The sequence below is a fragment of the Cucumis melo genome, chromosome 4 (assembly GCF_025177605.1).
Source record: "Cucumis melo cultivar AY chromosome 4, USDA_Cmelo_AY_1.0, whole genome shotgun sequence".
Classification (NCBI taxonomy): Eukaryota; Viridiplantae; Streptophyta; class Magnoliopsida; order Cucurbitales; family Cucurbitaceae; genus Cucumis; species Cucumis melo.
Window position 1 is genome coordinate 34381415 of NC_066860.1, and position 138125 is coordinate 34519539.

The following is a 138125-nucleotide window of genomic DNA, read 5'->3' on the forward strand; positions in this document are numbered from 1 at the left end:
CTTACTTTTTCTTTGGTCTGAGCAAAAAATTCCAGCCAATTTGACATCAGTTCTAAGTTCTATTTTAAGTTCTACGGCCGACTGTACTTCTAGAATTCAGGAATTCAGGTGGTGGGTGGGTATGCTTCATGGAAAAGGTCAATTGTGCGCCAGCCGTTTCAATATTACGTAATTCATCATTCTACCATGACGTCAAAATTCGAATCACTATTTACAAATCGCAAGAGATTTTCCTAAGGATAAAAATGTTTGGAAACAAATAGGAATTTGTTCGAATATATTTCTTAAAAGTTGCTTTCTATTTACTTTTAATTTTAAAACTATTGTTTCAGGGGGAAAATTTAAATTATTGAACTCAGAAAGGGGAAAAACTATACAACCAACTGAGGGAAGTGGTTATTTCAGTCCATTTATTGTGAAGAAAACAAAAAACATGAAACACCTTTCCAATTCCCTTGAAGAAATTGAACTAGGAATTTTTACTTAAAATTTGCATACCATACCACTGCTGTTGTACTTTGCCAAACAAAGTCACTGCCGACCACTTCCGAACCCAAACATGCCGTCTGTCCCATCAGATAATAAAAGGCTGGGGGAAAAGAAAGAGAAGACTTAAGTGCTTAGAACTTGGAAGGCTTGGCCAACAACAAATTTTATTATATTTGCCATGCGATTTAGTTCGAATAAAACAGCTAATTTGTTGCCTAGGAGCAGGTTTGACTTTTTATATACACACATACAAAATTATGTTTTGCCATACGAATAAAATTTGAGACTTGTTTGGAATAAAATAGTCTGCAATATCTGAATACGATAGCCCCTGCGATATTTTTCCAAATATAATAGGGATTGTGAAGGAGAGTGGGTAAGACTGAACAAAAGAAAGTCAAATATTTACATTTTGAACTTTTGCTAACCCAAGTGTTTCATAGAAAACTATTTATTGTGGTCTCAAAATCCTGGGTATTCTCTTTCTAAATTTCATTTCAAGTTTTTATGAACACTAAGTTTACCTGCATTTTTATATGTGTTTCTTTTACTGACTCCTAACAACATCAAATAAAATATAGAGAAAATAAACTTTTAATAAACAAAGATGAAAAACTTATCAAAACAAATCATAAGTATGTAAGACGTAAATTACCATCTCAAATGTCGTCATCATGATTGAACTAACAGAAATTAAAAGATATAAGAAAAAAAACAAAAACAAAATCCTAACTGTTACAAAGAAACATAAGGGACTCTCCAACACGTATCTCATAGTCAAAAGTTATTACCAGCGATAAACTAATGAATGGAATGAATAAACAAACAAGTAAAACACACGAGATGTCATTGTTTGAGTTCATTTTTTATTTTAAAACAATTTACCCGTTACCGTTTGTTCCTATATACTTTGCTTTCCTTTAAAAGATATACATTTATTTAATGTTGCTGAAAGTTTTACCAAACCTTGAACAAGAAATCTCAAATTCAAACTTAACCCTCCAGCACTCCATTTAAGAAACAAAAGGAAAATAACATGGACGGGTTTTCTATCATATACATACAACGACTACACCAAACTCATGAAGCACTGAATCAAGATCAATTTACTGAACATTACCTGTTTTGCAAATTGATGAACCGCGGTCTTCTGCGACTTCTCCAATAACTGACCCAAAAAATCTGCTTGGGAAAAAGAATAGTTTTAGTAAAACTTGCTCCCAAAGATGACAAGTTTCGGTCAAAAGGTTTAGACTAATCCCACAAGGTTTCACCTAAAGTCTGATAATATGCATACATAAGTACATACATTAAAAAAATAAAATATTACATGTTTAGAATTTGTTTCCAAATATAATGTTAAGAAAAAATAAACATATGCTCAAATTTTGGAATCTACTTTTTTTATTTAATTCAACAATATTTGGAGTTAGAGCTAACTTTTAACTTCTTGAATCTCAATAGAAGATATATGCCTAGATCAATTTAACCATGCTGAAAGAATATTTCTAAATTAGTTGAGTTATCAAATATGTGCAATTTTGCTCAAATTCGTTTAGACTCCACTGATTATGCTACGTAGAAGTATCAAGTTTCTTCCATCATTGAATTTCATTCCCTCTTTGCCCACATTGACAATTCTACACCAGCTCCTGCACAAATCGTTCAAACACAAACTAGCCGAGACACTATAGAGAACTGTTACTGTGCAAACAGTGGCGCACTTATGCCCAGGAAATTGTCACCTTCATTAACTCTACTCTACCTCACTTCTCTTGAACATGGTTTTGGAGCTACCTCTACTTGTAACTGTGGTTGTCTCTTCCAAATCTAATCTAGAATGTTAGTTTGAGATTTGAAAGTAACGTTTCTCAAGAGACAACCACAACTCGCTGGAAAATGTAGTTCCAATGAAATGTGCGAGAACTGTGGGGATCGAGTAGTGTGCATTGTTTTATGCATTAGTTTCCTTTGTAGTGTCTTGGCCAACTAGTGTTTCAACAAAATGTATAAGAGCTAGTATAGAATCTTTGATGTGATCAAAAAGGGAATGGCTCTCGACTCTCAAGGATGAAAGAAACCTAAGCTGATATTTTCACAAAGCATAAATAGTGGAGTCTAGACAAACTAGAACAGAATCCCAAAACTTTGATAACAAAAACTTCAGATAACGTGTTGGCCATTTAACTCTTTTCACAGGAGGAATCAGCAAACTTCAGATGAAAGGGGAAAGGAGACGTGTCAATGTAGATTTAATACCAAATAAAAACACGGTGAGTAAGAAGAATTGTTCGATTTCCTTGCACTTGTATGAGCGCAATGAGCCTCTATTTATACATGAGTATGAATAACAACTCACCTGAGATAAACTAGAAGATCTAGACCTATATAACATCAGAACGAATTTGTTCAAACTAAATACAATTTGTTACTGAAACTAGAATATCTAGACCTATATAACATCAGAACGAATTTGTTCAAACTAAATACAATTTGTCACAGCAGTAAAAAAATATTCTGATACGAGTACTAATACTTTGGACAATAACCTTAAAACTATAAAACATAGTTGCATCATCAGAATTCTTAAAGTAATGTTGAAAACAAAGGTTAAAAATCATTTCAAACTCAATTTACCAAAAACGAGGTGACTTAATGTTGTAATTATTACTCATCCTAATAATAAATTTTAGCACCAATGTCACATCATCATACGAGTAATTGTAGAGAGATAGAGAGCAGCACAGACGCATGCCGTAGTGCCCTTGAAGATCAAATCTCCACTACATTTTACTGCCTGATTAGTCACAGAATAAGAGACCTCTTAGTATCAGAGGACTCACTTTTCTTAATAGCAATTGATGAAAATATGATAATTAGATCCGAAAAAGACAATAATGCCAACAACAGCAATTTCAAACTTGCGCACTATTCAAGAGTTGATAATAGGAGTGCCATTTATCCGAGGATATTCTAGCATCTATGGTGAAGTAAAGAACACCGAACGTTGTAGTAGTAACCAAATGCTAAGAAGGTTCGCTAATTTAAAACAAGGAAATGTAAAACAGAAAAGTAAATGAATGTCAATGACGAATTTGATTTCTATATCCCAAAAATCGGTGGCATCTTTAATAATCTGTAGTACTTCTACAAAGAACTCGTGAATTGACTATAGAGGAGTCAATGTTCGAGATCATATAAAATCACCATAAATGAAATACGAAGTCTAGAGAATTCAATTCAAGGAACGAACAAAACACACTGGAACACTGGAAGCGAACACAAGAAAGATAGAAATAATCTACACACTCTTACCTAAGCTCCAATAAACTAATTTCATTTGATAGGTTTAGGAAACAACGATAACTCGATTTGAGGAAGCCGATGTAGCCTAGAGCAGCGATTTGGAGATGAAAATCTAGCGGGAAATGAGGAGCGACCGCATCGAAGATTTTGGTCCTGCAGATTTTCCATACTCGAGTAGATGGAGATTGTCTTGTGGAAACTGAAAGATCAAAATCCATTAATGGTTTCGGAAAATGAGAAATGAGAGGAACGCAGCCCTTCGAATTTAGTAAACTGGGTTCCTGATCAAAGATCAAGCTTCGAAAATGCCGTTCACTCCCGGGAGCGGGAATGGGAAAAACCAAAAGAAAACCGCGAGAATCGGTCAAGGGCCTCAACGGTCGCCTCTACCGGTCCAATGAAAACCAGGCCAACAGAGTCGGCCCCCAATGGATTGTCTCCAAACCAAACTACAATTATATTTGCGACGATAATTGAACGTTAAATAACGGGGTTTTAAAAAAAACAAAAAATAAATAAATAAATAAATAAATAAACAAATTATTTACCCTCCCTACAAAAATGAACCCTCGATGTAAAAATGATAAAATTTATGGTAGTGTAAATATTTTATCCGTTTTTCTATTTTCAATAATCTATTAATTTTCGGTTGGATTATCAACGGATTGAATTAGTATTAACTAAAATTTTAATAAGTTGGTCATAGATTCAACTAATAACCTAAACCAATCGAAACATATTATTAACTTTAAAAAATAAATTATTTTACCTATGATGCAATTTTATATATATATAGTTCTATTGAATTTTTTTTTAAGTAATTTAGTCTTCGACATCTTGCTTTGTGAAAAGCCATATAATATGAGATTGAGCCGTAAAATAATTAGACAAAAATTTTACATGTGTTTTTAGAAAATAATTTAAATAGACAACCCAAATAAATGTTTCATAGTAAGATTTGTTCGATGTTTAATGTCCAATCGTTTGGGATGAAAACATTTCAACTTTATATCCAATAATTTTCTAACAATTTTTTTTAAGAAAATATTATCAGTATCATCATTAATATATTAACGAGTTTATTAGATAAGATTGGTTCCATACCCTTTTGAATTTTGAATGTTTCTACAAAACCAGCCTTTGCTCTTCGTAACTAATGCCTATAATCAATTTTCCAAAAGAAAAAAATAAAATCTTACTAAATACCCAATCCTGACAGTTTGATGGTCATGTCATACAGTTTATAAGAAGCACGTAGCAGAACAACATAAAATCATTGTTAATATATATTTCTGTAATTAATTACCAATGTCCATAGAAGATTTTTTAAGGAGAAATTGCTAAGAAGAATCAATAAGAAATCTTCCAACATTGGCCTGAATCAATCCTTGAGGATGGGTATTATATATTGAAAATACCCAAAGAATGTAAATAATGTATGTGAACATATGTTTATAAAATAACATTAAAGATGGTAACTGGATAAAAATCACTACAAGAAAAGCCTCAAATAAGGGGATCAGGTTGATCATGAAAAACTAGTTCTCTCTCTACCTTGAGTTTTAGTTGAATTAGTAGGATTTGATTCTCCTTGAGGGTATTTTTTCTCAACAGCACCAATTCTTTGAGGTGGCCATACGATATGTGACACCCTTCCTTGAATCAAACCCATTGGAATCTGCCACCAATCTAATTAGATATAGTCGTGTAAAGAGCATAAAACAGGGATTGCACTCACATAAATCAGATACTTGCAGTAAAGTATTTCAAAGAGCACAAGTAAATTAATACATGTATGTTCTTTACGTGATACTTCATTAGAAAATCCTATTAGGGAGACTGCTGCCTAGGGAATAATTACAAAACAAAATTTCAAAACAAGTCATTCGAGAAATATGAAACCTTACCTGGGGTCAAACCTCACTAAGGTCTTAAAACTTAGTTATTCGAAAAAACTTAACCAAGAAAAAAACGAACTTTGGTATCTTAATCCTCCTTAAGACATCAAACACCGGCTCAAAAGCATAAGAAGGATCCAACAAAATATTGAAGAGAAAGACTACCAAGATAAGCCATCAATGAAAACTTAGTTTTGAACTCAAGAAAAAACATGATGGTATTTTTCAACTGTGCTTTTCACGTCCCCATAAATAGTTGCAATAATAATTGCCTACTGAGGCTGCCCATCCACAGAAACTATGGTTGTATCTCAAAACTAAAAATCACACCCAAAAGAAACAGACCGTCAACTATAGAAGATGGTATCTTACCGGGCCAAAAGATCTCGAATCCATGCTGCATTCTGGATTATCGCCTTCAACCCAACAGTGTCCTTCTGGAACCTTAACAACATCATATGTTTGACGAGTTCCAACCCAATCTCCTGGTAAGGCAATAATTCTTTTCACTTGTTTCTCCTTGTAATTACAAGGGGAGCTGCAATAGGTCAACAATTTCGGGAGGGAAATTTTATACAAATGGTACAAGTCTCTGAATGTAAATTTGTGATAAATTGGGAAGTGCGTTCACAGCATGATCACTAAGAGTGGAACAAAAACATTTCGCATATTTCATATAAGAAAAGAGGATGCAAAATGAGGTTCTGCCTTTCTCCAGTTAAACACATGACCTACATGAAACGAAAATATTTTTTACCTCAACCTTGCTTCAAAAATTGAAAAAAGTATAAGCAATTTACATATGACTTGAGATGGATCAATTAAAATAATTTTTTAGAAAAATAAGAAACTGAGCTTTTCGTGCATGACATTCAAAGAGCAAAAGGAAACCAATGAAGCATAAAAAGGTCCAAATTTTAAGCCACCCTCCATGAAATGGAACAGCGTCCAAACTTTAGATAAAACTCACCAAGAGGACTCCAGCTTTTATTTAAACTCAGGAAACTTGCTACGTTCTGCACCTCCATACTCAAAATCCAACCCTTACGATGAAAATGGGGATGCCTAAGAGTAAAAAATTGATCTATACATATTGCACGTCATGGAGTTGAGCTAACCATAATTTTCAGTTCTTTATTTAATTATATTCATTGTATGTGTGGTTTTGAGAAGTTAAAAATTGGAGTCCAAACGTGATTTCTTCACTAAGTAGGCAATGATTATCAAATAGCCTTGCATATCAAAGGTAAATCAAGAAGAGCCAATCAAAATCTTGAATTATCTAGACTAAACGTTTTAAGATTCAAAGACTTGACCAATCGAGCAAGACTTTCCATATACAATGCACTAGGTAATCCCATAAAAGAGAAATTAAATCAAGCCATTACCGCATTACACAAAAAAAAAAAAAAAAAAAAAAAAAAAAAAAAAAAAAAAACCTCCACAACAAATCAATACAGATAACTATCAGCATCGATAGAAGGAAACTTACCGGTAAACAATCACGTCACCGGGAGAAAATTTATATTTCTCAAGGCAAAATTTCTCAACCAGCACGTAGTCACCTGAAACCAAAATTTCCGGAGCATCAGAAGGTAGCATCTCGCCATAATAAATATACTACGTTTAGAAAATTACCAGTCATTGGCCCTGTCAGAGAAGTCGCAATAGGATTAAAAGTGGGAGACATTGAAGCACCTCGGATAGGAACAACACTCGCATAACGATCCGAAATCGTAACCCCTATAATTCCAAATGTGAAAGATTTCTTCACAACGTTCCACACTAAATTTCGGTTTGCCATCACCAAAGCATATCAAATGGAAGCATATCAAGTGTGAATTGAGGGGTCAGGAACTGCATCATCGAAAATTCTATAATGAATTAAACTCGAAGTTGGCAAATATAAAATTTTCGGTTGACATTTCGGATCTTTTATCTTCCAGAAAAGAATCAAAGCAAATAGTATACAAATCGAACTCTAATCAGAAGAAATTTGACAAAAACTTCATATTCGAACTTACCTAGAATTTGATAGTACGCAACAGACAGGAACCGCAAGTTTCCGGTGAGGAGCCAAATTATGCCTGAGGCGTTGGAGCAATTGAAGACTGATATGACAGTGGCGGAAATGGAGAGGAGAAGATTTTTGGGCAAATCCGCTGGAGATCACCACTCCACTAACTTGGTGCCAAACCCTAAGGCAGAAACGAAGGCGCGAACAGGCAAAGGCCGATAAAAATAATGGAAATTGAAACTTCGTTGCAAATTATTACATCCGATAACACCTTTAGTCATCGAGATTGAATTAAATGTTTTGTGCTAAATAAATCAAAAACCCATTTTTTTTTCTTCTAGAATTAAGAATGCTTTTCAATTATCTATCAATTATCTAATGAAAGGAATATTTTTCAAAATAAAACGCTATATGCTTTAGATTTACGATATTTTGTTTAAAAGTCTATTTCCTTACCATTTAATATTGAGTGTATTCTTGTATTATTTTTCATTCTCAATTTTTTAAAAATATATTTTATAAAATTAACCAAACACCTCAAATATTTTTTAAAACGATTTTCTTTCCCTTCCCAAAATCTTCAAACAAAACATAAGATAGAATAAAAAATAAAATAAAATTTGTATGTTAGAGTTAATATCCATGAGAAGAGAAAATAAAACTAAAAAAATAAAATTAAGAACAACTCATTCATAAAAATAAAACTCTAAAAATTGCAAATGAATACTTCCACAATTAATCGATATAATTAGTACGATAAATCTAAAATCTCACATTACTCGGTTAGAGAGTTACAGAAACTCTAACAATAAGGATCAAATTAATTTTCTTTGTTCCTTAAATTCAAGGATAATTTTGAAAAAGTTACCAAAATAGAAGATTATTATATCACCACAAATGACATAGACGTTAAGGTCGAAGCCCAACTGCCCCACTTATGAAAAACGTTTAATACACAATTTCCAATAAATAACCTTCGATTTATTGCCTTTCAAAATTGTTTTTCGAATTGGTGCCTATTTTTCAAAATTTCTTATAAATTTCTTAATCAAGTTCCTCATCTCTACTAATTATAGATAATCGTGAAATTGAATTATTATTCCCATTCTTAAAAGAAAGAATATTTTTAAAAATGTGTAAATAATGAGCTAGTCCAAAAAAATTAGATCCCCAAGTTACATAATTGTGAAAATTGTAAAATCGTAAAAATTCATGGATTCAATCAAATCTTCACTACAACAATAGCATCAAATAGTTTCGTGCTGCAATGCTCACATGTAACGAGAATAATCACAAGCATAAGAACAAAATTCATATTCTATAAGAGCTACGCAAGATACTTATTTTCTTTTACGCAAATTCCTCTCTGTTATTGAGTAACTCTATATGCCTCCAACACAACTACCCTTCCTTTCTATTCTTAGATGATCCTGTATTATACTTTTATCTTGTCATCTTATAGAATGGTTAGTTGTTGGCATCCTATCTTCCTAGTTAGGAAAGGAAATAAAATTGAATGCCCATAAAAAGCAGCAAAAACCGATGACGAAACAAGAGTATGGCTAGAAACATCCCATGAAACCAACGAGAACTCGAGATAATCTGGTGCACAGTTTCTTACGGTGAAACTTCTGAAATTTATCAGATCTAAGAAGGGAAGTGAGAATAGAAAATCTATCTCAAAATTCTCAATCAGTATAGTTCGTCGAATCAATTTGAAAACCCCCATTTTTAGTATGAAAAATTGGCTTTGATGAGGACAAGTGCCCGTGACAAGCCCCCTTGACTTCCATTTTCTTTTTTATACTCGGGTAAAGGCCATTTGTCATTTCTCCTACACGTGGTTGCTCGGAATACTCCTGCCATTTAATGATATATGACTCAAAGTTTGTTCAATGTCATAGCTAACGCCAAAATTAGTAAAAATGACAAAATTTGGAAATCTATGACAAGGGTTGGTGATTATTAATACAATATGTGAAAAAAGAAAGAACCTGGTGATCGAGTACCGCATGCCTTCATCTTCATCGTTTTGTCAAGTGTGATTCCACAGTCTCGCTCTGTTTTCAGGATAACAAAAGCCCAGGAATAAAGTTGAGTTAAGACGGCCTAAATAGTAAATGATGAAAGACTTGGAGCAGGCTTCGGATCATAGAAAAATTAGCAGACTACACAACAGGGGTGCAAGTGGAAATTATGGATGTGCACGTTATACTGATAAGAATTATGCACAACAAGGGTAATGGGTCTTTATTTACAAATTACTTCCGGGACAAGCCTGGAGTGTTCAATAATGATTCAGATAATAAGAGATGAGTTTTGGATCAGGAACAATGAGAGGCAACTTATTAATGAACATGAAAAGCCTCTTCAGATTTTCCCTAGAGATGAAGGATAAGTCGACGATTTCACTACTACTGGTACATATCCAAAGATCTCCAGAGTTGACTCTTTTGAGACTGTCACGGCAGAAGGGGCATGATTGCGAACGAGTGCGCCTGAAACAGAGATAATAAGTTGCAAAAAATCAGCTGCACATATCCAGTCACTTTTTTGCTAAGAACAAAGTAGCCCTCAGTTAGTAACCGATTGCACATGAAAACAGCAGGAGCTTACCAACTCCTGTAGCACTTCATGCACATTGAATGATTGCAATTAGGCAAGACAACCTTGGTGTTTAGCTCCATGCAAATACCACATTCTTCCTCTCTTTCCATGTCGATTTCAGAGATCTTTCCTTTGTTCAAAGGATCTGTTCTTCTGTATTTGGCAGCATAAACTTCTCTCTGTTTTCTTTCTTCTATGTCAGTAATTCCTCTTTGAAGTTGCACTAGCGAAGGAAATATCACCCCTGTATTTGCAGAACTAAAAATAGAATTAGCAAGACTCTGAATGCTAATACACCTTAAGCGGACGAGAGGGCAGCCTTTATCTTATTAGCCACTTACCATAGAACTCTTTGAGACTAGCCTTTCTTTCTTGAATAGACATGGTAGTCTTCCCGTCTTCATATGCCTAAAAACAAATTTAGCACATTCACAGGATTGACAAGATTATGTGTGGAGGCAATTAGTCGAAGAAACTTCATCAAAAAAAATTTCTTTAGTGATCAGTTTGATGCAATTCAATCACCACACTTGGACAATGTAGGAGTCAAAGTGTCATTCTTCATGCAGTCTGAAGTACCTTATATATTAGAATTCTGAGCAGGCCCAATGCACCAGCAAGATGACAATCAGTCCATTGCACGAAGAAGAGAAAAAACTGTGCAGCCGGGCTATAGGATAATCTCATTTGCAGGCATGCTCCATCGTATTCCTTGGGATAATCAGAAGCCCTGTTCAGTATTAAAGCATTATATTTCAGTGCTTATGAATTAAACAAGCTTTGCCGGAACTATTGCACACTAAAAACAAGAAAGATTCTCCAATTTGAAAGAAATGATCTGTTGCAGTAAAATGCTGTAGTTGTTATACAGTTCTGAGAAGTCGAGATATCTTGCAAAACTACTAGCTGGACAATGTGATGGTTTACAAACCACCAAAGCATACAACATAACCCACACAAAAGGAAGAAAATATACATTCAAACACACTTAACATCTAGAAAATAGAAAGACAGCAATTAATAACAAATCTTAGATAAACCGTTTCATACATCTTAGAGCAGAAAACAACATATATGAGCAGGCGGAGAACAGTTCCAGAAATAAGATCGAAATGACTAAATATCTAATCTAATAAGTCGTCAAGAATGTACAGATAATGTGAAGCAAAACCTAAAACTCGCGGTTCTCTCAAAAAGCATAACCTATCAAACTACTTTCACATAAACTTCCCTGAACTTCAAACTTCATCCGCAGCCAAACCAGCACGAATACCATTCTAATCTAAGCATCGAGAAAGCATATATCATAAGATACAAAATATTGAAACTCGATTCAGTTCGAATCATGGAAATTTAACAAACATAGCGGATAATTTCCAGATAATTGAAACGCCGACATTGCAATAGCAATTCAAACACAGTCCAGAGTAGATATCAAATTATAAGAAAGTTGAACAACATATGGAGAAATTACAAGGTATTGGCGAACTGAATATCAGCCTCGAGTGCCTTAAGGGAATCCTTGAAAGATTTTCGCATTTTGAGTTAATTTCCACACCAAAAAACTCCCATCCACCACTTCTAGTATCAGCAGCAACAACTCCTACCTCATCATCTAAATCAATTCAATAGATAAATTTCCATTCAATTCAAGAACACAAAAAACGAACTCAAAAACAACGAAATAAAAAATACCTCCGCAATCTACGAGCGAGAATTCATTCCACCTCGTTCGACTTCAACGGTTCACCTCTATGAAAGAAATCCAAAATATGAAAAATTATGAAATGATGAGATTATGAAATCCCCTTTCTATGTTGCAGTTCTTCGGCGAAAAAGGGTTTTCGGAAGCAAAATTTAGCAATTCGAGAAGTGAAGAACAGCCGTAGAGAAAGGAAGTGGGACTCACTTGGCTTTTTCTCTCGCTTAGCCAACACGTAACAGAACCACCTCAGTTGCTTTAATAGTCACGAAGAAGCAGCAGGTAGGTTCTAGATGCTTAAATTTACCGAAATACCCTCAATTTCCTAGACGCTCTTTTTGCTATTTCAAGCCCTCCACCGTCACACAGTCATTCAACCTCGAAATCTCATTGGATTTCGTTTAACCTTATGGGCTGTGATTCCGCTTACGTGTCATCTACTTAAGGCAGCAGTTGCGGATTTGCGTCACTTTTTAGTACAGTGTGACGATAAAAAAGAATAAATAAACAACCAAAGGTTTGTGTAAATGGTGGTGACTAAATCGTCATATCTTCACACGTGTAGGGTAATGATTTATTTGGCGCCGACCTTTAGTGAAACGCGGCAAGCATGCATGACTGATTCTCGTCCGTATATGAAGCGGGCCCCACACTCTTTGGTAACCTTTTCTCTTTTTCTTTTTCCCTTTTAATTTTGTTATATCTTTTCGTGCTTATATGTGTGAAGATTCCAGCGTGACGTGGCGTGATTGGAGACAAAAAATAACGGGTCCCACCCTAAACAATACAAAGTTTTTATGACGATAAGTAAAATTATTTCCTACTATAGAAACCAAACGTACTTCTCTATTTCAGTTTTCTTTTCGTTATCTCATGAGAATTTTTGGTAATTTTGGTTGGTTGTTTTTTAAAATTAAATCTATGAATACTTTTTTATTTTTAATTCCCAAGGTTCTTTTCTTTATTTTCTTTTCAACGATTTATTAATAAAAATCAAGCTTTAATCGAGGAAAAATTGTAGAGAAAGGAACTTCTTTTTCAAATATTAAATAATTACAAAAGTGAGATCCCAAGTTTTCAATTTTTGTTAATATTCTATGATTTTGTTTGTTCGAGACCTACTCTGACTATACTTTAAATGATAATTAATGATTTAGATATTGAATTATATTTAAATGAACTAATAACTTAGAGCTTTGCTTCGGTTTCAAAATCTACGCTTTTGTTTATGTAATTTTAATAATGCTCAATTTTAATATGGAGTAAAATCACGGATAACTTAAAAAATAATGTAATGTATTTTAATTTTCAAAATATTAAACACCAACCGAAAATAAAAAAAATCCATATTAACTACATTTTACCAACATCATAGTGGAGAAACAAAGGTGTAATAAATGTGATCTATGCTCAAAGTAAGGGTTGAAATGGATATTCACCAAAAACAAAATAAGCCTAATTTATACATGAACTTACGACAAACTTTCGTCATCTTTCTTACTTGTCTTACATTTGAAAAATTATAAGTAATGTGATACATAAATTAGAGCTCTTTCAAGATTTGTTTTGCTGAAAGAATTTGAAAGTAGGAATAGAGAAGTAAGAAGTTGTGAACTTCATTTCTTATTTGGTCTAAATAATTTGTGATTTCCACCACTAAAAAACATCAATTTTATATCTTAACATGGGAGGTTTTCCCTAAACTTCATGACTCTTTATTTCTTATTGTTTAACGTTTTAACCCGAACACCCACTAGAGGTTTGCAACATTTGTTAGAGTATCAAGTATGTCTCTATCCCAACGTGACACATTATGACTAAATTGAATAATTTTTAAAGTATAAAGGCAAAATTGGTATTTTAATCTACACTTTATTTATTTTATTTGCTGTTACTACCATACTTTATACAACCTTTCTTTAACGAGGACATGTGTGAAGTAGATGTTATGTTAACATTAAAAAACCACATCCTTACACGAATCATATTGCAACCGTGCCAAATTTATTTTCAACACGGTAGTGTTTCTAAAACCCAACTAACTAATTAAATTGCTAAACTGTCCACAAATAACAATCCCCAATTTTCGAAAGAAGTACAAAAGTAAGGACAAACATCTAACCAAAAGTCAAATTGCTCGAAATTAATGGTGAAGAAAAATAGGCATTATTTTGTGATATCCCAATGGCTACATCTTTGGGAAATGGGGCCTCCCTTCACTTAACTTCTCTTTCTATCTCTCTCTTTTTTAATTTTGAAAATGACTTTTATAGCCTCTTTTCTCTATAAGATATAGCCTATGGGATGCCTTTCTTTTCCTCTAACCAAAGAGAAGAGGAAACTTGGCATTATGACGTCCAACTTAACAAGAGATTGCAAAAATATGTTTATTAAATATCAAAATAATTTTATATAACAGGTAAATTATTCAACTTAATAAAATATTTTAGATTTAGAAATAATGCTAAGCCATTTTTCTATAAAAAAATGTGGAACCCCACAATAAAAATGTACTTCCAAATTAAAAACAATATGCATATAAGATAATAACATTTGGTTGTATTTATAAATATTTTTCAACAATTTTATCATTTAAAATAATTCTCCTAAAAAATATTACAAAAATATTAATTACGAGAACTTAACCTAATATATCTTCATCCATTTACTAATTAATGATCATTCATGTTCAACTTAAAACTCTATTATCAAAACTCATACTTGGCCGTGAATCTAAAAGCTAAAGCATAGTAGATAACCATTACAACAATAATACTTTATCATAACATTATAAAGGAAGATTCTGAAGTTGGTCCTAAAGTTAAAAGGAACATTTTTCAAAATGTTTTAGAAATCTCCATAATAACAATGACTCCAAGAAGGAAATGTTCTACAGACTACGTTTCTAGAGATTTTGTCCATGAAGATAATACTAATAATAATTATTATTATAAAGAGAGTAAAATTATTGAGGGTCCAGCCCTCAATAACTTCCAATTAATCATTGCTCATAGCAATTTCTTTTACTTGGAGAAGGTAAAATAGGAAGCTCACGTTTAATTTCACTCCAAAAAAGAGAAAAGTGATCTAAATAAGCAAAATCTGCGGCAATTTTTGAAGAGAAAAAGGAAGCAAAGGCTTCAATTTCACGACCACAATCATTATTGTTCTTCAAGTTCAAAAAGCAACCACCAAGTTTAGTTCTCAATTATAGATAAACCAAATGTTGAGGCAAACAAATTTAATATTGAAATAATAAGAGTGAGCTAGAAGGAAGACATTTGAATGAGCTATTGGGTTGATTATTGTCAAAGATTTCATTAGACCTACAACTAAAAATTTCAATATTATATACACAAGATCTTAGCTAAACTAAAGGCCGAGAAAGCTAAGGTATAATCACAACATTATATCCAAGTTCAAAATACTACTTTGCCTTCTATATTTTCGATTTTGTTCATTTAGTATTGTGCTCTTAACTTTTTTTTACTTTGATTCTTATTCTCTCAACTTTAACTCATACACTCTTTAAAAGAAAACAAAAATGAATGCTTTTTCAAAACACACAAGCCTAGATAGAAAATTTTAAAAGTAGGAAAAAGAAAAAATGAACTAAAACCAAAAGTGCAGATATAAATAGACCTATTATTAGGAAGGAAAACGATAGTAGAGTAACATACGATGCAAGGAAGGATATCAAGAGAGTTTTGAATGGCCCGCTTGATGAGATTATCTTTTCATTTTTTTCTATTGTCTCACTTATATAAAGTAAAATATCATGCTAAAAATGCCATACGTAGGAGAGACACAGCAAAGGACAAATGATGAAAGAAATAATTTAGAATAATAATTTTAAAGAGACAATTGTTTTTCAAGAGTTACTTCATCGTTTCTTGGCTCAAGATATTTAGTGAAGAGATTCTAATCTAGTATTCAATAATGTGACTCCATATCAAGTGAAAGACTTTTTATTATTACTATTTTGTGCCTTGATTTTTATCTATAACATAAAGAGGGATCCTTCAATTATCTTTTATGGTGTTTGCACCATTGTGAGATCTTTGTTACAAAACATTCAAATGACAACTTTATCGAATCAACTTGATAACTTTACCCAATTAAAATAAAAAAGCCTACAAACCAAATTAGAGTTATCCAAATATCCTAAAATATTTGAAAAAAAAATGTTTCTACAAAATAATATGATTATTTAAAGATGTCGAACATCTAAAGTTTTCGACAACTATCATTTACGCATTCCCACGATCCCACGAAAGCAAACGGCCCTATCAGGCAAATTTCGGCTCTACTTTCTATGTGGGTATTAGAAATAACAGAAACAATAAGTACTTCTATAACCAAAATAGTTTTTTTATGGAATGAATATGTACCTGGGCCAAGAATTATGTCTGGGTGTAGTGAGAGCCAACAACAGAGGAGGAAAAAACACGAGCAAAGGAGGGAACACAACAACAAAGGCTGCTACTCTCATCAGCTAATCTCTACAAAACTAACAAAGGTACGAAAAGGAGTGGGTACAATTGTCAAAGATGCAAAAGGAAAGTGTAAGCAATCATGCTTACTACACAACCACAATCATTGGCATTATGTAGTCGAGAAAGGGTTTGGCTGTTGTCTTGTGATGAAGCTGGATTCAACGCAAAATTTCAACCTCCCAAACAACCAACTATAAAATGATTTCGAAGTTAGCAACGTTATCAAAACATGAAAGAACAAATTTTCAAGAACTTTCTTACCAATCTTTTGCTTCACCTAACATGAAGGATATACATATACCGGCAATGTCACAGATGCAGTTTCAAAAAGAGTACACACATGATACAACGTCTCTATTTAAATTATGACACAATTGTTTTACACGATGTCGGTGGTAGAGTTCAAGTCCACCAAGTCAGTTTACATTTCTACTATTCTGCAAACCTCTTTTAGCAATATGCAAAAAATCATACCTAGTTTTGAACCTTCTTGTTCTGGCTTTCATCGAACCGCGATGACAACATATGATGGATAAAGATCGCAAAGAACCAATTCGGGAAAATTTAATCACTGAACTTTTGGTTATACTTTTCACGATTTTCCTCGGTAATTCTCTGGTACTCATTTTCACTGGCCTCAATAAGACGCTTGACGAAGTCATATGTGGTAAGTTTGATGCTGCAGTAAAAGAAAGGAAGGGGGTTACATAAGAACAAGAGTGGAAGCAATGTCAATGAAGAAAGAAAGTCGATAATAATAATAATGTTGGCCAAATTCAATGATCATTCTATTATCTTCATTTTCAATATTAAATTTGGGTTTTGGTGAATTTTTAGTGTTCTATCCATCAATTTGTTCTCTGAAATCGTAACGTTCTTTCTATTGAGTTAGATTTTAAGGTTTGGGAACCTAACCAAATAGGCTTTCCTAATCAATAATCATACGTATTTCTTTTAAAAATGGTGATTCGGATATGAAATAAACCTGCTGCTTGGTAAATTCTTCAAGAAGTTGGGCAGTAAACCCCTATAGAATCCAATAAATCTATGACCAGCCCATATACCTGCATAAGAACATCAATTCAAATTAAGGAAATGAATCCTAAGCTACACATCGGCAAACTTTTTCTCCTCCTTGTGCTTGATTCTTTATTGCTGGGATTAAACTACAATTGCATAAAGGAATAGAAGAAACGTCAAATTCCTCAACTAGATTTAATCACCGTACGGTAACAAAATAAATCTGGATTTCATCTATAGCAAATAGGTAAAGTGGTTTCACAGTAAAATATAAGAAGAACTGTTAGACTTGGTACGAAAACCACAAATGCAATTCAAAATGAAAGACAAGAAAAGGTTGGGAAGAGATTTCGGAAGACAAGAAAGCGGTTACATTTACATAGGGAATGAGCACAAAATATACCATGACCATTGGTCAAGCCCAAGCACATAAATTTTGTATGAGTGTTTTAGTCTCTAAACCTCCCCAGATTTCACTCCTAAATATAATCATTGCCACACTTCACAGGTAATAAATTTACTTCAGACTAATAACAACTAATACAAATTACCTGCAAAAGCATCAAACACTGTCTTGTAAGGTGTACCCTTCATTTGCATCTGTCTTCTCACGGTGTCCAAAGGATAGCACATGACCGTGGCTAGGGAAGCCGAAAGCAAGGCTGTGAATAAAGACGTTTCGGTTCTCCTTCGAGCTTCCTCTGGCAAAGATTTTTTTACCCTTGTACACACAAAATTATCCTTAAGGAACAAGATATTTATTTTCATTGAATATAACACGAGAAAGAACCAATGGGTGCCTACAAGTCAAAAATGCAAAAGTTCACGGCAATGTAAGGGGCTATGCCAAAAAGGGATGGTCCAAGACCACTGTAGTAAGACGTACTGCCTTCCTCTCGTAGCATACTTAAGGCAATCTAAAAATAAAAAATTGTTCGTTATTTGCATATGAAGAATCTTTCAGCCACACCACAATTGATTATTTTTCAGATATAGGTAAGACAAGTCAACAAACCTCAGATGCCGTTCGAAACCCAGGATCAACTGCCATGCGTAACCTCAAAACATCTAATGGATATGTCACCTATAAAGATAAAATTGGTTAATAACACACACACAGTACAAGTCAGCCAGGAGACCAAAATTGAAAAGTCATAATTTGAATCCTTTCTTCTTCTTTTTTATTTTTTATTTTTATTCCAAGGCAGCAATTGTTTATTTGAAAATCTTCAAGGAAGAGAGTTGAATTGAAGAAGAGTATGAAAATTACATACTTCACTAGGCTAACGTTATAACATAAAAAGATAAATTGCTCTCTTGAAAATTAAAACGCAGAAAACAAAAAAACTAACAAATCAGATGTGGCATGCTTACGAAGGTGGATGTCATGCCAGCACAAGCACCAGCAGCGAGTCTCCCGATCAAAGAAAGTTCTCCATCTTTCCCCCTGAAAAGGTTCTACAAATTCAGGCATATATGACTGAGTTTCACTATGTTTAGTTTTATTTAAGATTCACCTTGAAATACAAACTTTACCTTATAATTTTCATACGCAAAGAGCTGGATAGCACTATATGGTATGATGCGTATAACCTGAAGCATTGAAAAGGAGACCACAACCAGATATTACGTTTCGGAAGTCTAAACCAGCAACAGCAATTTATCAAGAAAACAAGATTATGTTTGAGCAAAGGAAAAACTGTTTTAGAGCTGATAAAACTCATTGGAAACACTGAAAAGAATAACATGCATGCATACATAAATAAACAAACTAGGAAAATTTAACTGAAAGGAACAACCTGAGGAAAGTTCCCTTTCCAAAGTCCTTTAACTCCTTCCACCTTTACTATGGTTCTTATTGCCTGTAATTAGTCCACGCAAAAGGCATCATTGAACAGAAATAACATAGTGATTTAGATTTGATACAAGACAACAATAAGATGCTCATGGATTTTGTTAGCATATTAGTTTATTAGCATTGTCATTAAAATCTTCGTCCTCCTAAGTGGCTTTTTCTAAATCCTCATTACGTTACTTCTCCTCATCACATCATATTGAATTTTCAAACCAAATTCATTTCTACCATCCTCTTCCTTCCTGTCTCGAACATAAATATTTGCCACATTTTTTATTTAAAACCATACATAAATTTTAAGATCACTAAACAATGATAACCATCAATTCTGTAGTTAAAAGATATTAAAGATACTAAAAACATACCAAAACAACTTGGTAACACGTATTGATGTGGCACTAGGAACAAAAGATATAATGTTGAAGTATGATTCCATTCTTATCATACCTCAATAAAACCAATAGACTTCTTAGCTCCTTCTTCCGCAATTCTTGCTCCTTGAGTCTGCAGACGAGAGAATTTCAGAGTACTTAGATGAAATGAACATATAGATGCACGCAGAGCACCGAAAACTAAAATGTCAGTGGCCATAGAATCTAGGTTATCTAAAGAGCTTTCCGAGTTTAAACTCTTCCAACAAAATGGATATTGTTGCCGTAAAACATAGCTAAGGAAACGCTAGTTTGCTTTAACGATCAAATTCAATTGACGAAAACAAAATGAAGTCGCTGGAGGCAATTGACGAGGCTATAACCTGCATAAGAAGCTTGATTCGCTCGAGCGGAGCAGTGGCAGTCTTCGCAACCGCCCCCGATACAGCACCAGCGGCGAAGAGCGTTGCTTCTCTGTGCACCAAAGCAAGAATCGATAATGGATGCTTAAGCAACTGAGCAGACGTCGGCAGGAACTCCTTCCGGTTTCTCTTTTCTACAACAGTAATGCAGGCAAATTTACAACTAGTGCCATCGCCATCACTACCACTACCACCACTGGCGCCAAATCGCTTATTGCTTTTCCAGAGTGGTTCACCGTCCGTAGTGTTGAAGGATCGACGAGCAGAGGCTTCAAGCTTTCCGATATTCCGCCATACAATTACTGGCTTCTTTTCTTCCGGCATAGTCCTGAACGGAAGTGAGTCTGAATAGCTAAGGCAGGGAAACAGGCACCAAATAAATTACCAACCAACGACGCAATGGGATCGGAAGCAAACACGCTGAGCGAAGCGTACAAATCTGAATGCCTAATCCTCCCTTGACAAGTGGATCCCATTTGGCAGCCAGATATTTTCGTTGACGTTGTACGTTCGGAAGCTTGTTGGGCTTTGAGCCCAGTTTTGCTTCTCTCGGCCCGTGTAAAATAGCTTGGCTGGGAATCCTTTGGTTTTAATTATTGAATTCATCCTCAGTAAATCAACTTTAGTCATCGAGCTTTTATGGAAAGCAACATTTCTAAGGTACAACGTAGTCAATCACTTATTATCTTGTATCATGGACTCTAATAGCAAGATTTAAATTGTTCATGTCAACTTTTATTATAAGTAGGATGTTTGAATATTTGCATTATCCGATGGATTTTTGTATTTGAGTTGAGATGTTTAAATGACTCGAGAAAATAATATTGAAGGTTGTTTGAGACAATAACAATTTAAGACCATTTTGTAGTTCTCAATTAATTAACAATATTTCAAAACTCTTTTTTATAGGATATTTACTTTTGGTTAGGTTTTTAGTGGTTTACTTTCATCGCTTTTTTTTCTACAATATTTATTGTTTTATCCTCAATCTAAAATAATTTATATCTAAAACATGATATCATAATCCAAACTAAGATAATTTATATCCAAACACAAACTATCGTAACCCAATTACAATAACATATGATTATAATAATAAACTACTTGCCTCGAGTGCTTCCTTAATCGTTAAAACTAACACAATAATGGAATATAATAGGTTACTACAAATAACTAAATTAAAGTTAAAAAAATTATTTTTGAAAATTTGTACAACCCGATCATTAGAAAATACATATATAGAGACAAAAGAAAAAACGCCTTATAAGTGACAAAACTGTTGAAAATATTCTAAAATACAACAAAACTTTTGATTTTATCAATGACATACATTGAAAAAACTAAACACTAACAGAGATATTGATAAAATTTGAAATTTTATTATTATATTTCATAAATATTTTAATTCATTTCGCAGCAACTTTAACTTGAGATGTTCATTAAGACCAGATAAAATATTAACAAAAAAAATCCTTAAAACATAAAATAAAAATATGATTTTTTTTTAAAATAGTAAAATACTGAAACTATTTACAAAATATAGCAAAATTTATCAAAACCTTCTTTTTAACTCATTTAAATTTTTGCTATATTTCATAAATACATATATATTCTTTGCTATCCATAACAAAATTTGGCTATTGTTGCTTTAGTTCGACGCTTGACAGCCCTAGATTGTTGACAGTAACATCATCTACAAATAAAAGATCGTTATAACGAATTATTAGAAGTGTGATAACAGTAATTAGAAAGAAATGTAAAAAATGTTCAAACAACGTGGAGAGACTAGAAGATGTACCACTAGTTAGGAAGAAATACGTTGCAATCACAATATAGAAGAGGAGGAGAATCAATCCCTTCATGTAGTGAGAATTACCATCCTATATATTCCCAATAAAAATTATAAATGAACATTTTTAAAAATAAAAAAAAATATATTAAAACTGTTTATAGAATACAATAAAATTTATTAAACTAAGATTATATTTCGGTAAGTCAAACATAAATTACAAGAAAGGTCAACATTTCTAAATTTTTAATTTTTAGTCTCAATAAATATTCGACAGTTTTAAATTATTAAAAATCAAGATATATAAAATAAATCTTCATTTTTTTTTTTTAATTTTAAGAGAATTACGAAACTAAATAACTGAAATAATAATAAAAGTGTATATATATAGTGTAGTGTTTTTGTAGAAGGATGAAGGATGTACCTGTAAAATGGATGATGAAGCCAATACTGAGAGAGCAAGGGAGGCAGTTTCGATAATATTAAAATTAAGATCCATATTTATTCCCATAACCCAAGCAACAATTACAGACAAAGGAACCTGAAATTTTTTAATAAAATTAAGTTTTAAAAAACACCCAAAAAAAATAAACAATCAAATTATTTAAAAACCATATATGTATATGTATATATAATAATAATAATTAATTATATATACTAATATATAATAATGTTAACTACCAAAACAAACTTATATTAAATTTCTTACCACAAACATTCCTATTTGAGTCGCAGATCCTAATGCAACACCTAAAGTTATATCCTGCATTTACCATCAAAGAGCGAGACAAATTTTGAGTAATAACATATAATATTTGTGTAACAAAAGAAGAATGATATAAAGGTCTTACCAACTTGTTCTTGTAAGCAAAAATGACAGCACCTGCATGCTCAGCTGCATTTCCAACCAATGGCAGCAATATTATGCTAAGGAATGCAACAGATAAACCCCAAGTTTCCGATGCATCCTAACACCAACACATTTTCATTATAATTTCAAAATGATTGCTTTCAATTTATATTTATAAATAAATAAAATATCAAACTCCTAAATATAATTATTATTTCATCACTCATACTATTAAATTTCATGATCCTCATTTTAAAGTTGATTGTTTCACTTTCTTTCTGTATATTTTAAATTTATTTAGTTTAGTTAAACTTAAAATCACTATTTGTCGTCTTTGTTATTATAACTACATTGAAAATGTTGAAAATTATGATAACGACCTAAAATTTTAACCAACTTTTTTTATTATTATTAAACCCTAATCTTTACAATCTTGTTTATTAATAACGTGACATCTTTAAATGTTGCAAAATAAATTAAAACATCTAAAAAACATAACAAATTTTTATATTTTATTATTTTTAAGAAATATTTTTCAGCAGCCATATAGAATCAGTTTTCTATAAAAAGAATTAAAAACAAAAAAAAAACAAATAATTGTAAGAAATACCTCAATTGTGGCGACCACGTACTCAGACAACAAAGCAACGAGAAGGGTGACAACCACCAACCAAGCCATGGCGCTCCATTTTCCGATCACCGGACCTTCTTCTAAGCCGTCGTCGTATACGTCCAATTCCTGACAATAATTAATTAATCCCATTTAAAAAGATAATTACAATAATAAATAAACAAATCGCCGACCAATTTGAATTTTGGTTGGGGTTAATTTAATTATATACGCACCTCGTTTGCTTCAAATAATCGGCGATGACTCCAAAGTTGAAAGATCAAGTAAGCGACATATGCAACCAGCATTACTATACTACAGGCTCTAGACAATCGCACCGCACCGACTCCTGCCACGTCAACCGATCCTCCGGCGTAAGGGAATAGCATTGGTAGAGAGTGGCACAAAAGCGCCAACATCAGCATGTGCGAGTTCACCTCAGCTTGACTCTATAATGGTAACAAATAATAATAATATGTAATTTGAAATTCGATCAGCCGAGTAATGCAGATATAGTAATTTATTGTACAAAAACATTCTCAAAAGAATTATAGATATCAGAAATAGAATGCTTTGTCATGTTATACACTATGTTCTCAGAGCTGTATCTAATTTTTCTATATTTATGTTTTTTTTTTTTTTTAACTTTTGTGTTAGATTTAATACTAATTTTTTTCACACACACACACACCAAGTAGATTGCCAATATATGCAAATTGTTCTATCAAAAAATAGATAATTGCATTCCCAACATGATAGAATGTAAAAATGTTGTTTAAAAAACAATTTGTTAACATACATAGTGGAGAACTTATCAATATATTTGTCAAAGTATGGTTAATCGGTGTACACACTTAATAATGAGTGATATACCATTAAGTATTAAATGATAATTGATATATGACATATATATATATATATATATATATATATAATAATTAAGAAAAAAAACTTAGAAAGCAATATGAGTTGTTAGTGCAATATACTTTACAAGAAAAATTAATAAATATAAGAACTTACGGAGTCAAAGGTCTGTTGTTTGTTAAGATTGAGAATGCCGCCAAAGAAGAGTGAGGTTCCAAGAACAAGAAGAAGGTTTGAAAGAAGAGATCCCAATAGAGAATATTTGACCAACTTAATCTTTTCCTTTCTTAGTGCAAAAATTGCTACGATTAATTCCGTCACATTGCCACACGTCGCATTTAGCAACCCACCAACTAATTGACAATAACAATTTAATCAAACTAACTAAATCAATTATTATAACCATATTTAATCAAGAATAATCAGTCAAAATCCCTAAAGAAAAATTAAAAATTGAAAAACCAAAGGATTGTAAAACAAAATCTAAATTAATTAATTCAGAAGCAATTACAAGCTACTTGGTGCAATTTTTTTAAATACATGATTGAACGAAGACGACAAAATTAAAAATAATTGATAAACGATAAAAGTAAATTAAATAGACTAATCAATCATCATGTTTAATCATTTGGTGATTTATTTAGGGTTTCTAAATTACTACTTTAATAGGGTATGTTCGCGTGTATGGCGCAGTCTTTAAATGCCAACTTGGTTATTACTTTTATTAATGAAAAGGAAATTTAATATTTAAATATTTTTTTGGAAAATAAATTTAATAATTAGAGCTCATCCAAATAACACGTCATATAATTGACAAAAGGCTAACTATAGACTAAATTGGAAAAATATATAAAGAGGCAAAGTGGCTTTTAGAGTTTGGATTAAAGATCTCACTATTATTCATTCCAATCCTGTTTCGATTGAAATGACCAAAATAACCTTAATCGAACATTTTTTTAATAAAATGAAAATGACACGAGTAAACATCAAGTATTTGATATAGCATAATTTAAATCTAATCTTTTAATTTCAAGTATTTTAATCTTTTCACTTACGTGAATATTTTGATATGTAAAATCCTTTACAAACCTATTACTTTTACTATAATTAAAAAAGATTGTAAGGGCCGGTAAGATAATTTTTTGATATAATGAATTTTAGAATTTGTATTTTTTTAGTTTTATATATATAAAAAGAGCATAAAGTTTGGGATTCGAGCTCTAAGATCTATACTAAATTCTTTCGGTGTAGATAAATTAACTATTAAATAACATTATAAATGTGGTAAGTTAAAGAAAAAAATAGCTCTAATATTGTTTTTCTGAAAAGCAGTCAGTATTGTATCCTATTGTATTGTACATATAATATATTTTTCACAATTCATTTAAACGAATAAGAAAAAAAACTCTTTCCAGAATACTTGAATGGTAGAGAAAAAACCTTTTCAATGAACTCAGGGTGAGAACTTAATTAGATGGTTGAATTTGTAATGCTATTTAATTAGTATTTAAAGTTTAGGATCGAAATTTCAATACTAATTTAAATCTACACATCGTTGAAATTGTAATGTGATTTAGTATTTAAGAGTTTATTGTTGAAATTTCAATACTAGTTCAAATTTATACTCCATTGAATTTGTAATGCTATTTAGTGTTTAGAGTTAGAAACTTCAATACTAGTACTTTAAATTTACAGTCCGTTGAATTTGTAATGCAATTAAGTATTTAAAGCTTAGGGTTGAAAATTTTCATACTAGTTAAAATTTAGAGTAACAATTAAAAGTGATGAAATTAAAAGTTAGGTTTTAAATCGAATTTATATATATATGTATATAAAAGTATTAGTGCTTAGCTTTAAGGAAGAAAATTACCTGTAGGACCAGTGAAGTATGAGATTTGTCTGCAATACAATGCAAGTATAGGAGTGAAATGAAGAACGTAGGAAATTAAGATTGATTCACATTTAGATTTCAAATAGAAAAATGGAAAGTGGAAAACGAAAGGCCGTTTTCAAGCTTACTCGGTCAGAAAGCTAAGGCGTTCAGCAAGTGGAGCAAGACCCATTAAGCTAACAACGAAAACCCATGGCTGTCATTTCAAGCAATCAGATAACCAATCCTTTTCCTTTTCTAACTAATATTACAACTGAATTACAACTTCTAAAAAATGTTTGATCAAAGTTTAGGAAAATAATAATTGTTATAGAGAAATTGAAAATATATTAAAAGAAATATAGATTAGAGATAGATGTGGGACTTACTCTTGCAAAGCCGAAAGAGTCAGCCAAAACAGCCAACGGCACGGCCGGAAAAAGAATCCAAATCCTGGTTCCCAAAATGACCTCTTGAAGATTTACAAGAAATAGTCTGAGGGAACCGAAACGAACCTTGGAGACGAGGGTCAGATCAGACTTCTTTCGCAACGATGACGATGACATGTTGTGAGCCATTCGAGCGAGCCTCTGCGAACTCTTGACGCCGCCCGCGTTTTGCAAGATCGACGTCGTTCCTGGTTCAAAATCCATGTGTCTGTTGCAAGTGCTGCACAGTAAGATACGAACGAACCCAACCAAGGTTTGTGAAATGGAAGTGCCAATTAAGTACATGTAATTTTAGAATAATACTTGTTTCTTTATTTTCCCTTTTCGTTTTCTATATATATGATGAAAATCGTTTACCATTCTTTTTCTGTTTTTTTTTTCTTCCCTAAGATTAGATAATGATGGTAATAATATGTTGGAGAAATGTGGAAACTTCCTGGAAGTTTCAAGCCTTTTCAACGCAAGTCATTTTACATTTCAAACTTAATACAATGTTTTGCTAATATAGCTTCTAATTAATGTCAGCATTTAATTAAACAAATATTAGCGGTTTAGATTAGTAACTCTAGTCTTCTTTGTTGAATTGGTACTAAACATATGATGTATGTTGTTTTAAATAATTTTGGATTTATGAGAAATATCAGGAGAAGTGGAAATTTCATAGTAAAGTCGTAAAGGTGATCTAATTCTCAAGCCATTAATCCAAAGATGAGACAAAAGAAATTGGTCCCGGATAGAAAGTGGGCGATATGATTGTTTTGTCTAGAAGACTTAACTTGCCTCAACTATTTGATAGTACATAGTTTCATCTTAAATACAACTGACAACGGAATGAATGTCATATATTTATCTTATAAAGAATTTGAGTCATTGATTTTTTTCAATACGAGATTTTTAACCTTAATTTTCGAGCTCCTAGACCAGCCAACCAATCTACTCTCTTTTGGGTATCGACTTTCAAAACTAACTTGTTTTAACTGGTTTCCTTTTACATGTTTGGTAGTATCGTAAGATAAATAAAATCTTATGTTTTATATATGAATAAGCTTTGGTGAGTTGTCTTCTTTTCTAAAAATTTGCTCTTTAACAAAATCTAACTAACTTTTTGCAACGAGCATCGTATCAATGGGTTATTGATGATTGTTTTGGAAGTGTTCTATTCTCACATATCATAAATTTATATATCACATAAATATTTCTTTTTTCTTTATAAGAAAAATCACATATATTGTAAGTTATTGTTGTCTTTTTTTAGTTTTTACAAAATAAATAATATTGAGTTTTTTTTTTTTTGGGTGCTTATGTGTGATTGAGCTGAAAGGTTGGATTCTAGAGTGGACAGTAGAGTGGGTTCGCCCCAAAAGCATTTCAAAGTGCAATCATCTACTTTAAGTGGAGCACTATGTTTGGTTGGCCCACTAGCCCATGACCCGACCCATCAGCATCTTCAAGTGGACGTCCTTATTATCCATTTTACGAACAATTTATATTTCTATAATTACGAATCCGACCCTTAAAACGTTTTAATTCTTAAACTTCAAGAATTTACTAAATATCGAAAATTTAATATAATATTTAAAAATCAAATTTATATCTATTGACTATAGTGTAATAGGAGTTTTCATATAAAACTCTGGTCAAATTCAACTTAAACTTGGACAGAGACAACAAAAAATTTCATTTCGTATATTATTCGATAAAATAGAGTAAAATGAAAAAGAAAAAAAATAAAAAAGCATTTTAATATATTACTGGAAAATGAAAATAAAATTAAATGTATTTGGTCTTCCACTTCACTTACCCAGAAATCGAGACCCAAACATCGAAATATTGGTCTTACTGTGTGTTCCATGCATTATTTATTTCAATGTTTTGTTTGATGATTCCAGAAAATCAATTCAAACAGACTCCTTCTAAGAAATTTTGGTTATTAATTTTTTAAATCCTTTTTAAGTGTGAAAGATTTTTTAAATCCTTTTTAAGTGTGAAAGTCGTATTAACTAATAAATTTATTTATTTATTGGATTAAAGTAATTTGAGAGTAGTTGATACATTTGTTGTGAGAGATATAAATTTCATATTCAATGGGTGTGGTACTACAAAATGTTTTAATTATAACATTTGATAAACATAAAAATGAGTTGAAAAGGAAAGAAAATTAAAGAGGATACGTACCCATTAAACATGCTACGCATTCATAGGTAGAAGGCTAAAATGAAATTATTCAACAATAATTTATATCATGTTATGTTAGAAATTTCATCTCATCCCAGTTGTGGTTTGTATTTCTTTAAGTAAAAAAGTTTATGAACATTATTATAACTTTTTCCTTGATAAGATTTTCAAATATTATTACAAAAAATAAATGATAATTTTAATTATTAAATAAAATAAAAGCTAAAATGTAAATAATTACTAAAACTTTTTTCTAGAATTCCTTTTCACATATTATTATAGGTCGTCGAAATGCTTCGACAAATAATATTATTTTATAAAATAATATCTTATTTAATATTAAATAAAACGATGATTTTATTTATAATTTAAAAGCAGAGATTAATTTTGGATTATCAGCTTCTGTAGTCTTGGTTTAATAGACAATTGAATTATTTATTACATTCCATTAATAATTGGTAATTTGACTAGTATGACTTTTCTATAGTATTTGAAGAGGATGATTGATGTTTTGTTTTATTTTAGGAATGAAAAGGCATATGGTCACATTTTTCATAGCACTTTCTGTCAAAAGAAAAGAAAAATCGCCAACCACTTAAATGGAAACCACAAATTGTTCCAAAAAAGAAATATAAATAAATAAATAACCCTTGTTTTTTGTGGCTTTCAAATTTCACCTTTTGATGGACTTTTCTTTCTCTTGCATGGGATGAAGTTTTGCCCTTTATTGTTCTTTTACTCCATAATTTAATTTTACATTATCATACACTGTATTTTCAAATTTAGATGTTTAAATACAATTTACAACGTTAAGTAATGTTTTAAAGATTTCATTATAAATTTGTGTTGGTATAAATTTGATGAACTCTCATAGAAAATAATATAATTTTGTAGTTGGATAAAAATCATCCCAAATATTAGTTTCTATCTACAACATTGAGACTATTTATAACAGAAAATATACGAATGTATTATGAAATTATAAAGGTTAAATTTTAATTATAAATATAAATTATAGTATTAAATTCTAACTTTTTTTTCCTTCCTCGAACAATCAAATCAAATTTACAATTTATTATATTTTAAATTTAAAAACTTCATTAAGTAATTTATTTGTGTGTATTTTGTAATTGATTGACTTTTTTTTCTTAAAAAATCTGTCTTTGAAACTATGAATGGAAAATTAGAAACAAAAAACTGAAAGTTTTTTAAAAATTGCATTTTATTGTTCAAAGGTCTAAAAATCTAAAAACCAAGAAAAACAAAAAATTGAAATAATTTTTAAACATACTCTTAGATTTTGAAATATAGATTTCCAGGACCGAACTGATTTTCAACCAATAAATTATACATTGGAGAATATGATTTATTGATTTTTATTTATCTTTATTTCTTTAATGAAATTATCTTTGTTCCTTTCAAAGTAAACTTATTTTAGAATCATAGTTCAAATTTTAGTTCACCACTATGAAAAATGGCATATAAATTTTAGAATTCAATCAAAAAAATATTCATATTTATATAAATTGGGTGGGAGATGAATCTATTAGGGTCCACGCCACGACGCGACACCAAAAAAATAAAAGAAAAGAAGAAGTAAAGCTGTGAACAGATTATTTCTTCCATAGCAGTGGATAAAAGCCGTATCTTTCAAGTCAGATCAGTTCAATAGTACCACTTCAATCATCCTTACACCTTATGTTTCTGTATACAATCACTATCGATTTTTTTTCATTTCTATGCTAAATTTCTAATTATCACTTGCTTCAGTCAGGTCTGGATTTGCGAAAATGGTAGGGCCGGCGAGACCTCTTTTTGTGCTTTTTGGTTCTTCCATTGTTCAATTTAGCTTTGGCGATGGTGGATGGGGTTCTATTCTTGCCAATTTGTACTCTCGTCAGGTATTTCTGACTTATTCTTGCGGATGAGCTCTGGAACCTCTTTATGAATCTGGTTTAAATCTTCATTTACTTTTAGCTTTCAGTCAATCAATTTTAGTGTATTATATGTATTTAGAATATGGCTAGTGTTTTGATTATACATGACCAAAATAGACTGAAGGGTATGTTTGATTCTTTGATATTGATTTGATTTTAGAACGGTTAAATCACTATTGTTATATTCACAATTACTCTTATAATTTAATCGTTTAACATCCTTGTTTTGGAGTGATTTTTATCCGTTCTAAGACGTCAATATGTGGGATCATGTATGTTTAGTATTGGTTTCCATAGTAAGTTTGTTTGGATCTCCACAGGCAGATATCTTGGTACGCGGCTATGCTGGTTGGAATTCTAGACAGGCTTTACAGGTTTTGCATCATCTCTTTCCAAAGGTAAACTGCTGTTCTTGTTATTTATTGATCTAAAAGCTTAAGCGGTTGGGTGGAGACAAATTTAATATAATAAAACGTATATTTGCTATTTATGACTGTCTTCTTGAATATGAATTAATGTTTATTGTTGAATAATATGTTTAAGTGAAGATAGAAAAATTTGAATGCAATAGCTTATGTTCTGGTACAATGCTAAATTGAAACAGAAGTCGAAAGATTTTGTTGATGTGTTTGTATATATGCATTCTTGACAAAACACGTTTCAACAATATCTAAATATCATGTTTGTGCTTAATTGTGTGGATATATTGAAGCTAATGTTTTTAAATTATATTGCCTATCAGGACAGTCCCATTCAACCTTCATTGGTAATAGTTTACTTTGGTGGCAATGATTCTGTGCTTCCGTTCCCTTCTTCTAAGAAACCTTGTGTACCGCTTTCTGAATATGTTGAGAACATGAAGAAGATAGCCATTCATCTCAAGGTCAACTGCTAATACATACACTATTAATTTAATATCAATGAACGTTTCTTTTTCCTTTGCTTATTTGTTTCTCACATTCGTCAGAGCCTCTCAGAGAAAACCCGAGTCATCTTCCTTACAGCCCCGCCTGTGAGCTATGATCTAATTAAAGAAAAACTGAGGTACTCGTCATATTGATTATGAACATGCGCTCTCTGTTTCTTCCCTTGTTTTCCCAAACCCAATGCCTTATTTTGTTTATTGATTGATCCAGCCTGGAGCAAGCTGAGTGTCGAACATTGGAGTCCTGTCGTAAATACGCCGAGGCTTGTAAAGAACTTTGCAAGAAGATTGACGTGAAATGCATAGATGTCTGGTCTGCAATTCAGAAGAGAGATGATTGGCTCACTTCTTGCTTCACGTCAGTAACTAGTTTATATATAATGGGTTGTGTCATGTCATCTTTTATCATTTTGAATGAAGATTGAATCTGTCAACTAAAAATGTGCTTATAATATCAATGTCGAAGTCAGAAATTTGAATCTACTGCTTAAAACATCGAGATGCTGTTAATTTCAGGGATGGGGTTCATTTAACAGCAGAAGGAAGTGAGATAGTTGCAGAGGAAATTTTGAAGGTTTTAGAAGAGGCTGATTGGGAACCAAGTTTGCACTGGAAAACATTGCCAATTGAATTTGATATTCCAATTGAACTATCCCCTAAAAGGTAATGAAAATTGATTCCACCCATACCTTATGCAAATTATTTTTGGGCAAAAACTCGATCATGGTTGCAATTGTAATTATACCTTGAACTTTTATTTATAAAAATTAAACTCTATATAAATTTAACCATTGAACTTATGTTTGAGAGATTAATAGTTGGTTAATGGTTGGGTTATAGGTTAAATTGGTTGCAGGGTAATAACGTAAATTTTTAAATTTAAAAAATTTAATTGCCTCTCTTTTTATGGTATGTAATACAAGGGCAAGATGGTATAGGTGTGACAAAAACCTAATAGTTGCTTTTTGCAATTTTTCTTTTATTTATTTATTTATTTGAGTCCATGATTAAGTAAAATGTATTGTATTTAATTTCACTTGTGTGAAGAATGGATCTATCCCTTCTCACTTGTAAAAGTATGCATAATAGTTTCGATTACTGTTATTGTTGTAGCTGATGAAAATTCTTGTTTAGAAAACAAAACCAATTAAATCTTTAGAAGTGAAAAGGTTCCTAACTTTGATTCTATCGACTCTACATCCATGGAAATACTTTATATATACAATATGTCTTAATTAATTGAAATAGTGATTCATTACATAATAATAATTGAAACTTCAACAAATTATAATTTACATCAACGAAGATCATATGTTCTAAATTTCATATGTTGGAGAATAAATTACAATTCTAATTATTTCTCGATGAATTTTAGTGGATCTTCAAACAATTACTTTGGTAGATACGTCGGGGGAGAAATTATATGCAATTTAACTTTCGGTTATGTTTTATTTTATGTATTATGATAAAAATTGAGGGAGTAAATTCCAACCTTTCACATTTGGATCAATAATCCCAACTCACGTTTGAAGCGATGACGTGTAGATGCAGGGACAAAAAGAAGAAAAACAGGCTAGGCAATAGATGGCCACTTTTGGATTCCAACCTTCCACAATAATGGGCTCACTGTTTGGGCTCAGCCCATACCTACAGTTTATTGGGCTTCTTTATTGATCAAAATAAATAGCCCATCACAATTCAAATGGGGTCATTGCATCTGCATGTACGCGAGTGTCAGACTGCGTGTCAAAACTATTCTAAATAAATTTTATTTTCCTTTTAAAATGCTTTCAAATGATTAAAAACCTTTAACTTTTCAAAAAAGTTAAAATATCATTTTCCATATTTAGAAAAAAAAAACCTTTGTTTTTCTATTAAATAATTGTTTCTTTATTTAATCTAGTAGTTGTTTTGTTATTGACTTTAGTTTCAATTGTGGCCAGAGTAGGAAAGTTTGATACTTTTTTAACTTCACAAGTGTTCTCTCGAAATTAAGAAAAAAAAAAAAAAAACACAATTCTTTCCGTATTCTATTTAAATTTATAATTTTACAAAAAAATTTATTTAATTATAGTTACTCTTGTGATTGTCACGTCTACATACACAATTCACGTGTATTTCCTTTAAATTACTTTAAAAAATCATATTTTAATGGTACTGAAGTTCAAATTCCGAACTCATAATAACTTTGAGATGTAGTTTTTGGATTTTAGCAAATTTTAGAATCAACAAATTTATTAACCCAAATTCATAAATTTTGGAATAAAAACTTTTGTTAAACTAAAAAAAGAGGTTAGACTTGACATAAATAAACATATGCCACGTGGCGAAGAGGAGGCGGCAAGGCAAAGGACTAAAGAGTAAAGAGGCGCTATTTAAATTTTAATACAAAAAGGTTAGAGGCGGATGAATTCGAATAAAACTTTTGCTTCAAAGTATACTAAAAAAGACCCAATTAAATAGAATGGAAAATCAGCATCTATTCCCCACTTCTTAACTTTAGGGGTTGACTAATTAATATTTATTTTCATAATCTTTGACTCAATAGTACGATTAATCAAATCCCCACTAAATAAATTAACATAAAAACAAATGGAGAGTGATGTAATCGATGCCATTTGCCCTTTTGGACATACTTTCAAGTTGGTGTATTTTATAGGGTTTCTTTAAATAGAAAAAAAAATTATTTAGATAAAATAAAAAAAACTAAAAAATAAAATTCATTTCACTTTATTTTTCTTATGTGGAAATATTTTATCGTTTTTTCTATATGTGATAATTTATTTATTTTAATTAAGTAGATTTTAACTTAAGTTAATCCACATTCGTACAAGAAAATATAATATGTAAATATGTTTTAAAATATTATAATAAAAATGTTAAAACTACATTGACTAAAGCTAAAAATTGAACGAGCTTCAAATACACATGGATCAAGATAACATTTTAACCTAATAATATTTTTAATTACAAATTTAATCTCTAATATTTTGTTTGATAGTTATTGTATTTATATGTCGTTAAAGAATAAATTTACCTACATGATTTTCAATAATTTGTTATCTAACTTTCTATTAAAACTTTCACAAGCAAAACCAAAACTAAAAAATATAGAATTAAAAAAGTCATTGGAAATTCAAGTAGAGAAAAACAATTATAAACTTCAAAGTGCATACAACTAAAATCAAAATAATTATTAAATAGAATATCTAACATTTATTTAGTCTTTCAAAATTGAAAATGGTCTAACAATGGTCTTAAGCCCTAGTTTTGCATATAATATATAAACCTTTAGGATTCTCTTATTGATAAAATTAAAATTTCATAATTAAAAAATCAATATTACATTTAATAAATAAATAAATAAAATTTATTATTAATATGAAATTATATGGATCAAGTTGTAATGAAATTAATAATTAAAAAATATAAAAAGAGAGAAAAAGAAGAATAAAAGAAAAGAAAAGAAAATGAAAAGAAATTGAAAAGAAAAGCCAAAAGCAAGTTGAGGACGTCTCTCTCTCTTTCACTTTTGCGATTTGTTAATTGTGGAGCGGAAAGTTTGTGATCAAAGATTGGGAATGAGAGGTAACCTCTTTTCGCTTCATCCCAACCAACCAATCAAGTCTTCATTTTTCTTTCTTTCATTTTTTTCTTTTTTCTTTTCTTTTTATAAATCCATTAATTCCATTTAATTTATTTTTATTTATTAGGATACCTTATTTTTACTTGGATCACAAATTAACACAAAATAAATGCTTTGTTCTCTTTCCTTTTATTTATTTATTTTTATATTTATTAAAAAAAAAACATTCCAATTTCCTAAAGAAAAATGAAAAAAGAAAAGTTCTACGATGTGAATTCAAAAGGTGCTTAATATGAAGCAAATTGTCATATGGAGAAAGAGATCAAATTGTCATATTTTCCCTTACTTCATAGACAAAAAATAGTTGTTTGAACTATTTTTTTTAATTGAAATATATTCGATATTAGTTTAATGTGAAAAAATGATTCAATTCTGGTTGTTGTTTTTATTTTAACAAATCAAACTTTTGTTTATTCTTTCTTCTTAATAAGGCAACCTTTTTATTTATCTTGTGTAATATATGAATGATGCTTCGGTGACTATTAATGTTTTGAAAGTTATTAGAAAAATTACCCCTTTTAATTCTCTCTCTCTTTCTCTTTTAGAACATACATTCTAGTCTTTCCGAATTACAAGAATATTATACATTTGGTTTCTAAGATTGTAAACCATACATTTTTAGTATTTAAATTTTTTAAAAATAAGTTTATAAAGTGGTTGTTTTCAAACACGGTAAAATGAACTAAGATATTTACAAATATAATAAATTTTCAAAATCTATCAATAAAGTAATAGATTATGAAATTTTTCTACATTTGTAAATATTTTTCAATAGTTTTTGTCATTTAAAATAACTTGCTTTTATAATAAAGTATGACAATTTATTTTTTAAATGATTTTACATTAGAAAAACATTTATACAAAATTCTCTCTCTAAAATTATATTTAATTTTTTATAATTACACTAAGTAATATTTTTAGGAATAATAACTAAGTGTATAACAATAAAGGTAAAGAACTGCAAATATAATATCAACTGATAGACTCTATTATTCATTGGTTCCTATCAATGATATGTTCTATTATTGCTCAGACGTTTACAAACAATATGATGTATCATTGATAGAATTTGAAAGCAAAAACTAAAAATTCCGACATACGCAAATACTTTGAGTTTGATTATTATATTTTTAACAATTACCCCTAAACCTAACCGTAAAGATTCAATTAAAAAAAAAAAAAAAGAAGGCATACAATTTCCTAAAGAGATCAAGTGGAAATATCCTAACCCCAAGTAATGCCCAAATTGCTAATATTTATTTCATTTGATACTCTTTAAAGGTCTAAACTAACTGTTGAACTATCTACTTAGATCAGACATGTTTATTATTTATTAGTTTAAAGTACATATTTTATGTGAAATTTTACTATATTTGTTTGTGTGTTTCATTTTCAATTATTTTTAAACTAACCATAAAAATACGATGCAGTGGAAATACAAAATTTATTTCATAGTACAATCTTCTAAGATGAGAATCTTTTATCCTAAAAGAAAAAAGGTATGAGAATGGTGTGTTAAATTATAATTTGTTTGTTTTGTAATGTTAGTACTTATGTTTTAATTATTGAATGGACCACAAAGTCTTGGGACTTTGGGTAGCCACGTGCGCATGAAAAACAACATTGAAAAATGCTTCATTAACTCTCCCCTAATTCGTAGATATTTTTAGGGTACGATCTTTTATATCGAACTAGTGAAAATATATAAGAACGTTCTATTCTTATCTATTTCGTATCTTACTTTATCTTTCTTTCTCATTTGCTTTTTTATAATTTACTCAAAAAATTACATTTTTAAATATTGTTACAAATAATTTTGGTCTCGTAAGAAAATTCAAATATAAAAAAAAGATTGAAAAAGTTGTTTAATTCAAAACAAACATGAGACAAGGAAAAGAGGACATAAGAGAATTGCAAATGAAGAGTGAGCGAAGTATATGAGTAGGAAACGAGCTTGAGGCTCCGATCTTATATACAAACGTCGAAGAAGAAAGGGCAAATAGATTGGATCACTTGGCCCAAAATTGCCCGGCTTGCCTTTAGAGACTAAGGTCATGCAAGGTGAACTTACTTTAGTTTTATTTTTTGGAGTCTATTTTACGTACGTAAGCCCTTATCTAATGCCCCATTTAACCTGATCTAGCTCTCAGGAGTCCTATTTCTAAAAGGATCGACAAACCCTAAATCTTTTCCGTAAAATGATGAAATATACACTAGGTTTTATATAGCTCAATTAAAAGCTCGTTCGTTCTCCATCCTAAAACTCTAGACTTTTCCACATTTAAGCATTAATTAAATGATAAGTACCACATTAGTTGTAGGTATTCCCTCATTTTGCATGTCACATTATTCCTACAAATAAATTTACCGTGAAAATCATATTCTTTTTCATATCTAGATTTGGAATCCAAAGTTATAAATATATAGGTAAATATATCCCCATGACGAAGAAGAATAAATCCAAAAAAAACAAAAAACACAAGACAAAAAGAGTTGGATAAGTAAATATGAGAATTGGTTTGCAATTCCCTTTTTGTTTTTGTGTTATACTAATTGTCCATTTGTTACATAAAGAAAGGAAGGATCAAACTCGTTTTCCCTTTTAATATTATTTTTTAATGTATTTTCGAGTACATATTCGTAGAAAATTGCTCATCAGATAATGATACAATCTATGGTTTAGTTTTTTTGAAGGATATTTACTCTCGACATCTTGGTTATATCTTTTATATTAATAAGGAATATGTTTAAGTTTTCCATTGGTGAATCTTTTGTATTCATTCAATCATCTTTTCAGGTATTTTTTTAGTACAAAAGAAGTGAATAAATTATATGTCAGCAAGTGAGTTATGTTAACTTCAATATTTTTGTCGTAGACAAACAACTAGATTAAGGGACATGTCACGAGAAATGAAACTAGAGAATCATATATGATAAAGGAAGAGGAGAATAGAAGAGAGACACTTTTCTAAAAGTTTTTCTCACACGAGTATTTGCGAGAGCGACAAACATAAGAAAAAAAAACAAAAATCTAAATTTTGCCTAAAATCCTGATCTCATTGATGAAGAAGGAAACTTAAGTCAATTCGACAACTTATCCATTCAACAACTTTCCACCTTAAGACATTCAGATTCAACTATAATATAACATAAATTGATAGTCAAGTCTTTTTTGAGACAACCATAAATCATCTTAGCTTCGAGAACTGTCACTTCCTTAAATTGGTGAATATATCACATTCCATCCATTCAAAACTTTGTTCCGAACTTGAGTGTAGTTATGAATCAATAAATTGGGAGAGATATTGTTAAAAAGAGAGAGCATATTTGTTTCTATCATTTACTCTCTCCTAAGAGAGGGTTAATTAGTCTATAAATGATCTATTCTTCTCGTCCATTGAAATTTTGTTATCCTAAATTTATGAATACCTCTACCCAAAATAAAGACTTTTTTTTTTTGAAAAGTGTCAAAAAAACATAAAGAAATTGACAAAACATTCATTTTTAGTGGATTTTTTACGGACGTAAATAGTTTGTTTTTGTTTCTTTTAATAATACGATTTTTTTTACTTTAAAAAATATTTTTGTTATAAAACCACGTATTTTTATTCAATTTTAATAAATAAATAAATGAAAGAATAAAAAAAAGAGGAAGGAAAAAGAAGCCAACGAACCAACGGTTGCCACGTATCAAAGGTCTAAAGTGCGCAAAACGAGGCCTTCGGAAACCAAAATGCGTGGCTTCAATTGGAGCAAGTAAACATGGAAACCACGTCCATTGTAACGCTTCCTGATCTCTTCTTTACAACCGTTGGATTCGAGTACTTTCTCTCAACGATTAACGACTGAGTGGACCCCCACTTGCTTCTGTTCCACGCGCGTGGGATTGACGTGTGGTCCACGCAACTCTTCTCGATAGGATCATTCGAGAACATCCTTTACTTAAACCGCCTCTCTCTGCCTCAATTTCTCGTCACTTCCTTCTCCTTCTTTACCCTTTCCACTGCGGCTGATTCTTCTTCGCCTTTTATTCTCTCGTACGCCGCCATATTCTTCACTTCTTTTTCCGGCGACAATGGCAGGATCCGGTGTTGTAGCGGTGTACGGTAACGGAGCTCTCACGGAGACGAAACAATCCCCCTTCTCTGTGAAAGTTGGATTGGCTCAAATGCTCCGCGGCGGTGTAATTATGGACGTCGTCAACGCAGAGCAGGCTCGTGTCGCCGAAGAGGCTGGAGCTTGCGCCGTCATGGCTCTTGAAAGAGTTCCTGCAGACATCCGAGCCCAAGGCGGTGTCGCCAGAATGAGTGACCCACAACTCATCAAGGAAATCAAACAAGCTGTTACGATTCCGGTCATGGCGAAGGCTCGAATCGGTCATTTCGTTGAAGCTCAGATTCTTGAGGCCATTGGTATTGATTATGTGGATGAGAGCGAAGTTCTTACTCTCGCTGATGAAGAAAACCACATCAACAAGCACAACTTCCGCATTCCTTTTGTCTGTGGCTGCCGTAACCTCGGTGAGGCGCTGCGGCGTATTCGTGAAGGGGCGGCAATGATCAGAACCAAGGGTGAGGCCGGTACCGGCAATATCATTGAGGCTGTGCGACACGTGCGGTCCGTGATGGGGGATATCAGGTTGTTGAGGAACATGGACGACGATGAGGTCTTTACCTTCGCCAAAAAGATCGCTGCGCCATATGATTTGGTGCTGCAGACGAAGCAGCTCGGCAGGCTTCCGGTGGTTCAATTTGCCGCTGGTGGTGTAGCCACGCCGGCAGATGCAGCGCTGATGATGCAGCTCGGTTGTGACGGTGTATTCGTCGGCTCTGGTGTGTTCAAGAGCGGCGACCCAGCGAGGCGGGCCAGAGCGATTGTTCAGGCTGTTACTCATTACAACGATCCGGAGGTGCTGGCGGAAGTGAGCTGTGGGCTCGGTGAGGCTATGGTCGGACTGAACTTGAACGAAAAGGTTGAAAGGTTCGCTAACAGATCGGAGTAGACCATCTTATCCGGCGACTCTGCTTGTGTTGGTATAACAATTTCTAATCCCGTTTCTTTGGATCTGGGAAGCTATAGTTTCTAGCAATTTACGGTCTAAACATATATAGGTTATAAGGAATTTAATTTCCTGTTTGGATTGAATTGCTTTCACATCCCTTCTTTATGGCTCTTGAACTATAATGTTAGATTAAAATCCTTTGTGTTTGATTTCTGGTGGAGTTTTCACACCTTTGAATGTATTGGATTTCTCAAGATTATTACAACAAATCTCTCCATACACTCCATTAACTTTCTTCAAGCTATTTAGTTTCGGATACAAACAGTGTTAGAAATGGACTCAGCTGTTTTTGCCCACAGCTTGCAAGAGGACAAGCAATTGGAGGAAGTAGTAAGAAACTCCTCCGATTGTTGCGTATTGTAGTTTCTCGGGCCCTTCGACCGACGGGAAGTCTGTCTCGTCAGTACGATTGAAGCCTCCGGCCAGCCATCCCAAGTTCTTGTAACCTTCTTTGTGTAACTTTGATACTGCGATCAAAGACCTGAACTTGGGAAACAAAGGTAAAACGTAAAACCAAGAAGAATTTTGGTTAAACATGCAATCGGCAAGAAGTATTTTGGACATTTTTTATAGTCTAAAACATTCCAACCCTTACATTACAATATATCTTACCATTTTAGTTGGCTGTCATTTTAGTTTTAGAGGTAGAGAATTCATAGAGAAGCATGTAAACTTGTTTCGAAAAGGTCACAACTAGTCTCCGACAGATCTTCAGCTTTTCAATCTTGTGCCTAATAAATAGTTTTAAGAATGTCTAGGTTTCAACTGGCACATAGATGTCATTAATTTTTTTTTTTTTTTAAAGATCCTAAGCCACGTAAATTTGTGATATATTTTAATTCTTTTAAAATCTAAGGATCTGCCATACAGATAGTAATAAATAATTCAGAAGTCTTTTGGTTTAAAATTCTGTAGATGTAACTAAGGACATCTCAGAATGAGATGTTTGGGTCAAGAGTTATGAACTAAGAGGTCAAGACTTGGTAAGATGTAGAAGAAATGCTTTTATGAAAAAAGGTGGGATCTACAAACTTTGTGAACAGAAACGAGCAAACATTATAGTTCTCACTTTCCAACTTCTTGGACATGCTTCAAAGTGTTTCTTATATCTTTCTAGGAATTTTTGTTTCACTTTTTAAAACTTGAGATATTATCTATTCAAATTCTCTGCATAATGGTGGAGTCTTTGAAATTAACAGTAAAGATATCATTTATTACTACCAGTATATTTATAAATTGGGTACAAATGAATTTGAGAATATTTCTGTCAACAAATTAATTGATCCACCGTACAAATGTTATATGTCATGTGAGATAAGTGTAGCCCATCAGGACCGAAATTTAAAAATGTCAAATAGGTGAAGAATTTAATAGATAAAAAATCAAACATCTAAGGACACAAAACTAGTAACTTGTTGTTTGTCTATTTATTTAAAAGGATATGGAAACTTCAAGATGACTGACGAACACTATTTGAAATAAGAGTAAAGGCAAAATGGCGTCTTTCCCAAAATTCTTATTCAAACTTTACATTTTATAAAGTAACTTTTCTTTATGCAAAATCAAAATTGAACGTCTAAGCTCTGAATTCTTATCAGCAAAAACAAAATCGACCGGTAAAGGAAAAAATCAAATATTCCATAAAGGTCAAGATAGAAAGAACGAAATAAAGGCCCCTACTTTTGACATACGACCTGTTTGGGAAACCAAGTTTTACTTTGGGCCATTCCGCTTGCATCATTGTTGGTGATATTATCAAAACAACCATAAATGCATAAATGCATAAATGCACGTGTAATGGGTTTTCTTCTCGATCTCTGGCTCCTCCATCCTACAACAATTGGCTTCTCACTCTTGCTACTCGATGCTCCCCCTATCATCGATTCTTGCTCCAAATTACAGATAAGGATTAAAAAAGAAAGTGTTGCAAATTGCCGAAGAAGGAAGGAGGTAAAAATTGGAGGAAGACCCCATGATTGAGAAGAATCAAAGGGCAGGAGCAAGAACCAAGAAGTGAAGCCATTACACGAGCTGCCGAGCATCTATGGTTGATTTAGCCATTTCACTAGCAACGACGTGAGCAAAATGTAAAAAAAGTAAAAGAGTAAAAAAGTAAAAAAGTAAAAAAGTAAAAAAGTAAAAAAGTAAAAAAGAAAAATAAAAACTTTTGAAAATTGGGTCAAAATTTTAAATGGGCCTTCAAAAAAATAGTCCATCAAAAGCAGATTTTCCATACGAGATCGATACTTGATAGGAGGGGAAATAGCCGAAGAAACGATGGCAGCCACAAGAAAGTTGCTACTAAAAGCGAACTGAATAGCAAAAAGAAAACTAAAAATCTCACCTTAGTCCTTCCCCACAAGCCACAAGGAGCTTGGTGTTCTTATCAGGAACAGCCGCTTCCACTTCCTTAATAAAATCAGGATTCAAGGTCGTCAAGTATTGGCCAGTCCAAAGTCCAATGTAACCAAAATGCACCCATTTCTTCAAAAGACCAATAGGACCATAATCCTCATCCTTCACAAACAGCGCCACATGCACCGACTCTTTCACTCTAGCTTTCTCCCACTCCCATGCCGGCCTTATGTCCAAAAGCTTAAACCCCTCGGAATTTATGGCTGTTGCTGCTTCCTTTGGCCCAATTGCCTCAACCTCGCCGGATTTCAGCAGCTCCTGAGCATTTTTTGCCACAGCTCTCACCTGAGATACGGCGGTCCTCCGCCTGGTGAGTGGCGACAGCAGCAGTGGTCTTTGCCTTATTGGGACACCGTAAAGACGGCTGAGCTGCACCGCCATCGCTTCCCTCCTTACAGTCTCGACTTATCCAATGCCAAATGGCAACTTCTCTGTTAATCATCAAAAATGAGTCATCGCTGTCACTTCTGTTCTGTTTAAAAAGATAACCAAACAAACAGGCCCTTGTTTTTCTTCATGAAAACCGTTTATGGGCCTTTTCCTTTCCATGAAGAAGCCCAGGAGGAGTTGTAATTTGGTCTCCGGGTTTATAATATCTGAAGCTCTTCCTGTATTAGACAGAAACTATCAAGTAAACATGCATGTGGTAATAAGAGGAGCTCATTTTAAGCCGAAACCGAAGACTTACACGGATAACAAAATTCTATGAATACATCTGATTACCTCTTGACGTCCTAAGGTGTAATTATACAAAAGAATTAAGATTCAAGAGTACACTTCTTTAAATGATTGCAGTTTTGCTGAATCAATACATTAACCTAAGGTGGATATAACATACATTGTGAATATATCTTGTGAATTTCTTCTTACTCGATATCCTAAAGTTCTAAATGGAAAGAATGCGTAGACTGGCTTAATAGCATAGCTTCAATCGACATGGTAGCTACTGTTTTTCTTGCACTTCTCATGCTAAGGAATTCCATGGATCTGAAACCATTCAGGCATGTGAAATCTTTCGTACAGAATGGGTCTGACATCTTTTTCCAGGGCGAGGTGTTTGAGGAGGGGGAGGAGGACCTCTAAAAGCTGAAGGAGACACATAATGGAACAAAGGGTAAGTGAGTATCTAATGGAGTGGACCATCCATATTCTGTTAAGAGAGTCGTTGGAAGAGAAGCTCCTACCTGATTATCAGCAGGCTGTGCTGGAGAGAACGGAATGCATGGGATTCCATTCATTGGTTGCAGCAAGAAACTAAAAGGGTTGTTGTCAATAATAACAACCCTTGAGAGATCTCTCTGTATACAGGATAAATCTTTTACGTGTTCTCTGTATTCTCTGCAATATAAAGATGCATCTTTAAAAATTGAACAAGAAGAAAAGAACCCTTAAAATTCTAAATTGATAGTCACCATTTCCATATACTCTAAAAACCAGAACAGATGAAAATATGCTGCAAAGAATCAATAAATTTTGAATTTAAATATGTATTCTTCAATTCAGTATCCTCTTTCAGATGACTAAAAGCCAAAAGCATGTACAAAGCCTTAAAACACAAAATCTGTCGTCAATGGAAATGCTTGCTTGACTGAGTTCTATTCCAGGCAAAGAGTAATCTCAGACTCCAAACTCAAAAGAGGTAAACCATAGACTACACCAAAGATATTTATCCTGCGAATATGAAGAAACACTTACGTGCTAACTGTTGATGGTCGATAAAGTCGATGGCTAAATCTTCCCTCTGTATCTATTCTGTCAACCAGTGGTTTAGCGTAACCTGTACGTCCACAAGAAACCGCATATGACAATAGAATAACAAGAGAAACGTTGCAAAGATAGTGATAAGTCAATGCCATACCTTCAAGACCAGCAGTAAATAAAATAAGTTCAGCAAATTCAGCAGCCTGGCTCAAGAACTCGTGCAATCCAGGACGTTCAAATACAGTTACATAACTGATCTTTGGCTTTCCTTCAACTTCCTTCAATAGAACTACCAAAATTAATCGATAAACTATATATTTCAAAGAAAATTAGAAAGGCTGTAGGCTTGGAAGAGAAATCTCGAGCGGTACCTTGTCCGAGGATACACATTCCAGCTCAAACCAATTCAAGCCAGCTTCTGTTGCTTGAGTTCGAAAAACGGCCGGCAAACTGGATGTTTCATATGCACAAACCAATGTTTCATCCAAATCAAGAACAACCTGAATGGCAATTGAAGCATTAAATGCATAAACTGTATAGTAATCTTGGTACGTAAGTACATTCTTAACATTATAACAATAGTTCTCCGGATAAAGATAGCAATAATACCCAACATAAATACGGGAGAAGCTCATAACCAACGGAAATAAGAATTCAATTCAACATAACAGCTAAACATTGAAATCACATACACAAGAAAGCTAAACTATCCAGAAAATCAGTCAATCGCAAACGGAAATGGAGCCAGTTCCTAATGTTCACCGCTTTTACTATGTCCTCAATCATCAATTTAGCCTCAGATTTTCTTAAAATAAATAGAAGAAAAGAAGAAAACGCGACGAACATTACCGTGATTTTTTCCAGAGGGCGATCTTGACCTCCACCATCATCCAAATCATTAAGAGAGCTAATTTTCTTTGTTGAAAACTGATGAAGAGGAAGCTCAGCAGCAGGCAAGGGTTTAAAAGATGGCGCAGATGAAGGAAGAAGAGGAAATCTAAAACCGATGTAGGACAAAATCTGAGGCAAAGAAGGAGCACCGCGCACGATCTGAACAATGACATGAAAGAAGAAACAGAGCCAATCCATTAAAGCTTGCCATACTTGCAGAGACCTCGGAGCACAAACCTCCGTTTGACCTATCTGCTCCATATCCACCGTGAATCGAAGAAACAGAGAGAGATCCCAAAAATTGACTCAAATTCAACAGGAAGAAAACAAGACTCTGCTTCTCTCTCTCTCAATCATTTTCAACGACCGAGAAGAATTAAAAATAAATAAATGCGATAAAGCAGTTGGAAAATTCTGTGGCGGACGAAATTGTGGCGGTGAGGGTGGCCGGTGGCTTTTTGCCGCCTTGGTTCGCCCGGAAGGCCTACTTCTTACTTTTCCTTTCTTAAAATAACTTAATTAAATTATCCCTTTATTGTAGCCAAAGAAAACTGTGATTTATTCCAATCCCAATTTATTGATAACATAAAATAAGTAATGTATTTTTGTAAAAGAAAATATTAAAATGTCTCTATTTAATGGTTCATGAACTACCCCTTCCCATCGCCGTCAACCCTGACTGATGGTATCCGTGACCCCATCTAATGTTTAACATTTTCTATCATTCTAATTATTATTTATTTTGTTTGGATTTGGTGTCTGGTTGAGAAGTAATTTCCTTATTTGACGTCAGCGATTTGTTTATTTTATAATTTTTTTATCTTTTGAATTTAAAACAATAATTAGCCCGAAAAATAGATAAATTGTGTCGGTTTCATTAATTGATCTTACGGGTTTTCTTAATCACCATTAGTTAAATAATTAATTCTTTCTAATCATAAATTTGGAAGTTTTAACCTTTATATTATTATTAGTATTTGAATTTGATAGGTTTGAAAATCAACCTACAATTAATTTCTTTCAAAAAAAGTTGAATACCTTTTTTTTGCAAATTAAAATCTTTGTATCCTTAGAAAATTGTAAATTTGACTATCGAATATTTCTGAAATTTAGATCTAATAAGGGATAAGGGATATTTAGATATTGAATACTAGGGATGTTAAAAAAAAATCATAGCCCGACCAACCTGAATTACCCAACCCAGATATTTGGGTTGAGTTGGCTAAAATTTTATGTTGGATTGGGTTGGGTTAGAAAATTGAAGAAAAAATGTTAAATTGGCTTGTCGGGTTGTGCAAGTTAGAGATAGGATTAAACCAACCCAACCTGATTATATATACCTAAAACCTAGAAATAAACCTCATTTTGAATGAACATTCTATATTTGAAATTTGAATGTATAACACATATATATTTGTCACCTTGTAGCATATCGATGAAAAACTGTCTACAAAAATTATGGAGATATGAAAAAGAAAAAAAAAACCCTAAACCCAACCCGATTTTTTTCGGTTGGGTTGACCCTTGCGAATTGAATCGATAGGTTCATTTTTTTCCAACCCACATACTTTGGGTTGATCCATAATTTTTCTCCAACCGGGCTTATGCACCTCCTATTTAATACATTTTCAAAACATATTTTATAATATATTCCTTTAATTAATATTTAAAAATAATTGAAGAATAATGAAAGTAACTTAGTATAAGTGATCTTTGAGTTTCCTAATTTAGAATATGGTTTAATTAATTTTAGGTTAAGTCTAAATAGTATTTGTGCCTCAATTTTATGGTAATTATCAAAGAAAATTAGTCATTGTTGTAAATAATATAAAACATAAACATTAATGAAATATAAGTTCAGATATTAGAGTCTAATGTGTGGAAAGCCGTGGACCGGAATTTGGGCCTAGGCCAGACCGAGTAGGCCCAGTGACAATTACATCGCAACGGATAAGAAAATGGGCTGGATAAATTTGATTAGAATTTGGACCATAGTTCCGTTGGGCCCACTGAGATCCTTATTGTCCCTGTTACACAAATATACTATATTTTATTATTAATAAGCTATATTGCAATGCTCTTTTTTTAGTTTAAAAATATAAAACTGTTTCTGTCAATTATTAAAGTTAGAAATTAAGTTTAATTATCTAAATTTGATTAGTTAAATAGTGCAATGAAGTTTGATTTGATTCTAAACGAAAACAGATTCTAAATAATTTAAGATTTTAGTTTGTGCAATATAAAATATCCAATATTTTGTTTAAAATACTATAATTTTATGTTTGGAGAGAATCTTTAACGGTTTAAAGTAGTATTTAAAAATAACTTTTCTGAAAATATGTTAATATTCTCCAACAAAAATTTCAAATTCTATTCGGAATAGTTTCTTAGATAACTGATAAGGGATATTCTTCCAAAAAACTTAATATTGTAAGACTAGTTGTCAAAAACTCGAGACCAGTTTTAAAAAAATCGAGACTAGTTTGTATAATTTTCTCTCTGACATATATTATGTAAATTATTCCAATTTCTGTTGAATGTTTATGCAATTCATAAGCAGAGAGTTGAGTATACCAAATTGCCGAGGCCTAAGAGAAAACGGAAGAAGACGACGGAAAGAATGGGCGTTGATTATTACAAGATTCTTCAGGTTGATCGTAATACTAACGACGAGGACTTGAAGAAAGCGTACAAGAAGCTCGCCATGAAGTGGCATCCAGATAAGAATCCTGAGAACAAAAGCGATGCTGAAGCCAAATTCAAGAAGATTTCAGAAGCTTATTTGGTAAGATACGCGATCTTCTCTTCGATTCCTGTATAACTTTCGCATTGATCTCAATGCCACTTCATAGTTGTTTAATCGGTTCTATTAATTCTGTCTGTAATTAGGTTTTGAGTGATCCTCAAAGACGAGCTGTGTATGATCAGTTAGGAGAGGAGGGTTTAAACTTGAAGATGGGAACGCCATCGCCAAGTGGTTCTTCGACTGGGTTTTCCTTTGATGTGAAAAGTAGTTCCAATGATTTGTTTATGGGGTTGTTTGGTTTTCCGAACCCTTTTGGAGGGATGGAACACATGGCTGATCACTCTCGTGCTGCTGGTTATAGTTTTTCAGATGGTTGGTTTGGTGATAATAGGTATTCTTCCCTTAGACATGGAGTTGGTCTTGGCTCCAATTATATGAGGAAAGGTGCTACAATAGAGAGGACTTTGCTGTGTAGTTTAGAAGAACTATACACGGGTTGTGTGAAGAAGATGAAGATTGCTAGTGATGCCATCGATAATATTGGGTTAGTCACTGCAAGACTTTTCTGAGCTCTCGTTTATTTGTAGTGTAATTAAACCCTGTTCCTCAGTTTTAGATGAAGATTGACTTTATTCTGATGCTATTTTTGTTTTCTTGTGATTAGGATGGTTTATACTCTATACCCTTGTCAATGGTCTCAAAGTTCTGAAGTAGAGAAAGGGGTGCTTAATCAATTATTTGAGAACTTTGCATGTATAACCGTCTACGTTCTTTAGATAGTAAACTTGCCTAAAATGAAAATGGAAGTCGCTTTTAATGCTTTCCTTTTCCTTGCTTCTTAAAGTTTTGTCCCAGCTTGTGTGAATGGGTTAGGAAAATTTTCCAAGAAAGTTAAACGTTTTCATGTGGGAGCGTCTGATGGGAGTAAAAACAACTCTCTAGTATCCAAAAGAGAATTCCAACGTATACTAATCCACTATGTGTCTGCCTAATACTTTATCATTTGTAACTTGTAAGGCTGAAGTAAAGACTCAAGACTGTCTTCCTTTTCACTAGAAGTTGGCCCCTTAGTTTTGGACATATTTTTCATGGAATTTGGCTAAGCACAGACTATATCCTTTACTTTCTCTTTGGAGGCCATCTATTCAGAAAGCAAGCTAAACTCATCTCTTCAACTTAAACTTGGCTTCTCTTTGAAATGGATATGGCCTACTGGCTTAAGTTCCCCCTCACCCCCGCACCCCCGCGCTCTTTGGATGTTTTGGAAGTGAGAAAAACTGAAGGACCTTTGGGATTAGGAAAAGTGCTAAAGTCCCTGTGGGATCATATTTCTTGTCTTATGAGTCATGACCTATGTGAACTTGGTAACTTCTCTTTGTATCAATTAGGCAAGAGCTTTCAGTGTTCATAATTAGACACTGTAACAACTTAATTTTGTTTTTGCTATAATTTTAAGATGCTATTACGTACAGGAGACCTACTACAGTGGATAAAATCGTAGCAGTAGACATCAGGCCTGGATGGAAGAGGGGAACTAAAATTACATTTCCAGAATTGGGAGATCCACATTCAAGAGTAATACCCTCAAAGGTTGTGCTTACCCTTGATGAAATACCTCACAGGGTTTTCAAAAGGGATGGCAACGATCTTATTGCCACCCAAGAGATCACTCTGGTTGAAGCTCTAACAGGATACACTGTGCATCTAACAACTCTTGGTGGTCGAAACCTGATGATTCCGATCGATTCAGTCGTTGGGCCCAGTTATGAAGAAGTAGTCATGGGAGAAGGGATGCCATTTCCTAAGGAACCTTCAAGAAATGGGAATTTGAGAATCAAATTCAACATTATGTTCCCCATCAAACTGACGTCAGAGCAAAAAATGGGGATCAATCAGTTATTAACCTCTTCATAGAAGATGGTAACTCATTCTATTCGTCGTATATATATATATATTTCTTTTTTCTTATAGGGTATTGTAAGAAGTATATTAGTGTCTTTTTGGATGCAATAAAATGAACGAGATGTTGAGTTTAGTAGCTTGAAATTGAATGTTTCATTTCTTCGCAAATGCAATTTATGAATCTGAGCTGGAAAACTACTATAATACTTCCATGTCCCCTCCCAACAACAATTAGCACAAACATCGCTTCTGGTAGCCTGATCATTAGTGGATGTAGACATTCATGACGTGGAAGCTGCTTCATCATTTGTTGTGGTTTTTCATAGTTCTGGTTCTTGTCTTCTGGATTGGTTTTTGCTTTTCTTTGACTAGTTTTACTCATATATTTTGTCAGTGTAGAAATTCTTTAGAATTTCATATGAAAATTAGGGTTAGAATAGTGTGAAAGTAATCTAGAACAAGAATTTGGATGACCGCATCACACTATTCTAGGTCATTAACCACACCTCTAGATACTTAATTTCCATTAAATTTTCTTAAAGAATTTCTATTCTAAGGATAGTTCATGAAAAGTCGGGAATGATATTTCAATTTTTAAAAGTACAGATATATTGAAACATAAAGTTAAGTTAAAAGATATTTTTTATAATTTAGCTTTTACAATATAATATAGAAAGCACTGATAACCTTCTCTCTTGTCCTATAGTATTAGGGAGCATAGAATATTGGCATATTAAAATAACTGCGGACATTCATTCTAAGCTTACCATTGACGTATACTTGGGTTGAAAATTATGATGATCCATTCTGTTAATTTTGGATCTCAAATTCCCTTTTTTCCTAACTAAAATGATTAATATTTGCTTAATCTCTTAGTTTTATCCACGACAGTTTTGAAAATAAATCTTAAAGATTTACTAATGTAAATCAAAACTGGTGCAGTTTTCTGCTAATTTGCTATAATATTTAATCTTTTAAAAGAAAAATTTATATTTATTATCATCTTAGAATTAATATCTTGGTTAAATTCATAGTATTATCTACTCCAAAGTTGGTCTTGATGCTCAAGGATACAAATAGGAAAAATAATTGAGATTTGGAAAAACTTAAACTCAACCATTTTACGAAATCTATAATTAAATAAAAGTTTAAGAACTCAACAAATTTTAATTTTAAGAAGTAAATAATAAAGATATATAAATAGTTTAGGTTTACCCACCTTGTTGACAATTTCCCAAATAAAAGATGCTACTCTAAGTATGAAAGATCAATTACCGAAGGAGAATATATACATTTTTTTTTATAGTTAATCATCAAACAAATGTCTCTCAAAATATAAAAAATACAATAATCACATAAGTGGTAAAAAGATTATAAGAAAAAAGAAAAGTGAAAATGGATAATAGATTAAAAAGTAAAATAGAAAAAGGAGTGGTTGAGGAGGTTGGGGAAATAAAAAGTTAAGGAGTGAGAATAGTCATTAGTAATATTGGTTAACGTCAATGTAGATTCCAACCTCCGGTTTGCGGTGTTGACGTTTTACAAACATGATGGATCTCTGTCTCTTACGCTCTCTTCTTTCCAAAACTCATGCATTAGCATTACTCCTTCCTTCTCTTCTCTTCAGATCTCCTATTTTCTCTTTCCGCCATGGAAATTCCTTCCACCACTCCCAAAACCGTCGAAGAAATTTTCAAAGATTACACTGCTCGCCGTGCCGCTCTTGTTCGCGCCCTTGCTCACGGTCTTTTTCTCTCCCTCCCTTCTCTCTATTTTCTTTTTTTTTCCTTATAACATCGTCTGCATCACTGATTTTCCTTTTCTTCTTCTTCTTATTCTCAGATGTCGATGAATTCTACGGCCTTTGTGATCCAGGTCAGGCGTCTTTCTAAATTCTGCCTAGTTTTCATTTTTGTATCGCCAAATGCCAAATTTCTGACTAGTTTAACGAGCTTTTGATGCATAGTGAGTTTAGATATTGTTTCCTAATCACTTTTGATTACATAGTTTTGGCAATTGCTTCAGGTTAATTGTTTGTTTCTTGAATTTGAAGTTCAATTTTTATAATTCTGCGCCGTTTCTTTCTAGATGATTTTTTTCCTTAAAAAAGTGATATTTACTGTTTCTTTTTAGCTAAATGTCAAATTTCTGACGAATTTAACGAGCATTTGATGCATAATGAGTAAAGTTAGTATGTCCTAATCTCCTTTAATGACAAAGGATTGGCAGATGCTTCAGATTGAATGTTTGTTTAATTTCTTGAATTCAAAGTTCAATTTTTATGATCTTATATCGAGATCCTGGATTTTTTTTTTTACATACACTTACGTTATCTTAATTAGGCAGTAACTGGTGTGTACCACAGTGCATGGATTGGTTTTCTATTTCATTTCTTATCTGAGACCAGAAATTTACTATCGTTTTAGATGCTTCTCATATATTTTTAACTTTGATTACTACATTTTCAGATAAGGAAAATTTGTGTCTATATGGACATCCTAATGAAACATGGGAAGTGGTTCTTCCAGTAGAAGAGGTCCCACCGGAGCTTCCTGAGCCTGCCCTTGGAATTAATTTTGCAAGAGATGGCATGAACAGAAAAGATTGGCTATCTCTTGTTGCTGTACATAGTGATTCCTGGTTGCTCTCTGTGGCTTTCTATTTTGGAGCAAGGCTTAACCGAAACGAAAGGTAAACTGTTCGACTTTTTTGCTTGCGGGCTATAAGTTAGGGAGGTTCTGTTAAATCAAATAGAATTCTTTTTAATTCTGCATTTATGTGAACTTTTATAAGTAATGCCAATTTTCTTTTCTATTGTTTCTTCTTGCATCATATGTAAATACTCTTTCTGACATATAGGTGATAAGTCCATAACCAACTATCGCAACCACACAATTTTCTTTTGTTTCCCAGCTTATCGTGGTTGATTTACCTTACATTTTTACTGTTTGAGTAATTGCGGTTTTAAGAGGATGGAGATCTACTTAACTGTTTATTTAATGTGATTACATAATGATGTTGTTTTCTGTAAAACTATGAACTAACTTTTTCCATCTTACTAACCATATAATGACAGAAAGCGTTTATTTAGCTTGATGAATGATCTTCCCACTGTCTTTGAAGTTGTGACAGAACGGAAGCCTGTCAAAGAGAAGCCTAGTGTAGATAGTGGAAGCAGATCACAAGGAAGCTCTAAGGTTTAGTTATTTGATCATGTTTTTTGATAATTCACAATAAAACTTCATGTGTACAATTTTCTCCTGGGGTTCGGTTCATTGAATCCTGGGGAGGGGATTGGACAACATAATCCTTGTCCGTTGTTGATTGTCATACCATTGTGTAAACAAATTTTGGGGAGAAACTTTTTAAAGCTTCTGAGCACCTATTAACTTGATACGTCTCTATTTTAGAGATCCAACGATGGGCAGGTGAAAATCAACCCAAAACTTGCCGAACAGAGTTGCGAGGAGGATGTCGATGAACACAGTGAAACCCTCTGTGGTAGCTGTGGTGAAAATTACAGTGCAGATGAGTTCTGGATCGGCTGTGACATCTGCGAAAGGTGGTACCACGGAAAGTGCGTAAGGATAACACCTGCCAAGGCTGATAGTATCAAACAATATAAATGTCCTTCTTGCAGCATGAAGAAAGGCAGACAGTAGAAACTAAAAGGCAGACAAACAAATGGCCGAAAAGAACGAACCCCTGGTGATTTAAGAAATTGACTAATGGAGCATAGTAAAAATATTTCTTAATGTATGTATGAATTTGTAGTTTATATGTTCATATTCTCATGGGTATGTTGGATCCTGAAGGTTGACCTCTCGCAAGAGTCTCAACTATATCACTTTATTTAATTATGGTAGTATATATATCCTTTACTTTAGAATGATTATCTCAAGCAATGTCTTGAAGGGTTATGGAAATTGATGATCCACTCTTCTACTTGTATTTCAAATTGTCATATGCTAGAAGAAGAAGAAGAAGAAACCATGAAAGTTATTGGCAACACTTTCAAGGCTACAAAGTGAAGATGTTAAGTGAGAAGTCGTGGTAAAAAGGCAGTGTTTGGGTCCAGCAATACCAGCCAGTAGCTTCAAGACATTGCTCTTCCCCAGCTACAGGTACGGCTCATCAGCCAAACAACCACTATCTTATCAATTAAAAAAAAAGGGACCCCCCCCATTTATTTACTTATTTATTTTAATTATTGTTATTATTATTTTGTTAATGGATCGGATACGTTGCTAAATACTGGCCAACAAATTAGTTGGTGGAGCCTAAAGGAATGGTATGGGTGTAATCTTTCATCAACAGAGATGCACCTGTGGGAGTTGTTTGATCTAAGAATCTTTAGAATATATACTTTTATTCTTGAATTTTTAAGAATAAGTTAGAAAAAGACTATTGAAATAAGACTCGTTTAATATTCATGTATAAAATTTTAAATTGAAAAAGTAATTAAAAGAATTTAACTCTGTTCTCCTTTCATTTTTTATCTCCTCTCCACTTTCTTCAGTTTCCCTTCTCTTTTAACCACGGTAAAACTGTAATTAACTATACAACAATAGACCTTTGATCTTTTATTTTATTTTATTTCTGAATTTACGAAATAATAAAAGTTGAGAGATGTAGTTGGGCCACTGGGCCAAACTTTCTTAAGCCGGCAAGAGTTCAGGCTTCTAGGTTTGTTTTCTAAACCCAGCTTCATGAAGCCCAAATATTCATAATGATCCAAGCCCATTATGCCCACATGTTAGGGCTTCGTGGTTGGCCCAACTGCATAGACCCCACATGTTCTTAGCTCATAACATTACCCAAAGATATAACTACACACATGATCGAGTTTGGACTCAATATTACACAAATATCTAATAGTTTCCAACTTTGATCTCATTTTTTTAAGTTTAGTATTCGTAGGGTTGGGGGATCCAATCTTTTTCCTCTTGATAGAAGGGTTGCTAAACTCAACTTTGTTCCATACAACAATTAGACACTTGACCTACATGTAACTGAATATATATATATATATATATATATATATATATATATATGCTGATGATTTCTTCTTCACCTCTAAAAAGATCTATTTTCTTATTTTTAAACACTCTTCAGCGGCACAATTTCAGTTCTTCAATGCAAGTAGGTACCCAAATGTTTTGCACAATGTAGTGAATTGAAAAATGAACTTTGAATGCAACAATAAATATTACAAAATAAAAATAAAGGAACATTTTTTTAGACATATAAATGTTTACGTTGAAAAGAAAACGTACTTTCCTTCCACGACAAAAGGAAAATGCACCCTTGAAAGGTAATTTATGTAATCAATATATAAATGATATCAATTTTAGTAATCTCAATATATGAAAAAAAAGAGTGAAAAACTATGAAAGAAAACAAGCTTATTATAGACAATTTTTTAAAAAAAATATACAATATACTTTAACTTTGAGTCCATTTGACAAATTTTTTATTACCGAAATTGATAAAATAATAATTAAAAAAAACAAAGAATAATTGAAATAATTAAAAAAAATACAAAATACTAAACTACAAAACTATTCTTTTCTTGTTAAGTGACTAATTAAGTTGTACTTTTCATTCCAATTTTTGCTATCAAACAACCACTTTAGCAACCAATTTCCAAAATTTGAGTTAGGTATGTTTAAATCCAAAATAATAATAAATAAAATATATGGATTCTTGATTTTTGAAATATCATTTCTCCTATGCCTTCTTATGCATTAGCATTCCACTATTCTCCAATACTCTTTGCTTTCATGCATTGACTTTATTATTTCTTTGGCTGTGAAATCATTTTGTTCTTTTTCTAATCTCTTTCTCAACAACTTTGCTTTCTTCTTCTCTAAGTTACGTCTCTTGCTAACACTTTAATTTTCTTCATATGCATTTTTCTCTATTTAATCTCTCTCCAACTAAATTAAATATATATATATATATATATATATATATATATATATATATAGAAAGCTGAGTCATCATTATAAAACATTTGCATTGTAAAACTAAACCTTACTACCATGTTAAAAAAAGTTCCACTTATAATATATTTGTTAGTTCTCAAAAACTAAATTTTTTTTCCATTATTGCCAAGTAAAATATATCCAAAGTTTTATATTACAAGTGGGAATGTGCCACACATGGTAGTAAGTCTTATTTTTATAATGGATTGTTTGAGAAACCAAAAGTAATGCATGAGATAGAAGAAGCCCTAGGCTAGGTTAGTTGTAACACATGTTTTGACCAATATTATTATTTTTATCAAATATTGGTTAATATTATTCATTTGATTAAAATAAATATGTAAATGGGCATGTTTAAAATGATGATAGGCAGAAAGTTGAATTGGTGTTGGGGTTTTAGGTTCCCTACCACAAAATGAAAAAGCATAGGAAAAGTACTTACATAAGGAACTTTCAAAGTAAAAACAATAATATTTGAATAAAAGTAAACTAAACATGCACCCCCCCCCCCCTCCATTATTTGATATATGTTCGATTTTCATGCTAGGCATTTGTAATAATACGTTAACGTAGTTTGTATCAAATTTCATTGTCGAGATGTCGTTTTAGAGCTAAAGTTGACTTGACTTGTTTGAATATTTTTCAGGAAAAGCCATTCAAAATTTGTACAATAACAAACTGAATTTGTCCAAGAGACCAATGCAACTAATGTATTCAATTTCTTGTTTCGATACTAATTAATAGAATATATAAATTACTATCTAGTTGATTAATATACACTTTTTTTTTTGTATTTAAATGAAATAATGCATGACTAAAATTATAAATTAATGCATTTTTAGACTTCGATTATTTTTAAAAGATACTTGTACAAATTCAAATTATAAACTTGAAAAATATATTTTTTTCAGCAAAGAAGTTCAAAAGAAGTATTACATATATGTGAAGGTATACTTGAAAGATATAACCCTAATTTAATTATTGTTACAATTTGAAATTTGATTTTTTCGTTTCAAAGTGTAGATAATTATTCCTTTCTACTGTGTCATTTAAAACTCCAATATTTCACAAGCCAATCATTTTAGAGTTCTATTTTACGTTTTCTTTGAAAATTTTCCCTATATCACATTTTGTCGTCTCTCTAGAGAATTTAATTGATACATATTCCAAGAAATTTACACCCATTATGAATGAATGTTGAATTTTTTTTTAAAATAACCTAATTAAATAATTCGAAGTATTAGCACACTTTTTGAAAATTAAAAAATAGAATTATATGTATTCTTGATATATTTTTTTAAATAATATTTGAATATGGTATAAATTAATTGACTCTAAAATTGGTATAACTATTCTATATATGTACATACAGACATATGTATGTATGTATGTGTGTATATATATATATGTATGTATGTATATATTTATGAGTGTAGATTAGAATATGGGGTAAAGCCAATTGGTGGAGATGGACTTTGTGGCTTTACAAAAATGGAACCCTTATTGCATTCAAAACGTGCTTTTTGACTGCTTCCCTTTGTAGCACCCACACAAACCTTCACTCAACCGACTCAAATGCAAAACTTAGGGTTTGGTCTCAATTTTAGAAGTCACCCTCCATCTTAAACCATTCTTTTGGATTATACAGACGAATTTTTTTTATCATGTGATAATTTGTAATTTTATACTTAAGTAGGTTGCATGTAAATCAATGCCATTTGAAATGCATCGAAGTCATAAGAAGAAAAAAATTAAAAAAGACGAGGAAATGAAAACATACTTAGAAAATGAGAAAAGGCATGACATTTAATTAGTTGGGTTTCAAAGAAAAAAGGTAAATAATTCAAGAACCATTACTAATATAGTATGTTTGAAGAGTCGAAGGGTTTCTGCTAATTAAATAGGTTTCACAGATTGAGCTATGAGCCTCTGTTTAAAATGTTGGAATGACTCAAGTTCGTCCCAATAAGCGTGTCTGATGCATGTTGAACTTTTTCTTGGGTCAAGCTTGGAACTTTGATTTTTTTAATAGATCAATGATAAAATTTATTTTAACAATTTCAAAATCACTCTCACATAATAATACAATTATGTAACAACTATCTTCTATTCCTTTAATTTTTTTTAATCGAAATTTTCCAACATGTTTTATATTAATGAAATTAGAGCAAATATCATGGAGAAGATTATGCTCAAATATCATGGAGGAGATTATGCTCAAATATCATGGAGGAGATTATGCTGTATTTAACACTATTATTCTTCCCTTATTTAACCTTAATTTTGTGTATAAATATACATGTATGCTGTAATATTTGATATGAGAAATACAGAAAAATCAATAAAGTTACATGGTATCAGAGCCCTAATCTGTTTGTCGCCGGAAAACTCTGTTTTGTCCTCCATTCAGCCGTCGACCCTTGCTCATCCTCCATTCAGTTCTCAGCCTCAGCCTCTGTTCCAGATCTTAGATCTCTGCCTCAGCCTCTGATTCGTTCGCCTCAACCATTACTCGCCCGCCTCAGCCATTGTTCGGCGAGGACTAGTTTTGTAGACGAAACTGATACAGATCTACAGATCTCTACGTCTACCTCTGTTCATCTGCTACTCAAAGACATAAATACCCAGATCTCCATCTCTGTTCGTCCGCCATCGTCGACCGTTCCAGCCTCTGTTCGTCCGCGAAGACCTTGCGATCTCTACCTCAATCTCTGTCTGTCCGTCCGCGAAGACCTATGAATTCACGTTGACACGAGCAGACACCCTCACGTTCAAGGTATTACTCACGAACCCACTTTCTCTCCGTCACTTCTGGCGAGCCGTGGCGGTGAAACCCACGAGTCATTTCTTCGATTGGCTTCAAATTGTTGTACCCATATCGTTTAAGGTCCAGATCTGCCAAGTTCCACGTTTTTTAGACACCCACTAGCCCACTAGCCCACTAGCCCACTTCTACCTTCCTAGCCCACTATATAAACCATATAAAATATCACCCCCACTAGCCCACTAGCCCACTTGAGATCTCCACTAGCCCACTTGAAATCTGTGTTCCTGTATTCCTGTATACCACTTGAAATCAGCCGTGAGATTAATTCCGCCCCCTCTGTTCGACGAGATGGAGAAAAATGACGTAGCTCGCCCCATTAGCACCATCCTTGATGGCACAAACTATATTACCTGGGCCCACCAAATGAGGAGTTTTCTAATAGGTCGAAAATTATGGCGTATCGTCACGGGAGATATTACCAAACCTGTCAAACCTATTGTCCATGAAACCAGTGCAGAGGATATTCAGTACATTGAAAGACTTGAGGATTGGGACAGCAAAAATCACCAAATTATCACTTGGTTAGGTAATACTTCTATTCCAGCCATCCACACTCAGTTTGATGCCTTTGATAGTGCAAAAGAACTCTGGGATTTTCTATACACACGTTTTCAGTCTATAGGACTGGCTCATTATTATCAGCTGCACTCTACACTTGTTAGTCTCAATCAGGAAATGGGACAATCTGTGAATGAATATCTCGCCACCCTTCAGCCTATTTGGACTCAGTTGGATCAAGCAAAAATTAGCCCTGATCATATTCGTCTCATCAAAGTATTAATGGGTCTCCGACCAGAATATGAATCCGTTCGTGCTGCTCTGTTACATCGTAATCCTCTGCCATCTCTTGATGCTGCTGTTCAAGAAATCTTATTTGAGGAGAAAAGACTTGGCATTGTCTCCTCCCTGCACTCTGATGTCGCCCTTGCAACTACTCATCTCCGACAAGCTAATGAGACCATCTTCTGTAAGAATTGCAAACTTCATGGTCATAAGTTTGCTAACTGTCCTACTATTGAGTGCAGGTATTGTCACAAACGAGGTCATATTTTGGATAATTGTCCAACACGCCCACCCCGCCCTCCTGGTCATTCACACAAACCCAAATTTTCCCATAAAGCCGGTTCTTCATCTGTTGTTGCTGCTGCTACATCTGACATCACTGAACCTTCGAGTCTTCAGTTGACTGATCTTCATGATTTACTGAAACAGGTGATCTCTTCCCAATCTACTGCTCTTGCTGTCACCCCAGGTACCTCTTGGCTCCTTGACTCTGCCTGTTGTAATCACATGACTTCTGACATTTCCTTATTATCATCTCATATTCCTGTTCAATCACTTCCCCCGATCCACTCTGCTGATGGTAATTCCATGTCTATTTCCCACATTGGCACCGTTAATACACCCACCATCAAACTTTCCAACACCTATCATGTCCCAAATCTCACATTCAACCTAGCTTCTGTTGGTCAATTATGTGATCTCGGACTTACTATTATTTTTTCCTCTCATGGTTGTCAGGTTCAGGATTCTCAGACGGGACAAGTGATTGGTACGGGACGGAAGGTGGGTCGATTATTTGAGCTCACATCCCTACAACATTCTCCTGTGTTTCCAGCCATCTCTGCTCCCGTCACTGATAACACTCTATTTCAGTGGCATCTTCGTTTAGGTCATGCATCCTCTAATAAACTTCGTAGTTTAACTTCTACTGGTCTTTTAAACAATGTTTCTCAGTTTAATACTTTTGATTGTTTACATTGCAAAATGGCGAAACAACCTGCTTTGTCCTTTCCTAAATCTGCTTCTTTATGTGATAAACCTTTTGGCCTAATTCACTCTGATATTTGGGGACCTGCTCCATGTCCTACTGTTAATGGTTATCGATATTTTGTGTTATTTATTGATGATTATTCTCGATTCACTTGGATTTACTTTCTCAGAAATCGTTCCTCCTTATATCAAATATATGTTGATTTTGCAAATATGATTCAAACACAATTTTCTAGCAAAATCAAAATTCTTCGCACAGATAATGCAATGGAATATAAGGACTCTCGTTTTCTTTCCTTCCTTGCACAACAAGGCACTTTGATTCAACGCTCATGTCCTCACACTTCCCAGCAAAATGGACGAGCGGAACGCAAACACCGCCACATTTTAGACTCTGTTCGTGCCCAACTCCTTTCTGGATCCTGTCCTGAAAAATTTTGGGGAGAGGCTGCCCTCACCTCTGTTTATGTCATCAATCGCCTTCCATCTCAGGTCATACACAATATTTCCCCATTTGAACGACTATACGGTACTCCTCCAACTTACTCTCATCTCAAAGTCTTTGGGTGTGCATGCTTTGTGTTATTACATTCCCATGAACATACCAAACTGGAACCTCGTGCTCGTCTCTGTTGTTTCTTGGGTTATGGCACCGAACATAAAGGTTTTCGTTGTTGGGATCCTATCTCTCAACGATTACGTATTTCTCGCCATGTCACCTTTTGGGAACATCGTATGTTTTCTAGTCTTTCTTCATTTCATGCCTCTCTATCTAGTCCGCACTCATTCTTTACTGATCCTTCTACCCCTCTATTTCCCACTCCTGATTCACCATCCAACACTACATCTTGTCCCCCACTCACATCTGAGCTCACTGAATCGCACACTACCTCCGCACTCCCGGAACTCCCATCTGTCCCCTGTGAGGAACCTGAACATGCACCTGTCCGACGATCCACCCGGGTAAGAGAAACTCCTTCTCATCTCAAAGAGTACCATTGTTTTTCTACTATCATGTCTTTAGTTGAACCCTCCTCGTATAAGGAAGCCAGTACTAACCCTTTGTGGCAGCAAGCAATGGATAATGAACTTCAAGCCTTAGCCAAAACTCACACCTGGGATTATGTTGACCTACCTCCTGGTAAGAAACCTATTGGCTGTAAGTGGATTTTTAAAATAAAAACGCACTCTGATGGCTCTATTGAACGATACAAAGCACGTCTTGTTGCTAAAGGATATTCTCAGGAATATGGGATTGATTATGAAGAAACATTTGCTCCAGTAGCTCGAATGACATCTGTCCGTAGTCTTCTAGCCATTGCAGCTGCAAAACAATGGCCCCTTCTTCAAATGGATGTTAAAAATGCGTTTCTAAATGGAACCCTATCTGAAGAAGTCTATATGAAACCACCACCTGGCACTACTCCACCACCACAGAAAGTATGCCTTCTTCGCCGTGCTCTCTACGGCCTCAAACAGGCTCCTCGAGCTTGGTTTGCAACCTTTAGTTCAACCATTACACAACTCGGGTTCACCTCCAGTTCTCATGATTCCGCCTTATTTACTCGTCAGACGCCTAATGGTATTGTTCTCCTTCTCTTATATGTGGATGACATGATTATTACAGGTGATGACCCTCAAGCCATATCTGATTTGCAATGTTACCTGGGTAAGCATTTTGAGATGAAGGACTTAGGAAATCTCAACTATTTTCTTGGTCTTGAGATCTCCTCATCATCTAGTGGCTACTATTTATCTCAAGCAAAATATGCGTCTGACCTCCTCAATCGATCTGGTATTACTGATTCTGCCACTTTCTCAACACCTCTGGATCCGAATGTGCGTCTCACTCCTTTTGATGGTGTTCCCCTTGAAGATCCCACGTTGTATAGGCAACTAGTTGGCAGCCTAATTTACCTAACTGTGACTCGTCCAGATATTGCGTATGCAGTTCATATTGTTAGTCAGTTCATGGCTGCCCCTCGTACAATTCACTTCACTGCCGTCCTTCGCATTCTTCGCTACATCAAAGGTACTTTGGGTCATGGTCTACAGTTCTCCTCCCAATCCTCCCTGGTTCTCTCTGGTTTCTCTGATGCTGATTGGGCGGGTGATCCTACTGATAGACGGTCTACCACTGGCTATTGCTTCTATCTAGGTGACGCTCTTATCTCCTGGCGAAGTAAGAAACAATCTGTTGTTTCCCGTTCCAGCACAGAGTCTGAATATCGTGCACTGGCTGATGCTACTTCAGAATTAATTTGGCTGCGTTGGCTTCTTACTGATATGGGGGCCCCACAGACATCACCCACTATTCTTCATTGTGATAATCACAGTGCTATTCAGATTGCACACAATGATGTATTCCATGAACGAACAAAGCATATTGAGAATGACTGTCACTTTGTTCGCCACCACCTACAGAGCAACACACTTCATCTCCAACCCATCTCTACCACCGATCAACCTGCGGATATATTCACCAAAGCTCTCCATTCTCCTCGTTTCACTCAGTTAATTCACAAACTCAAGGTGGTCTCGACACTCCCATCTTGAGTTTGAGGGAGGGTATTAATGAAATTAGAGCAAATATCATGGAGAAGATTATGCTCAAATATCATGGAGGAGATTATGCTCAAATATCATGGAGGAGATTATGCTGTATTTAACACTATTATTCTTCCCTTATTTAACCTTAATTTTGTGTATAAATATACATGTATGCTGTAATATTTGATATGAGAAATACAGAAAAATCAATAAAGTTACATTTTAAATGCATATGTTGATTGACCATGTAGGTCAATTTGGGTAAGGTTTGAATTTAATGTGGTTAGCTTTTAATTATAAAGTGTAACATTATATTTTAATGCTACAAAAGTTATTGGTAAGAAAAGTGAGAAAGAACACTACTTTAATTGTTGGAAAAAGTGGTCAAGAAACCAAAAACCAAAACCAAAACAAAAAAAAAGAACACTACTTTAATTGACACCTCAACTTTGCTATTGTTAATTTCATTGATTAACAATATATTATTTAAGGGCTACTTGACTAAATTAATTATTTGGGAGAGATATCAATATTTTTAAAAAACACAAAATTGAGAACTTTATAAATATTTTTTTTTAAAAAAAATCATATAATAATTTTCAACATCTAATTTAATTAAATAAATTAATACCAATTGAATTATATTTATTTTGACTAAAATTTTACGACGGTAAATTATTTAATAAATTAATCATAATAGATTTAATCCATGTTTTTTTCTTTCATTATTATTAGTACTATTATTATTTTTTTTTTGAAAAATTGAACTTAAGAAACATTATTGATAAACAATCATATTTTGGTAAAAACAAAACATAATAAAGCAAATCAAATATCAAATCAAACCTTTAGGTAGAGAAACTGAGATTAATTTGTTTGTTTTCGTTATCATCACATTTATGAGTTATGATATATTTCGTAATTTTAGTCATGTCTATGTTGGAGGAGTCAGACTTTTATGTTTCATGACAAAATTATAGACAAAATTATAATCATTATCTGTCAAAATAAATAAATAAAAAGAAAGAAGAAGAATAGACAATAACAATTTTTATTGAAGGGTTTTCACATCAAGACCAAAGGGAAATAGATAATTCTAACATTGACAATGGCAAAGTGGCAAATTTAGAAACAAAGAAAAAAAAAAAGAAAGAAAAAAGAAAAACAAACATAAACAAAATAACAAATTAAAAAGAAAAGAAAAGGTTTTCAACATAATAACTCTTGAATAATTTAAGGAAATTAAAGACTAACAATTAATAACAATTAAATTGATTTAGGATATTTGTTATTGTTGTTTTGAAGTTCCACAAATACCCTTTTTCCTAATGTAAAGTCTATATTCATCAAAGGTCATGGGTGGAAAAAGTGATGGTCTATCTTTGGTGAGAAGCTCCTTGGCTGGTTCAATTATCAAATCACTTTTGGGGTTGTAGAAGAAAGCCAATGAAACTCTTTCCTTCTTTGGATTTACCATCACCCTATGCTTCACACTCTTATATATTCCATTGCTTAGCACCTAATTAAAAAGCAAAATAAAATAACATATTAATCTCGTATATATTAGTAATTTCTATTCGACTAAATATATCACAGCCTATCATCTTCATTTTAGGGTTAAATTGTAAATTTGATCCCTATAATTTGAAAAAAAAGTAAAAATTTTATCCATATAGTTTATAATTAGAACTTAGCTTTTATGGTTTGATAAAAACTTCATTAATATTTCATCCTATTATTAATATTATTTGTGACAGTTTTACCAAACTAGGAAAACTATTGGTAAAGTTTTATTTATAATTAAATTCTTACTTTTAAAATGACAAGAGTCAGCTTTATCATTAATGGACAAAATTGATCCAATCCAAAGAATCAATTTTTTTTTGTTTTGTTTTAAAAGTATTATTATTTATCGATTAGTGTTAATAAATATTGTTACATTAGATTGAGCTTTTATCGTAATTCGGCTCAATCAAGGGCGACCAAATTCAGAAAAGAAAGAGATCTACTCCTTCAATCCTATTCATGAAAGAGTAATATTATTTAAACCAATAAAAACTTATAAAGATAGTAAGATCTACGAAAGAACGAACCTGAATTTGATCACCAATGTTAACGAGGAAGGCATTAGGGATAGGGTCAACAGTGATCCAATCATTTCCTTTGAGAACTTGGAGGCCAGGGACGTTTTGGTCGGCCAAGAGAATGGTGATGCCACCAGGGTCCGAGTGAGGGGAAAGCCCCAAGGTCAAGTCAGGCTGTGGGCATTTTGGATACATATTTGCTCTCATGGAACCACCTATTCCTTTTTCTCCTCCAAATGCATTTAATAAATACTCTTCTTCAAGTCCTAATCCCATTGATAATCCTTTCATTAATTTCACACATACCTTCACCACCTCATCCCCATATTCTTCTATTAGTTTCCTGTCCAAAAAATTAAACCCTTCAATTCATTAGCGTAAAACCACTAGTAAATGAATGGATTAATGTAAATTTGTATATAAGTTATATCATGAACATTCCAAAACAACCCATTACAAGCAGTGGGAAAAATATATATACAAAAAGATAAAGATTCAAAATAGAGACTTTAAATAAACCCTAACTTCAATTTATAGTAAAGGAAAAATGTCTATATTAAACTTTTGAACGTTGAATGTTTTCTAAATATGTTAAAAAAATGAGTTACTAAATAAATCAGCAAACCATAAAACCGACAAAACCAAGGTTCTGTGGAAAGATCATTTGACTTATGAAGTCAATCCAAATCAAATTCTTAAAATATTAGTATAAAATTTTCATGCACCTAGATTCATACTCCTCAATTATTTGCATACAAAAAATAATTTTTTTTAAAGCAAAATTTATCACAAGGTAAAGTATGGGGTTTGAACAATAGATAGGTTGTTAAGTTGGTTTTGTAAACTGTAATGAAAAAGAAATTCATTTATCTACTTAATGATATGGTGCGCTAAAATTTTAAACAAAGCTCGTTTATCTACCCTAATGAGCTTCACTTTAACTTTTAACCATAAAAAGATTGCACTACATGAAATAACAGTTTTATCACTTGAAAGATAGTTGCCAATTTAAGTCTTATTGTTTCCAAAACTTGATTGGCTAGTTCAACTGCAGTATTTTCTTCTTGTTTTGCACTTTAAACACGATGGCCAACGGAGCCGACTTCTATTTGGAGTAATATTTGGGTGCACAGTCAGTGTTGCACTCATCTCGATGCATCACTTTGCAATTATAAAAAGGAAAAAAAGTTCATCACAGGACAATTTGTAGACAAACTTAGGTGAAATTTCAGATATGCGACATGAGGTGCAACGGAGAAACAAGAAAAGAAAAGAGAGAAGAAGAAGAATATGAAAACGTACTTGAAGGAAGGGGGAAAAGCAGGCCATTTAGTTGGATTTCGGAGAGACAAAGGCAAAAAATTGAGGAAAAAGTAATCACTCCAATCCAAAATGGCTTCTTTTTCAATCCCCAACCGGCTTCCATATCCTTCATAAGTCGCCGGAGTATTTGCATATTGTTTCTTCAAATCCAACGGCTGATTAAAAAACTCCTTCCAACTCTCCTTCACACACTCCATCATCTCACCACTTATCCCATGGTTTATTATCTGAAAAAATCCCCATTCTCTACACGCTTCCGCCATCTCCTTCACCGCCGCACCACTCTCCACCTTCTCCATGTCCACCACCGGAATATTCTTCATCTTCACCACCATCGCCCCATCTGGCCTCTGGGACGGCGGCTTCACGTACCTCCCCGGAATTTTACTTATTCCACTCTCTGCCAGCGACTGCACACACACCACCGGCTCCGGCCAACTCTGCAGACAACTACTATTCATTTTTCTTTTAATCTCTTACCTGATTGATTTTAATTCAGTAGTTTCTTGTTTCTTTTCTTCTTTTTGTGGATTTCAATGCTCTTCATTAGTGCACATATTTATAGGAGAAGTTAGAGGGAAGTAGGAAAAAAGTTGGCGTACATATATACACATTTACATGTGATGAAATTACTATATAATTTAGAAAAAGATTCTATTGGCTTTTCTTTGTTTACGGCCCCGTGAAAAACTTGCTTTACTACTTCAACTCAACTCAACTTTCTTTTCCTTTTTTTTCTTAAGAGTAAAATCAAACTCAACTGACAACGTACAAAGGAAAAAGAAAATAAAAGTTAAAATACCTTTTTCATACGAAATTTTACCTTCCATTTTAGTCTACGAAAAGTAAAACTGAACTGACAATTTAAAGAAGAAAAAGATGGTTTCCACGTTTACAATGTCGATATTATTGATACAAAATATTTATGGGTTCTTTTAAGATATAATAGAAATTCTAAAATTGGATTGTTTAATCAAAAAAGAAAAAATCAGGGTTATAAAGTCCAGTGGTAGGGTATTCGACATTTTTGACGAGTACTGATGAATGAATATCTTTTCTTCCATTATTACCATTGAAAATCTGTGAATGATACAAGTTTACAGAAATAAAATTGTTGGACTTTATACATTATTCAAGGGATTTGGGAAAAAAAAAAGAACTTATAAATGTAAAGAGGAATGGAAGAATCCAATCGGGTCGGGCTCGGATATTTTAATGGTACATTATCCGACAAAACCCGACAAAAAAGGGCGGCCGTTTGTTTTTGTTTTAAAGGGTAAAGCAGGAATAAAAAAGTTTTGATCTTTTGAATTATTGTCATTTTAACTCTGAAGTGGGTCCGGTTGGAGGGGAACTCCTTTTTTTTCCCAACTTTCGACATGTCGGCATATACTTACTTCCTTTCATTAGTCTCCAACATCAGCACAGTACCATCATATATAATGAGCACACAGCTTTAAAGTAGTTTTAATGGAATACAACTTCTAATATTTTTGGATATAGTTAGATTTTTTTATAGTTTATAATTGTTATTATAACTACATTCATATATATTTTCTTGACCTTTTGTGTCAAAGGTTGAATTCACCTACTCTACCAATAGTAATTTTTAATGTTTAAAAAAAGTCTTCAGCCTACAACATTATCTCATTAATAATGCTAATAAAAGATTACAAACTAAAAACAAAGCTTAATTTGTTTTTATCTTACCGACTCGTCGACTTGGCTTCTTATAATGTACTTTATTTCTCTTAGGAACCAATTGAATTAATTAATCAATTACTTTCAAAATCCACGTGCATAATTATAGAAATTACTAATGTTTTACCTCTTTTTGAAAAACTGATAGAGAATTAAAAACTACCAAATTATTTTGAATTTCAATACACTTAAAAGCTATTCTTTAGTAATTATAATACATTTCGAAGTTTTTTTAATCCCAACATTTTATCTTTTCCAAAAAAAAAGAAAAAGAAAACTATTCTTCTAGTGTTATTGATAATTAATTAATTGGTTTACTATTTATTGCTATTTTTCATTAAAATTTGTTAAAGTTAATTAGAGTTTCTTCCAATTATTATCTTTTCCTGTATATTGAATGGTTAACTTAATCAATATATAATGAATTGCAAAATAAAGACACCGAAAATATCAACAAAGAAAAGAAACCCAAAAAGAAAAAAAAAATAGAGAACAAGAAAATTATAAAAAAATCATAATGAAATAAGTCAGAGATAACTTTAACAAAATTAAAATATCTTAAATTACTTCCCAGAGCAAAGTAAGAATAATATGAAATAAAAATTTAAATGGATAGAATAGTATATAAAAAAAACATAATCTATTATAGAAGTATGTCGATCATTAATCGAAAAAGATGAAAAAAAAACTCGCATATAAATAAAGTTAGATAATATAATATCAATTTTATGGATGAGATTTTATATTTATGTTTTAATATTGTGTTTATGGGTTGTTTTAAAAGGATGTTTTATGATTAGTTCCGACTCTATATTGCAATTGGAATACTAATGGAAGAGAATTAGTAGAATAATAATATTAAAATAATAATAATAATAATAATAATAATAATAATTAGGAGAAGAATAATGTTTGGTTTGGCCGACATGGAGGGGAATGGGACATAGGATGGGATTGTTGTTGTGGTGTCAGAAGAACACGTGCGAAATATTGGGCAGAAAAGGTATAAAATCAGCACGTGATAAATCAATTGAGGGTTGATGGCGTTGCGGGGACATTCTCCAACCCCACCTAATTCCCCTATATTATTTTTTTCTCTTTTTCCACTTTCATTTTAAACTCTCTTCCATTTACGTCAACTTAATTACCTTTCTTCACACGTGCTTTTAATGTTTTTATATTTTATCTTATAATCCTAAAATTTACCAAATAACTAATTATGACTAAAATAGGAAGACAAACTTCTTCCCCATTCCTCTCATTTCTTATGTTACTCTATATCAACTGATCAATTTTAAAAATTAGTAATCGATTAAATTTCACTGTTTTCCATCCCCATTAAAACCAGTTTCAAAATATCACTTTATGATTATCTTAAAATTAGTATATTTTGAAACTTTAATGAAAATGATCAAACAAAAAATATCTAAAAAAGTAAAAGGAACCAAAAAGCATTTTCTCTCTTTTTATTAGATGAAAAAGGGAGTAAGTTAATGTTTTTATCTATTTAATTATGTATTTGAATAGCTAAAATAAGCATAGAAATCAACAATATTTGATATAATCTCCTATCTTAAAAGTTAAAAGTAATTCGAAACATACTATACACTTGAATAATTATTATGTAGGTGGTTGATCACAAATAATTTTGATATCTAAATATTTGGGGTGTACGAAAAATTTGGTAGAGCCATAGAAGATTGAGTAATTCTCCGCTGGAAATAATAAATAATTAAAATTTAATAATCTAATATGGAATCATTTTTTCATCGACAAGCTTTTAATATTTTTTAATATGTAAAATTTTACTATATTTATGAATCTCTTTTTTTTTTTTAAGTTTTGTTATTTAAAACAATAATATAAAAAAGGTTAATTAACAATCAGTAAAAAAAAAATTGTTTTGCATTTGACCATAAATTTTTCCCACACTCAAACAATAACCCTTTAAAATTCAAATTATTTGAGTCAATTTTTTATTATAAAGAATACTATAACTTCGGTCTTAGAAAATTCAATCATTAACTTTGTGAGATTATATTAATATGATCATGTTTTCATATATATATATATATATATTATGTAAACTCAAGATCCTTTTCGTAGCTCTTTTTTTGTTACATGTTTCTCACGTTCTTACTTATATGTTGCCGGCCATATGTATATTCTAAAATATTTTAAAAATTTTCCAATAAACGAAGTGGTACAAAAAATACTGACTAAAGTATTACTCGATTGAGTTCATATGGTTTTCTGTTTTTTTAGTTTAATATGTGGGATTCTTATAGCAGAAGATAAGTTGAATCATACTCAGTTTGATTAATTAATTTTATTTTTCAACTATATATATGTACAACATTGACAAACAAAAAGAATATAAAAGGATTATGGTAGGGATTAGGACTAGGGTCTAATGTTTTAAACAATTTTGTAGAGTCTAATCTCTTGTAATCTTGCTACACATCCATAGACCAATGATTAAGTGTTTTTATTATTCTAATTACATTTTAGCTTTCCAATTAGTCTCTTAAAAGAAATAACACATCTTAGGATGAAATATCAAAGATCTCACATCGTATTTTACTTACTCAATTTTTAAAAATTGACAAAATCTACCGAACACAATAATTAAAAAGTTATTACGATATTTAATAGAAAATCGAGCCCCATTCGATAACAATTATGTTTTTTATTTTTTGTTTCTTGAAAGTTCAAACAATAAACATAAATTTAGTATCTCTATCATAAAAAATAAAATTACCAAAAAACTTCAATTTGTATGAAGTAGAGAAATAAAAAACATTTGAGATAGACGATACATTTGACTTAATTTGTTAAAAAAATCACATCCCAATATGTATAAAGGATATTATGAACCTCGTTTTTATTTTGTGTTATTCGATGCTGCGCTCCCTTTCATAGAGTACTATAGGTTACAAGAATGATGGCCAAACCCAATAAAAAAAACAAATTACTAAGGAAAAACTAGAAAAAGTCCCCATCAACTTTATTCGGAAGATTATTGTTTTTTGAGTTACCAAAATATTATTGTTCATTTATGATATATATATATATATATATATATATATATATATATATCAATTGAAAACATCTATAAAAATTTGAAGCCATAAACTTATATCAAACCAATCTATGTTACACAATCCAAAATCTAAATAGGAATTCGAGAAGAGATAAGTGGAAATGTGAACAAAGAATGAAAGTGAGTCCAACAACAAGACAACAACAATTTAAACACAAATATATATGTTGAGTATGGTATATATATAGTTGGTATTGGGACAAGTTTAGTTTTTTAAGGTCGGAAAATATATAAAAATCGATTCGAATTTTCCTAAAATCAAAATTGAGAACGGAAAATGTAAGGTGTAAGAGTTTAGTTTCAAGAGAATATAAATCAATTTTGGCCCCATCTTGATCTCGCAATGGATACTAATTTTCAAATTAAAGCCAAACGATACCAACCGTGTTAATTGATAAAATTATCAAAATTTAAGCAGTTTCTTTGATTTTACTTTGCATCCCAGATACTAAAAATGAATTATTGAAGTGAAACTTTAGTTAATTAGTTATACATTTTTTTATATATTAATTGATTGACAATAAATACTACAACTAAACACGACAAAATTGACGTTAAAAATATTTTAAATTTTAATAATTAAATTGAAATAAAACTCAAAATTTATTAAAATTTTATATTTTTATCCTACGATAATATGAGTTTTGATATGTAAAGGTTAAAGTTTATAGAGTGGGAAAACATGGCAAGATTATTTTAGTTTGCCAGCTTTTGTAGGTTGAAAAATGGCTTTGTTGGAAAATTGAGTTTTGTTAGATGAGAAAGGAATACTAAAAATTTCTTCCTCCTTTGGAGGATTAATGGGGTGTTTGAAACTCGTAAAACGTTGAAGGAATAAAACAACATAATTTAGTTTTACGTGAAAAATTAATGTCATTTGATTGACGATTCAAATTATGTTTAAAATTTTTAGATTTATTAAATTTAATAAATTAAATATGCATTTGAAAGATAATTCGATAATTTCAGTTAATATTTGTTTAAATTGTCAATTTAGATTAATTAATCTTTAGATAGAATTAATTAATTAATTATTATATATTATTATCTTGTATGACTATAAATAATCAATTTAGGATTGTATTAGGAAGTGCATGCAACAAAAGTTAGTGAATTTTTCGTACAAGAAGTAAATAAAATTAATAGATATTAAAGATATTTCGACCTAATTGACATGTCTAAATAAGTAAGAATGTATGAAGTAATTAGTTGAGATGGATTTGTGTGTATGCACATGAAATATAGCTGAGAAGTTTTAGGGTTTGTCTGCCAACAAGAGAAAAATGTGAGTTGGAAGCACTTTGGCATAGAATTGTCATGCTAAGAGTAAGCCCTTTTTTGCTTCAACAACATGTGAAAGATCAATGCCCCACACACACACAATAAATTGAGACTGACAAACCCACTAACCAAAAAGGCCTTTTCTTTTGATCTTTTCTTGGTTTTTTTTTAATTAATTTATTTATAATATACTACCAAAACTACGTATATTTTAAAAGACTAAATGTAAACCTTGAATTGAGACTTCTAGAAATGATTACATGTATTGTAAGTAATATTTGAAACTCTCGTGAGTTAGTCTTTCAAACGAGCTCTCAAAGAGTTGACCTACTTTAGACGATCATGTAAATGACATGTCCCTAATCGCCCTTTCGAAATTCTACTTGAAGAGTGTTGTTGAATAGTCACTATAAAAAAGATCATTTCCAAATGCATGCACCCAAATTTGTTTGCATATCTATATTTTGGCCGACAAAAATATAGAATTGTATCGAGAATAATAGAAGGGATCCATCTCACACATTATCTAGATAAAACGATTATGATATATCCAGCAGGGGATCATCACCAAGTCAAGGCAAGTATCATTCTCTCTTCTTACTTCCAAAGCTTCCACCCAATGCCTGCCCACTAGCCTTAACAATGGGATAATATGGAAAAAAGATATGTTATATGATTAAATTAATAAAGTCAATTAAATTAATCGGTTGTTGGGACCATATTATTATTTATTTGTTCGTAAGATTCGTTCTCTTATCCATGATTTTCAAGTTGTAGCGTAAAGCTAAACAAGTTGTTTTAAGATCTCTTTCAAAAAATAGTTCATATCATTTGTTCAAATTCACTGTGTTTAGTTGGAAAAACAAACAACCACATCTCTAATATGCATGAAACATAATTAATTATCTATGCACAAAAATTACTTGAGAAAGTGATTTAAGTTGACGGAAGTCTAAACAAATTCTCAATACATGATGTAATTGTAAGGAAAATTGGTAACAATCTACATCATTTTTAGTTTTTTATTACTGTTTATATATATATATACAAAAGTAGTTTTATAGAGGGGGTTAGTTTTCCAAAAAGAAAAGCATATAAATTATATATGGAACACATTTTGCACATTATAGAGAGTGTGAAGAATAAAGTTGTGTTTTTTTGAGGTAAATATATCTCAAGCAGCAGCTGCCGTATTCGTATTGATAAAGTCCCTATTGATTTGGGTTGCGCCTGATGGGACAAACATCTTCTCATTTTCCCATGCTCACACCTTTTCTAATTTACTACTGCACCAATTACTACACCCCAAAACAATGTATAGTACACTTCCCACGACATGTCAATTTATGTGGCTTTATTATCGATATATTCTAAATCGGCATACATCAACACAAATCGAAAGAAACATTTTTATTTATATGAAAGAGAATATAACATAACGTATGGAGATGATATGAAGATAGAGGTAAAGATGGTTTTTATATTTATATATATATACATACATGCGACATCCCTTTAAAACCCTAATTAAAGGGAGTATGTCCAAATATAAAGACCCAAGAACATAATGCAAAGAAACATTATTTCTATAGTACTTAGGTGCGTTTAGGTCTTTTTTTTATTTACCGGTCTTCATTTGATAGTGCGATCCTTTTATCTTCTCTACTTTTCTTTTTTCTTCTTTTCTTTGAGGGAAGAGAATTTTAACTCTTAGTACCAACGAACTGAAAAGTTTCCAATAAACCACTTGAAATTGGAAACTAATATAATAAAAAATAGCATACAGTTTCTTTTTTACTTTTTGTCGATCAAAATAAACATAGCTCAACATCAACCTAAAATCTCGTATATATGCGCGGGAATTATCTCAAGGCTTAATTTGACTTGGTTTAGTCAGTTAGTTTTTATTTTATCAGCTTCTAATCAAATTAAATATTTGTAGTTTATTTATTGGGACTTAATTAAGGGTAAGTCCTCAGGGTAGAATCAATTTTCTAAAATCAAATAATGTATGTGTATATGTATTATTGTTGCCAAACAACAAATTTTCTCTTTCCTAAAATATGTGTGTGTGAATCGAAAACATGTTTCATTGGGAGTGCTAAATTTCAGAATCAATTGAAAGACAAAATCTTGTAGTCAATCATTAGAATAGGTGTAGTTTGTTTCACATGTAACTATATATATTTTTGGGTAGTGATATGTATGTATATATGATCTATATGGTCCACATAAACTTAGCTTGACTGGCATTTAGATGTTTCCGATGGCAAGAGATCTCGGTTCAAATCCTTCACCTCCAAATTGTACTTAAAAACTTAGCTTAGACCACGTACAATTGTATCTTGTTTCATATTGATATTCTCTGATCTTGTAACCATAAACTTTGCAAAATAAAATAAGATATCAATCCTTTTTTACATCATAAAAATGATTCACGAATGACTATTATGTTGATCAACAAATAAACAGAAAAAAATTAAAACGTAAAATAACAGATAATTAAAATAGATGTTGTGCTTTTCTTTACCAATTCAGATTGTGAAATCAAACTTGTTAATTCAGAATGCACAATTCAGAATAAATCAGAGAATAATAAAAGAACAAGAACGCAGCGATATATAGTGGTTCGACCAATTTGGTCTACATCCACTTTGAGAACCAGTTTGGAGGATTTTATTTAGAGCAAATATGAGGAACAATTACAGAAATTTACAAATCAACTATCTGTAATTTAAGAGACAAACTCAAAATATACCATCAACCAAGAATGAGAGATCCACGGATGCTAGCTGAACTGAAAACTAAAACCCGTTGTACTGACCCCCGAACAACGACGCTGACCGTCGACCACAGCTTGCAAACCGACGCTGCTCGTCGGAACAAACCCCGGAATGAACCCGAAAAACCCAACCAACGGCGCTGAAGGAATGCCGAGACAACACCCCGAAAGAACCACCCGACGCCACCTCTCGCTGTCGCTGTGAAGACCGACCTGTCGTCGGTAAAAAGAAGAAAACGCCGTCGAAGTTCTTCCGCCGCGCCTCTCTCTCTCTCTTCGAAGTTCTTCCGCCGTCACTCTCTTCGGAAAAGATTCACCGCCGTGCCGATCAATCTCACGTAGTCTAACGCCGTCACTCTCTCTCTCTCTCTATCTGTGATGTTGGCCGCCTCTCACTTTCTCTATCTCACAAAATCGGCTGCCTCCTCCTCTCTTCTTTTTTTTTTTGTCCTTTTCTTGTTGACCTAAAAGAAAAGAAAAGGATTGATATAATTTCAATTATGCCATTAGGCATAATTACCAATCTGCCCTCAATGTTAAATAAAGAAAAAACCCCATTATTTAACCTCTTAAATAATTTGTCAATTTTCACAAATCTCCCTCTTGACAAACTATTTAAGACACCAAACTGATTCTTCAAACTCCCTATCATCCAGATTTAACATTCAGCTCATCTAATAGGTATTTAAACCTATGAGCTGAAAGAGCTTTAGTTAGCATGTCTGACAAATTCTCAACTGTATGAACTTTGACCAGTTCCACGTCTTTCTGAGCAATGACGTTTCTTATGTAATGAAATTTGACATCGATATGCTTAGATCGTTCATGATGAGAAGGATTCTTCGCAAGATGAATAGCACTCTGGCTATCACAATGGATGATAGGAATAAACTCCTGCGATAACAACTCACCAACAATTCTTTTCAACCATACTGCTTCCTTAACTGCTTCACCAAGAGAAATATATTCTGACTCCGTAGTCGACAAAGCAACAACTGGCTGTAAGTTAACTTTCCAACTGACAACATTACCATATAAACGAAAAATGTGACCTGATAAGGACCTTCTTTTATCAAGGTCTGCAGCATAGTCAGCATCTGTGAAACCTTCTAACAGTGTTGATTTATCACAATCCCTGCTATAACACAATGATACACTGGCACTACCTTTCAAATATCGTAACACCCATTTAACAGCTTTCCAATGTTCCTTCCCAGGATTTGACATAAATCTACTGATCATACTCATAGCATAACCCAAGTCAGGTCTAGTACAAATCATCAGATACATAATACTCCCAACAGCATTACAATATGGAATATTAGACATCTCTATCCTTTCTTGTTTAGTAACAGGACATTGTGACGAAGAAAGTCTAAAGTGAGATGCTAAAGGTGTTGAAACTGCCTTGCTACCAGACATATTATACTTTTCAAGCAGTTTGATCACATAACTCTCCTGCGAGATGGTTAACAAACCTTTCTCTTTATCTCTCTTTACATCCATGCCTAGAATTCTCTTTAGTTCACCTAAATCTTTCATTTCAAACTCATTACTCAACTGTTTCTTGAGTTCACATATTTCAGCATAATCCTTAGACACTAGTATCATATCATCTACATACAACAGTAGATAGATGTACGTACCTTTTTGAGATAGTTTCCAGTAAACACAAGCATCATATGAGTTTCTGTGGAATCCCTGCTTTAGAATGAAAGTATCAAACCTGATGTACCACTGTCTTGGGGATTGTTTTAATCCATAGAGGGACTTGTGAAGTCGACAAACCATGTCTTCCTTACCCTTCACCTCATAGCCCTTAGGTTGAGCCATGTAGATCACTTCCTCCAATTCTCCATGAAGAAATGCTGTGGTGACGTCCATCTGTTCAATAAACATGTCAAAGTGAACAGCAATAGATAAAATTAATCTGATAGACGAATGCCTCACCACTGGAGAGAAAATCTCATGAAAATCAACTCCCTCCTTCTGAGTGTAGCCCTTGGCTACCAACCTAGCCTTATATCTAGGCTTACTGTTACCTCCTGTACCTGGCTTAATTTTGTAAATCCATTTTGATTGAATAAGTTTCTGATTAGGAGGCTTTGGAACCAATGACCATGTCTGATTCTTATGCAAAGAGAACAATTCTTCTTCCATGGCATCCTTCCATTGTTTCTTTGAATCAGATACAATTGCCTCTTCAAAGGTAAGAGGCTCTGCTTCAATACTGTCAGCTGCACAAGTGAGAGCATAAGCAACTAAGTCAGCATAACCATACCTTATAGGTGCATGTCTTTCCCTCTGAACTCTGTCACGGGTAAGCTGATAATTCTGTAGGTCATTGTTACTTGAGCTTTCTTCAATAAAAACTCCCTCATCAATCAAAATCCTCTCCTGTTGAGATTGGATACCATCAAATTCAGACAGTTGTGTATCCTCTATTTCTGAAACCAGTGGCGGCTGATTATCTAAGTCAATTGATGGTCGTACTTCTGAAGCAATTCTAACTTCTGTCACAACATGATCACCCGTCTGTTGTTTCTGCTGCTCTTTAACACAGTAAGGCATTTCAGTCTCATTAAAAGTTACATCTCTACTGATAATGCATTTATTCATCCCTTTTTCAATGCACCAAAGTTTATAACCTTTGACACCCTGAGGATACCCAATAAACATGCATTTCAGTGCCCTCTTGTTCAATTTTCCATCTTTAACATGAGCATAAGCTGTGCATCCAAACACTCTAAGATGTTCTAAACTTGGAGCCTTACCTGTCCAGACCTCCTGAGGAGTCTTTAAGTTTAAAGCGGTAGAAGGACTCCTATTAATGAGATAACACGCTGTTTGGGCAGCTTCTCCCCAAAATTTCAATGGTAAAGAAGCATTAGTCAAGAGACACCTTGTACGTTCCATGATAGTTCTGTTAAACCTTTCAGCCAAACCATTTTGTTGTGGAGTGTATGTAACAGTAAAGTGCCTCGTGATTCCCTCAGATTTGCAAAACTGGTTGAATTTGTTATTTACAAACTCTAAGCCATTATCTGTCCTCAGATACTTAACCTTCCTACCTGTTTGGTTCTCAACCTGCTTCTTCCATTCAAGGAATTTTCCAAAGGCTTCATCCTTTTGTTTCAATGGATAAATCCATACTTTTCTTGAGAAATCATCAATGATAGAGATAAAGTATCTCGAACCTCCCATAGAGACCTCTTTCGTAGGACCCCACAAATCTGAGTGAACATAATCCAAAATACCTTTGGTTGTGTGCTTCCCTTTCCCAAACTTTACTCTGGTAGACTTTCCCATTATACAGTGTTCACAAAATGGGAGTTCAACATTCTTAACTCCTCCTAGCAAACCTTGTTGGGATAGAGCTTGTAAGCCTCTTTCACTCACATGAGCTAGCCTTTTATGCCATAACATAGACATATCTGTAATTTTACCTGACGCGATAGCAGCACTGCCTGAAACTGTAGTACCTTCCAACACATATAGACCATGTCTTAAAGTTCCCCTCAGTTTAACTAGAGAACCTTTGGTAACTTTCATAACTCCATTTTCAGATTTTATGGTACAACCTGATCTATCTAATTCCCCAAGGGATATTAGATTACGTTTAAGTTTTGGAACATACCGCACATTGGTAAGAATTCTTACCATCCCATCATGTGTTGCAATTTGCACTGAACCAGTTCCTTTTACATCGCATGTACCATTGTCACCCAATAAGACCTTTCCCCCATCAACTTTCTGAAAGTTTGTCAGAAAATCCCGATGAGGAGTCATATGAAAGGTACACCCTGAATCCATGATCCAAGCATCCTGTATATCTCTGTGAGACACCATCAAAACCTCTGCAGACTCATACCCAGTCTCTGCTGAATCATACCCATCAGTGATCTCTGCTGAATTATACCCATCAGTAACATTCGCTTCACTGGTTGATGCTTCTCTGCTCTTATTCAAAGGGCAATTTTTCTTAAAGTGTCCTTCTTTATGACAAAGGAAACACTTTCTAGATTTTCCCTTGGATTTTGATCTGAAACTCCTCTCTTTACCTTTCCAGCTCTTTTTCTCACTCCTCCCTCTGGCCATTAGTAACTCGCCATCTTTGCGTTCTTTCTTGATCTCGAGATTTCTAGTTTTCAAGGCATCCAACACTATACTCATGGTCAATGAATCCCGACCATATTTAATAGCAGCCTTAACCTCTCGATATGTTTCTGGTAGTGAATTTAAAAGAATCACTGCTTGATTCTCATCCGACATCTTTTCACCAATGTTATTGAGATCAACTACAATCTTCTGAAATTCATCCAGATTCTCTTCTAAACTTTTACTTTGGTCCATTTTATATCCAAAAAACTTCTCCTTTATATATATTTTATTTGGCAATGACTTGGTCAAATAAAGGCTCTCCAGCTTTTTCCACAACTCCCCTGTAGTAGTAGCCTCATCCACTAGCCTAAGAACTTCATCTGACAGATACAGAAGAATAGTCGAATAGGCCATTTCATCCATATCTCTTTTTTCACTTTCTGTAATATTATCTGGAAGTCTCTCTTCATCTAAGATCTTTGCTACTTTATGTTGAACCAAAATAGCTCTAATCTTTTTTCTCCAAAGAGCAAAATCTCCATGTCCATTAAACTTAGACACTTCAAATCGTGTAGAAGCCATCTTTACAGAAAAGAAATTTAACCAAGATATGCCGACTTCGAACTACTACTCAAAACCCAAATTTCCTTTTGGATCGAACGGAGCTCTGATACCACTTGTTGTGCTTTTCTTTACCAATTCAGATTGTGAAATCAAACTTGTTAATTCAGAATGCACAATTCAGAATAAATCAGAGAATAATAAAAGAACAAGAACGCAGCGATATATAGTGGTTCGACCAATTTGGTCTACATCCACTTTGAGAACCAGTTTGGAGGATTTTATTTAGAGCAAATATGAGGAACAATTACAGAAATTTACAAATCAACTATCTGTAATTTAAGAGACAAACTCAAAATATACCATCAACCAAGAATGAGAGATCCACGGATGCTAGCTGAACTGAAAACTAAAACCCGTTGTACTGACCCCCGAACAACGACGCTGACCGTCGACCACAGCTTGCAAACCGACGCTGCTCGTCGGAACAAACCCCGGAATGAACCCGAAAAACCCAACCAACGGCGCTGAAGGAATGCCGAGACAACACCCCGAAAGAACCACCCGACGCCACCTCTCGCTGTCGCTGTGAAGACCGACCTGTCGTCGGTAAAAAGAAGAAAACGCCGTCGAAGTTCTTCCGCCGCGCCTCTCTCTCTCTCTTCGAAGTTCTTCCGCCGTCACTCTCTTCGGAAAAGATTCACCGCCGTGCCGATCAATCTCACGTAGTCTAACGCCGTCACTCTCTCTCTCTCTCTATCTGTGATGTTGGCCGCCTCTCACTTTCTCTATCTCACAAAATCGGCTGCCTCCTCCTCTCTTCTTTTTTTTTTTTGTCCTTTTCTTGTTGACCTAAAAGAAAAGAAAAGGATTGATATAATTTCAATTATGCCATTAGGCATAATTACCAATCTGCCCTCAATGTTAAATAAAGAAAAAACCCCATTATTTAACCTCTTAAATAATTTGTCAATTTTCACAATAGATATTAGCATAGTTACGTCTACCAGAACATTGTATTATTATGTTATCTTAATTGTTTAAAAAATCGACAAACAGATTAAGCATCATAAAAGAGAATAATTTTTATTAGAAAAAATTATAACACATAATACAGAATAGAAGGGTATCTTTGTTGTTCAAAGTGTCAAAAGAAAATATTCCAAACATTTCAACGTATCATTAGAAAAATAATGCAAAAATTTGTGTCAATTGTGAATTTATTGTTGATTTTATGGGATATGAGTTGATTTCCTTTGATTTTTATGGTTGAACTTATGAAATGGCCACCATACTTCTCTCAAAATAATTTATTGAGTCATCCTCTTCGGTCTTCAAATTACATAGTCGACATTTTTATGCACAAGTTTTTTACATCATTCAAAGTATAGTGCATGAACCTCTGACTATCAAATAAAACAATATAAGAAACCATATTTACAATATACAATAAGATATCAACTCTATTGGAAGAATTCCTCTTCATCATTCGAGAAAAATATTGATGCGTTGAATCTATCCATTATTCAAAAGGAAAAAGATATGATTTATAAAATAAAATAACATGTCCAAATGTGAACTAAATCAAAATCAAACCATGTAAGAGACTTAGAAATCGCTATGTTTTGAATGTGAAAAGAGTGCTACAATTCTTTGGTTCTTAGTCTCTTTTTTGTATTAATTCACAAAGGTGGAAGAACTAAACATTTGATTTCGAGAATGATCGAAAACACAAGAGAGAGAGAGAGAGGATATATGCAATGTATCATGATGGTCTCACATAGAAAAGAAGTAAGTTTTAGATCCCTAATTACATGGAGAGGATCATTCACAATCACATCAAAACCCTAATGAATAAGAAGCACTGTTGAGGCAACTACTTGAAGTTAGTGTTAGTGTGGACACTGTCCATTCAGACAAACATTCTCAGTTCTTTTTCCCCCTTCTTTTTGCCCTTTCTTAGAAAATTTTGTTTTAAAAAAACATTCTTAGATTTTCAAAAGTAACCTAGATAAGTTGATGATGCTATGGGATTTTTGCAGTTACGTGACAAAATGAAGAGCTTTTATGAGTACACCCTACTCCCATTACAATGCCTTTAGATTTTTAAAGATGCTTTAAATACTCCATTTCTTTACATATTCTGTTCAAGATGCCCCACTTCAACATTTGTACAATAATTGTAATTTTTTTTAAAAAAAATATTATTTTCTTTTGGTCAATCAATCTAATTTAATTATATATTATAGTAATTCATATTAAAATTAGCATTGAATAAATATATATTTAATAAAGCTACTATTACATAGACGTAGGTTACTATGGTTATATTTCATTTTATATTTTTTTATAATTCAAACTTTGCTCCAATTATAATGTGCTTATTATCTTATCAATTGTTACTATCGTTCTTCCACCTTCAAACCAGAATTACTTGCGTTACTTAAAGAATAGTCAATGTCAACAGAACAACCAATAATAAATGTTAAAATTTTCAATTGGTCCTATACACGATACAGTTTAGGTCATTTCAAAAGTAAAGCACTTTTAAAAAGTTTACATTTTGTTTTTCTCAAGCAATCTCGGCTGAAAACGTTATCATGCGGGTGATACGATTGAATTTCCTAGTTCAATGTACATTTTTGTTTTTGCCATTTTCCCTTGTTCAATATACTTTCAATTTCGTACTACCAGGACTAGGGCAGTGTCAACTTTTTCAAATAAATAATGATTAAAAAAGAAGATTAACTAATTGTTTGTTCACTTTAAAGTTTGGAAATATACGGAAACTATAATTATTTAACCAATTTCAAGAGGAAGAAAAATAGTATTCATCCTTACTAGCCACCATTCGACGTAGTTCCTCTCCAGTCTCCCTCAGTCAATTCCACCATAACTCTGTGGCTGAGAAAGGCTTCTCCAGAGAAAAATAAAAGGAAGGCCCAATGAGCCTAAAAATGGGAACCGAATATATATTCATTAGTGCAGCTGTATTTTACAAACCAATATCCTCGATTCAGTTTGTGGATTTAAGGCCCTCTTTGGTTTCACGTGGACGACATTTTAAATGAAGAGCAGCACCAACAAAATCAGTGCTAAATATATATAAGCATAGTATAGGCCCACCCTAAACCCAAACATTAATTTCACCAACATTAATGGGGAGAGAATGGGCCCACCAAAGCCCAATAATTTGAAACTGAAACGAACAACAATAGCCCTTTCAGCTAGGCTCTGCCAACTCTGCAGAATTAAAAGCAAGTAAAAGCATTAGAAAAAAGCAACTTTTAATATAATAGAATAGAAGAAGCTGTACTGTTGTGGTTAACACTAGGAGGCATCGCATTTTACATTTAAAGAAAAAAAAGAAACATTTTAGGTGGGCCAATTAGACACATACTGGGCCGCCACATACTAATAAAAGGGGCCGGGCCCAACCCAACAAATAATCACACAAGAAAAGCGATTTCAGATGTTGTATGCCAAACGTTACACTGCTTCTCGTATGCGAAGAAACTAGATGCAATTCCTCTCTTCCGGTTGATTGTGTTATTCACTCCCCAAGTTTAGTGATCCATCTTTCATCAGCTTGATGCTCAGACTGTTAAATCTCCCTCTTGAGTAGTGTCGAGAAGCCTTCCTCCAATCCGTTCCTGTTTTCATCATAGCCACGAATTCTTCGTAACTTATAAGCCCGTCCTGCATTTTGTCCAAATAAGTATCAGTTGGATAGATATTTTAAGATTTATACAAAAATGGTCAAAAGACGGAAAGTGGAACAAGGTCAAATCTTCACCTTGTTTGTATCTACTTCTTGAAAGATGTCATTTGCAACATCTGTACAATCATCCGCTCCATCTTCTACTAAAGCATCTCGAAGTTCATCTGGCTCAATGAAACCGTTTCCATCCTTGTCGAAGTAGGAAAATGCCTTTCTAAGGTGCTCGTCATTTGCCATTCTTTGTAGATGAAGAGACACTGCAACAAATTCTCCATAGTCCAAGGTGCCTTTCCCATTAGTATCAACCTGTTACCAAGAGCATGTTCATCTAACTAATGCAATGGCATATATTCTGGCAGTAATAATTGTATTTGAATGGTGTCTTTACTAAACTAGGCAACAAAAAATGGACAAATAGACTGATAAACAAAAATACTCACAGCTTCAATCAACATCTGAATTTCAGGCTCGGCAAGTTGAGAGCTAAAGTTGTGAATACCAGCTTTTAGATCTTCAATGTTAACAATACCATCATTATCAGTGTCGATCTTCTTGAACATTTCTTTGATATCTTCAACTTCTTCGGTGGACAAGAAATCGGCAATAACCTGTTACAAGGCCCCATTGAATTATTTATTAAGAAGTGTATTAATAAACGATAGAACAATCTTTAGGGGCATTTAACCAACCCGTAAGGCCTTTCTTTTAAATCTGTTCATCATGGAAAACTGTTTGAGCCTTGATTTGACAACATCTCCAAGTGGAACATTTGGAGCTTTTTTAATATTTTGAAGCCAAGGATGATCTGTACACAAAATTGAAGCAACACATAACCCAAAGTCTCAACCGAATTTCCAAAAAAGCACCTCACTAAATTTTAAGCAAAAAACAGTGATATCATAAAAGAAAAGTGTGTGTTTGACTTTAAGCTAAGCATGCAGTCAAGAAAATGTAATTGCCAGATAATGCAATTGATCAGAGGTCAGAAAATGTAAATTACCAAGAACTTGCTTTGCAGTCAAGCGAAGCTTTGGATCCGGCTCCAACATTTGTTTCACAAGACTTTTAGCACTCTCTGAGATGCTGGGCCATGGATCACGTTTGAAATCTATCAGTCCACGGAGAATAGCTTGAGCCACCCCTTGTTCAGTCTCTACGAAAAAAGTACACTCGGGTCAACAGAGCAATTTGTATCAATTAGCTATATATTAATCCTTGGAACACGAAAGCGAAGTAGTCAGATATTATTTATAAATGATATAGTTATACCCTACAAGGAACACTATGCAATTATTTATTAATTACCAGCCCAAAAGGGAGGAACTCCGCACAACAAGATGTATAAAATGACCCCTGCGCTCCATATGTCTATTTCTGGTCCATAATTTCGCTTCAACACCTCTGGGGCCATGTAATATGGACTTCCAACAATTTCAGAGAACTTTTCGCCTATAGTTTTGGTAGAAATTAGTCAGACCAAATCACATCTGTTGTCTCAAAAACGATGAAAATGGCAATAGTATTGAAAGTATAAATTGATTAAGACAATTATCTCGATATATTGATCTATTATAACATGTAAGATTCAAAATACATCACAATTGTTCACAAATTCTTAACGAGAGCTGTTTTCACTTTCCTCATAGCTTCACCCTACATTGAAGTACTAACTAGCAAGTACAATGTATAACCTCGTCGCTCCATCTGACGGCCGGAAAACAGCCATAAAGTATTTCTACAACTTTGAGATGTCATGGTATGGAACTAATGACACTCTTAGCCAAAAATGTAAAACCTCCTACCATAATGTGGTCGAGAATATAATATCCTTATCTGTCGAAGGATAAGCTCCAAAATTTCATTCATCCATGACCAGAAACACAATTCCAGGATTTTAACAAAGGACAGCTAGACCACATTTTTAGATCTTTTGATATCAAGTGGGGCCAAAAAAATCCTAATTCAACACATACTAACAACTCTAAACTCTCGAAAACTTGAAATAGCGCATTTCAACTGGAAGTGATTGTTTTCTGCTCAACACTGTTCTAATTCAATCCTAAACAACGATGAGAGCAGAACAATTTAAAAAATTGCAATCATAACTCTACAAGAATTCTTATCATACATCAAGCACAGAAGCTACATTGTAAATGCTACATTCCAATCAAAATTCTAACCTGGCTTGAAGAATATAGATAATCCAAAATCTATAGCCTTGAGAGGGGAATTCTCCTTCTTGTTAGCGAACAAGAAATTTTCAGGCTTCAAGTCTCTGTGAATTACCCCATGCTTATGGCATAGTTGCACAACCTCAACGATTGTTCTCATAACAGCCGCAGCTGCTCGTTCCGTGTAATGTCCTCTTGCAACAATTCGATCAAAAAGCTCGCCACCCTCACACAATTCCATCACCAAATGCACAGCATTCTCATCCTCACAAGCTTCCTTCAAGCTCACAATACTCGAATTCTTAGGCAAATGCTTCATAATTGCAACTTCACGCCTCACATCCTCAATATCCACAGCCGTCCTCAACTTCCGCTTCGAAATACTCTTACAAGCCAATAAATCCCTCGTTTGACGGTCTATACAAAGATAAGTAACACCAAACTCACCTCGACCAAGCTCCCGATCCACCATATACTTCTCCTCAATATTCTCCTTCGGCACACCATTCAACACCGTAACCGGTACCTTCTTTCCCGCATTCGAGTCCCGACGGCTATGATCCTGTCCCGAAAAACTCGATTTCACATCCTCCCTAGCAACAGCCGCCGGAGATCTACAACAATTCCCCATCAGAGTAGAAAAACCTCAAATCTCCACCGTTGGATCTCCGAAAACCCTCAACCAAAAGCAGTCAGTAAACAGAGAAGCTTTTGAACATTCAGGCCATAATGGCGAAACCCTAACCCTAAGAAGAAGAGAAAGAGAGAGAGAGAGAGAGAGAGAGAGAAAAAAGAAGAAGGTCCCCGTGAAGTGAAATCAAAGAGTAATGTCAGGGAAATGGAACCGTAGAAGGGAAATTGGGAGAGAGAGAGAGAGAAAGTGAGTGTTGTTGAAGTAGAGAGAGTGAGTAGAGAGTGAGTACGGGGTAACGGCTCAGACGCTTTGGAAGAGAAACCGTCTTTTGATATAATTAAAAGTTTTTAATTAAGATTTAAGGCTAAATTAAAATTAATATAATCGTCTATCTTTTGGGGTCAGGGAATTTTGTCGGCTACGTCAAGAAGGTTGAACGGTCGGAACGGGGCCGTTCTGTGGGAACATGGTGATGTTGAGATGGCCCTTTTTTTGTTTTTTTTCCCCCTCTTTATTTATTTTTTTATTCTTTTTAATTACTATTTTACTTTCTCTTTTTTGTTTTCTTGATTTTTTATTTTTAATTTAATCCAACTCCTCGAATACAGACAGAATGATAACTGCTAATTTATTATCTCGCTTTCCTACTTTCTCCCTCGTTTTATGGATTTGATTCATTTTGCTTCCCATCAAATTATTCCTAAGCTCTTTTTTTTATTAAAAAATTAATTATTTTATTTAAATTCTTATTCTTCCTAACCATTTCTTTCCACTAAATAAATCCAAATTTTGTTCATCTAACATGGATTTCCATCATCTTCAACTTCTGCATTTCTTGAATAAAAAATATATTGAAAATTTTCGTTTTACTAGGTTCGCCTTTCTACATGTTCAACGCCATAACTTTACTTGTTATTCAAAGACTAATTGGGACATGCTAAACTATTTGGTTTACATTGCCTATGTCTATTATGTGTGTTGGGTGTTGATCCAATTAATACCCACATGGGACGTGCTCCAAATATCATTTGAGTTTTTTTTCTTCTTTTTTATTCTCACTTTTCGACGGTTAAGAACTTCAACTAAGCATGTTCAAGTAGGTTGGTTGTCTCTTTTGAGATTTTTTTTTCTCGAGCTATACATCTTTTTTCTTTGTTTTTGGTTTCTTTTTCTTTTTCTTTCTTCTAATTCATTTAGTTGTGTTTTTGTTTGGATTTTATATTTACCTTGACAATGAATTTCTCTTTGTTATTGCATTAGTATAAGTAAGCTATTTTATTGTGCCAATAGCAAGTTTAAGTAAGACATATGTATATCAATCACATTGTCTTGTTCTCTCAAATCTCTTTATATGTATTTTAAAATCAACATGGAATATAAAACATAAAATATCTGCATGAACTAAATTCAACTAATTAAGACATGAAATTTTTTTGATTTAAGTATGTATATATGATTTGTGAGATCAATGAAACATATGGTTTAATAAACTAAGTCCAAATATCAAAAAGTAGATTTGAGGAGGCAATAACATGTGGAATCAAGGGCATAAAAGGTTGAGAGAGGAATAAGGGAGAAAAGAAAACCCAAGACATGAAAAGACAAGTTAAGCCAAGAGGATTAAGAGAATTAGAAAAGGAAAGAGGGAATGAACAGTAGGGTTCGTTTTTGTTTAATGGCTTTTGGAATCAAAAGAGTGGACCTCTTTGTCTATTTTCTTTGTGTTTTTATTTGCATCAAAGAGCTTAGCTTTGTGGGTCTTTGTTTGGCACTCCAACCACCAGCTTCCCCCCTTTTCTATGTTTGCTTAAATTGCATTTTTAGACTCAACTTCATTACCAAGCTTCTTGCTTCATTATTTCTCTTATATCCTTCATTATATCCCTTTACCCTCAACCAAATAATAATAATAATAATTAAAAAAAAATGTTAATATAAGTTGAAATTTAGTTCTTTTAGTTAAATAGAACTTCATAAAATCGTCTCTGACTTGGCAAAATCGAAGTTTTGTTAAACCATAAAGATTAAATTTTAATTTTCTTTAGATTATTAAAAACTAAATTTATTATTTAACCAAAAAAGGTTTTTCTTTCTAGAAATCTCATAAGATAGGAAAGGAAAAAAATATGTAGCTTTTAAGCATGTTTTGGTTATTCATGGCCTTTCAAACAAGCCCTAAATTGGAGCCTCTACAGACCCATTTGATGTCATCTAGTGTTCAATTTGGGCTATGGTTTGGACCACGCAAACACAAAAAATTGTCAAATACCGTATCAATAAAAGTGACTTCTTTTTGGCTATTTTGCCAAAATTGTTGGATTTTTTTTTAAGTAAAATTACATTTGGTTTGTACTACTTTTTATTTAATCTTTTGCAATATAAACAGTATTTTAGAATTTATTGTTTGTCAAATATATAAAATTTCATATATTGTGATTTTTTTTAGTGAAGCTACCGTTAATCTTCGACATATTTTAGGTAATTAGGAGGGTATGGAGAATTTGAATTACATACATATACGATAGTCAATACATGGTAATATTTGAACAACTAAGTTTATCTTTAGTTCTTATCTTCAACGTTAAAGTATAATCACCTGAGATTAGTATTCCTGCTTGACTGTTTGGTATTCTATGCCTAATAAACTAACTTTAAACCATAATTCCATTGGTTGCAATATCATATTTTAAAAAAACAGACCACGGAATTAAAAAAGTTGGCAGAAATGGAACAACATAGTCTTTTATTTTATTTTATTTTCCCTTTTAAGATCATTTTATATTAATTTTTATATTAAACCATCTATAGAAAAAATATAAATTATAATATTATATATCAAATCAAGATATGTTTAGAATAAAATAATGTCAATCCTAATTTTGTTTTCTCTCTCTCTCTCTTTGAGTCAATTCAAGATATATATACCCTCCTAATAATAATAATATATTTTTATTGTTTTAGCTTTTGTAGATCAAATTGTCTCATTAAATCATATGTTAGTATGATAATTAATTTGAATTAGGCCCATTAAAGAGACAAAGAGAATCAATTGTTTTTCAACACTTGGAAAGCTTTATTTGGGTTGTAAAGACCAAGGGACTTGATGTGATTCTTTGGCCTATCTTTTTTTGCATTATCCTTTCAAATGCCTTTCATTCCTAATTGATGATTTTTGCCCTAATTATGAACTTCATTTTTTAAAGGAAAACATCTTTGACCAAATAGGCTTCTGTGAAGAAATTTCAATGAATGATGCTCATAAAAATTAAATCAATTGTTTAACAGTTATTTGAATCAACATTAAATTATATTTTTCATTTTTAATAATACTTATCATTTGATCTGTAAATTTCAATTAGATATTAACGTTCATATTTGTTCGTATTGACTTTGATCATGAAAATTAATTTTGTTATATTAGTCAAATTCAAAGCAAAAACATTCTTCTATAAATAAATAAATTTGTTTGATTATTGACTGTCTCGCTATGAATAAAGTCTATTTATCTTATTTTCTTTCCACTTGACCTCTTTATTATTCTCATATTAACAAATAATGTTGCCCTTGTCTTTAAAGAGGCAATTAACCAATTACTATGCTTTATAATTAACGATCCAGAATTTAAATAATGACAAAAAATTATATTCTTATTATTTGTATTTTAAAATTTTAACCAGGACTCTTTTTTCTTTTCTTTTAAATTACCAGTTTAGCTCTTTTAAGCCCACTGTTCTATTAAATAAAGTATTGAAAATAAAATTTAACATTTTTAGTTAGTAATTTTTTGGTACTGAGGTTTGGACATTTTATTTTCAAAAAGCTTCTTTATTTTCTTCCTTTCCTCATCAGGTTTAAACTTCGTGACAAAAAAAATGTAAAAGAAAATAAATAATGATTTTTCTATGATCAACAACGGATTTAGCATAGGTCCAGGGAGCTCGAGTCCCTCTCAATTTTATTGTCTTTATATAATATATATATAAAGAAAACTATATAATTATTAGTTTAGTGGTTATTCGGACTATTAGTCTCTCGTGTAGAATACGATGAAATGAAAGTCTCAAATTTGCAGTAACGAGTGAATTAGGGGTGTTTTAAGGAAAAAAAAAATTAGTTAAAAGGAACTGAGTTAAAAGATATTAGCAAAATATAATAAACTTGTTGTCTTTATTTGAGTGAGAGTCTCTAACTCACTTAGTTTTTATATATATCAACTGTAGTCATAAATTGGGCTTTTGATTTTTTCTTTTCTTTTTTTCTTATATTTTTCTTTTCTTTTAACCATTTCTCTGTTTTGTTTATATTTTTATTTTATTTTCAACTAATTTTATTTCTATTTTTAAAATATTTAATTTAGAAATAAAATTTGTTGAAAATAAAATAAAATTATAAATAAAACAAAGAAACGGTTAGAAGGTAGAGAAAGAATTAGGATATAAGAGAAGGAGAAAAGAAAAAAAATTCCAAATCCCTCTCTGACAGCAGCAGTTAAAGAATAAAAAGAAGAAACTAAGCGAATTAAGGTGCGAGATAATATAAACAACACATTCATTCCATTTTGCTAATATTTTTCAAAACAATCCTTTTTAACTAGTTTTTTTTTTTTTCAAATAACTCTTATTTGCCCAATTGATCCCAATTTTACCCTAAGTCATTAAACCTGTTTAAATTTGAAGTCGTAATATAAATGATGGCAACGTTGAAATTTCGAATTATGTCAGGTATCTTACACGTACATTTTCTAAACTTTACACATATAACAAAGTATCATTTATAAATACTAAAAAGCACTAATAAACTATATATAAATGTTGATAGATACAAATAAGTATCAATGTCTATCACTAACAAACTATGAATAATGAGCTATAATTTTTTTTAAAAAAAGTTTTAATCTAAAATAAATGGTCAAATTTTAATTGTTTAGAAAAATTATCATTTGATTATACTGATTAAAACCAGATGATTAATTAATTAGAATTACATGAGAAAAATATAATTTAATTAAATTTACATAACTAGTATTTTATGGAACAACAAATAATTAATTACAATAGAAAAAACAATTACTCAAACATTCTTTTGTTAAATTAATTTTATTTTAGAGAAGAGGAAGAAAAAAAAAGATATTTCTTTCGACAACATTCTTCAAAAGCTTGTAAAACCCCTCTCATGGGCCACGAGAAGTCCTTAGGCCTCTCGCTTTCTTGTGCCTCACTTCATCTTAATAATCCCCAAGTTCTATCATAAAATTATTCAAATCATTGCTTTCCTTGTCACGTAAATTCATCGGTGCTTTCCCATGACTTTAGCCTTTACACATATATATTGATATATTATATTTCTTACAAGTTTACTTGATGGAACTATAACTACGATACATATAATTAAATTTTTTTCTTAAATGTTTGTGGTTTGAATATTGACTTTCATATTATTAAACTTTTTAAAGATGTGATATTTTCGATTGCAATTCACGTTTTCAAATATTATATCTTAAGAAATTTCAATTCTTACACTATCGTTTACTAATATATATCATAAAAATTTATACCTTTCAATTTAAGTTTTATATTATATTTTAATTGTCCGTTTTATAAAATTATCACAATATATATAAATGAAGTTCTAATATTGAAAAAATTTATAGTGTGTAGTACATTTTAACTTCATTGATTACACAGTTTATTCAGATGACCAACAATAAACGAAGACAATATATAAATTATTTCACCAATGTTAAAAATGTCTTCTCAGATCTTCTAGGCCTTGAAAATTGAAAGCTTTTTAAAGAGTTTGGTTATTCAAGTCGGGTGTTAATCCAGCTTATCATAATTAATCCTCGACTTGATCCAACAAAAACAAGCCACACGTATCCATAACATAAAACTTATCGTGATTTTCCCCCTAATTCTGAAGCTTGCACTGAAATTCATCACTAATTAATTCTGAAGATCTAAAGAGAAAAAGATAAAAACTTTATATGTATCCTAATTAGAATATTAAGATTACATAACATTTCTTTTTCTATGTGGGTCCCACAATATATTTAAAATTGATTATTTGCTTCAAAAAATTATTTAAATATACTACCCCAACATCGATTTTCAAAATAATGAACTACCTTATATATATATCGACCACACCTGATCTATTATGGTTTTAATTTCAATTTCTTTTCTCATAAAATTATATTACTTCTAAAAATACAATATCATTTAACTCAAATCCTCATCAGATAAATATGACCAAATAAAGAAGAGAATAAATATTTTAAAATAACCCCACATAATTTTCGTATTATCATCTTTAAAATCGTAATTTGAATTGATTTTTGGTTTGAATATTAAAAGTTCAATAAAGGAAGATATATTTTTAGAAAATGATTTAATGATGTATTGAAAAAGGAAAAGGATAAAAAAAAAACAAAATTTCCCCTTTTGCTAAAGTTTTCTTCCAGATCAGATCTTAAAAAGAGAGAAAAAAAATTGAAGATTTAACCTTTGGTGGATGGGAAATTGGAAGAGAAAGAGAATCAGGGGGCTGCAGCTGCACCGTAATTTATGAAAAAACAACTAGCCAGCTCAGCAGGCGGTGGGTCCCAAGGAAACCGTAGAATTTTCAAGACGACGGTCAATGTAAAAGACTTCCTTTTGACCACTTCCATGTATTAAAGTCGGTTAAAGACGACGTGTCGTTGAAGAAAACTGGATGGTACTTTTGTAAATAAAAAAAAAACCCTTCTCGGCTATTTTGTTTCCAAGTTTGCCCTTCCAATTTCTGGATACGTGGAGGATTTGGATTCGATGGAGGCGGTGAACATGTGCTGATGTGGAAAATGTAGGGTCAAAGAATTGGGTGTGAGCAGTGACTTGGAATTGGTCATAGGTGTGAACCACAAGACCCGTGGGTCCGTCATACTTTTTCTTTTTTATGTCTGCATGTGTGCCACGTGGACACACGTGGGAGGCTTTACCACGTGGGACATCGCGGAATACCGCGTTTCTTAATTTTTTTTTTAATACATTACTTCCTTTACTTTTACAATAATAATAAAAAAAAGAATGATATTAAGTACAAAATGAGATTGAACTTTAAAATGTCACAAATTGTGATTAATTAAATTATTAAAAACTTTTGACACAAAATTGAACAACTAATTTTAGAAAAGGGAGGTGATTACTAATACTAAATCAAGCAAAATTATTGGGATAATAGAGCGAAGCCTCTCGTTTGTATTGGTTTATAATTGACGGTCCAATTTCCTAAAATTTAATGCTTCAAGAAAACCTTAAATTGAATGAGTTTCAAAGACTCATTATTGCGACCAAAATATACTTTGTTATTATTCAAATCTTTCACACCTATTATACTTTTATTATTTTTTTGTTGTTGTGTTCACTTTCTCCAACAAGTGAAAATTAAAAAAAAAAACAACAAATAAAATAAAATTTATAGTTTCCTTCGTATAGACCATTTTCTTCTACAACTTGAAAATTTTCTATAATTCTAAGCCTTAAAACTACTTTAAATTTAAAATATATTTTTAATCATTTAAAATTAATTTAACTTTTAGATGAAATTGATTTTGAAATAGTTCAAAACTTTTTAATAAATCTCTACATTTTCATTAGAGAATTTGTTTGTGTGAACAATTTATCAATTCAAACCAAACAATATAATAATTTTAAACTTCTTACCTCATTTTAATATGCCACAATTTATTAATTTATATTTAATTTAACTACAAAAATATATCCATACGACCATAACTAAATACTAATTATAAATATACTCTATTTGAAATTGAAGATTCAAATTCTTGTAGTTTTTTTTTTATATAGATAAATTTTAATAATTTAATGTTAATACTATTTCTTTTCTTTTTTTGAAAAAATAATTATATAAAAATATATATAGACAAATTCTAAAAGTTGGGAGGAAAAAAAAATAGAATTGAAACTTGGAATAGAAGTTGTTTTGTATAGGAAAGGAGTAGTGGCGTCGTAAGAGTGACGACGCGCAAACGCAATGGGAAACAACATCAAATGGGTATGTCATGTAATGTATATGCGCCCCCTCCCCCATTTCCCTAAACCCCAAAAAATAAAATCACACTAAAGAAAAAGACACCTCCCCAGTTAACCTACCTCTCAATTATAAATTATTTTTTATTTATTAATTTAATATATATATATATATACCCAAAAAAAAAATTAAACACAAAAAATTTCATTTCCGCGTTAACAGATTATGTCCCAAAAAGAAAAAAAATATCATCATTTTATTTTTATTACAAAACCCCCCCCCCATCGAATTTATTCTTTATTTTCTTGTTTGCCCCCTTTTCCCTTTTTTTATGGCCTCTTTTTTACGATTTCACACTTGGGTTTTCACACCAACCCATATATTAAAAATTTCCCCCCTTTCATTTTCCTTCTTCTCACGACAATCCCTTTCTTTTTCCTTTTTTTTTTTTCTTTTTTTTTTTTTTTCCTTTTGAGATATCTATATAATTTTCTCGAGTTTTTGATAGTCATGGAAGGCCATCATCATCCCCATCCTCATCCTCCTCATCCGCATCCCCTTATTCAGCTCCATCAACAGCAACAGATTCAACATCCTCCTCCTCCACCACCGCCGCATCTCCACCAGAGCCTCGCCGTCGATCAAGCTGCCACCGGCACAGCCATCGCCGACAGATTCCCTCAATGGAGTATTCAAGAAACAAAGGAGTTTTTGATGATCAGAGCGGAGCTGGATCAAACCTTCATGGAAACAAAACGAAACAAACTCTTGTGGGAAATTACTGCCTCCAAAATGAAGGAAAAGGGTTTTAATCGCAGCGCTGAACAGTGTAAATGTAAATGGAAAAACCTCGTTACTCGTTACAAGGTAAAATTCACTTCAATTTTTATCTCTTCTATTTTAATTTCATAAATGATTAATTTCATTTCAAAATTAGATATAACTTAGTAGTTAAGACATTGAATAATAACCCTGATAGGAAATATATATACACATATATATAGGGTTGTGAAACAATGGAGCCAGAAATTTCAAGGCAGCAATTTCCATTCTACACAGAATTACAAGCAATATTTGGAGCAAGAAGGGAAAGGATATTATGGGCGGAGGTGGAGAGCGGAGGGAGCGGGTTAAAGAAGAAAATGATGGTATTATCGTCCGATGACGAGGATGAGAACGACGATAGCGATGGCGATGGAGGTGAGACAAAAGTTAGCGGTAGGAAGAGGAAAAAGGTTAAAGGAACGACAATAGGCGGGGCAGAGGGGAGCGGAAAGAGTAGTATGAATGAATTGAAAGAAATATTGGAAGATTTTATGAATCAACAAATGCAAATGGAAATGCAATGGAGAGAAGCATTTGAGGCAAGAGAAAAAGAGAGACAAATGAAAGAAATGGAATGGAGAAGAAATATGGAAACTTTAGAACATGAAAGGATAATGTTGGAAAGAAGATGGAGAGAAAGAGAAGAACAAAGAAGAATGAGAGAAGAAGTTAGGGCTGAGAAAAGAGATGCCTTAATCACAGCTTTGTTAAACAAGCTTAGAAGAGATGATCATATTTAAATTATTAGTATCGATATTAATTTTACTTCTCTCTCTTTCTCCCTCTTTTTTAATTTTATTCTTTTATGCTTCTTCAAGAGGGCTTTGGTTTTGGCCTCTCTATCCTATTCTCATACTTTCATATTTTGAAAGTTCTTTTATGAAAGTTTTTATTTAATTTTATTTCTATCCCTCACCATCAATCTCTGATCTCATGAATTTTCATATAGTGTTATTGGGGTTTAATTGATTTGATTCTTTTTTTTCTTTGCTTGTGATAATCAATCAAAGTTCTTCTTTTTGGATTATACATTGATTATAAGCAAACAAACCCTACCATATATTTATATATTGTGTAAAGTTTAAGTCTTTTTCTTAGATTATTGAAATACGTATCTATTGTTTGATATTGTCATATCTTAATTCCATGGAGTGTTTATTATATTATTGCATGTAGTATTATTTTTAAGTTGTAAATACACATAAAATCTATAATTATAATAGTTATGGGTTTTGTGTTATGTGATTTGGATTCTACATGTACTCATAATATGTTCACTACTATATAGTTTAAATTAAGAATATTGTTTTTTAGGTATATGGATTCATGTTTATATTTAGTGTGTGAAGTGTATGGACTTGACCTAGTTTATTAGGTTTTGATGGTATCTAAGGGGTTTAGGAAATGATTCTCCTTTGGATTTTGGACCACACACACTCACATAGTAGCACTTGAGTGTAATTCATGAGTTATATGTTTTGTTTTTAGAATAAACTAATTAACTCACTTGTATTATTCAAAGGAATTTTGTTTATGAGTTTTGTTATTGTCTAATTTTCTTGGTAGAACAATGAAGCCTTGTAAGAGGCATACAATAATGGTGAACTTTCCTTATCATTCATAGCTCTAGATTAAAGTTTAGCCTTTAAACAAAGGTATGATGATGTATTGATGATCATGTGGGAGAATAATTAGATAATTATTGTATAGGTTATTTTTGTGAGAATTGTAAGATGATCAGTTTAGAAGTTGATATGTTCTTAACTAGTTAAAGATCATTTTTTTTTCAACTTTAGGAGGTGAATTTGGCCTAACTTTAAATCTGTAGTTATTTAATTTATAACTTTTGTGTATTTAATGATTATCCTAGCTATAACGTATGTGTATTTTTTCAATATTAATATTAAATAAAAAATTTAATTATTAATTTATTTGTATATTTGTGTGAATGATGTGTTTGAATATATAGAAAATCCAAAAGGATGTCTCGTCTAAATGATTACTTTATTTCCAATCCTTGAAGTAATGGGCATTTTTTTTCAATGTTGTTGCGTGACAAAATTGCATATTTGTGTATTTTGTGGAAGCAAATGGATACCAAATTTCTTGATGGATTGGTTCGAAATTAGAAATAATATATAATTAGGGTAGATAAGGGAGAGCTAGGTTTGTTAATTTTTCAATTTAATTAATATTCTATTCGTTCAATTAGAAGAAGAAAAAAGAAAAATAAAAAAAGAATGAAAAGAAAAAGAATGAAAAATATGATTTGCTTGTAGGGGAAGAAATGAACATAGAAAGATGTGATGATGATCCTCGAGAAGTTTCTTTTAAAATTATGAATTATGATAGGCATACAGGTTGGTTAGAGAGATATTGGGGGAAACCGTGTTGTGATTTTTGTTTTGAGAAATGGCACACTAACTTCACTTCCCATTTTAATATTTCACCGACAATCCATGTTGTCCCATACACCTTCTCCTAGGTTCTTTTTGTTTTTTTAATGGGATGTTCATTCTTTTATTTCTTTAAAGGGTAAGAAGTATAGAGTGAAAGATCGAATCTCTCACCTTTTATGAATGTGTCTTTCATTTCTAATTTTAAAGGTTAAATAAATATTTTAGTTTCTTTTTCAATCAAATTTATATATAGAATCGCTTTCATACTTTAAATGTTAAAGTTTAAAGACTAAATTATAGTATTTTAAAATACAATGGTACACTATTTTTTATTTGATCTAGGTCGATTTCATGCCATGTATATATATATATATATAAAATAATACTGTCTTTAATTTTCTACGACATTCATTTTTTCTTTGTTTTTTTAGTTTAAAGATTGATATATGAATGAGTAATTGTTTTATATTCAAAAATATGGTTATGACGTTGTTACACACCAAATAGATCTAACCTATTTGACATTTTTTAGAATTTACAAAAATACTAAAGGGCATAAATTCGAAAGTTATAATCTTTCTCTAATGGACAAAATATTCCATTTTTATTGATATATCAAAAATAAACTCAATATTAAAAATTCATTGAAGATTAGAATAACAAAATATTTGTAAAAAGTAGGGTAGATACGATAAAGTTAGACCTAAATTTGCGATCTATTTCTTTATAAAAGAATCTAAAGACAAAATGTGATAATGATAGAAATGAAAGAGATAAAAATAGAAGAGTATATTCAATGGAAACACACACTTTTGTAAGAAAAATAGAGAACAGAAAAGGACAAACAAAATTATTGTTGTCAAATGAAATCAAATTTTCTGTTGTTGCATCCTTCCCTTCTTTTCTCCCAAAATTAATTAATATATTATCAAAAATATGAAAATAATTCAATTAACATAAATAAATGTACTATTAATTTTATTAGAACTTTGATGTCAAAGTTCTTGAGCTCGTTTATAGATCTCGATCAACCTCTTAAATTAGACGTAGGTTTTATTAGTTTCGATCTTGATCATTTTGGCATCCTATTTCTCTAAACACCACATTTTGCCCCATTTCCATATCTTTAACTATCCCTAGATCTTTTAATCCATGATATATAAATGGCCATTAACTTCTAGTTTGTATCTTTTTGATACATAAGTCTTGAGGAAAGACAGTGTATGCATTACCCATTTGGGATAAAATATATTTAATTTCTTAAACACTAAATTAACAATGAAGATGAAAACTATATTTACAAATTGCACTACTTTATTATATTTTCGTTCTTTCGTACAATAAAAATTTTAATAAAAAAAAGAGCTTCCATAGATTGGGTGAAGTACTTGAGAAATGAAGTGCTATATATAACAATAATTATAATATAGAGAATCTCATCAGTCCCCAAAAATCTTGTCGATTTGAATATTTGAGTTTCACATGGCATGATTCATTGTTCTAATTAATTAAATTAAAAACAAGGCCTTATTTTAATCAAGGTTTAATTTGTTTGGGATATTAAGCATTTATAACAACTACATTCTATTCCCTTTATTCTCGCTGGATCACTTCAATTTCTTCAGCCATAACAAAGCTATGCAATTAAGATAACTCAAATTTTATGGTTTCAAAAATATAGTTTAATTAATACATCATTCATTTTTGCTATTTTTTTAAATTTCTCTTAGTCAACGTCTAACTAATTTACATTTGAATGATAGTTTTACAAATATTAATTAAAATGAACTAATTAGATAATATGATAGAAGCTTTCGAAGAATTATGAAGCATCTCAGTTTTAATTTATGAGAATTATTTATTTATTGTTGAGTATGATGCATTAGTTTGTTTTTGGAATATGAATTAGTTCACTTCACTAAAAAGTCAAAAGAATAATGGAATTCTGCCCTCATACTATTTTGTTAAATTGTAGAAATAGAAAACAATGAACTTACCAAAATGTCCTTCATATAAAACATGGCTTCTCTTCAATCTTTCCTTCTAAGCCAAAATCATAGAAAAACTCCCCAAATGGTTGTTAGGTATTTTCAAATTTCTCATTCAGAATTTAAATTTTTAATTCCACTCCAAATCTTATAATTTATTTCAAAAAGGCCCTTTAAAAGTAGTTTGTATTCGCATCTACAATCAAAATAAAAAAAATTTATGAATCGAAAGAATTTTTTAGCATTATTTTTTTCGTTTGAACGACTATATGAACAAATTTATTATATATACATCATGTCCTAATATAATTGAAAACCCGCTAAAATAGTTTAATTTATACTTAATTTAGATATCTATACACATTCAACAGTCAAAACCAATATTATTTATTTGAAAATGAAATGTTTAGATTGAACATGAAAATAATAATGAAAATAATAATGAAAATAATAATGAAAATAAAAGTAATCAATGACCTACAAAATCTCTATATTTAGATTTCATGGATTATATAGAGTGGGGTTAGGATTGTAAATGTGAACCAGCTTTAGTGGGTCCCTACTTAATTAATTTGTACAACTATTGCTGACTTTTATTCTTTTACTTTTTCTTCTTTTTTTTTTCAAATCCAATTGTCAACATTACAACGGTCCATTGTTTGGACCAATATTCTTCTATTTCTTCTATTATAAAATCATAAAATAGGATTTACTCACATTAATTGATTAAATTTGTGTTAATCAATAAATTATACAACCAAGTCATTAATTAAGCTTAGATCCAAAACCAAATAAAATTAGAAAAATCAAAGCATCCAAAATGAAACACTGCTTTAAATTGATTAAAAGGTTGACAAACAAACTCTACCATAAAGGTAAATCAAGAACAAAATTAGTCTACCCTATCATATCTCATAAGCTTCTAATCAATTTTATTTTGAGACAAACCTTCCTCGAGGTAAAGAAAACCACCTCACCATAAGAGAAACACAAAAGTCTTCAAAATAAAATTTATATCTAATAATATTGGCAAAGCACAACCCTCAAACATGTACTAATCAATAAATTAAGCTTTGCTCACAAGTATCAATAAATTAAGTTTTGTCGATAAAATCTTGATTCATCGAAATCATTACTTTTTACCATGTTCAATCATCAGTACATAATTAATCTGTGTTGAGAAGGAGCGAGTATAGTTCAATTAAAGCTATGTACTACTAATTGTATAAATGGAAATCCTATCAATTTATATCCTTGATTACTTTATATTTTGATAACATAGTATGAGATTTATAATTTCAACAATCAAACTCTTTAATTTCTCCAACAAATCAATTTAGATTCTTGGTTTAGATTATCTTTAGAAGATTATATTTGCATAAATTATAGTCATCCATTTGTTAATCAAATATCTAAAGAAGCTTACATAAATGTAGGAATGGTAAGAGTTGATGCATTGATAATTCTCTAAGTCAACCTTGAGAATGATTATGTCTCGAGCCACTTATGTCAACATAGGAGTTTAAATAAAACAACTATAGGCTTCACAAAATTTTTTTCGTACAAAATCTAAGAGTGCACAAATAAATTGATAAAATTATGAAAGTATGATTAAAATTTATACACCGCAACTAATTCATAAGTGTTTATCGATTTGACTCAAAAGTACAGAACAAAGAGGGGAGAAGTAACATCGGGTCCAAGCAACAATGACATCTTTCATAATCCATGAAGCCAAATAGAAACATCATTCTACCAGGCAAGTCAAGTTATCAAGGTAAGGGTGTTCAATGAAACCTACAACCGGACCAACCCTACCCAAACTTTAGGGATTTGGGTTAAAATTAAATTTGGACCGTAGTGTTAACAGTTCCCATGGGCCAAATCGGTGGCAAATTGGGCCATGCAAACGAGAAGGAAAAGGTTAGGGAATTGTCCATGTAAATTAACGGATAATTATAATGAATAATTGAAGTTTGTAGCTCAGAATCTGCGTGTCATGTACTTTTATTAATAGAATCTCGTGGTTTATTAGTGATAAACTAATATTTCCTACATGATTTATTAATGATAGATTTTGCTGTATTTGAAAGTTTTTTAAAATTTTATTATATATTTAATTATTTTGAACATAACTACTATATTCATCAAAATATTATATGCGATGAGAATTCTATTTGAAAAAATAAATTAACATTGGAACACACGTAACTTCACCAAAGTGGGATTTGGTGAATTGAATTCAAAAATTCCAACCCAACAACATTTTTCATGATGATTTGTGCTTATTGAAAAAGGCTACAACAAAATTGAAAATACAAGAATTAATGTACAAAAACTCCAAATTAGAGAAATAATACTCATAACCAAGAAAAATTATACCATGTAAAAATTTGTTACAGTTACACACAATAATTTTCTCCTCACTCTTATTATGGTAACATTTTCTAAAAAAATTTATACCACTCTTTAGTCCTATTCTTAAATTGGATAGTTTTATTAGATTTGAGTCATATAATCTTATATTTTTTAGACTATTTAGAACCAAAGATATAAGTTTCTTCTATACTGGTTCGAGTCCATAACTTCCTTACTCGTTTTAATAACATTGTAAGATAATTACAACGCAAAATATATTTCATAACAATCCATAATTAATTAAAAACATATGCATGTCGTACATCGTTTATTTATTTATTTCTATCAATGATGACAATTACTATTTATTTAGAGACAACATCTATCTCAACTCCATCTCTTTCACACCTTTTTGAAGAATACGGTCTTACCTTTTCCCGTAAAATGAAGTAAGTAGTAGATATTAATTTTCTAACAAAGGACTCAATCAAATTCAACATGTTTCACAATAAAGTTGAAATTGGGTAGAAATGATAATCACTTTATAGGACTTGAAACATTAGGTGGGTCCAAATTTTGCTTAATTTATTAAATTAACATAAACTCGAATCATTGACTTAAGTCAATCATACATCCAGAAATCGAAATAACTTTTCTACAAAGAAAAAAAAGAAAAGAAAACTTAACTTTGAATCCTAAAAAGGAGACCTCTATTGAGCTAATGTACATGATTAAGATGTTTTTCTTTTTTCTCTTAATTAAGAAGTTGCATCTCAATAATAGCCTACAAGTTTGCAAACTCATTTAGAGTGTGAACTAACAAGGCATCGACGACATGTCGTTCAATCTCCATGCATATTTCTTCCAACGCTTCAGATTTATCCGCATTCTTAATCTCAGCCGTCCATTTTGCCTCTCTTATGTCTTCCTCTGCCAATCTGCATATTCTTTCCACCAATTCTCCGTAATCGTAAACTCGGTTCTTCCCACCAATTTGCCTCTCATCTGTAGAAATTCATAATTACAAAAATTTACATTTTGAAAATGTGATTTAAATCAGTTTGAAGATAGTTTAGTAAAACCAAAATTAAATTAACCTGAGAATTCGATTCTGCCGACATCAAGAACCGAAACTGGGCTGGAATTTTCCGAGTCGAGTTCGAGGTCGGGTTTCCGTTCGACATGTCGAACATTCTTCTTCTTTTTCTTGTTGAGCTCTGTTCTAATGGTGGCTTCCTTTTGCTTTGTGGGCTTCTTCTGAATAACAGCACTCTCATTTCTAGGGATACTCCGTTTGCATTTGTGTTTACATGAAGGTAAAACAGAGAACGAGTCTTTACCCATGCTGCATTTTTTGCTCTCAGTGAAGTTCTTTCTACTTACCCTTCTTGGCTCATCTTTAAGCTTCGAAATCTTCATTTCGTTCCTCGCATTTTCTTTCTTCTTCTTCTTCTTCTTCAAATCATTACTACTCTGTTTTCCTTCGTCAAAACGCTGCGTTTCGGGTTTCTTCAAATTGGATTCAATCCCATAACCATTGAAACAATCCTTAGTGTATAGAACAAAGAAATCATTGTGTGGGTTCAATGGTGGGACCTCGCGGAACGAAGCGGAAGTTCGGATTCGGCGGTGGTGGGATTGGTTAGAGTCGAAATCAAGCAAATAATCAGCGAAATTCACGGACTTGCTGCGCGAGACTGCACCTGGTCTGACTTGGTGGTTCGGGACCCAATTGGCGTCTGGTAGCGAACTCAAGCCCATCAGTCGAGCCACCACGCCGGGTGTGGACTCGGCCGATTGAGCCGCGAGTTTGGCCTCTGTCTTTGGTATATCAAATTGTGATTCGTGTAGAGCTTCAGATGGGTGAGTGGGAAGGTTGCCGGTGCAAAGAAGCCGCCTCAGGATGCCGGAGAAGCAGCCGGAATTGGGGTGGGCGGAGTTGGGCATTGTTAAAAATGTGAGGAGAATGAGAAGAATAGGGTTGGTAGATAGAGAGAATGTAGAGAGGATTGTAATAGGTGGTTTTAGGCTTATAGTGGTTGAATTCACACCATAAAAACAAAAAGGGTAAAAGGGAATTGTAAAGGTAGTGCCAGTGGCAAATGGCAACGACTGACAAACCCTATCAGCTAATACAAACACTATACAAAAAAGCTAATTATGAGCTTAAGACAAACTTAGCTTTCATGGCTTTTGTCCCTATCTTTCATAACCTCTTTCTACAGTGAAGAGTAAAGGAAAAGAAAAAAAGAAAACCAATTTACTATTCTCGTCTCTCCCATTATCTTTCATCTCAAGTGTTTTTTCTTCTAAATTGGAAATCAACCACGTATGGGACGGTGAATTGATTGTCATAGTTTATAAGTTGTGATAAGGTGTATACTGTTTTAATATGAATTGTGAGTTGAAGTACTAAACGCTACATTTTATAAAGCTTTTGGTAGAGAATGTTTACACAGTAAAACTCAATCGGTTGTTATACTAACAGTTCTTTCTCATAAGCTAAATGTTTAAACTTCTTTTAATAACCCATAATCATTTTTTTATTTAAATATTTAAGCTTACTAATATCATTAGAAGATTAGTTCTTTTGTTTAATTATCAACTTTTTAGGAGAATTTTTTTTTCAAAGGTTGGGTCATTTTTTCAATCGTGGTGTTTAAAACTACTATCGAGAAGTTTAAGATAACAAATATGAGTTTTAAATGTCAAAAAATAAAAACTAGATTATTAAATAAAAGAAAATTATCAAAAATAGGAAGGTTAACAAAATACTTACCTTATATAGAAAAATTAAGTGTTATAAATTTTGTCATTTTTTACGTGGAACATAAATAGTTTGTTAATTTGTTTTTATTTTTTAAAATTCCCTCGAACAAAACCTAGTTTTTCATTGTTCATTTTGGGTTTTTCTTCTCAATTTTGACTTAGAAATCATATATTTATATTGGAATTATGAGTCATGAGTACCAAGTAGGAAGAATTTGAGAAGAAAACGAATAAAATTAAAAAAAAACTCGAGTAGTTATTAATTTATTGTTACTATTATTCATAATATCAGGATAGAAAATGTGTGTAGAATAATGGGTATTGAGCATGAGTCGTTGCTTTCACACGGTTTACTTTATTCCATTGGATTGGATGTTTCTCACAAAATTAATTAACATTTGGTTAGTCCCATTTTGATTTATTTTTCCCACCACATGCCGTAGTTTTTGACTTCATAGCATTCTGTCTGAAGACTCGTCCAGAATTTTGTTTGACCTGCCGACTTTGTTGACTCCTCGCTTTCTTTGATTGGGCCTTTTCTCATTTACTATTTTGGGCCTACCGAATATTTGGGCCTTTGTTTTCTCCAAGCCCACATACTACTGGGCCTAGGGCCATTCGTCCAACTTATTCTTTTTATGACGATTTTACCCTTCAATTGCCTCCATATTTTCGTTTGTTAGTTTTGCGTTTCCTCCCAAAAAAACATTTCACCTTCTTCTCTCTTAGACTTCGAATCTCTCATATTCTCGAGAGCGTTGCGTCGTTGAATCCGATGGATCGAACTCGGATAGTTCTGTTAGGGCTTCCGATCTTTTTGCTTTTCACTGATATTGTGAACCTTTTCACTCCTCCGCCTCCGAAACCTGCTGCGAATCATCCTCCACCTCGGGTTCACTACCAGCCTAAATCTCAATCGGTCATCCAGGAACCGCTTGAATTTCCTACCGAGGTGAATGTTTTCGTGTTTCATTGGATAGATTTTCATTTTTGATGCTGTTTTTGCGATATTAAGAGACTAAATTTGTTGTCTCGTTTTGGAATACAGAAACGGAGCGTAATCGGAGGAATTGGCCAGGGCAGCGTTATTAATATCAACTTCTGTGTTTCTTGTTCGTACAGGTAGGTAGTTCATCGTTTTGATTATTAATTTTGTGTTTATCTGTCTCATCTTTCGCGGGAAGTGAGTGAATCGAACGTCTATGTGATTTTCCTTTCCTGTGTTTTCTATGTTTCTTGCATCTCTCATCGACTCTGATTACGCATGAAATTGCGGTAAACTTGTAGTTACATAAAACTTGATTTCCTTGTTTTGTTTTTTCTCCTTAGCACAGGTTTCTTGGATTGACTTTAACTTTCTTGATTGAACGAACATTTCAATCTCTCTCTCTCTCTAATGGCTGTTGAGAGTCTCTATGACGAAAATTTGGTTGTAGTCGGAATTTTGCTGCTGTTCTTCCTTCGATTTTGTTGCTTTTGTTCTTTGTTTATTTTTTCCCCCACAGCGCCGGTCTCTTTCGTTATTTTGAACCGACATCGGTGATTGAACAAATGTTTCTGTTTCTCTGCTCTCTCGTAGCTGTTTCTAATTTTTATTCGTAGAACATTACTCTCCAGTCTCCAGATGTTGTTGAGAGTCATTATGATGAACAATCGGTTGTACTTTGGAATTTTGCTTCTTGTTGTTCCTTTTAACTTGCTCGATTGAACGAGCCTTTTGATTTCTCTACTATATGCTGGTTGCTGCGAGTCATTATGATGAAAAAATCAGTAATACTTTGAAATCTTGACTGCTGGCCTTTTATTTCTAACTTCGATTAGCATTGATTTCTTTTATTGCCGTAACATCCTCGACTGAATTAATATTAAATTTCTCCACCTTTCGTGGCCGTTGAGAGTCATTATAGTGAAAAACTGGTTGTACTTTTCTTCATTGATGCTGTTCCTCGGTGAATGTGTCTTTTCTTGTTTAAGACATGAGCCTTGAACAAACATAGTTTGAAAACCTCAATTCAGAAACAATTACTCAATTAGTGCACGGAAATCCAACTTTTCTATGTTCAGTTATCTGGTTTGGAGAAAGATATAGAAATGGGAGTTTTACTTGACCTCCGCTGTTTGAGAATGTGATAGCATGAATTAGCATGTGTTAGTATTGCCACCGATAAGCAACTTCAGTAGATTATGTCTCGTCATTTTAAGTTCATTAAGGTTTAGAAACAGGTTGATGTTGCAGAATTTCCAATATTTAGCTTTGGGATAAAGAATGAACCGGATACTGGATGATAAGATTTTGGTCACCACTCATAGAGCATAAGAGTCGATCACAAGGCTAATTAGAACTGAAATTACCTCATTTTTGTTGTTGTTATTACACAAGATAGTATAAAAAATGTTTCACTCGTAATTCCAAGTGGACCAATAGATTAAGCCAATGTTCTTCGTGGAGCAAATATTATATCTTCCCTTAATTGTGTCAAATAAATATCTGACTGGCACTAAGTATGAGTGTTGGTTATCACGTAAAGTCTACAGGAAGATGTAGTCATTTATCTTTCAGTTTGTGAACTTTAATGTTTGATCAGGAGATTTTTTCTCCTACAAATAGGTAACATTTAGACTCTGTGGCATGCATTTTGTCCATTTTCTGGGGTTCTCTCTTTAAAATATAGTTGATGTGAACTGTAATGTTATCTCAATCTGTGGAAATGCTTGACGTGAAATGATATTTTACACTTCATGTGGCAGAGGCACTGCAATAAACATGAAAAATATGCTGGAGTCGTCATTTCCTGGAGTTGAAGTTATTTTGGCAAATTATCCGCCACCATTCCCAAAGCGCCTTCTTAGTAAAGTAGTTCCCGTGGTTCAATTTGGAATTATTGGAATAATAGTGGCAGGGGAACATATTTTTCCTAGGCTCGGGATGGTTCCTCCACCTTGGTACTATTCCTTGCGTGCAAATAGGTTTGGAAGCATTGCAAGCACTTGGCTGTTTGGAAATTTTGTCCAGTCGTTCTTACAAAGTTCCGGAGCCTTTGAAGTATATTGCAACGGTGAAATGGTAAGATTCTTTTGTAAGTTCTCTCTATTTTATTATTTTTTTCTTGGTAAGATATCTGTACTGACTATCCATTTTCTAAAGGTCTTTTCTAAGTTGAAGGAGCAAAGGTTTCCTGGTGAGATTGAGTTGAGAGATCTTATTGGAAGGAAACTTTCCGGGTCAAGATTTGTTGACAATTCTGGAGGAGTTTGGTCATAGGTATGTGATTTCTTGTGATCATTGCCATCAAATTAGCAACTGGTGAAGTCTAGTAGTATAGATAAATCTAATTCAAGTTCATAATAGCCAAGGGAGGAGGAGCTTGTCTTTGAGAGATTTTCAATTTTAATGTGCCTATTTAGTTATATGCCAAACGTACTCCCTACTACCTTTTCCTTACGAAATCAAAACCTTTAAAATTTCAACTTCATCCCACTGAAAAGGAAATTTCTAATTCTTCTGTTGGTTTCATATCCCAGTAAATCTTTGATACCATTTGAATGCATTTATCCAGAATATATAAAGAAACACTCTGGACTGTTACCATTGGAGATGATAAGGCATAAATTGTTTTATGCCTTATCAAGGGGTAGGTTTTATGTTGGTTGTAAGAAGCAAATACAGTAAACGATCGGGAAGATTTTCTACTTGCTGCTGAAAATGTTCATTTGTAATATGTTTGAAAAATGGTTTTGGAAGCAATATTTATTTAAAAAAGTTGATATTTTCATTCTGGTAGAGTTTTCCCTTAAGTGGGTGTTTAGACAAGTCTAAGGAGCAATGAACTCCTAGGTCCATTGGAGTTGATAAGGCATAAATTTATGTTTTTTACTTGTGGCACCTTAAACAAACTCCACTCCAACTCCTTGGACCAAACACTTCTTTATACATTTACATGAAATATTGGATTGTTTGATTCATAGCGGCATACGCTTTTATATGTCTAAAAGCTGCATTTTGATTTGTCTACTAGAATTAGAAATAGTTTGTTTGTCCATGAAGTTACCATGCGGTTGGTGCAATAGGTAGAAGGTTGGACATTGAAAGGCGGCGTGGCCCTTAGTAACATTTTCAATCATAGTAGGACTACGGTTTTGTTCCTTCTACTCTTTCTTTGCTTTGCCTTATCTTTATTCTCCCTCCAGCAGGGTTTTACTTTCCCTTAGATTTCATGTTTTAGAGTTATTTAATTATTTGATCCTCAAAAGACTAGTGTATTTGTTATATTTGAGTGTAGTGTATTAAGCCATATTTGATTTCTAAGGTGAGTTTTGGCCCCCCACTCAAGTTGGTGGGTCGTTATATCCCGCCCATGTTTGGAGCTCTGAATAGTAGTGTTGTTACAGCCCACCCATGTTCTTTAGAACACTATGACTTGTTTACAGCTATTTATGACCTAGTTAAGGTACTGAACCCCAAAAATGCCTTTTAATTTTATGTTCAGTACATCTTAAAATATAAAAATGTTTTAACCTTATATTTCTCCAAGTTCATTTTCTTATTCTCTAGTGTGTCATGGTAGTGTCGTGTGCTTATTTAACTTCAATTTGTGGGACTTGAGTTGCAGATCTTGACTGTAAAAAGTAGCGAGAGAACGTTTTAACAGATCTTCGAGTAGTGTAAACCTCTTTTATTTTCTTATAATTTTTCTAGGACAGTTTCCGTTTAGTAACCCATTCCTTAGTTTCTTAAAAACTATCTACTTTGGTAAGGAATTCTTTTTGTTTTTCAAATTAGGAACGAAAACTGAAAACTATTTTTAGAAGATTGATTTTCTTGTGGAGAACCGTTTTAAAACCAGTTACCAAATGTACGTGTACACAAGTAGGGAGCATAAAAACCAAGTAATGTTTAAAACCTATTTCTGGATTTTCTTTTATATGCTGAAATCCTTCTATTAAGATCTTCTAGCACATACCAATCACAATTAGAAAAACTAATTTTTCCAAAAGAATTGATTCAGTTTAAAAGCAAATTTATATTTTCAAAATCAAAAACTTAATGTCCAGATTTATATTACTTTAAACTTTTGACAATATAAAAAATGAAATTGTCATCGTCTTCACCTTGGCACACACGGTTCTGGTAAAAAGGACGCTCCTACGTTTTAAACAAGGTAAATTACGGGAGAGAATGATCGGAATGAAATTTCTTGTGCTTTAAATCTAACGGTAAAAATGAACCTCTTATGTTTTCAACACCGACAATCCTCAAAAAAATGGATCTAAATAAAAAATCCAACTCAATCCTATAAACGAAATATTCCGTACTATTCGTCTGCATATTGATTTTTGAATTCTACAAAATAAATATAAATCAATCCTAAATCTGGTGCTCGTGGTTTTGGTTAAATAATATAACATAATATCTTTCGATGCTTTAAATGATCAATGGTTAATTAATATAAAGAAACATTATAAGTTTTTTTCTTTTTTAAATAAAAGAAAATTAAATAATTTAGGAAATATTATAAGTTCACTCGGACAAATGGTTGGGAGTTATACCGTGTAGTCTCGGATGGAGAGAAGCTCTCTTTATAATCCAGAGCATTCATACCCTTCACAGAGGCTCTGCTTACCCAACCTGCCAAATGGGCTCCTCTCGAAGATTTATATGATCATAAAAGTTATTCACACGCTAATAAAATAAAATTAACGATTACAATCACCAATTTGGAACTCCAAACTCCAAATTACGAAGGCTCAAAACTTGGAACCAGTGGGCTTGTGTGTTCTCGATTCGGAGTTGACGATATAAACTTCCCACATACGGATGGGCCACCCTCTGCCAAACTATTTCTTGGATGAGTAGTTGGTAAGGTGGAGGGGGTAAGAAGAGTTGTGAAGAAATAAGTACCTACGAAGTTTATGAAACACCAAATTCCAGAATCCAGATTGGTTTGGTTTGATAAAAATCATATATGCCACCATTTTCGTTTTTCCATGGTCTTCACAAGCTCATTTGCCAATGAAGCAAAGTCTTCTGCTCCATTTCGCAATTCTTCTGTTCGCTTACTCAGTTTCTACATAAACATCAACCCAAATTGCAACACGTGATTATCTTATTTGTGTGTGTGCGCTATCAAAGTAACCTGGTACGTGTTAATAAATAACTCAGTCACCGCATGGCGCATGCAAATGCGTTTGTTTACTAAAATGGATGTCCCTTCGCGTTATCCCACCAACAGTGTTTGGGATGACTTCTTGAACACAATGTTATTTTATTTAATTATATTTATTTTTTCTATAATGAGAAACGAGGAAAATATATTCAATAGCCGAAAGGCCTTATTAAGTATAGAGAGGTCCGTAAGCCTTAATCGGAGAAGGGAGAACTATCAAGGAACAATTCCCATTCTAAGGAACAGCTATTCTCATAAGTAGAAAACCAAAGTATGTATTAAAATCAATTTTTACGTATTACCTCAAACGGTCAAAATAAATTTGTATTGTATCCTGTTAACGTTCATTTCTCAATGGTTTTTGTTTTCCAACTAACAGATTTCATTCTTAAAGGGAGCAAAGCCATTTTTATTCCATCTTCTATCCAGATTCTTAATCTATCAAATCAACCTTATCAGAAACAGATACGAAGGTTAGGCGTGAAGCAACTCGATACGTACCTCTAGCTTTTCTTGCCTCTCCAAGAGTTTGTTTTTTGCATGTGCAGCAGCCAAAGAAGCATCCTATATTTTATTGTTACATTAGAAGACGAAATAACAATCAGTACTCGAAGCGAAGCAGTTCTCATTTGAAATTACCCCAGAAAATTTGTAAGTAGTTAAAATTTCCTCAGTTGTTCTAGGTTTAGGCTTCCAATCATCATTCCCATCTCCAAACAATCTTTGCCTTTCGGTTCTCTTTTCTTCTGCACAAACAGCTCATAATTTACTGGCCTGTAAATGCGACATTTAGAATCCTTTTTTTTTTTGAGAGATTCAGGTTTGGTTTGGTTATACCTTTAACCTCCTCAGATGAAGTAGATGCTGCTGCTGGTGGTTCATCGTCTATTTCAATATCATCTATTTCAAAAAGAAAGTTAACAGTGACGAAAAGAATCAGCACGAAACGAATGGGACTTGTTTAGAGCAGAACCTATTGTGAGTTCCTCAACTTGCTCTGCATTCTTAAGAGCTGGGAATGATGAATCTGAGAACGGAGTCTTGGAAAATAGTTTCTCCAGATGGGCACAATAAGATTCACGTGTACTACAAAAATCCATGGTAGGCGTCATTTTCCCGCCTCTAAAGCCTTTGACAATGCTACCTAATATCCCCGCTGATGGAAGCTGCAGTAACACCTTTATAACTAGGGGCTGGATGAAAATACTGAACGCTTGTATAGGAAAAGGCAAAAATATTCTTTTCAAACCTGATTTTTCTTCTGATAGTACGAAACACTAAAAGCAGCGTCTGCGGCAGCAGCAAGAACTTTATCATGGAGACTAGGCAAGGAGTCGGGAATCCTTGAAACAGAGAACTATTTAATTCTCTTTCATGATTTCAACTAATATTGTTTCATGCCAGTTAACAGGACGTCACCTTACCTGAACTCATTTTCATTAGACAACACAGAGAGGAAAGCCACCTCGTCCCCATTGGCCTATTAACAAAAGAAGAATGTTTAAAATAAGCATTTAAGAGCATGAAAAACTTGAAATCTTATAATTGCTAGCATACCAGAACGATCTGCCCTTCTTCAGAAGAACTTGAAATCTTGTCCATGTTCGCCTTAAAATTCCACATTAGAATCGATTGAAGAGAGCTTTCCTTCAGCAACTCTAAATCTGGCAAAGATCTAGCCAAAATTTGAAATCAGCAATAGCCATCAAACAAAGAGCAACGCGACCTAAATGTCTATGATTAATAAATGAGCAAAATTTATAAGTCTATTCCGGTAGGAGTGCTTTCGCATAAATATAGGAAATCGAGGCGACACGTCTAATGACATTAGTACATTAAGTGCAAGATGTCAGCTTCTTACCTTATTTCAATAACACCAGATTGAAACAACACTACTAATCCAAAATCTCTTTCTTTGGATTTAAAAATAGTAGTCCAACAACATTTTGACTGTTTCACTTTACGAGTAGGCTTATTATTTCCCTGCCATGATAAGAGCCTTCACTTAACAAATGAAGCAAGTGCAAAACAATTATAAAAGCAAGGAAGAGATAAAAATAACTGAAGAACCTGAATTATAGAGTTGACCGAGTACAAGCGCAATGAATCTTGACAACAGAGTAGAACATATGAATCAAGAAACTTTTCAGCGGATCGTGTTTCTTCTGCAGAAGAATGATGTTGGGATTCATGCAAATTTGATCCAGTAGAACCACTGCCTGGATTGGATTCACTTTTAGTAGTAGTATTTTGGGATGACTCCTGGGTATGCTTTTCATCAGGAGATCCAGATACCGAAAGACCACCCTCTGGATACAATAATGGAAAACATTTTAATCACAAAGGTACACACGAATTTTTTTTGTTTTCTTATAATCTTTGTCCAGATGGATATTGTACTTGCCTATAACATACATTGAAATCGCAACTGATTCCTTTTTCAAATGCCACGGCCGAGGGTTGATCACGTTTCCAGAACTACCATCAAAAACATTGATCTTTGCATCCTTGGTTAAGATAAACAGTGATTCTTCAGAATAATTGATTGCAGATTTAGCTCCCGAGTGTCTGGGGCTCTTTAAAGGGCCATGAGTTGCAGCAGAATGTTCTTTCCAAATCATTGTAATAATGGGAAAGCTTGAGTTAGATATAGCCTCCGTAAAGAGTAAAACTGATGATGAAGAAACGTCAAGCACTGCAATCTGAGTAGAACACAAGCTCAGAGACCCTATCATAAGAAACTAGAAAGTATAGTTAAAAGAGATCAGTTATGGGCAATCCTTACACGACCACTTCCATACCCCACACCAAGTTTAACTCCACATTTAGAAAACTGCAGTGCCTGAACTGGAGAATTCAGGAGAGAAAAGACAGCTCTACAATGAGGTCCTTTACCTTGAGGCAGAGTGTGAACTGTTGAGCAAGTTGGCCATGTTTGTTAATGGATGATTTCTAGTAAAATTGTAAAAATAGGTACAGTTAAAAAATAAAGATAATCTGGATATAGGGCCTATCATTTGGCATTGAAACACATATCAGTAGTATAACAGCCTGAGATTCAACCATTAAGGAGCTTGCCTTTAACTGTTTTTATATATGCTGAAAAGGTTGATGTTTAATGCAGAGGCTCAACCATTCACATAGCCAATGACTCTCCTACCAGTCCAAACCTTAAACTTGACACAACGTAGGTTTCTCAAAATCTTTAATAATAGATTACACGAAATGTAATTTTAGTTAAACAGCGAAGATCTGATTTCAAATTTTCATTTGAGATGGTTAGCAGGGGAAGGAATACATCAGACAGTCTAGAGAAGCTTCATTTCTTTTCCCATTTCTGAGAAAACAAGGGAAGATTTAAAATTAAAATACCTTCACGTCTAGAATCGGTAACAAAGTGAAAGTTTTTCTCATGAGCACCGCCTTTAAGGTCATAAACCCGAACCTATTCCAGTTAGTTTAGAAAGAAACAGTAAGTACAAAGGAATATTGGAAGCTCAATCTTATTAAAACAACAAAAGATTTCTAACCAGACCACATTCATTGCCAACAGCTAAAGAAGTAGTAGCACAGCAGAAATCCAATTTTAATACAGGAGCACTTAAACCAGCAACCTTTATACCTTCCAACTGCAAAATTTTGAGTGTTAATGATCAGGTTTATAAAATTGTCTTTTATCAGACGAACAATAGAACTCATGGAGAACTCTAACCTCGCCATTTAAATGGCATATAAAAGAAAATACAGGATGGGTTGCATCCAATATGCGTATAGAACCATCTCGATAACCTGCTATGTATACTCTCTCCACCTTGTCATCTTTCATTGTAGGTAACTGATAGGGCACTCCTCCAGTCAATGGCCAGTTTGCACTAGTACCTTGAATTTCGGTGGAACTCAGCTTCATCCAAGCTAGCTAATAGAATAAGTTGGTGAAGTCAAGGGTGTATAACTGAGGGCAAACACACTGAGTAGAAGAAGAGAGAGGTTCAAATATATAGTAGCGAATACAATACCTCGGATAAAATCTTTGTCGAGAATCCCCCAATGGGCAACTTAATAAGCTTTGACGTGGTAATGGATGGTTCTGCTGTGGGTATCATTGCAGGAAATTTCAAAGGTGAGATGGGTGATTTGCTGTCTGTCTTACTCTTACCTATTATTGCAGACATCGTTGTTTTGTCGTAAAAGTGCAGTTTCCCAGGATTTGTAAGCACAAAAAGATCAACTTTGGGATCATCCCCAGCAGCACCGGGACTTGACAACAAAATCATATCTGCAAAAGAGCCATGAAGTTTGAGCTCCGTACGACCAACACATCTCAAAACCTCCAATCCAGGGGACCACTCGATGGTTAAAACCTGTTGAAAGCCAAAAACATAAAACTAGCATAACTATTAGTACTGATGATTCCAAAAGAAGCATTTTCACCTTATAGATCATTACTAAAAAAGTCAACACTGTATCTTCTTCAGGAAAAAAAAAGCGAGAAATTAAAGGCTTCAAATATCTACCTGCACAAATCTCATTTAGCTAGCAATGCACTCAAAGAAATGGAAGTAGTCATTTTTTACTAAAATCTTATCCTTCCAACAACAGTACAAGTAAAAAAGATATTTGCAATTTAATTACTGCTAGAGATGCGAAGATCATCTGATATCCTTTTATTTATTAGCCGTATCCACGTATATAAAGGAGCCATAGAAATGACAAAGAAATGTGAATGAGTGAGAATGAAACAACACACCGTTAAAACTTCCTCAGATCCTATCTCATCACCACCATAGATGAATAACTGTCCATCACAATTGTTAGGTGCTCTACTGTTTCCAGACCAATGTAAGACAATAACAGGAAGTCTTTTCTCTGAAGATGATAACTGTAACCTAACAATGTTTTTAGATGATGGCGAACCTTGTTGATCTCTCCCAGAAGCAGTAATTGATGTTTTCCAGAATAAGATATCTCCATCTACATATCCCACAGCAAGAATCGATCCATTGGAGGATGCCCAACAGAGAGCACTTATCTCTTTCTCTGATAAACTATTTTCCAAAGCATCAAACGGAACATTAACATCCACTCTGCTTGATGGTTCATCAAGTTCATCGTTCAACTGCAGGTCCTTGCCACCTCCAACAAAAAGAACTTGACCCCTTGAGATGTCCCAAAGTAAAAACAAGCCATTTGCATATGCTATCAACACACTGAGAGAGTATCACAAACTGAAATTAGAAGAATTTCATGTAAAAGTTAAAAAGTGTTAAAAATAAAACAGAACAAAACAAATTGTATCCAAATGAGGATTATTTCAATTATTTTAGGGTACAACTATAGCTTTTATAGAATTTGTTTAAAAGATAATTTTTTATAACCACGAACAAATTACTGTGATAAAATGTTAGAACAATAAAATTATGTAATTGGTATTCAATACAAACATCAAAGTTTTTAAATCCAAACGTCAAGTATAATACATTGAGAAATAAGATTGTGTTCAAATATCAAACTTGTGAAACAGAAATATTTAACTTGTCGATACTTGGGTCTTTTTGAATAGGAAACAGTCGTGTCCTAAAATTTTCAGAAATGATAAATCATCAGACTAATGTACCAGTAATCCATAACTATTTTCGTGCTTCTCATGTAACATACCAACTCAATCTAAAAACATAGTTTAGCAACTGACTTTTCATTATTAGCAACAGAAAGAAGGTTAACCTTTAGTAACAACATTTCAAATCCAAAAGCAAAGAAGTTAATAAAGTTCATTCATTCTGTGCAAGTATCTTGCCTATTCCCAATAGAAGAATGTTGGAGAACTCCAATGATAGGTGAGGGCTGATCATCAGGAAATGGAAATCCTGCGACATCTACGGGAAAAAAGGGTTGAAGAAACAGTGAATGGTCATAAGCCAGAAGGAAAGTAAAATGCACCGAACATCTGAGTTATACACTTTGCTCATTCAATTGTTCCCCGCTATTTTCACTTTTATTCATTTTATAAAAGGTCACCTCTGTAATATGGAATTGCCTACTGGGATAAAATACATCAAGCAGGACATTTGTACATGAATGGACCAGGAGCAGAATTATACATCATGCAATTCTACGAACTAGAGAACTAATGTGTCCAACTGAATGAAACAACAGACATTACCACTGATAGAAGCTGCAGAAATACGGTATGGCAAGAGCATAAGTTTTTCATCTTCAGGATCAAACTTGACAACTGACATCAAACCATTCTCATCCCCGACATACCTGCATGTTATTGACTAGTTGCTTACTTCTTTAATCTTTTATGTAACGACTGAACAGATCAGTTTCCGGTTATTGGTCAATAGAAAGCTGAATAAATAGGTTGATATACATGAAGTGGGAGCCACCAACGATTGAGAATGCGGTTATATTTGATTCCCACTGTAAACAGCATGCTATAGACCTGCTGTCAAGACTCCAGACCTGCCATGCAAAAAAGAAAAAAAGCTACTACTGGAACATTTTCTTGTACAGAACGTGCATTCACCTAAACACTTACAGCATTGTCTTGCCACAAAAAATAAGCGACCTAAAATATTCTGTTACTGAGGAATAAAGATTTGTGGACGTTTGCAAATCCCAACCAACTACTTTCATAACAAGACTGCAGAGAGTTGTTCGCTAATATTATCTCAAAAGACTACTATAGATAACCAGTAAAGAAATAAAAACCAACATTATCCCAATGCCTTAAAATTTTTATTGACGTCCATATATAAACTTTAAGTAAACAAAATAGTGAATCTTAAAATTGTTATAAATTTGATTCATGATATGGATATGAAGGCTATATCACATCGTGGTTATCAAGAATACAAAAGTACTGGGTTAGTGAAGATTCAATACCTGAATTTCATTGTCATTGGAGATACTAACTAAATAACCTTGATTTGTTATAAACTGTAAAAAGGAATGCATGATCAGTTTCACTGCTGTTAAAACGGGAAGAAGTGAGTTTAAAATTCAATTTTAAAAACTGCTGAAATTCTACCTCTAAGTACTTGTAAGGCAATTGGTTTGGGGACATCAGAAGCCCTTCAATACCACCTCCACCAATCACTTTTATTCTTCCATCTCTGGCATGAAAAGTTCATCTTTCAGCTGAAATGATGACTTAATTTTTCCTGGTCTAGATTTCTACTAATACACACTTCAAAATCAAACCCTCACTCATCCAACTTTAAGGTGCCTAAGTTGCACAGGATAACATCACGATTATCTAGCAGAATGTATAAAATATGCCAAAAACAACTTAGTGGCCAACTCTTTTACACCAGTGCGTGTGAATACCAGATCAAATACGAAAAAAAGGAAAGGAAAAAAACCTAAATAGCAGGAGACAACACTATCCATACTTCAGATGCAGGCTATAATACTCATTTCAACCCTTAATTTTCAGATTCATCAAAATTTAGAACTAACAGCCACCAACTCACAGGGTTGCAAGGGCCAGTAGCCGCTGAATGGAGTCGAAAGCAAGAATTGATGCTGTTGATGGGATGCCATAGTGAACCGTGACTCTGAGTTTCAAGTCCTCCGGAGTTAAGCTACCGCGCTGTACAGCATGCTGAATGGAGAAAATATGAAAACAAACGGCCATGCCGTTTTTTGATCAGTTAATAAACACTGACGAAGGCTTAGTGATCCAGCGTAAAATAGCTAACATCATTGCACACAACAAACACACACAAAATGAGACGCTAAAGAAATCGCGAGTTTGGAGCAGTAGTTTAAAATGCAAAACAAAAAGAATCGATACACACGATACCTCTTCCTGTTTCATAATTGACCAGTAATCCTTATAATCTGCCAAAACTGAAACGCGTATATCTTCCATTCCTCGCTCACGACTTAAACAAGACGTTTATAATATAAGCTAAGGTTAGTTCCCTAAATCCTAAAGTACGTTAAGACGTCGCTCTATAAATTGCAGATTCGATGATCAAATGGAATACATCTTGTGAGATAGACGAGACATTGAAAAAAAAAAAAACGCTAAGATCAAGATAAAAATTCGTCGCCTCAACACGTTACGGATTTCATCAATTTTAAGCAAAGAAATTAAAACCCTAGGTCATCTGCATTATTGATAAATTCGAAGACGGCAATTCCTGTGGAAGAAGAATCAGATAGAAGACGAAACCTGAGAATGATGAATAGCCTTTTGCAACAATCGTTTGGCAAACATGATTGATCAACCTAGCTGACTCCGGCGATTTCTTCCTCGACAGTATCTGATCAATGATCAATGATCAATGATCATTCCGATGATAGCCGAAGAAGTGAATCCATCGGTTTTCACTCCCGAATTTCTAGTCAATGGTATTTCCACTTGCGCTCCCTCTTCCGAAGATTCTTTGAAGACCTTTTCTCCTCGTATATATATTTAATTTTTGCGCGCGGAACGCCATCTGTTAATACTATTTTGTCCCTCTTCTTTCCTTCATTCCTTGCCCTCCGATCAACTATGTTCGAATTTAGTTTCTTAAATAAACCAATCTATTTGTTTATTTTCTCATTACTTCGTGGTTCGCTGAATGTTTCTTTAATTTGTAGCATTCAAAGGTATTTCGTATCTATATATTGTTTAAAGATATCAGCATATTTCAAATACTTTCTCATCCTTTCGGACCACACCAAAATAAAATTATTAAAAAGAGCATTCAATAATCTCTTTTTTCTTTTTTTTTTCTTTTTTTTTTTTTTACAGTAAAGAGGTGGAGTGCATTGAACTGCATCCAATTTTTTCTATTATGAATAATCGATACACTTTTTTTTTTTCTCTGAAATATTAAAAAGAAAAAAACGCTCATTAATTTTGTGGAAATACTATTAACAACATTTTCTATAGGCCTTTCCACCAATAATATGGTTTTTCTTGTATTGTACGTTCTTTCTTTTTAACGATAGACTAACTTTATCTTATCAATAGTCATGTATTGTCGCATACAATCAAACTTGACATTTACCTCAACTAGTTAGGAAGGTTTTATCAAATCATTGATGTTAATTTTCAAATTCTATCGAACTATAAGACTAAACTGTAATTTTTAAGATCACAAATAATACTATGAATAATTAGTTATTGCAGCACTAAGTGAATTAGAGTAGTTTTAATAACTAATTTCACTGACTTCTAGATGGTATCTTAAATAGCTTTACAGAGACTAAACTTTAACTTTGTACAAATCATAAAGACTAAATTTGCAGTTTAACAAAACAAAAATATAGTATGTGTGTTTTCAACGATATAAAGGAAACAATATCGCAAAATAACACGTTTGTGAAATAATGCTCGTATGAAACAAATACATTCTATCTTTTATTTAGGTTATTACAAACACATATACACACAAAGGGCACAAATACAAATATTCTCTCACCTTGTTCAACTTTTATTACCACACATATTATTCAACACAAGCACACACAATTATATATTGTATGTCTTTATTCATATAGTAACGTATTTTTTTATTATACTAATAGTGTTTGTAAGTGATCAAATAATAGTACAAATTCTGACCTCTGGTTCACGTGTAGCTACCTTATGTAACAGTTCTTGTTGTCTTTTTTGTTGTTCTAACACTTGTCGTTGCAAATCAGTGAGTTGTTTAATGTTATCCCCATGTTGTTTTTGTAACTCTTGAAATCGTTCTTCAGCTTTACGTCTTGCTTCTTTTTCTTCTTCTATTTGCTTCTCAAGCTTGCTTTTTACTGCTTCCAATCTTTCCTCGAACTTGTTTATAAGAAACAAACTATGTGTAAAGGGTTGTCCTTCGTTTTGATCTACCACTTCTTTCACTAAATTTAAAAGCTTGTTCACTTGTTCAACCTTCTTTGTTCCACTCCTAGTTTTGTTGTCAAAAAGTACCTGTCGTCCTTTACAAGCAGCTAGAATATCCTTTAAGGCAACAGGACAACCAAGTAAGTAATCGTCAAAGGTGCTGCTGTCATCGTCGTCGTCATCGAATTCGTCGCCTCCGGTGAAGACTATAATAGCGTAATCCACGATCTTACATCCAAATAAATTTTGTAGGGTTTTTAAGGTGGCTTCTTCTTCTTGAGTGAATCGGTTTTTTGCTGAGAAAACTAAAAGAACTGCATGAATGCCTTCTTTTACTAAATCCAAACATTTCACTATTTCCCTCGTGACGTGTTCTGTTCCATGGGATAAATCAAATAGACCTGCACAAATTTTTTCATAGACATTCATCAGATCGAAGGTTATAGTTAATAAGATTTTTTTATTTGATTTGTTTAGGTCATGATTTATAAATCTTTTATTTTTCGGTTTTTTGTTTTAGATTATTTTAAAAATTGTGTTTGTTTTCTTGTATTTTCTTTATGTTTATAATAAATTATAACTACGTTATATATTAAATTTGACTTATAAAATTTAAATCTTATTATTCAATGAGAAATATGAAAACACAGTTGTAAAATCACTTGTTAGAAAATTAAAAACACAACATAACAACATAACTTTCATCTAACAAGTCTATGTTTTAAAGCGTTTATAGCAAAAATTTAGTCGAAAATTTAGCAAAATTCTCGTGAGATAGACAATTGATTTGTTGGTGTTGAGGCACTAATTTATTTGCTCACATTTGGTCCAAAATTTTAATTCATTCTATTTATTATAACAAAAAGAAATCAAACAATTTGAAATAATCAAAATCATCGCAAGAAGCATTTTAAAATATAGCATAATGCATACTAATTTCAGTTAATGATGTCTACTAATCTATATCATTAATAAAATGGGAACTTTTGTAAATATTTTATCCTCGGGAGAATTATAAAAAATGAAAAATTTAACAAAATATAGTAAAATTTTACATTCTTTTAATAATAAACATCGATGGAATCCAAAATTTTGTTATAGTTTATAAATATTTTAATTTATTTTACTATATTTGAAAATACTCATTCTTTTTATCAAATATTTTATTACAGTAACATACACAAAATAAGTACTATCACTAAAATCAGCTATTTCTTACCCGGAGTGTCTATGACATTTATTACTTGTCCATCTGGTTGTACGCATGTTTTCAACTCAGAAGTACTTGTAATGCCCGAAGAACTTCTCTTTGACTCGAACATCTTCTTTCCAAGAATACTATTTCCAGTTGCACTTTTTCCGTTCCCAGTACGACCCATTAACACCATAGTTAGTGGAACAATCCCCTCCATTTAGTTAATATTTAAAATGATATTATTAATCACACATACAGCACGAGAGATCAGACTTCAGAAGAAAAACCTAAATTGGATGATGTGGTAAATAGATAATAATGTATTTATCCCTTTTATATACAACCATAAAACTTACCTGTCACCGTCACTTTTATTACTATATTGAGATGCAAGCCAAACTCCAAGTAATTCAAGTATAAATTCTAAACTTAGGCATCCGAGATTGACCGACGTAAACACATCCAAGAGCCTACTAGGGTGGATTGGATATATAATTAACGAATTTTTACCGAAAGAAAGGAATCTCTTTGTACCATATAGACCAAATAGAATTTTCTCGGTGCTTTGGGTTAGTTGCTAAGTTTTCTACTATACTTTTAGATTTTAGATTATGGGTTTTTTTAAAAAATATAATTAATTTTGAAAATGAAAAAAAAAATCACATGTCCACAATATAAAATATCAAAATTACTCCGATCAACTCACGATAAATCGGTTACAAGCGCGCGATACACGATCGTTCGTGTATCGTACACCTTAATGGCATCGAGATGGGATGAAAGAATTTTGCTTTTATTTTATTCGATCTCGAGCATACATTACCCTGAATTGTCCTAGAATAAAAGATTTTTATTTATTCAATCTCGGGACTTAATTGCACCGAGATGATCTGAGATTAATAGATTACAAAGAAAATATAAATTACAAGGGATATATGAAATTTATGAAAAATAATTGTATGTTATAGACTTTGGTAAGGTCTAACTGCATTTTGTAAATTAGACTTTAAATTATAGTAATATGTCCTTTAGAATATATATATTATTTTAATATGAATTATATATATTTGTAGTCTCAATTATAAATGACGAGATAATGATAACAAAACAAACATCCTAGATAATAAGAGTTTTCACCGATAGGTTGGATGGAGACATGAATTTCCCTTAATTGTTATTAATACATGATTATCTTAAAAAGTGAGAAAAAAATATATTTATTCGCTTAATTTGTACATATATTTGATTTTTCACAAAAAAAAAAATCCAATTTAATAATATTTAGGTAAAATATATAGAAAATATTAAATTTCATCAAATGACAATAAACTGAGTTAGGGAGTGAAACAAGATTCTTTTGAAAGCGATTTTGATTTATGTTTGATTTTACCTTCTCTTACGTATTTACTTTAAATATAACAAAATAAACTAAAATATTTACACAATATAGTAAAATTTTAGAATTTTATTAATATAATAATACACTAACGATAGATACTTATTAACGTCTATTAGTACCTCTTATAATTAAATATCCGATGCTACTACACTATATATATAAGTAATTTTTTTCACGCAAATATATTGATCATTATATCCTTTAACTGTTTCAAATATTTTACGAAACCGCAGCCAAACATAAACTTGTGTTAGGTTCATTTTATACCTAATGTGTAAATATCTTCCACGATAAAAGTATATGTTAGGATCATATAAAATGGATTTTCAAGCACTCTTAGTAATTTAGTGGATGATCACAGTTAACCAAGATTACTAAAATTAGTGGGATTAAGTTCGTTACTACTAAAATTAGTGTTCAATTATAAGTTTCTAACTACCTTGTTCATGGGTATAAATTTCACATGCATACTTAAGATAATAATCATTGAAATTTCAAATGCAATAAATTGAACCTTTTTCAAATTCACACGTTAAGCTGACAAAAAAATCTCCATTAAATATGCTTAAAGTTTATTACATTCATATTATAAAGTCCAACATCCAACATTAGAGTATACAGATCGTTAGTTAATGATCATGTATTGAATGTTGAATATTGTATGTGTAGGTTAATTAGATGAATTGAACCTATTTCAAATTCACGGATTAGGCTAGAATTAATTTTAAAAGATTGGACAATAAGATCATATACAATATGATTAATACAATTCATTACATACATTTATTTTTCTTTTTTACATTAGAAAAACACGAATAAGGGTATACAATAAAAAGGTAGCTGCATTTTGAGTTTATTATATTATTTTAAAATGCACGTTGTTATGCAACATATATTATAATGTGATTATTTTAATTAGTTTATGTAGGCGTGACACGACGTGATATGGTATATATAGTGTTTTGAGAGTACTCAAAGAATAGGGCATTCTTTGACAACTTTGACTTCAACTGGCCTTCGAAGAACTTCAACTAGTAACTTATTTTGGTCTCGGATTTGATCCTCAAATCGCTTTTGCATTTCTTGCAGTTTCTCTTCCGCTTTGCGTCTCGCTTCTCTTTCTTCTGCTATTACACTTTCAAGCTTGTTTTTTACTTCATTGAATTTCTCTTCAAGCTTGGTGCTATGAAACAAGGTGTGTGTGAAAGGATGACCTCCATTTTGGGCAATCACTTCGTTTACCATAATTAAAAGATTATTTACTTGTTCATTCTTCTTTGTTTCGCTCCTAGTTTTGTTATCAAAAAGTAGACAACGATTGTTACATGTAATTAAAATGTCCTTTAAGGGTACAGGAATGTCACGTAGGTAATCTTCAAAGGTGGCAATATTGTCATCGTCGTCGTCGAATTCGAACTCGTCACCTCCTGTGAAGATGAAAATGGCATAGTCCATAATTTTGAATCCGAACAAGTTTTGTAAGGTTTTGACAGTAGCTGCTTCTTCTTGAGAGAATCGATTCTTCGTTGAGAAAACCAGAAGAACAGCATGAATACCAGTATTGCTGGCCAAATCGATACACTTCACTATTTCTCTCGTGATGTAATCTGTTCCCCTCGATAAATCAAACATTCCTGCACATTACACCATGATCAGTACCTATATTGTTAATTAGTTGTTCTACTATCTTTAAATATATAAAAAAATACTCATTTATTTAGTCCATAAGTGAATAATATCAATTTAATTATATGTGTTGAAAAATGCACTATCATTGTATAAACCTTGGAACATTTGTCAAACCGTAATAAAAAAAATAATACAATACACTTATTTCCTTTAAGGAATGTTCGGGGGAAGGAAAGGAATACGGAGAAAAAGGAATTAAGATATTTGAATCTTTGTACTTTAAGCTCAGTACTTTTAAAAGTTAACATTTTAATCTCTATTTTCCTTTTATATCTCTTTTTTTTTTTAATTCTGACAAATTTTAACACAACAAAATGTAAAATTGATAAGTTTTATTAATATACAACAATAGTTTTTCTTTTATCAACTTTTTTAATTGATTGTGGTTAGAATTTTATAAATAAATATTAAAAATACTCGATTTTTAAGATTACATAAACTACTAAAATAAATTACATGTTTGGATTTTAACTTTTTAAAATACTTAAAAGCGTATTTTTAAGTATTAAAAAAGATTTTTTTATCTATACTTAAAACACCAATTCGAAATTAAAAAAATAAATGAAAGTAAAGTGTGAAATATAGACCTTTTCATTTTTTATTACAACACCACCTACCTATGCCAATAAAAAAACGAAACTTCAACCACTAATAAAATACTTCATACAATGGTACTAATACTATGTACAAGTATAATAAAGAATCGACTATTTAAATACTTACCAGGAGTGTCGATGACATTTATTATTTGGCCATTATTCCGAGTACATGACCGTAACTCAGAACTTCTCGTAATGCCCAATGAACTCTTTTGGGACTTGAACTCTTTCTTTCCAAGAATACTATTACCAGTTGCACTTTTTCCATTTCCAGTTCGACCCATTAACACCAAGGTTAGAGAAGGGACATCCGTCATAGTTATTTATTTAAATTTGAATTATCGATTATATAAATTAATTAACCACAATATTAAAGAAGAAGAGAAACTGCAAAAGCCAAATTGCCTTTGTATGCTGCAGTAGAAAAACACAAACATGTTCCCCTTTTATAGAACTGTAAAACTCATTGTCACTGTCACTTCTTTTACTAAAATTGGAGTGTAAGCCAAGCAAAAAGTACTTTAGGCATAAATCCTAAACTTATTAAGTTGGGTATTTGTTGAGAATCCTACCATTATCTTAAAAGATACTTAGGTTATATTAATTGAAGTGTAAAATTGAAGTGGTGGCCAAATTCGAAATAATAACAGTAATGATGATGATAATAATAATAATAATAGTAAAAATAATAACAATTTTTTAAAATAATTAATCTTCAAAATTTAACTTGGTATTTTCAAAACATTGGTAGAATGTATATATAATTAAGCAAACAAACTCAAAGGGGTTGTAAAGAAATGTTTGTAGGTTTGAATTAAAAAAAATAAAAATCAAATAGTTTACTATGCACGGTCTAAATATTATTAAGGGTTTTCACATAGAGCTTCATCTCATAATCGATTGAGTAATCGGTCTATTCTATTGTGAAGTTACTAATTTTTATAATGTAAAATCTTCAATCAAGATATAATGAATTACACTTTTCATTATCAAAATTGGTATTGAGATAAAACTTTGTATCATCTAATATAATATTAAATTCCATAAAGTTTGAAGGAGTCATTTGGAAACAAAAATTTGGGATTCAATTTAATAACTATGAATTAAAAAAGCATGCATCTTGAAGTGATATATATATTATAAATTTTATATTAAAATAAAACTTTACGATGTTTAAAAAGACGTTTGAATTACTTTCTCTCGTTGCCAATGACTTAATAGATTTAACCAACTCTAATTGAACCCGAATCCAAATGGAGTGGATAACTTGAGAATTCCCTTTTAAAAAGTGAAGGAAGAAGAAAAGAATATCCGTACAAAATAGAACAAAAGCCTAAGGACGAATTTATTTGCTTAATTTTTTAAAACTTTTAATCCTACTCTTAACATATATGCTTTCTTTGAATTTAACGTGGCAGTGTTCTTGATTTGTCGTTTTACTACAATTCTTAACTTGAGTTCGATGGGAATCAAATGTATGTTTGATATTGAATCGATCAAACTCGAACAATTAACATTAATTTATTTAAATATTGGTTTCTTTCCACATTAATCATGATTTATCGTACGTAGATATGTTCATTACTAAAACATTGTTAATGTCAATAAACAGTGTCTTATCTTTGATAAAAACCTTTGTTGATATATTAAGCATTTTAAAATCACTCTCAACCACATCTCTCAATATAATTTTAAAAATCCTAACATTTTTATTTAATAGGCCAAAGTTCACAGGAGAATATCAAATTGAAAATACACTTTTAAATACTATTCAATTTTCTGATTTAATCTTTGTATTTTCAATAAAATTCAAATTTAGTGTCTCAATGTTAATTTTATTCAGAAAATAATTTTAATAATAATTTTCATAAAAAATAGTAATTATTGAATATAATAATAATTTAAAGTTATAGTAAAAATGTTGATGTAAATTACAATAAAATTTTAAAAATCAACAATAATATACATCCTATTGAAAACTAAATTTAAGATATATGGAAAGTATAAACGTCAAAATGATAGGAATTAAAATTTAACAATTTTAGATATTTTATCCAAATAAATATAACATATATGATATATATGATAATAATCCATTATTACATGTCATTTTAACATTACAATGCACACACAAACACACATCACAGGTGGCAGATGCCTTATTCAAGCAAGGTTTTAATTACGCACATTCAAATTACACACATATATATAATATGCATACAATCATATTAATTGATTACAATAATATTGTTTTTAGAATAAGAGTCTAATTAGACGTTTAATGTTTGCAAGTATAGATTGAATTAGAAGACGACGTTCAGATTGTCGCTCAACCTCCACGGGTGGTGGTATTTGAAGTGAACAATGTAGCAATTCATTAAGCTTCTGAGTTTCGTCGTTATATTGTTTCTGTATTTTTAGCGTTTTCTCTTCTACTTGACGCCGTGCTTCTCTTTCTTCTTCCAATTGTCGTTGAAGCGTGTTGTTTACCTCCGACATGAACTTTCATTTTATGTGATCAAACCATTATTGTTATATTCAATTAAGTTTATTTATTTTTTATTGAGATTAATTTCTTTAAAAATTTAAATGACAAAATAAACTTATGAAAAATATTTATAAAATATGATAAAATTTTAAATTCATAAATATTAATGGATTTTTATCGAGGTTTAATTATTCGTAAAATATGAAATTCTATTATATTTTTATTTAACTAGGTTAATTATATTTGAAAATGGGCCTAAAAATAACTTATAAAAAAGTTGAAACAAAAAATTACAAAATTCTCAACTCAATACAATAGTGAATTTCAATAAACAAATATTTTTGACGAATTGCAAAATTTAACCCTAAATTAACTTATTTAAACTTTTTAGAAGAAAAAAAGAACACTTGCCTGCTATTAGTTTGCCACCAGTTATTAACTATTTCAAGTTTAAAATATTTTAAAAACTCTTCAAAGTTGATTTGTGTTTTTAGAATTTTCAAAGAAAACATCTTGTTTAATTAAAGTAAGGATTTGGGGCCTACCTCATTCAACTTTTCTTCAAGCTTGGGATCAGAATAAGAATGATCTTGAGTGCAAAAATGTTCAAGCTTTGTTTTGACTTCATCAAATTCCTTCTCAAGCTTTTGATTAGAAATCAAAGGGGGTTTGTAGGGGTGTCCTCCATTTTGGTCAATAATTTCCTTCACCAATTCCAAAAGCTCTTTCACTTGTTCATCCTTCTTTTCTTCACTCTTAGTTTTGTTGTCAAATATCACACACCTATTCTTGCAGGCAGCTAGAATGTTCTTCAAAGCCATAGGACATTCATGGCTCAAGTAATCTTCTATGTCTTCATCATTCTCGAATTCGTCGCCTCCAGTTAAGATTACAATGGTGTAATCCACGATTTTGGGTCCAAATGTATTTTGTAGGGTTTGAATGGTGGCTTCTTCTTCTTGAGTGAATCGGTTCCTAATCGAAAAAACTAAAATAACAGCATGGATGCCTTCACTTCCCAATTCCATGCACTTCATTATTTCCTTTGCAGTGGATCTTGATTCACCCGATGAATTGAACATTCCTATACATTTTTCGTAATTTGTTGCATGGTAAAAACGTCAAGTAATTTGAGTATCTATTTGGTTCTACAAAGTCTAATTAGTTTCAAACCTAAAAAAATAAAAGAAATGCTAAAGCTCCGTCTAATAGTCATTTGGTTTTATAAAATTTGGGTTGTTTTTTTTTTCTTTTTTTTAAATTTGGTTTCAAATTCGAAAATATCAAAATAATCTTAAAATATGACAAAACATAGAACACAAAAGATGGAATTGATGTTTGTAAGTTTAGTTTTTAAAATTAAAAAACAAAAAGTTAAAAGGTCTAATTTGGTAGTTTTTCTTTTTTAAATTAAACACATTATTTCTTTTCAATTTCTCTAGATGATTTTCATTGTTTAAGTTTAAAAAAATTGAACTTTTAACCAAAATTTAATATCTACCTATATTCTTCGATTCCAAAACTTTTGGTTTGATATATTTCAGAACATTTGTAAAAATTATTGAAGAAAACAAGAAATTTAGAGATAAAAACGTGGTAGTTTTAAAAAACAAATAAATAAAATGTTACTAATTAATAGGTCAATTTTAGTTCTTACCCCAAAATATAAGCCTAAGTAATAGTTACAAAATATAGAAATCAGTCAATAATTTCATACCAGGAGTGTCAATGACATTTATTACTTGTCCATCATTCCTTACACATTTCTCCAACGATGAAGTTTTAGTAACGCATGATGAACTTTTTCTTGACACAAACGCCTTCTTTCCAAGAATACCATTTCCAGTTGCACTTTTCCCATTTCCAGTACGACCCATTAGAACCAAAGTTAGAGGAGGAAGAACCGTCATTATTATTATTTAATCAAATATCAAATTTCGGTTAGGCTAAAAAGAAGAAGAGAGTCTTGTGCAGTAAAAAAAGAAGAAGAAGATGTTCATCCTTTTATAGAACCGTAAAACTCAACGTTACCATCACTTTAATTCATTAAATTGAAATGCAAGTGAAGGGAAAGTAATTTAGGTATAAATCCTAAACTTAAGTACCTGAGATATTGACCGACTTAACAAGAACACAAGAATCCAAATGGAGTTGGATTGTAAACGAATTTTCTCTAAAAAGATAAAAGAAAGGAATTTTCCGTACAACATAATAAATACTGATTAAATTTAAATTCAGCGTTAAATATACTATATGTTAGTATTAATTATTTTTATACTAATCATTTAAACTCTACCATAATGTTTGATGGTTTGGTTAGTTACCGTTAAAAAATGATTATAGTTGGTGAGTTATAATAACTTAATTATGTTTAATTTCAGTTATAAACAGAGATAAAGGAGGATCAAAAGATAATAAAAACGGTAAACAAAAAATTAGTATGAGTCGTTAAAAATTAAAAAGTTCAACCATTAATAATACGGGAAACACTACCTAAACTTTTGTTAGTATATCATTTTGCATTATTCTTCAAATTTTGTTTTAAAATTAAATCATCACGTAGAACATGTAATTCTGTTAATGAAACTAAAGCATGTTTGAAGTAAAGACTATCTAAAATTATAATAATTAATTTTCTGGTAAAGTATTTAAATACTAGGATAATTATTAAATTTTGATAGATTTTGTTATACTCCCAATTTTTTAAAAAATGTTGTTATATATGCAAATAGTTTGAATTTAATTACTATATTTACAACAATCTCTTGATACTATTTTGCAGTTTTTGATTTTACTGTCAACATTATTTTAGACTCTTATTTGCTATAGTTTTTTAATATTTTATATTTCATGGCATTTTTTATTTTAATTTAGTTTATTTTAGAATGTGTTCTCATTCGTAGTAGTTTAATTGCTGTTTCAAATTTCCAATTGAATGCATAACAAATTTAATCTGATTTTTGTTTCTATTATTTCCAAATCAATGAATAAGTAAATTTACTTCGAGTTCTGCATCGTCAGCTTGATCGAGATTCAAAATTTCTCTCTTTTTTCGAATGTGTGTGTGTATGTGTAATTCCGCTTTTTCGAGCTAGTATTCGATTTGAATTGTTTACCGCCGTGGGTCAGCCCCTATGGTTGAAACTTTAAAGCGCCAGGATCCCAAATTGAAGGTTTAGTTCAATTGTGCTTTAAAAGAAAGAACTACGTTTTTTTTTATTAAATTATAAATCCATTTCTCATTTATTAAAATACTTTACCAAAAACGTGATAGATATCTTAAAATTGCGTGCCCGTAAGTTCTATCCCCGATGGTCGTAACCATATCCAGACAAGTAGCCACATGGTTCATTCCTGTCCTTTTTACCGGTTCGAATCGGCGGTTCCGCCATATTCATTTCCCTCGATCTCTTTTTTTTCTTCTCTCCATTGTTGATCTCCGATTAACAAGATACGAGGCTCGTTTCAAATCTCAAACCCACTCCAGTGTCATAGCTTCTTATTATTCTTCCAATCATGATGGTTGACGCCAAAGTGAATCGCCAAGGTTCGCTGGATTCGTTGACTCCGAATCCTTTTTTTTTTTTTTTTTTACATTCGATATGATGTTCGATCCATGCTATAGCTAGTTTTGTTTTTTCTGATGTCATGTTGTGACTGGGATGTCAGATTGAGGATCAATTTCATCTGTTTGATTGATTTCTGCCTTTTCAAAATCCTTAGAGTTTGATGGTAGTATGTATGTATGTGATCGTGCATTTTCTCCGAGGAAATTAGTGTGTTGAATATGTTTGATCAACACTCTACTTCAGGTTGAGCCTCTGAGATTTGTTGTACTTGTGATTTAGCCCGCATTCGGGTGTACTTCCGTTATTATATGTTTCTGACGTTTGAATATTAAGCCTTTTATTCTTCTGTAAATTGATGAAATGTTGCAGATGATAAGGACAAGAATGCAAGAAGTGCCTACTTCGGTTTACCGGCGCTGGATGTTTCTGTTGCATTCCCTCAAGCCACGTCTGCATCCTCCTTTCCTCCTTCCGGTTGGCCTCCACCGCTTCTAATTTTTTTTCCGACCATCATCTTTGTTCCTGATAGACTTTAGCTCATGCGTTTATATTTGGTCTAACTCCATCCATTTCTTCACATGTACTGGGATGCACATTTTCAGGGGAGTTTTAGGTCATAATTTTGAGGAACATTGGTTACTGCTCTTACGTTTGTTTTATTTAAAAGAGAAAAAGAAAATCTGTGTATTAGATATAGTTTTTATTTTTACTGACTGTGTAACTAATTAGTCTATGCACTAAGATTTTTTAAGATCCCCAGTCACTGCACCTTCGGGATCTAGTAGTGAAAGGGTATTAGGGTCAGCTGCACTCATATGATTGTTGAAATTAGGTTTTTCGTGCTTCAGTCTGATCCTTCAATTCGGTCGTTTGTTTGTTTTCCAATTTTTGAAATTTGCTTCTGGATAATTACAGTCTCAGACTTCTATCAGTTCAACGACCTATTGACTCCTGAGGAGCAAGCTCTCAGAAAAAAAGTGAGACAGTGCGTGGAAAAAGAAGTAGCTCCAATTATGACAAAGGTGCTATTTTTTATCCTGCTTATCTCTTTGAAGGAAATGAAGCATGTTTATGTACTATGAAAAGATGGACTTTGTATTGACTGCGAATTCCCCTACAAGTTTCATTTTGTGTATGGTGTGTTTCTTTTGCTCATTTAAACTACAACTCTAAAGTTTTTTGATCTGGAAGTTTTGCATCTTCAGTATTGGGAGAAGGCAGAGTTTCCATTTGAAGTTGTCCCAAAGCTTGGTAGCTTGTGCATTGCTGGTGGTACTATCAAGGTACTTGTTTTTTTGTTTCTGTTCCAACTCTTGAATCCACGTTAAATTGTTTTAGTATATCTGAGTTTTTGGCCTATCAGGGTTATGGGTGTCCTGGTCTGTCTATTACTGGAAGTGCTGTTGCTGTTGCTGAAGTAGCAAGAGTTGATGCAAGTTGTTCCACTTTCATTCTGGTGCATTCATCGCTCGCAATGCTCACCATCGGTAAGTATTTGGAGCTACCTCTCTGTTATCACTTATCATACTCTTGGAACTGTAGATATGTGCACTTTTTTTTTTCTTAAATAGACATAAGGTGCTTAATGTTTGAGATTTCATATAATTTTTATTGATCATTAATAATAGCTCTATGTGGATCGGAGGAGCAAAAGCATAAATATTTACCTTCCTTGGCAAAGTTTGATACCGTCGCTTGTTGGGTATGGAGATTGTTCTCGAACCTAATATCAATTTCATTGCACGCACTTAGTTTTCTGTCAATTGAACAATTCCTTTCCCATTCTATAGGCTTTGACTGAGCCTGAAAATGGAAGTGATGCCAGTGGTTTAAGAACAACGGCAACAAAGGTTTTACACTTCTAACTTTCTTGTCTGAGATTTTTGACTGCAGGAGTGGCTTTCCAATAAATGCCATAGTTTATCATTCTAAACTTTTTATATGTTATATGACACTGAGACAACCAGGTTGAAGGAGGTTGGGTAATAGAGGGGAAAAAACGCTGGATAGGAAACAGCACATTCGCTGATGTATTGGTTATTTTTGCCAGGAATACAATTACAAATGAAATAAACGGGTAGGTGGAAGGTGCTATAAATGCTCCTCACTATCGTTTTTTGCAACGATTGTTAAGTATTTATATAAAAAATGTATGACACAATTTGACGAGTCCCCATTTCTCAACATGATTGTGAAACCTATAAATTTGAACATTTTTGCATTACATGTTTCCTTTTAGTCAACTGTCATCTGTAACAACGGTACCTTTTAGAATTAACTTCCTAAAAAAGCTAACTGAGTAGCGCTCCCTGTTGTACCCATATAATTATTTCTCATGGATTCTGGATGTTCTTTTTTGGTCCTTCAGATTTATAATAAAAAAAAATGCCCCTGGTCTGACGGTTACAAAGATAGAAAATAAAATTGGTTTGCGGATCGTTCAAAATGGAGACATTGTAATGAATAAAGTTTTCGTACCGGATGAAGATAGGTTACCTGGTGTAAATTCTTTCAAGGATACAAACAAGGTAACTTTTTCTTTTTAATGTTTCTCTTATCTGTCTAGTTGCACGTGTTAAAAGTAACTCATACCTGCAATAGAATTTATTTCTCGTGTCCTTATTTCTCTTGATAAAATGGCATATTTCCATTATCAGTGGCTTCCAAATTTTCTATATTCTAACCTTTAATTTAGTACAAGAAAAGCAAATGAAGGTTCAGTGGATACTTTCTTTTTCAAATTTTACTCTGTTTCCCACCTTTTTTGTTGGATAAAAAAATTCATGCTTAACATTTTCATACTTCTTCCTTTATCCATACTCAAACGAAGGTATTTGGGACCCTTGTTTGATTTGATATGTGACAAATAATATGAATGATTGGTTTGCCAAATACTTTCACAATACAAGTTGAGAAGTTCATTGATGTGATCGAAAATCAGAAAATCAGTTCATTAGGCTTGTCAAGATGAATGTTCTCTTCTTCACTCTAGTTTCTTTGTATCAACATTTTTTCTAGTTCTTATTATAATTACTGCTTTATGGAGCAGGTTCTTGCCGTTTCGCGTGTAATGGTTGCCTGGCAACCCATTGGCATAGCAATGGGGGTTTATGACATGTGTCACAGGTACCCTTTTCTTGTAATTGATATATCAACTGCAAAATCACGGCATTATATTTCTAATGTCTAAGCGATCCAGATATTTGAAGGAGAGGGAACAATTTGGAGCACCATTAGCCGCTTTTCAGCTTAACCAACAGAAACTTGTTCTCATGCTGGGAAATGTTCAAGCAATGTTCCTCATTGGTTGGCGACTTTGCAAATTATATGAAAAGGGAACAATGACTCCAGGTCAAGCTAGCTTGGGAAAGGTTAGAGCTCAGGGTTAACCCAAATTAACTTGATGAATACTAATTAATTACCCACTCCTTAATTAATATATGTTTTCTTATATTGGTATCAGGCATGGATCACTCTGAGAGCTAGGGAAACCGTTTCTCTAGGACGTGAGTTGCTTGGAGGCAATGGGATTTTATCAGACTTTCTAGTTGCAAAGGTTTGCAGATTTACTCACTTCTTGATTTACGACATATATTGATGGGAAATAGTTTCTGATTGAAATGTTAGTTTTAAAGGGTAAATGTTTTGTCCTTGAAAAGCAATTTTCTTTTTAAAACATTCATGAAATCCGATAGCAAGGGAGGCTTAGAAACTAAGTTTATAAACATTACTTCATTGCAGCGGGAGAGGATATAAGTGTTTTTGCTTTTTGCTTTTTAGTTTTTTAAAATCAAGCTCGTAAACATAAGTTTCCTTGTTTTTTTATCTACTTCCTACCGATAATTTTAACAAGCCTTTGTAAAATTTGGTCAGAAAATTGAAAAAGAAAAAGAAAAAACAGAAAACTAAAAATGTCTGTTCTCTGAAGCTTGATGTGGTTTATTTGTTTGGTATATTTCTCAGGCATTCTGTGATTTGGAACCAATATATACGTATGAAGGTACGTACGACATCAACACATTGGTTACTGGGAGAGAAATAACTGGTGTTGCCAGTTTCAAGCCTGCTGCTCTAGCCAAAAGAAGCCGCCTATGATCTTTTTGTTCATGCATGGTGAGCCAAACAATGATATATAATAAAATAATATATATCTCTATTCTATAAATAAAACAAATTACATGTGTATTTAGTTGGTTTTCGCATCGCTTGCCTCTACCGAATGCTTCATAATAACATGTGAGTAACTACTTCTATTAATAAAACTATAGTTATTAATTATGTAGAGTTTAGGTTAAAAGAGATGTGAATGTTCATTTTAATGTCAACTAATCATCAGTACTACATTTGGAAGTCCTTCCTTGTCGCTCTTCTCTGTGATACTAAAACTGTTGATTGTCCTTTGTATCTCCCTTTCAAATGTCTGTTTTCCAGATTTCCCCTTTTTAACAATTGTTTTGATGTGAGGGTACTCAAGTGAATTTAGGGGTTTTAAAAATTGATTTTGCTATTTCTCAAATAGGTTTTTCGTTTTGCTATTTTTGCCAAACTTTGCCTTCTTTTGCTTTCTATTCATGGAGCCTCAGATTTTAGCTATGTTTGCTTTCGTACTTCCATTTTCAAATTGGTTTTTAACGTTATGGTGTTATGCAAATTTGCTTTGATGTTGGGCCATCTAAATTAAAATACTTTGTGCATCCTTAGTTGCACCTAATATATAGAAAAGTTCTTCATTTTATCATCCCCTTTTTAAAATGTTCACTTTCAAACAAATGTGAATCTTTGAGATACAGCTGATGGATACGGTAGACATGCACATGCACAGCAGAAATTAACATACATTAAACACCTTAATAAAACTAAATTACAAATTAACATACATTAAACACCTTAATAAAACTAAATTAAGGTTCAAATGATAACTTACCTTTGTAGTTGCATTAAACATCCTAATAAAACTGAATTAGGGTTTAAATGATAACTACAAAGAACGTTCGTAGTTAATTGGACCACCATTAGTATTAATCCCTTATCCTCTAAACTTAGAATCAAATTGCAATCCAATAATGAAATAATGAAGGATTTAAGAGAAAGATATAGATGGAAATTGTATTAGGGTTGGTGACTCTTCTTCCCTATTTTAAAGAAAATAAACTAAAATTTCAAAAAAAAATTCATAAATTTAAAGAATTCTTTGAATAGACAAAATGCATGGAATAGTTGCATGTGAATTCACCCAAAACCAATGCTTCACCTTAAAATTCTTAGTGAGCTTGGTGACATTACTATAAGTTTTCATTTAACGCATTAATGAATTAGTGAAATTATACAACAATGCACTCTCGGTGGACTTGGATGCACCACCGTAAGGTTTTCACATAGCTCGCCTTTACATGGGTCGAGTAGACTAGACTAGTTATTTCATGAACCATTCAAAGTTAAAGTTAAACTTTGACCTAAAGTTAATAATTTTACTAATAATTTTAAAATAAAAACTTTATTAAATAAAATATGATTTTAAACTTCATATACGAATTTTAAAACATAAATTCAACCCCAAGGATAAGATATATTTTTTTTCTTAATTCTCAATTTTGACTTTGTAAACTGTTTTTTTTTTCTTCACTTGTAACTTTATATTCAAACTTTCATCTTACTATTCTCATTCTCCATTTTTATTATGTTTCTTACATCTTCACTTAAAAGAAAAGAATCATATACATTAATAACCAAATGTATATTTTAAATTTGGTTGAAATGCAAATATTACAGAAAATAAAATAGCAAACAGACAAACTTCTTGTCTGAAAGGAGCAGTAAGACAAATTAAATTAAAATACAGTATAGATAAAGAACTTAAAGAAACAAAGAAATAACAAAAGAAAATATTTTTTTAAAAAATAAAACATAACAGAAGGAAGAGGTTAATAAACATGGGGTGATTGGTTTTTTGTTGTGAATAGTTGGCAACTCAAGTTTGTTCATGTCAGGGTATGGTTAAATTACAAAATTGACCTTTATTATTAAAAAAAAAAAACCCCTTCCAAATTAGTGACTAAAATGTTTATTTTTCAAACTTAGAGACTGAAACTAAAAAGGTTATTTCGCCTTATTTTCCTATACAATAATTTGTTAGGAGGGAAAAATCAGCCTCCCATTTTAATTAGTCATGCTGGTAGCCAAATTGCACCCCACTCTAGAAAAAACAAAATACA

The 138125-nt window shown here is 32.4% G+C and overlaps 21 protein-coding genes across 45 annotated transcripts in view; 7 read left to right on the plus strand and 14 right to left on the minus strand.

Moving 5' to 3' along the window:
• Nucleotides 1–5166: 5166 nt before the first annotated feature.
• On the minus strand, nucleotides 5167–8122 carry LOC103486302 (uncharacterized). 2 transcript variants are annotated; one of them, XM_008444207.3, is made up of 5 exons: nucleotides 7718–8122; nucleotides 7332–7550; nucleotides 7186–7258; nucleotides 6066–6231; nucleotides 5167–5473 (listed from the first exon to the last, which is right to left on the minus strand). In XM_008444207.3, exons 2-5 carry the CDS (start codon nucleotides 7495–7497, stop codon nucleotides 5324–5326), a joined length of 555 nt encoding a protein of 184 aa, XP_008442429.1. In that variant the 5' UTR covers nucleotides 7498–7550; nucleotides 7718–8122; the 3' UTR covers nucleotides 5167–5323. The 2 variants fall into 2 exon arrangements, with proteins under 2 accessions (XP_008442429.1, XP_050940216.1); XM_051084259.1 differs by having other exon boundaries at nucleotides 5167–5484; nucleotides 7718–8054.
• Nucleotides 8123–9892: 1770 nt separating this feature from the next.
• Nucleotides 9893–14416, minus strand: LOC103486301 (E3 ubiquitin-protein ligase AIRP2). Of its 3 annotated transcripts, XM_051084257.1 has the most exons (7): nucleotides 12227–14416; nucleotides 12013–12069; nucleotides 11792–11932; nucleotides 10897–11047; nucleotides 10659–10725; nucleotides 10327–10561; nucleotides 9893–10208 (listed from the first exon to the last, which is right to left on the minus strand). In XM_051084257.1, the coding sequence occupies exons 3-7, from the start codon at nucleotides 11854–11856 to the stop codon at nucleotides 9998–10000; spliced, it is 729 nt and encodes a 242-aa protein (XP_050940214.1). In that variant the 5' UTR covers nucleotides 11857–11932; nucleotides 12013–12069; nucleotides 12227–14416; the 3' UTR covers nucleotides 9893–9997. The 3 variants fall into 3 exon arrangements, with proteins under 3 accessions (XP_050940214.1, XP_008442427.1, XP_050940215.1); XM_008444205.3 differs by having other exon boundaries at nucleotides 12013–12256; XM_051084258.1 differs by lacking the exon at nucleotides 11792–11932 and having other exon boundaries at nucleotides 12013–12256.
• A 530-nt stretch (nucleotides 14417–14946) lies between these two features.
• LOC103486300 (probable envelope ADP,ATP carrier protein, chloroplastic) lies at nucleotides 14947–20948 on the minus strand. Of its 5 annotated transcripts, none has more exons than XR_007820469.1 (13): nucleotides 20145–20948; nucleotides 19838–19894; nucleotides 19335–19397; nucleotides 19072–19128; nucleotides 18910–18993; nucleotides 18551–18619; nucleotides 18340–18452; nucleotides 18087–18256; nucleotides 17501–17579; nucleotides 16990–17194; nucleotides 16611–16706; nucleotides 16411–16521; nucleotides 14947–15188 (listed from the first exon to the last, which is right to left on the minus strand). XR_007820469.1 is itself a non-coding variant. In XM_008444204.3 (10 exons), the coding sequence occupies exons 1-10, from the start codon at nucleotides 20505–20507 to the stop codon at nucleotides 17080–17082; spliced, it is 1170 nt and encodes a 389-aa protein (XP_008442426.2). In that variant the 5' UTR covers nucleotides 20508–20947; the 3' UTR covers nucleotides 16857–17079. The 5 variants fall into 5 exon arrangements, 1 of the variants encoding a protein (XP_008442426.2); XR_001762321.2 differs by having other exon boundaries at nucleotides 16603–16706; XR_001762322.2 differs by lacking the exon at nucleotides 16611–16706.
• A 600-nt stretch (nucleotides 20949–21548) lies between these two features.
• LOC103486299 (vacuolar cation/proton exchanger 3-like) lies at nucleotides 21549–27152 on the minus strand. The gene is made up of 11 exons (XM_008444203.3): nucleotides 26556–27152; nucleotides 26316–26383; nucleotides 26167–26195; nucleotides 24453–24649; nucleotides 23669–23881; nucleotides 23433–23561; nucleotides 22824–22940; nucleotides 22682–22735; nucleotides 22397–22513; nucleotides 21982–22063; nucleotides 21549–21876 (listed from the first exon to the last, which is right to left on the minus strand). Exons 1-11 carry the CDS (start codon nucleotides 26898–26900, stop codon nucleotides 21821–21823), a joined length of 1407 nt encoding a protein of 468 aa, XP_008442425.2. The 5' UTR covers nucleotides 26901–27152; the 3' UTR covers nucleotides 21549–21820.
• A 3150-nt stretch (nucleotides 27153–30302) lies between these two features.
• Nucleotides 30303–33531, plus strand: LOC103486298 (GDSL esterase/lipase At2g38180-like). Of its 7 annotated transcripts, none has more exons than XM_051084262.1 (8): nucleotides 30303–30461; nucleotides 30561–30691; nucleotides 31048–31125; nucleotides 31470–31610; nucleotides 31695–31771; nucleotides 31864–32010; nucleotides 32169–32315; nucleotides 33198–33531. In XM_051084262.1, the coding sequence occupies exons 2-8, from the start codon at nucleotides 30581–30583 to the stop codon at nucleotides 33268–33270; spliced, it is 774 nt and encodes a 257-aa protein (XP_050940219.1). In that variant the 5' UTR covers nucleotides 30303–30461; nucleotides 30561–30580; the 3' UTR covers nucleotides 33271–33531. The 7 variants fall into 7 exon arrangements, with proteins under 7 accessions (XP_050940219.1, XP_050940222.1, XP_008442421.1 ...); XM_051084265.1 differs by having other exon boundaries at nucleotides 33204–33531; XM_008444201.3 differs by having other exon boundaries at nucleotides 30315–30461; nucleotides 30565–30691.
• Nucleotides 33532–39373: 5842 nt separating this feature from the next.
• Nucleotides 39374–40569, plus strand: LOC103486294 (probable pyridoxal 5'-phosphate synthase subunit PDX1). Its single transcript, XM_008444195.3, has one exon. The coding sequence runs from the start codon at nucleotides 39374–39376 to the stop codon at nucleotides 40298–40300; it is 927 nt and encodes a 308-aa protein (XP_008442417.1). The 3' UTR covers nucleotides 40301–40569.
• LOC103486297 (rhodanese-like domain-containing protein 10) lies at nucleotides 40485–43285 on the minus strand. Its single transcript, XM_008444197.3, has 2 exons — nucleotides 42705–43285; nucleotides 40485–40841 (listed from the first exon to the last, which is right to left on the minus strand). The coding sequence occupies exons 1-2, from the start codon at nucleotides 43154–43156 to the stop codon at nucleotides 40640–40642; spliced, it is 654 nt and encodes a 217-aa protein (XP_008442419.2). The 5' UTR covers nucleotides 43157–43285; the 3' UTR covers nucleotides 40485–40639.
• A 153-nt stretch (nucleotides 43286–43438) lies between these two features.
• LOC103486293 (uncharacterized) lies at nucleotides 43439–45956 on the minus strand. The gene is made up of 6 exons (XM_008444194.3): nucleotides 45326–45956; nucleotides 44848–44976; nucleotides 44634–44754; nucleotides 44471–44552; nucleotides 43960–44113; nucleotides 43439–43861 (listed from the first exon to the last, which is right to left on the minus strand). The coding sequence occupies exons 1-6, from the start codon at nucleotides 45626–45628 to the stop codon at nucleotides 43745–43747; spliced, it is 906 nt and encodes a 301-aa protein (XP_008442416.1). The 5' UTR covers nucleotides 45629–45956; the 3' UTR covers nucleotides 43439–43744.
• Nucleotides 45957–47811: 1855 nt separating this feature from the next.
• Nucleotides 47812–51890, plus strand: LOC103486292 (uncharacterized). Of its 2 annotated transcripts, XR_007820470.1 has the most exons (5): nucleotides 47829–48152; nucleotides 48257–48657; nucleotides 49586–50033; nucleotides 51643–51759; nucleotides 51858–51890. XR_007820470.1 is itself a non-coding variant. In XM_008444193.3 (3 exons), the coding sequence occupies exons 1-3, from the start codon at nucleotides 47988–47990 to the stop codon at nucleotides 50025–50027; spliced, it is 1008 nt and encodes a 335-aa protein (XP_008442415.2). In that variant the 5' UTR covers nucleotides 47812–47987; the 3' UTR covers nucleotides 50028–50159. The 2 variants fall into 2 exon arrangements, 1 of the variants encoding a protein (XP_008442415.2); XM_008444193.3 differs by lacking the exons at nucleotides 51643–51759; nucleotides 51858–51890 and having other exon boundaries at nucleotides 47812–48152; nucleotides 49586–50159.
• Nucleotides 51616–54300, plus strand: LOC103486291 (PHD finger protein ALFIN-LIKE 1-like). Of its 2 annotated transcripts, XR_007820471.1 has the most exons (6): nucleotides 51616–51759; nucleotides 51858–51890; nucleotides 52484–52706; nucleotides 53092–53212; nucleotides 53426–53877; nucleotides 53988–54300. XR_007820471.1 is itself a non-coding variant. In XM_008444192.3 (5 exons), the coding sequence occupies exons 1-5, from the start codon at nucleotides 51666–51668 to the stop codon at nucleotides 53675–53677; spliced, it is 723 nt and encodes a 240-aa protein (XP_008442414.1). In that variant the 5' UTR covers nucleotides 51616–51665; the 3' UTR covers nucleotides 53678–53910. The 2 variants fall into 2 exon arrangements, 1 of the variants encoding a protein (XP_008442414.1); XM_008444192.3 differs by lacking the exon at nucleotides 53988–54300 and having other exon boundaries at nucleotides 53426–53910.
• A 9887-nt stretch (nucleotides 54301–64187) lies between these two features.
• Nucleotides 64188–67125, minus strand: LOC103486290 (jasmonate-induced oxygenase 1-like). The gene is made up of 3 exons (XM_008444191.3): nucleotides 66539–67125; nucleotides 65246–65579; nucleotides 64188–64671 (listed from the first exon to the last, which is right to left on the minus strand). Exons 1-3 carry the CDS (start codon nucleotides 67018–67020, stop codon nucleotides 64441–64443), a joined length of 1047 nt encoding a protein of 348 aa, XP_008442413.2. The 5' UTR covers nucleotides 67021–67125; the 3' UTR covers nucleotides 64188–64440.
• Nucleotides 67126–83358: 16233 nt separating this feature from the next.
• On the minus strand, nucleotides 83359–86936 carry LOC103486289 (calcium-dependent protein kinase 13). Its single transcript, XM_008444190.2, has 7 exons — nucleotides 85990–86936; nucleotides 85115–85258; nucleotides 84810–84962; nucleotides 84499–84614; nucleotides 84250–84417; nucleotides 83885–84115; nucleotides 83359–83787 (listed from the first exon to the last, which is right to left on the minus strand). The coding sequence occupies exons 1-7, from the start codon at nucleotides 86609–86611 to the stop codon at nucleotides 83638–83640; spliced, it is 1584 nt and encodes a 527-aa protein (XP_008442412.1). The 5' UTR covers nucleotides 86612–86936; the 3' UTR covers nucleotides 83359–83637.
• A 7908-nt stretch (nucleotides 86937–94844) lies between these two features.
• Nucleotides 94845–96369, plus strand: LOC103486288 (trihelix transcription factor GT-3b). The gene is made up of 2 exons (XM_008444189.3): nucleotides 94845–95509; nucleotides 95647–96369. Exons 1-2 carry the CDS (start codon nucleotides 94868–94870, stop codon nucleotides 96205–96207), a joined length of 1203 nt encoding a protein of 400 aa, XP_008442411.2. The 5' UTR covers nucleotides 94845–94867; the 3' UTR covers nucleotides 96208–96369.
• A 6406-nt stretch (nucleotides 96370–102775) lies between these two features.
• Nucleotides 102776–104302, minus strand: LOC103486287 (uncharacterized). Its single transcript, XM_008444187.3, has 2 exons — nucleotides 103310–104302; nucleotides 102776–103217 (listed from the first exon to the last, which is right to left on the minus strand). Exons 1-2 carry the CDS (start codon nucleotides 104157–104159, stop codon nucleotides 102997–102999), a joined length of 1071 nt encoding a protein of 356 aa, XP_008442409.2. The 5' UTR covers nucleotides 104160–104302; the 3' UTR covers nucleotides 102776–102996.
• A 1354-nt stretch (nucleotides 104303–105656) lies between these two features.
• LOC103486285 (selT-like protein) lies at nucleotides 105657–108454 on the plus strand. Of its 2 annotated transcripts, XM_008444186.3 has the most exons (4): nucleotides 105657–105933; nucleotides 106030–106103; nucleotides 107730–108045; nucleotides 108127–108454. In XM_008444186.3, the coding sequence occupies exons 1-4, from the start codon at nucleotides 105757–105759 to the stop codon at nucleotides 108241–108243; spliced, it is 684 nt and encodes a 227-aa protein (XP_008442408.1). In that variant the 5' UTR covers nucleotides 105657–105756; the 3' UTR covers nucleotides 108244–108454. The 2 variants fall into 2 exon arrangements, with proteins under 2 accessions (XP_008442408.1, XP_050940223.1); XM_051084266.1 differs by having other exon boundaries at nucleotides 105665–105933; nucleotides 107730–108454.
• A 1974-nt stretch (nucleotides 108455–110428) lies between these two features.
• Nucleotides 110429–119729, minus strand: LOC103486283 (uncharacterized). 8 transcript variants are annotated; one of them, XR_537064.3, is made up of 25 exons: nucleotides 119331–119725; nucleotides 118624–118754; nucleotides 118179–118263; nucleotides 118034–118087; nucleotides 117519–117610; nucleotides 117306–117409; nucleotides 116940–117018; nucleotides 115893–116352; nucleotides 115162–115506; nucleotides 114858–115061; nucleotides 114676–114774; nucleotides 114518–114590; nucleotides 113931–114058; nucleotides 113550–113847; nucleotides 113216–113454; nucleotides 113007–113128; nucleotides 112703–112820; nucleotides 112570–112625; nucleotides 112395–112488; nucleotides 112119–112311; nucleotides 111983–112045; nucleotides 111785–111891; nucleotides 111647–111709; nucleotides 110881–111046; nucleotides 110429–110808 (listed from the first exon to the last, which is right to left on the minus strand). XR_537064.3 is itself a non-coding variant. In XM_051084267.1 (24 exons), exons 1-24 carry the CDS (start codon nucleotides 119373–119375, stop codon nucleotides 110939–110941), a joined length of 3345 nt encoding a protein of 1114 aa, XP_050940224.1. In that variant the 5' UTR covers nucleotides 119376–119727; the 3' UTR covers nucleotides 110429–110938. The 8 variants fall into 8 exon arrangements, 5 of the variants coding, with proteins under 5 accessions (XP_050940224.1, XP_008442406.2, XP_050940227.1 ...); XR_537063.3 differs by having other exon boundaries at nucleotides 110429–110816; XM_051084267.1 differs by having other exon boundaries at nucleotides 110429–111046; nucleotides 111983–112030; nucleotides 119331–119727.
• A 758-nt stretch (nucleotides 119730–120487) lies between these two features.
• LOC103486282 (immune-associated nucleotide-binding protein 9-like) lies at nucleotides 120488–122475 on the minus strand. Its single transcript, XM_008444183.2, has 2 exons — nucleotides 122194–122475; nucleotides 120488–121375 (listed from the first exon to the last, which is right to left on the minus strand). The coding sequence occupies exons 1-2, from the start codon at nucleotides 122384–122386 to the stop codon at nucleotides 120690–120692; spliced, it is 879 nt and encodes a 292-aa protein (XP_008442405.1). The 5' UTR covers nucleotides 122387–122475; the 3' UTR covers nucleotides 120488–120689.
• A 1917-nt stretch (nucleotides 122476–124392) lies between these two features.
• Nucleotides 124393–126277, minus strand: LOC103486281 (immune-associated nucleotide-binding protein 9-like). Its single transcript, XM_008444182.3, has 2 exons — nucleotides 125981–126277; nucleotides 124393–125202 (listed from the first exon to the last, which is right to left on the minus strand). The coding sequence occupies exons 1-2, from the start codon at nucleotides 126171–126173 to the stop codon at nucleotides 124541–124543; spliced, it is 855 nt and encodes a 284-aa protein (XP_008442404.2). The 5' UTR covers nucleotides 126174–126277; the 3' UTR covers nucleotides 124393–124540.
• Nucleotides 126278–127904: 1627 nt separating this feature from the next.
• On the minus strand, nucleotides 127905–130319 carry LOC103486280 (immune-associated nucleotide-binding protein 1-like). The gene is made up of 3 exons (XM_008444181.3): nucleotides 130062–130319; nucleotides 128890–129428; nucleotides 127905–128358 (listed from the first exon to the last, which is right to left on the minus strand). The coding sequence occupies exons 1-3, from the start codon at nucleotides 130252–130254 to the stop codon at nucleotides 128110–128112; spliced, it is 981 nt and encodes a 326-aa protein (XP_008442403.2). The 5' UTR covers nucleotides 130255–130319; the 3' UTR covers nucleotides 127905–128109.
• Nucleotides 130320–131631: 1312 nt separating this feature from the next.
• Nucleotides 131632–136263, plus strand: LOC103486279 (acyl-coenzyme A oxidase 4, peroxisomal). 2 transcript variants are annotated; one of them, XM_051084271.1, is made up of 14 exons: nucleotides 131642–131891; nucleotides 132068–132156; nucleotides 132283–132387; nucleotides 132829–132935; nucleotides 133119–133196; nucleotides 133277–133400; nucleotides 133542–133615; nucleotides 133704–133763; nucleotides 133881–133990; nucleotides 134282–134441; nucleotides 134963–135039; nucleotides 135113–135284; nucleotides 135377–135469; nucleotides 135877–136263. In XM_051084271.1, exons 2-14 carry the CDS (start codon nucleotides 132132–132134, stop codon nucleotides 136006–136008), a joined length of 1317 nt encoding a protein of 438 aa, XP_050940228.1. In that variant the 5' UTR covers nucleotides 131642–131891; nucleotides 132068–132131; the 3' UTR covers nucleotides 136009–136263. The 2 variants fall into 2 exon arrangements, with proteins under 2 accessions (XP_008442401.2, XP_050940228.1); XM_008444179.3 differs by lacking the exon at nucleotides 132068–132156 and having other exon boundaries at nucleotides 131632–131891.
• A 1395-nt stretch (nucleotides 136264–137658) lies between these two features.
• LOC103486278 (protein RESPONSE TO ABA AND SALT 1) overlaps nucleotides 137659–138125 on the minus strand; it is a 2310-nt gene continuing 1843 nt past the window's right edge. Inside the window, exon 2 of the mRNA XM_051084272.1 lies at nucleotides 137659–138106. Within this exon, the coding sequence (XP_050940229.1) occupies nucleotides 138074–138106 (33 nt within the window). The 3' untranslated portion in view covers nucleotides 137659–138073. The remainder of the gene's footprint in view (nucleotides 138107–138125) is intronic.

Bases quoted from the DNA above. Each gene is read 5' to 3' on its own strand.
- LOC103486302 (XM_008444207.3), bottom strand. From the start codon at position 7,497: ATGGCAAACCGAAATTTAGTGTGGAACGTTGTGAAGAAATCTTTCACA. The intron at 7,259-7,331 runs GTAATTTTCTAA...TTTTGGTTTCAG, and splicing joins TCTGACAGGGCCAATGACTG to GTGACTACGTGCTGGTTGAG. The intron at 5,474-6,065 runs GTAAGATACCAT...GATTGGTGGCAG, and splicing joins ATTCGAGATCTTTTGGCCCG to ATTCCAATGGGTTTGATTCA.
- LOC103486301 (XM_051084257.1), bottom strand. From the start codon at position 11,856: ATGCGAAAATCTTTCAAGGATTCCCTTAAGGCACTCGAGGCTGATATT. The intron at 11,048-11,791 runs GTAATTTCTCCA...AATACTGAACAG, and splicing joins ATTCAGTTCGCCAATACCTT to GGCTTCTGATTATCCCAAGG. The intron at 10,562-10,658 runs GTAAGTGGCTAA...CTGCAAATACAG, and splicing joins TAGTCTCAAAGAGTTCTATG to GGGTGATATTTCCTTCGCTA.
- LOC103486300 (XM_008444204.3), bottom strand. From the start codon at position 20,507: ATGCCGGAAGAAAAGAAGCCAGTAATTGTATGGCGGAATATCGGAAAG. The intron at 18,620-18,909 runs GTAAGCATGCCA...TTATCTTTATAG, and splicing joins CTGGCATGACATCCACCTTC to GTGACATATCCATTAGATGT. The intron at 17,580-18,086 runs GTAATTTGTATT...GTTCTTATGCAG, and splicing joins AGTGTTTGATGCTTTTGCAG to GTATATGGGCTGGTCATAGA.
- LOC103486299 (XM_008444203.3), bottom strand. From the start codon at position 26,900: ATGTACTTAATTGGCACTTCCATTTCACAAACCTTGGTTGGGTTCGTT. The intron at 24,650-26,166 runs GTAATTTTCTTC...ATTGTCAATTAG, and splicing joins ATACTTCACTGGTCCTACAG to TTGGTGGGTTGCTAAATGCG. The intron at 21,877-21,981 runs GTACATCTTCTA...TTTTATTTGTAG, and splicing joins GTATTTCTTCCTAACTAGTG to ATGATGTTACTGTCAACAAT.
- LOC103486298 (XM_051084262.1), top strand. From the start codon at position 30,581: ATGGTAGGGCCGGCGAGACCTCTTTTTGTGCTTTTTGGTTCTTCCATT. The intron at 30,692-31,047 runs GTATTTCTGACT...GGATCTCCACAG, and splicing joins CCAATTTGTACTCTCGTCAG to GCAGATATCTTGGTACGCGG. The intron at 31,611-31,694 runs GTCAACTGCTAA...CACATTCGTCAG, and splicing joins AGATAGCCATTCATCTCAAG to AGCCTCTCAGAGAAAACCCG.
- LOC103486294 (XM_008444195.3), top strand. From the start codon at position 39,374: ATGGCAGGATCCGGTGTTGTAGCGGTGTACGGTAACGGAGCTCTCACG.
- LOC103486297 (XM_008444197.3), bottom strand. From the start codon at position 43,156: ATGGCGGTGCAGCTCAGCCGTCTTTACGGTGTCCCAATAAGGCAAAGA. The intron at 40,842-42,704 runs GTGAGATTTTTA...TCCCAAGTTCAG, and splicing joins GCTTGTGGGGAAGGACTAAG to GTCTTTGATCGCAGTATCAA.
- LOC103486293 (XM_008444194.3), bottom strand. From the start codon at position 45,628: ATGGAGCAGATAGGTCAAACGGAGGTTTGTGCTCCGAGGTCTCTGCAA. The intron at 44,553-44,633 runs GTATGGCATTGA...GTGGACGTACAG, and splicing joins ATTTACTGCTGGTCTTGAAG to GTTACGCTAAACCACTGGTT. The intron at 44,114-44,470 runs GTAAGTGTTTCT...TTTATATTGCAG, and splicing joins CGACCATCAACAGTTAGCAC to AGAATACAGAGAACACGTAA.
- LOC103486292 (XM_008444193.3), top strand. From the start codon at position 47,988: ATGGGCGTTGATTATTACAAGATTCTTCAGGTTGATCGTAATACTAAC. The intron at 48,153-48,256 runs GTAAGATACGCG...GTCTGTAATTAG, and splicing joins AGATTTCAGAAGCTTATTTG to GTTTTGAGTGATCCTCAAAG. The intron at 48,658-49,585 runs GTTAGTCACTGC...TATTACGTACAG, and splicing joins GATGCCATCGATAATATTGG to GAGACCTACTACAGTGGATA.
- LOC103486291 (XM_008444192.3), top strand. From the start codon at position 51,666: ATGGAAATTCCTTCCACCACTCCCAAAACCGTCGAAGAAATTTTCAAA. The intron at 51,891-52,483 runs GTCAGGCGTCTT...CTACATTTTCAG, and splicing joins CTACGGCCTTTGTGATCCAG to ATAAGGAAAATTTGTGTCTA. The intron at 52,707-53,091 runs GTAAACTGTTCG...ATATAATGACAG, and splicing joins AGGCTTAACCGAAACGAAAG to AAAGCGTTTATTTAGCTTGA.
- LOC103486290 (XM_008444191.3), bottom strand. From the start codon at position 67,020: ATGAATAGTAGTTGTCTGCAGAGTTGGCCGGAGCCGGTGGTGTGTGTG. The intron at 65,580-66,538 runs GTACGTTTTCAT...TTTTTTGGACAG, and splicing joins GCTTTTCCCCCTTCCTTCAA to GAAACTAATAGAAGAATATG. The intron at 64,672-65,245 runs GTTCGTTCTTTC...CTTTTTAATTAG, and splicing joins ACATTGGTGATCAAATTCAG to GTGCTAAGCAATGGAATATA.
- LOC103486289 (XM_008444190.2), bottom strand. From the start codon at position 86,611: ATGGGGAATTGTTGTAGATCTCCGGCGGCTGTTGCTAGGGAGGATGTG. The intron at 84,615-84,809 runs GTAATTTACATT...TTTTGTGTACAG, and splicing joins GACTGCAAAGCAAGTTCTTG to ATCATCCTTGGCTTCAAAAT. The intron at 83,788-83,884 runs GTGAAGATTTGA...GACAAAATGCAG, and splicing joins AAGAAGTAGATACAAACAAG to GACGGGCTTATAAGTTACGA.
- LOC103486288 (XM_008444189.3), top strand. From the start codon at position 94,868: ATGTCCCAAAAAGAAAAAAAATATCATCATTTTATTTTTATTACAAAA. The intron at 95,510-95,646 runs GTAAAATTCACT...ACATATATATAG, and splicing joins ACCTCGTTACTCGTTACAAG to GGTTGTGAAACAATGGAGCC.
- LOC103486287 (XM_008444187.3), bottom strand. From the start codon at position 104,159: ATGCCCAACTCCGCCCACCCCAATTCCGGCTGCTTCTCCGGCATCCTG. The intron at 103,218-103,309 runs GTTAATTTAATT...GAATTTCTACAG, and splicing joins CGGCAGAATCGAATTCTCAG to ATGAGAGGCAAATTGGTGGG.
- LOC103486285 (XM_051084266.1), top strand. From the start codon at position 105,757: ATGGATCGAACTCGGATAGTTCTGTTAGGGCTTCCGATCTTTTTGCTT. The intron at 105,934-106,029 runs GTGAATGTTTTC...TTTGGAATACAG, and splicing joins CGCTTGAATTTCCTACCGAG to AAACGGAGCGTAATCGGAGG. The intron at 106,104-107,729 runs GTAGGTAGTTCA...TTCATGTGGCAG, and splicing joins TGTGTTTCTTGTTCGTACAG to AGGCACTGCAATAAACATGA.
- LOC103486283 (XM_008444184.3), bottom strand. From the start codon at position 119,375: ATGTTTGCCAAACGATTGTTGCAAAAGGCTATTCATCATTCTCAG. The intron at 115,062-115,161 runs GTATTGTATTCG...TTATTCTATTAG, and splicing joins CGACAAAGATTTTATCCGAG to CTAGCTTGGATGAAGCTGAG. The intron at 113,848-113,930 runs GTAAGGATTGCC...TGTTCTACTCAG, and splicing joins TGGGGTATGGAAGTGGTCGT to ATTGCAGTGCTTGACGTTTC.
- LOC103486282 (XM_008444183.2), bottom strand. From the start codon at position 122,386: ATGGAGGGGATTGTTCCACTAACTATGGTGTTAATGGGTCGTACTGGG. The intron at 121,376-122,193 runs GTAAGAAATAGC...AAATTTGTGCAG, and splicing joins AAATGTCATAGACACTCCGG to GTCTATTTGATTTATCCCAT.
- LOC103486281 (XM_008444182.3), bottom strand. From the start codon at position 126,173: ATGACGGATGTCCCTTCTCTAACCTTGGTGTTAATGGGTCGAACTGGA. The intron at 125,203-125,980 runs GTAAGTATTTAA...TGTAATGTGCAG, and splicing joins AAATGTCATCGACACTCCTG to GAATGTTTGATTTATCGAGG.
- LOC103486280 (XM_008444181.3), bottom strand. From the start codon at position 130,254: ATGACGGTTCTTCCTCCTCTAACTTTGGTTCTAATGGGTCGTACTGGA. The intron at 129,429-130,061 runs GTATGAAATTAT...AAAAATGTATAG, and splicing joins AAATGTCATTGACACTCCTG to GAATGTTCAATTCATCGGGT. The intron at 128,359-128,889 runs GTAGGCCCCAAA...ATAAAATGAAAG, and splicing joins TTGAAGAAAAGTTGAATGAG to TTCATGTCGGAGGTAAACAA.
- LOC103486279 (XM_008444179.3), top strand. From the start codon at position 131,861: ATGATGGTTGACGCCAAAGTGAATCGCCAAG. The intron at 132,388-132,828 runs GTTGGCCTCCAC...GGATAATTACAG, and splicing joins ATCCTCCTTTCCTCCTTCCG to TCTCAGACTTCTATCAGTTC. The intron at 133,401-133,541 runs GTAAGTATTTGG...CATTAATAATAG, and splicing joins GCTCGCAATGCTCACCATCG to CTCTATGTGGATCGGAGGAG.